Below are 144,179 nucleotides of genomic sequence, written 5' to 3' on the forward strand. Positions count from 1 at the left end.
AGTAGGGCTCAAATTCAAAGAAGCAAATTGTCATGACTTCATCGAAATTGGACTCTCATGTTGTACTGTTTTGTCATACAGATGCGATTGGTAATTATTACACAGAGTAGGAAAATTATTTCTGGCCATTTGTCATCGTTTTGAGTGAAAGTGGTAAAGATGTCAACTGCCGTTTGTTTCTATTCAGGCCTGATGCTTATAAAACTTTTTGAGTCTAGACTCGAGACTCTATTAGATTCTGAGACAGTAGTGTCATTACAACGCCATACAAATTGTATGTGCGACGTCATTAGACATTGAGTCCGGACTCTTAAAAGTTTTATAAGCACGGGCTCTGATATCAAAGATCATAGTGAACCTAACCATTCTGAAGCATTGTTTACTACTGCAAAAGAAACACAGAACTACAATTTTAATAAATTCACAATCACACCATACTATCCCTCTAAACCGAACACACACGTGGCCAAATAAAAAGTCCGGTTTTAAGAGGTATGTGGTTTAGAGAGGTTCTGTTTTATACTAATATTTAAAAAGGGTCCAGTTTTGAGGGAATACCGGTTTACACAGCTTCCGGTTTTGAAGGGTTTTACATTATAAACATCATTTATCAGTGCAAAACACAAACAGAACTACTGTTGTAATACATTCCTTCTCCTCAACTTATAACACAACACAAAAAAGAAGAAGTAAAGTTTGTTTTATTTAATGATGCCACTAGAGCACATTGATTTTGTTTTATTTAATGATGCCACTAGAGCACATTGATTTTTTATCTTATCATCGGCTATTGGACATCAAACATATGGTCATTCTGACACTGTTTTTAGAGGAAACCCGCTGTCGCCACATAGGCTACACTTTCACGACAGACAGCAAGGGATCTTTTATTTGCGCTTCCCACAGGCAGGATAGCACAAACCATGGCCTTTGTTGAATCAGTTATGGATCACTGGTCGGTGCAAGTGGTTTACACCTACCCACTGAGCCTTGCGGAGCACTCACTCAGGGTTTGGAGTCGGTATCTGGATTAAAAATCCCATGCCTCGACTGGGATCCGAACCCAGTACCTACCAGCCTGTAGACCGATGGCCTGCCACGACGCCACCGAGGCCGGTAACACAAAACAAATACACACACTACTTTGTAACAGTGTCACATCGTATATATCAAAGGTCTTGGCATGTGCTGTCCTGCCCCTTGCTGCTAAAGAAAAATGAAGTGGGTTTCCTCCATAGGCGTACAGGCTCCCATATTTATAGGGGGGAGGCAGGCTGATTTTTGCCTGAATGAAACAAACGTGCCTGAATCTGGATTACAGCGTTTATTCGTATTAGCATTACTGCCAAATCACTATACAGAGTTGCAAATGAATCGCCACGCATTTGTACATGGATTACAACGAACATGCTGGGTAGAATGATGAAAAATACACGGTGAAAAGTGTTCAAGCAAGCACATTTTGCCCTAATTTCTCTATTGTTATTGCTCAAATTTCAAAATGTTTGTTCCCCTTCCCCACCTGCCCCCCCCCCCCCCACGTCTTATGGTTTGTTTGTTTTGTTTAACGATACCACTAAGGTACATTGATTTATTTTGGACATCAAACATTTCCATGTACATTATCTTAGATAAGAAACCCGCTAGTTTTCCATTAATAACAAGTGATATTTTATATCCACCATTCAACAGACAGGCTAGCACATACCAAGGCCTTTGATATACCAGTTGTGGTGCACTGGCTGAAACATGAAATAGCGCACACTCCCCCCCCCCCCCCCCCCCCCCCCCCCCCCCCCCAAGACCATGTGTCACAATTACCAAATGATTTTCATTCAATAGCTGAACTTAATATGCTCTAGTGGTACTTTAACTGGTGTTACTCCCATTTGAGATGGTGACCAATACTTTCATAGTTCGTTAACACCGATAAATCTATAATCTGGCATCTTTCCTGTGGCATTATTTCCAATTGGTACATTTTGGTTGAAATAAAGTTTTTAACGACACCACTGGAGCACATTGAATCAATTGGCTATTGGATGCCAAACATTTGGTAATTCTGATAGTCATCATAGAAAACCCGGAACGTTTTTCCTAATGTAGCAAGGGATCTTTTATATGCACCATCCCACAGACAGAATAGCACATACCACGGCCTTTGATATACCAGTCGTGGTGCACTGGCAGGAATGAGAAATAGCACAATGGACCCACCGATGGGGATTGATTCCAAACCGACTGCTCATCAAGCGAGTGCTTTACCACTGGGCTACGTCCCGTCCACTTTGGTTGAAATAATACATATTCGTGCAAGGCGAGGTCCACCCTGATGAAGTGCATCAGATGGATTAAAGACTATTCATTCACCTTGTGTATGTAACCTAGTTTTAGCAAAAATAACAAAGTAAGGAATGGGGCTATTCAGATATTACATAATACTGTGATGGGTATCCATACATTGTGATGTTACATGGGTAGGGATGTACTGAATAGTGTTAGGTAATGCATATTTTGTACTGAAATGTGTTTGCTGGGTTGGGTTTCCTTTCTTTTAAAAAATAAATTATTAATTATGTAATCATGAACATTATATGCTAAGATGACAATTTATAGTGTATTTAGTCATAGCTAGATATACGTATACATACAATAACAATTATAAATCATGTTCAAATCCTAGTCACATTTTCAAGGATTGTAAAACAATACATCACTATGGAAAGCATAATTATGTATGTCATTTTTCTTTTTCTTTTTTCAACGAATGTTTACAATTTAATTACTCTTACATGTATATGTATCTATAGATTTGTTTTGCTTAAAATAGCATTATGAACTGTAGTACTGGATATTTACAAATTGAAATAACTTATTAAAATGTATGCAAACTGTCAATATTTGACTCTCACAGAAGTACTTTCTTTCTTTCTTTGCCCTCACTGTTTTGACACATTGGTATACTGTTATATCATCATACAAATATAGTGAAACTGGTCCACAAGTACAGTGAAGTCTGTTTAAATCGGATCATGTCGGGGACCTAATATTTATCCGATTAAGACAGGATCTGGCATATAGAAGATAGCATTTTAGAATTTAGAAAATTTGAGACCTAGAAACTTGGCTGGTTTTGACAGGATTCCTGATTTGTTCAGGGTCCAGTTTAGACAGGTTTCCATATACATGTAAATATAATACAAACACTGAAAGAAGGAAATGTTTTATTTAACAACGCACTCAACACATTTTATTTACGGTTATATGGCATCAGACATATGGTTAAGGAGCACACAGATATTGAGAGAGAAAATCTGCTATCGCCACTTCATGGCTACTCTTTTCAATTAGCAGCAAAGGATCATTTATATGCACCATCCCACAGACAGGATAACACATACCATGGTCTTTGACATACCAGTCATGGTTCATTGACTGGAGCGAGAATAAAACACAGAGTTAGCAAATGTAAAGTTTGTTTTGTTTAATGACACCACTAGAGCACATTGATTTATTAATCACCAGCTACTGGATGTCAACATTTAGTAATTTTGACATATAGTCTTTAACTCTTAGAAAGGAAACCCACTACATTTTTCCATTAGTAGCAAAGGATCTTTTATATGCACCATCCCACAGACAGGATAGCAAATACCACGGCCTTTCGTGGTGCACTGGCTGTGACAATAAATAGCCTGATTGGCCCAAAGACGGGAATCGATCCCAAACCGACCGCACATCAAGCGAGCGCTTTACCACTGGGCTACTTCCTGCCCCCCAGAGAGAGAGAGAGAGACAGAGGGAGAGAGAGACAGAGACAGAGACAGAGGGAGAGAGAGACAGAGACAGAGGGAGAGAGACAGAGACAGAGGGAGAGAGAGACAGAGAGAGAGAGACAGAGAGGGAGAGACAGAGACAGAGGGAGAGAGAGACAGAGGGAGAGAGACAGAGACAGAGGGAGACAGAGGGAGAGGGAGACAGAGGGAGAGAGAGAGACAGAGAGAGAGAGAGAGAGAGAGAGAGAGGGTTAGAGACAGAGGGAGAGAGACAGGGTCAGAGACAGAGGGAGAGAGACAGAGACAGAGAGGGGAAAAAGAGATAGAGAAAGAGAGACAGAGGAGAGAGAGAGAGACAGGAAGAGAGAGACAGACAGAGAGGGGGAAAGAGAGACAGAGAAAGGGACAGAGAGAGGAAAAGACAGAGAGAGACAGAGGGAGAGAGAGACAGAGACAGAGAGGGGGAAAAAAGAGAGACGGAGAAAGAGACAGAGGGAGGGAGAGAGAGAGAGACAGAGGGAGAGAGAGAGACAGAGACAGAGAGGAGGGAAAAGAGAGAGAGAGACAGAGACAGAGAGGGGGGAAAAGAGAGACAGACGGAGGGAGAGAGAGAGAGAGGAGGGAGAGAGACAGAGACAGAGAGGGGGAAAAAGAGAGAGAGGGAGAGAAACAGAGAGACAGAGAGAGAACTGCATGAGTGGTCATTGGATACAGACCTCACCGTGAAAAAGATTGGGGCAGTGATTAACTGCCTCCGAACTTAGATTATGGGGAGCCATTTAAGATATTCATATACTGATACCATTTAAATCGACATTGTAAGGGGAGCTAAATATTACACATCTTGAACTAGTCTCAAAAGAGTGATGGGGGAGCAAGAGTCATAGTTCCCTTTACATGATGAGGTTTGTAGATACAATTTATGTTGCAAGTTATTTTAAAATGTTTTGAACAAGCATTAGTGAGTTGAACATATTTTTAAAGTTACAAATTTTAAAATTCACTAAAAGTTATGTACAGTGCTTTCATTTGCATAATTAACATATACATCATAGGTAGAAATCCGGGGCCTAATTCACAAAGGTCTCTTTAGGCTCTGCTAGACAACAAAGCATCCTCTTTGCAAGTCTTTTAGCATTGCACTGCGAGATTACAAATTTGCGAGAGTTTAGTGAATTAGGCTCCAGTTTTAGTAGTGTTAATTACAGAGGAATATTTGATTTTGATATCTGTGTCATCACTATGGAAAAGCCAATCAGTAGTCTTTAAATTGGTCTTCATTTTATGTAAGATAGCTTCTGTGTCTTCTCTCCAAAGGATGGGTAAGACAACTTAGACAAGTAGATGCCTGTTCTGTATTAGTTATGTATTGAAAACACAACATCTTTTGAAGGATCTTTACTCATGATAGGTGATATTACATGCCATGTCAACAGTAGAAAATGTAATTCCACTGGATTGATCAAAATATTCTTAAATGAAAAACCCTGAAAGGGAGAAGAGAAACAATGTCTGTTACAGACAGCCACAACAAATATACTGTATAGACTGAGTACTCGTGTATTGTCCATGTCAGTCCATTTTAAATTTGTAAATACTTATGACTGTTGTTTCAAAAAAGTTGTCACATAAAGTTATACCAAATACATGTTTACTAAGTACAGTATGTATAGAAGATAACCAGAATGACGTAGGTTATTGTCTTTATTCTGAAGAAACGATGGGAATTTCGTATAAAGATGATATCCTACATCATTAACTAGTTTGGGGGGTTTTATCCTGTAATCAACAAGCATTTTAAGAATACTGCTAAAGCAATACATGCCCCCTATATACCGGGCCCAACAATGTTTTGTATCGCCTAATTTCAAGGGCTATAACTCTGAAAAGTGAGTAAATCACCATGAAACTTCAACTTGATCTGTAAAGCTATATACAAATGATAAAGCCATATACAAAATTTCATTTTGATATCTCCAGACATTGCAAAAATACGATCTGTAACAGTATGTGATAAACCTATACACAAAATTTCAGCTCAATATCTAAAGGTCTTCTGAAAATAAGTCCTGAAAACAAATGTTCACATCTCACATAACTCTCAAAAATGAGTAAATTGTCATGAAAGTCAAACTTGATCTGTAACAGTACATGATGAAGCTATACACAAAATTTCAGCTCAATATCTCAAAGCCTTCTGAGCAAAAACACCATCTAGAAAACATATGTGGACAGACAGACGGACAGACGGACAGATGGACAGACAGACAGAAGGATGGATATGAGACCTATAGTCCCCTCTTATTGGACCGGTTGGAGACTAATAAAAATTAAGAGGATAAACTATTATTTCTGTTTATTTCAGCTACATTGTATGGAAAAAATAATTGTTTTGTTTAATGACACCACTAGAGCACACTGATTTATTAATCATTGGCTATTGGATGTCAAACATTTGGTAATTTTGACATATAGTCAAGAGAGGAAACCAGCTACATTTTTCCATTAGTAGAAGAGATCATTTATATGCATATCCCACAGACAAGGGGCAGGACGTAGCCCAGTGGTAAAGCGGGATCGCTTGATGCGCGGTCGGTCTGGGATCGATTCCCGTCGGCAGGCCCATTGGACTATTTCTCGTTCCAGCCAGTGCACCACAATTGGTATATCAAAGGCCGTGGTATGTACTACCCTGTCTGTGGGATGGTGCATATAAAAGATCCCTAGCTGCTAATCGAAAAGAGTAGCCCATGAAATGGCGACAGCGGGTGTCCTCTCAATTACTGTGTGGTCCTTAACCATAATGTCTGACGCCATATAAATGTAAACAAAATGTGCTGAATGCATCATTAAATAAAACATTTCTTTCATCCCACAGACAGGATAGCACATACCACAGCCTTTGATATACCAGTCGTGGTGCACTGGTTGGAACGAGAAATAGCCCCATGGGCCCACTGATAGGGATTGATCCTAGATTTCAGATAAAGACGACATCCATCATTAACTAGTTATTATTGTTATCCTGTAATCAATAAAACATTAAGGGAAAACAATATTATTTCTGTTTATTTCAGCCACACTGCACGATGACCTTATTCAAATGAATGTTCTTGTAATGTATTTATGCATGCGACGTAACTCAAAAGTCATAATCTTCTAGTACATGTATTATATACGTTTATGACTTTGTTTTAATCGGTCATCACAAATGGCCAATAGAAATAGTAGTTGCAAAAATAAAATGAAATACCATGTCAAATATCAGCATAGTTGATCACAACACATTTGATCCAAGGCCCCTTTAAAGAATTCTAAAAAATGTTTAAAGGTCCAAGCGAATAGCCTGTGATGTCACACTTTAGGTAATCTGAGATAACTGAATTTTAAAATGTACAACTCTGCAATCGTGGGATATTTATACTTACAGTCCTTCCCACAGAGAATGCCTTTTTTCATAGAATGGAAGGAAGAAGGAAGAAAATGTTTTATTTAATGACACACTCAACACATTTTATTTACAGTTATACAGTATGGAATTTACTACAAGATATTTATTTCTGAGCTGATTGCTTTCTAAATTGCACACAAAAATAATAATTCTTTTATTCCAACACTTTTACTTTTCTTCTTACGTCAAACCAAACTGAAATTATTTACAAAAACATTTTTGTTGGAGGTTGGGATGGACTATAAGCAAGCATAATTTCACTACAACTCTTAATGGCCAACCATAATTATTTAGGTTTTTATTTTGTGTCATTGTGACCGTGACATTAACAACCTTTATAATACAGACTGACTGTTTGGACACCATAGGTTATTCCCTTCGACCCATTAATTGTTTTTACATTTTCCACTATTTACAGATGAATTTCAACACATAAACATATTACACAGGATTTACCAACCAGTGAATATTTACAGGTGATAAATTAAAAACAAAGAGCGAGAGCCACTGTTCTAAAATACACACTAGCAGCAGTAACTTCAGGTGAGTACTGCATTCTCTACACATTTTCAATCACAGATGAAAAGAACACCCCTTTATAAGCCAAAGTGAGCTAAACTTTTACAACATAAGGTAGAAGGGAAGGAAGGAAATGTTTTATTTAACGATGCACTCAACTCATTTTATTTACAGTTATATGGCATCAGACATATGGTTAAGGACCACTGTGACGGTACATGCTCTTAATTTCTTTTCGCCTGTGGCGTTTTTAATTGTTTTAGAAGGTCGTGTGCAACTTGTTACGTAATACTTCTGCGTGACAGTCCTCGATCGGTACGCCTAATACACACCCAGAGCAGGTGTGGGAGCCATGTGGCCAGTAGTTACGTAATACCTCTGCGAGTGCGGTTTTTACAACCGTGATTTGGCGACGATGGCGTCAGTAAGTCAGGCGATCAAAGAGAAAAATGCGTCTCTGGGAGAGGTGGAATATCAGATGATAGGGGGAGGACCGCCTTGTACCCCCAGGCCATATTCTGATTTTATAATAAATAGCTAGTTTTTTTTAGATATCGGGGAGAAACATTTTGGAAGGCGTCCAGGGGGAACGTTAGTCCGTTAGGACTTGGTAAATATCATTTCTGCTCTGTTGTATAACCTTGATGTGATTGATGTGACTTTTAAATATTTTAATACTGTATTATACCAATATTCTTTAGACAGTGTCTTCGGTCATCTGACGAAGTAAATCGTAGACTTTTTGTTCTAACATTATATGAGTATTTGGTAATATAAAGCTTAGCCAGTCATCCTAGAGGACCTAGGTAAACTGTAGGTTATTGTCTTTATTGTGATAGGTACCAGTATTAATTCTGTGTTACAAGGTTATTGAACGAGTAGTAAGGGTTAATTAAAAATTAACCCGTTAGGAATAGAGCTGTAATTCCTTTATTAATTAAGTTCCCCTGGAAGCGTTTCTAAATTATCACACGTGTGGGTGTTGTGTCACGGTGAAGTGATTCGCATTTTGTGTAAACTAGACACCTTGAGATTAACTAATTAAGTGATCAGTTCTGGGTGGTTATTATTGTTGTTATTAATTAACTACTGCGGCTGTATATTTGTCAGCGTAGGTTAATACAGATTCCAAAGTGTATTGTGTTTTGTTGTGTTTTCTAGTGAACTAACGTGCTATAATAATATATACTTTATATAAGATCGTATCTCTGATCATACCTAGACGAGCCATACTAGGGTTTAACAGCCTGTTACAGAGAGATCTAATAGATATACAGTTAGGAGAGATATTTTGATAATCGTGTTTTATTCAGTTACGGGAATTATAGAATCCCCGTGACAACCACACAAATATAGAGAAGAAACCCGCTGTCGACATTTCATGGGCTACTCTTTTCGATTAGCAGTAAGGGATCTTTTATATGCACCATTCCACAGACAGGATTTACATACCACGGCCTTTGTTACACCAGTTGTGGAGCACTGGCTGGAATGAGAAATAGCCCAATGGGTCCACCAACGGGGATCGATCCTAGACCGACCGCACATCAAGCGAATGCTACGTCCCACCCCTCAAAAACTCCTTTATAAGCCAAAGTGAGCTAAACTTTTACAACATAAGGTAGAAGGGAAAGAAGGAAATGTTTTATTTAACGATGCACTCAACACATTTTATTTACAGTTATATGGCGTCAGACATATGGTTAAGGACCACACAAATATAAACCTGCTGTCACCACTTCATGGGCTACTCTTTTTTTTTTCGATTAGCAGCAAGGGATCTTTTATATGCACCATCCCACAGACAGGATAGTACATACCACAGCCTTTTTTAACCAGTTGTGGAGCACTGACTGGAATGAGAAGAAGCCCAATGGGGCCACTGATGGGGATCGATCCCAAACCGACCGTGCATCAAGTGAGTGTGAGAAGCAATCTTAGCCTACGAAATCGTAAAACCATTCTAAGCATGTGAGGTAGTGACGTCACAACCTATGATAGTTTTATGATTTCATAGCACTAAGATGGCTTCGAAAATATGGGCTTTGATCGAAACCTAGTTCTGGCATAAAATAAAATACGAAATTAACAAACTTAACTTTTCGAAACCTGTAGCTCTTGACATGACGTGTTCAAACTCTAAATACGACAAGCTGCCATCATCATCCATGTCTACCTCCTCCAGAACCTGAAAATAAACATCTCCAAGGTCTTCAGGTGAAAGTTTGTTAAAGTTTCTTTCAGTGTTTAATGTAGTACTAAACCAAATAAACATCTCCAAGGTACTTAGATGATGGAAGGAAGGAAGGAAGGAAGGAAGGAAGGAAGGAAGGAAGGAAATGGTTTATTTAATGACGCACTCAACACATTTTATTTACGGTTATATAGCGTCGGACATATGGTTACGGTCCACACAGATATTGAAAGAGGAAACCCGCTGTCACCACTTCATGGGCTACTCTTTCCGATTAGCAGCAAGGGATCTTTTATATGCACCATCCCACAGACAGGATAGTACATACCACCTTTGTTACACCAGTTGTGGAGCTCTGGCTGGAACGAGAAATAGCCCAATGGGTCCACCGACGGGGATGGATCCTAGACTGACCGTGCATCAAGCAAACACTTTACCACTGGGCTACGTATCATGTGATGGTACCAGGGATTTATCAGGGCGTTTTGCAAGTCTGAACATAGGCCTCTTCCCAAAAGAAAGTGGCACTGAAAATTCCCAATTTCTATGCCAAAAATTCCCAATATATATATTTATTTATGTCTGTTCTGTATTGTATCATTCAATGGCCTGAAAAAAAAAAAAAAAACCCATTATGATTAAAGACTGTGGCAATAGGTCCTGGATAAATGTTTTGTTTAACATCACCATAATTAGTCATGCAGTGTTTCTGCCAGAAAGAAAGTTTTGGGTATGGCGCTGTGGAATTGAATATTTGCTGTATGCAATTGCAGTCGACAGGGGCTATGGGGGGGGGGGGGGGTGTTACATTTAGGTTTAGGGTTAAGAAAATCATACAGTAATGATAAGAGTCATAAATTTTGTCAAAAGGTTCACTTAAATTTTTTTTTAAAAATCTGCAAAACATTTTGAGTATGGTGCCATACCCATTTTACCCTTTGGCTATTTTAGTCAAATGTTTGATAATTCTTACACATAGTGAGGGTACATATACCAAGTGATAGTACTCTCATATATATTTTAAAATAAATTTTTGAATTAATAGTGATCCTTTTTAACTTTAAGCTTTCTTTTATTTATCGACACCACTAGAGCACACTGACATATTAATCATCTGCTATTGGATGTCAAACATTTAGTAATTCTGTCATATGGTCTTGGAGCAAACATATTATCACTTTATTTGTTTGCATTACCATAGTTTGACACCCAATAGCCAATGTATTTTTCGTGCTGGGGTGTCGTTAAACATTCATTCATTCATTCATTCATTCATTCATTCATTCATTCATTCATTCATTCATTCATTCATTCATTCTTTAGAGCAAACATGCTACATTTTTGGATTAGCAGCAAGGGATCTTTCATATACTTTCCCACAGACAGAACAGTACATACCATGACCTTTGGTATACTAGCCACGGGGCACTGGTTGGGATGGGAAAAACAAGCAGGGAATGGGTCTACCAAAGGGGTTCGATCCTTGGACCCAAGCATCTCAGGCGAGTGCTCTAACGACTTAACTATATGTTGGCCCCTGTCCCTTTTTAAAAAGTAAAGTTTGTTTTATTTAACGACGCCGCTAGAGCACATTGATTTTTTATCTTATCATCGGCTATTGGACGTCAAACATATGGTCATTCTGACACTGTTTTTAGAGGAAACCCGCTATCGCCACATAGGCTACTCTTTTTACGACTGGCAGCAAGTGGTTTACACCTACCCATTGAGCCTTGCGGAGCACTCACTCAGGGTTTGGAGTCTGTATCTCGATTGAAAATCCCATGCCTCGACTGGGATCCGAACCCAGTACCTACCAGCCTGTAGACCGATGGCTTGCCACGACGCCACCGAGGCCGGTCTGTCCCTTTTTATTGCAGAAACTGACAGGAATCTGTATTCTTTACATAGAGAATCTTTAAACAGGAGGGGTTGGACATAGTCCAGTGGTAAAGCACTCGCTTGATGTGCGGTCGGTTTGGGATCGATCTCCCATTGATGGGCCCATTGGGCTATTTCTGGTTCCAGCCAGTGCACCACAACCGGTATAGCAAAGGCAATGGTATGTGCTATCCTGTCTGTGGGATGCTGCATATGAAAGATCCCTTGCTACTAACGGAAGAATGTAGTGGGTTTTCTTAAGACTATATTTCAAAATTACCAAATGTTTCACATCCAATAGCCAATGATTAATAAATTAATGTGCTCTAGTGATGTTAATTTTTTTTTTTTACATTGGCTTCGTCCAACAATAAAATGTGGGTTTGCATGTTTAATTTTCCAACAGGACCTTTTACTTATCTTCAGCAGATCACAAACCTATTAATCAAAATTAGCTGGTATGACCGCATGAATGAATGAATGAATGAATTTTTAATGACATCACAGCACAAAAAAAAAATAATAATAACACATTGGCTATTGGATGTTAAACAAAGGTAAGTATATAAATATTATTTACATTAAAAATATAAATTTATATATAATTATATAAAAACAGTGTCAAGAGCTGTGGGGAGAAAAAAGAAGGTATGACCATACATTGTTGACCTTGACACTAATTGGTGACCTTGACACTAATTGGTGAATTTGACCTTACCTTGCTGACAACAAAATGCATCTCCTCTTCTGTGAGTTCGTTTTTGGTCAGTGCAGTGACAAATCTTTCCAGATCGTCTCTGTTCAGCACATTGTCGTTATCATAATCTGAATTGGGGTATTAAAAACACAAAGCCAATACAATAATAGTGGTAGGTTTAGACATGGGTGGATTGGTCAAGAGAATGAGAGAAGAAACATACTGCTGTCCTCTCATAGACTCAAACACAACGCTACATCCCAGGGCTCATAGTTTTGAAGCAATCTTAAGCCTACAGCGCATGAGAGCTACCGGTATCAGATGAGCAAAAACATTACTTGAGACTTTTCGCTTAGCTGATAGCTTTCGTATGCAAGCAATTTTGATGAGGATTTTCGCCTTGCGTGGTCGTGAGGAAGGAAGGACATTTTTTATTTAATGACGCACTCAACACATTTTATTTACAGTTATATGGCATCAGGCATATGGTTGAGGACCACCCAGATATTGAGAGAGGAAACCCGCTGTCGCTACTTCATGGGCTACTCTTTTTGATTATCAGCAAGGGATCTTTTATATGTATCATCCCACAGACAGGGAAGTACATACCAGGGCCTTTGATATGACAGTTGTGGTGCACTGGCTGGAACGAGAAATAGCCCAATGGGCCCACTGATCCCAGACTGACCGTGCATCGAGGAAGCACTTTACTACTGGGCTACGTACCGCCCATTGTGGTCATGAGGAATATATCTTATCATGTTTGATATTTTCGGCCATGCATGGCAAAAATCTCACCCTGTGCAGGCTATGTGAGCTATCAGCTGAGTTGGATTTACCAACTGACCAACGGAAACACGAAAACTGTGTCAGAAAAGTTTCCTTTGTTTAACGACACCACTAGAGCACATTGATTAATTAATCATCGGCTATTGGATGTCAAACATTTGGTATTTCTGACATTTTTCGTATGCAGCAAAGGATCTTTTATATGCACTTTCCCACAGACAGGAAAGCACATACTACGGCCTTTGACCAGTTGTGGTACACTGATTGGAACAAGAAAAAAATCAGTTGAATGGACCCATCATATTGGTTCGATCCTGTGACACAAGCACCTCAAGTGAGCACTCAACCAACTAACCTAAATCCCGCCCCCATGCCTACATCAGAGTGGCGTCATCGTGACAGTCATATATAGCTCATCGTGTGCAGTGAAATTGTTATGAGCTAACAGCTGGGCAAAATGTCTCAAGAAACTTTTTGCTCAGCTGAATACCTTTCCTATGCGCTAGGTTTTAGCCTACGAACTCATAAAACCATTGCAAGCTATGACATCACTATGGCATGTGCTGTAATGACTTCACAACCTACGATTGGTTTTACGATTTCGTAGCGCTACGATGGTTTCGAAAATATGGGCCCAGGACTGGTATTCAGAGAAAAAAGGTGTGTCAGAGGTGTTATAAACAGGGAGGGGACAGGGGTGCAAAAACAGGGGGGGTGCTGGACCATGCCCCCTCCCTCCCATTTCCATGTTATGTTTAGAACACTGGAAATGCCATATTTGAACACCTGAACTTCAAAATATTTCTCCAGGGAGCATGTCTCCGAACAACCCTAACAGATTCGGGGACTCTGGACCCTAAAATTTCCATTCTCCATACCATTGCAATGACAGTGGTCCGCCTCCACCCCTAACTGCTCCCCCATCCAATAGATATTACACTGGCCCTCTGTAGTTGAAAGATGAAATAATATACAGTAGAACTCCTCTAAACCAGGCACCCACAAAACCAAGCAAAAAGTCTAGTTTTAAGGGGTAGTAAGTTTTAAGAGGTTTCTTGTACCGATTATTTATAAAAGGGTCTGTGAAAAATGTCCAGTTTTGAGAAAATTTCAGTTCACTGAGGGTCCAGTTTTGAGAAAATTTTAATTTACTGGGGGTCCAGTTTTGAGAAAATTTCAATTTACTGAGGGTCCGGTTTTGAGAAAATTTCAATTTACTGAGGGTCCGGTTTTGAGGATATTTCAGTTTACTGAGGGTCCAGTTTCAGGGCTTGAACTTAACGATGACCCCGACGGCAATTGCCGTCATTGAGATATAAATTGCCGTATGTCGGGAGCATCACCTTCTTAACGATGTCAAAATGTATACACCTGGTGTACATTATCTGCCAGTGTATAACATTTGTACATTGGAAATATGTCTACATACTGCAAAATAAACTTTCAGTCATGTTTATTTGCTGCAAAAAGTCATTTAAAAAAAAAAATTGCCATAGGCAGGGTCAAAATTGCTGTTTGTGGGTCATTTAACCCATGGCAATTAAGAAAAACATTGCCATGGGAGAAAAATTCTTAAGTTCGAGCCCTGCGGTTTTGAGGAAATTTCTGTTTACTGAGGGTCTGGTTTTGAGGAAATTTCAGTTTACTGAGTGTCGGGTTTTGACGAACTTTCAGTTTACTGAGGGTCCGGCTTTGAGGGAAATTAAATTTACTAAGGGTCTGGTTTTGAGGAAATTTCAGTTTTTTGAGAGTCCACTTTTCAACAGTTTCATCGTCATTTCTTATGTTAGGTTTTTTCTGACACATATATGTGGGGATAGGATGAGGGTGGCGGTTGGCAAATAAATGAAAACTAAACCAGCACATACCATAAATTTTAAAGGCGTAGAGAATCTTCATGTCGTGTGGCGCGACCTCGCTGAACACAGACAGCATGTCGAGGAAGTTGTCAAAGGACAGCTCACCAGACCCGTCGTCGGAAAACACCTGACAGATCCTCTCATTGAACGGGTTGTTCTAACAAACACACAAAATAGAAACACAGCTGGGAAATCAGTACACTAAATGATTCAGAAAACACCTCACAGATCCTCTCATTGAACGGGTTGTTCTGACAAACACACAAAATAGAAACACAGCTAGGATCCTCTCATTGAACGGGTTGTTCTGACAAACACACAAAATAGAAACACAGCTAGGAAATCAGTACACTAAATGATTCAGAAAACACCTCACAGATCCTCTCATTAAATGGGTTGTTCTGACAAACACACAAAATAGAAACACAACTAGGATCCTCTCATTGAACGGGTTGTTCTGACAAACACACAAAATAGAAACACAGCTAGGATCCTCTCATTGAACGGGTTGTTCTGACAAACACACAAAATAGAAACACAGCTAGGAAATTGGTACACTAAATGATTCAGAAAATTAAAGTTAAAACTAAACTATCCCAGTAACATATTAAAATGGGGGGGGGGGGGGGGGGGGGAGATAATACTAAAAAATGTAAAGTAGGCAATTATATTATCTACTGAATGCAGTGAGAGTGTAACTGTAAGAATGTGAAGCCGGCAGCTATATCTACTGAACACAGTGACATGAATAACTGTAAGAATGTAAATTAGGCAGCTATATCTACTGAACACAGTGTTTAACTGTAAGCATGTAAAGTAGGCAGCTATATCTACTGAACACAGTAAGGTGTATAACTGTAAGCATGTAAAGTAGGCAGCTATATCTACTGAACACAGTGTTTAACTGTAAGCATGTAAAGTAGGCAGCTATATCTACTGAACAGTCTGGAGTATAATTGTAAGCATGTAAAGTAGGTCTAGCTATATCTACTGAACACAGTGAGGTGTATAACTGTAAGCATGTAAAGTGGGCAGCTATATCTACTGAACACAGTGTATAACTGTAAGCATGTAAAGTGGGCAGCTATATCTACTGAACACAGTGAGATGTATAACTGTAAGCATGTAAAGTGGGCAGCTATATCTACTGAACACAGTGAGGTGTATAACTGTAAGCATGTAAAGTGGGCAGCTATATCTACTGAACACAGTGAGGTGTATAACTGTAAGCATGTAAAGTGGGCAGCTATATCTACTGAACACAGTGAGGTGTATAACTGTAAGCATGTAAAGTAGGCAGCTATATCTACTGAACACAGTGTATAACTGTAAGCATGTAAAGTAGGCAGCTATATCTACTGAACACAGTGAGGTGTATAACTGTAAGCATGTAAAGTAGGCAGCTATATCTATTGAACACAGTGTATAACTGTAAGCATGTAAAGTAGGCAGCTATATCTATTGAACACAGTGTATAACTGTAAGCATGTAAAGTAGGCAGCTATATCTATTGAACACAGTGTATAACTGTAAGCATGTAAAGTAGGCAGCTATATCTATTGAACACAGTGTATAACTGTAAGCATGTAAAGTAGGCAGCTATATCTATTGAACACAGTGTATAACTGTAAGCATGTAAAGTAGGCAGCTATATCTATTGAACACAGTGTATAACTGTAAGCATGTAAAGTAGGCAGCTACCTGTATATCTACTTAACACAGTGAGGTGTATAACTGTAAGCATGTAAAGTAGACAGCTATATCTGTTGAACACAGTGTATAACTGTAAGCATGTAAAGTAGGCAGCTACCTGTATATCTACTTAACACAGTGAGGTGTATAACTGTAAGCATGTAAAGTAGACAGCTATATCTATTGAACACAGTGTATAACTGTAAGTATGTAAAGTAGGCAGCTATATCTACTGAACACAGTAAGGTGTATAACTGTAAGCATGTAAAGTAGGCAGCTACCTGTATATCTACTTAACACAGTGAGGTGTATAACTCTAAGCATGTAAAGTAGATGACAGTGGAAGCATTTATCATTAAAAAATCCCTCCTATGAACATTGTCTTGGACTTTGAGCTTGATGATAATGTTTACAGATCTCATTGTATGACCATTGTAATTGGATTGCAACTGGACTTTAAAAAAGATGTTGAGTATCACTTTACCACTCATTAACAGTCCTTCACATCTCAGGTGTATGATTTCATCTCAGAAGGGGGGGGGGGGGGGGGGTGTTGTTGCAGGACATATCCCAGTGTTAAAGAGTTCGCTTGATGCATGGTCGGTCTGGGATCGATCCCCGTCGGTGGACCCATTGGGCTATTTCTCGTTCCAGCCAGTGCTCCACAACTGGTATAACAAAGGCTGTGGTATGTACTATCCTGTGTGGGATGGTGCATATAAAAGATCCCTTGCTGCCAATCGAAAAGAGTAGCCCATGAAGTGGCGACAGCGGGTTTCCTCCTTCAATATCTGTGTGGTCCTTAACCATATGTCTGACGCCATATAACCGTAAATAAAATGTGTTGAGTGCGTCGTTAAGTAAAACATTTCCTTCCTTCCTGAGAAACAGTATTTACCATCCACCTAAAATATGGTAACAGTATGCCTTCTGCTGGTTGTTTGAACAGAAACTGGTTTATTAATCCCAGATGGTCCCAGTGTTTAATACATCCTTGAGTTACTATCATTATTTATTTAGTACCAAAAGTGGGGATCATTTACATCAAAGTTTATATTTGTACTGTTCGTAACGTCTTTTTGTCAATATGCATTCTATGCTCAACATGTTTCCTGTGAACTGCTAATCACTCGCTTGGAGCTCATGAGGCAAGTGATTTATCACTCGCCTAATATTTTAACGTGAAGTATTGTACTGCATTTGTGAGAAACTGGGGTGGGATCTAGCCCAGTGGTAGCGCGCTCGCTTGATGCATGGTCAGTTTAGGATCGATCACTGTCGGTGGACCCATTGGGCTAGTGCTGATTCTAGCCAGTGCATCACGATTAGCATATCAAAGGCCATGGTATGTGCTACCCTGTCTGTGAGATGGTAGATATAAAAGATCCCTTGTTACTAATGGCAAAATGTAGCGGGTTTCCTCTCTAAGACTATATATAAAAATTACCAAATGTCTGACATCCAATAGTCGATGATTAATAAATCAGTGTGCTCTAGTGGCGTTGTTAAACAAAAGAATTTTTTTTGTAAGAAACTGACCACCAGTTCTGGCATCGTTATAACCATGGATGCTGGGATCTTCCTTTGTTTACACTCAAGGTCACCCTTCATATCAGTAGGTATTAACATTGGTGCCAGATTCCGGAAGCGCTGGAATATCCTGAAATATACAAACAAGGGAGGAAACTTCTACAACTTTTCTAATTCAAATTAGTTAATTTTTAAGTTACATCTAGCTAATTATAAAAATAAATTAATAAATTAATTAATTAATTAAATAAATTAATAAATTAATAAATAAATTAATAAATTAATAAATAAATTAATAAATTAATAAATAAATTAATAAATTAATAAATAAATTAATAAATTAATAAATTAATTAATTAATTAATTAATTAATAAAAAATATATACATACATGTAAGGTTAAAACTTACTGAATAATAATAATAATAAAAATTCAACTCACTTCAGTATTTCTTTTCTTGTAAAAAATGTACTTTCCTGAAAATTAATAAAACTGATAAGATAAAACAAAAGTACCAGAACATTGCTATAGTCATTATAGTAAGTTAAGTAACCATAGTAGCTACATGTATACAGCATAATAAAACTTGTATTCAATAAAATACTTGCAACTCTTACAATAAACTGTATATATAATTAAAATTGTAACGGTTTCAAAAATATTTCAGTTAAATGAGACCATTCAACAATTACCTATTGTACATTACATGTTTGTATACTTCCTCCCTACTCCCTACAGGCATGGGAATGTGCCAAAAAGTGGTGCGCACACAAAAGTCCAGTTTTAAGAGGTATCCGGTTTAGAGAGGTTCTCTTCTGTACATATATTTAAAAAGGGGCTGCAAAAAATGTCCGGTTGTAAGGGAATTCCAGTTTACAGAGGGTCTGGTTTTGAGGGAGTAGATAAAAGTGGCCGCTTAAGACAGGTAGCCACTGATTACAGGTTGCGACATATAGTCTTTGAAACATTTGTTGTTGTTTCTTGTTTTAACGTCTGTACTGTTAAGTAACTGGCAACTGGCAACTCATTTTGCGTGCCCCTATCCACTAAGGTTCAGGCACGCCCACCCCGGATTCAGCCTCTGACTGTTAAGTAATGGATGTGTGCTTCACAGTTTACTATAAATAAACTTTTGACATGCCGTCTCCACAGCAAAAACTGCAACTGGAATGTATTAAATTAACCGTTCTCAACAAGTTTGTTTTCTCTTTCCATTTAATTATTTAATTTCTACTTCATGCGGTGTATTGTCATAGTACGTGAACCTACAAACGTCAAGCGTAGCCTGCCCAGAGGAAATTAGATGCACTCCATAGTCATACTTTCTTAATTGATACACAGTTGAGATGTCGGGGCTGAATGGGTACTTGTATTCCTAAGGTGTGAGGATCGGTTATTTGCTGCACCTAATCGCTGTTGTTAAAGGGACATTCCTGAGTTTATTGCATTGTAAGATGTTTCTGACTTATAAAATATTTCTACGATTAAACTTACATATTAAATACATTTTCTTGTTTAGAATACCAGCGTCTGTATATTGAATGTGTTTCTGGTCGTCTTTATACAGTCAAATCCACTTAATTGGATGTCGGATTATTGTATATTTCGGATATTTGAATATGTTTGTCCTGCACGGAACCATTTGCCATTATGACAATACAAAATCCAACGGTTAATTGGATGTGTTTTTTAACGTGTTTTCGGATATTTGAATATAAAATTATCCTTGCCGAATGGCAATTGCACGTAAAACATAGGAAAGTTTGTGTTACTTGATGTGTTTTTGTAAAATTTATGATCGTACATAGAAATGAATACTTTTAATTTAATTTTATTTCATTGTTAAAAAAAAAGAAAAAGACTTACAACAAACTTGTTTTCTTGTTTCTTAAATTATTTCGGATGACTCATTAATCAATACATTTCCTAATTACATCGTAATTAATCCATTAACTCTGAGATTTATCTCAAATGTGACCCAATGGCCGAGACAATGCAGGACAATCAAGGATCAAAGTCGGTCATTCCCACCTTGTTGGCGGCCACGTGCGTTTCGTAAGCAGGCATCCCTTAATCTCATGTCGGCCACTTTTGAAGCAGTGTATGTTTAATCCATAAATAAACACTTGTAAGATATTTTTCTCTATGAATTGTCGGTGACAGTAACAAACAAAAGCCGTTTGCTACTAGTGTTATTTTTAGCGGGATCTTTTGATCACGTGATTTTTCCTCTGCAGCTCACAATGTGAGGCCCCATTTGGGGTGACCGATTATGGTGTTTACTGTTTAAATTGTTAAATGCCGACAAAAGGTAAGTTGTAGGAGATTTTCTTAGCAAGTTGGATTAATCATCTTTTGGCTATAAATATTGACAAGAACTTTTTTTTTCTTCACAATGTCAACATGGCAAATAAACGGAAACGAAACGATTTATTTTTGGCTCAGAAATACGACGAGATACGTGCCCAGTATCTCGCCAATGCTAACCCAGAACGAAAAAGACAGAGAACGGGAAAAGCAGCCAATGTGGAGAAGGCCAAATAAGCGGATTTGACTGTATTTGTAAAAAGCCCAAACTGGATTTTGTCTTCAAATAATTTTGTACGAAATAAAATAAAATTTAACCTAGTACAAATATTAAAATGATCAGAAACACGTTTAATATAGAGCTACTAATATTTTATGCAGAAAAATATATTTGATATGTAATTACAATCGTTAAAAAGTCTCTTAGTCAATACCATCTTAAAAATTGCAGCAAACTCAGGAATGTCCGTTTGAATATCCCTATAATATAATAGTAAACATTTACTGTGGCCACTTAATACAGGTATTTTAGCGATTTGGGTAGCCGCTGGCCACGTTAGACAGATGACCGCTTACTACAGGTGGCCGCTAGAACAGGTTTGACTATATATATATATATATATATACCTAGACATTTGTTTTGTTTAACAACACCACTATAGCACATTGATTAATTAATCATCGGCTACTGGATGTCAAACATTTTGTAATTCTGACTCGTAGTCATCAGAGGAAACCCGCTACATTTTTTCTAATGCAGCAAGGGATCTTTTATATGCAATTTCCCACAGACAGGAAAGCACATACCACGGCCTTTGTCCAGTTGTGGTGCACTGGTTGGAAAAAAAAACAATCAGCTGAATGGATCCACCGAGGTGGTTCAATCCTGCGACGCAAGCACGTACTCAAGCGAGCACTCAATCCGACTGAGCTAAATCCCGCCCCTGGTAGGCAAAAAAGGCCATTTTAAAACTAAACTGGTAAGTTGTTTCACTTCTGTGAATGACACACACAACTGCACTTTTTCTTCTTCTTGGGAGGGTGGGAGGGTGGGGGGGGGGGGGGGGGGGGGGGGGGGCGAGTGTGATGTTTTTCTTCTGTGTAAGCTGATTTCTTTACCTGATATTCTTCCAACTGCTTGTCTGAAAAACTTGAAACTTTACTACCCATTTGTAACTTAAGTTGCTAAAAAAAAAAAACCATTTAGCTACAACAGGCAAATATAATTAAAGCAGATTAAAGAAGGCGTAAACTACCGCCACTTAAACTTCAGTCATTGTCATTTCCGGTCTTAATTTCCGTATTAGTTACAAGAGCACCATATTTTTGGCAACACGCGGTGTATGATAGCATTGTGTGTTATATTATATTTCAGGATTGTTAAATGGTACTTAAAATGTAGATTAATATTGAACACTTCTCCTTTTGTTTTGTTTAATACCAGGGCCGTAGCTAGGATTTTTTTAGGGGGGGGGGGGGGGGCAACTGAGTAGTTAATAGTCTAAAACTCCTTAAACAGTTCAGAAGAGAATTTTCTTTAAGTTTCTATAATGCTTTCCGGATGCCCCCCCCCCCCCCCCCCGCTAGCTACGGCCCTGAATACGTAATCTTAATTTAATTTGCCTTGATGATATATATAAATATATATATATATATATATATATATATATATATATATATATATATATATATATATATATATAGTTTTTTTTTAAAGCTGAAGTCACGACTAGTTTAATGTACCATGTATGCCCAGTATACTATTTATAAAATAATACCGGTAAGTGCCTAAAGAACGCAATTTTAGGTCAGTATATTGATACATTTTAAAACTCACCTTTTTAATCTACTAGATGCTGAGAAGGGCCGTGATTGGTAGGAAGCAAGGGGCAATTGCCCCTCCCAGTACACACGTGTAATTTTTGTCTAGATCGAGAAGACGCTCTTATTATATAATACACACACACACACACACACACACACGCACCCCCCCCCCCCTCTCCACTCCACCCTCTTTTTAAACCGGATCAAAGGCCAAGTTTGTTCTACACTCAGTTATTTTAGGCAAGGTACTACCTTGATTGGGCTAGAAATGTTCTAATACACGAATACAAAAGTTTACCTCATAATGTATTTACATCCGCCCATACATATAAAACGAACGATACGATGTTCTTATCGTGAAAACTATTTATAAATTCTTTACGTTATTAAAATCTACAATATATACCCTACTAATTTCCAAACGGCCATGTTGGTATTTATTTTATTAAATTACCTGACTCAGCTGTTGGGTATTTCGAACATAGTTTCACAACAACAACCTGGAGTTTGTTAATGTCACAATATCGACGTTCGGTGTTTACTTTAAACCATGAAACCATGAATACTGCCAAATGATTGGTCAGATTAACAAGCTTCATGTAATAAATACTTCAAGCTATAATTATATTTAGTTGAGGGATATATCCAGGGCAGTACCTGAAATAGCAAAAGGGCGGAGTCCTAAACAAACAAACACACAAACAAACACACAAACAAACAAAACCCCTTTCGCTATGGCACAAAAAGTTCTTATAAAATAACAAGGACACTTTTCTCGTGTGTTTTTTTCTTCTTTTCTTCGGGTTTCTTCTTTTTCTTGGGGGGGGAGCGGGGTATGGGGGGTCCTCACTATATATACATTCAGACTTGTTAAAATTGGGGGGAGGGGGACGCGAAGCCCAGTAGTAAAACGCACGTCTGATGCGCAGTCGGTCTGGGATCGATCTCCGTCGGTGGTTCCATTGAGTTATTTTTCGTTCCAGTCAATCAAAGGCCGTGGTATGTGCTATCATGTTTGTGGGATGGTGCATATAAACGATACCTCACTACTAATGGAAACAAAATGTTGCGGGTTTCTTCTCTATGACTATATGTCAAAATTACCAAATGTTTGACAATGTCGTTAAACAAAACTAAATTTGACATCCAATAAGCCAATGATTAATAAATCAATGTGCTCTAGTGGTGTCGTTAAACAAAACTTTGTCCACATTCAATAGTCGATCCAGAAATTTTAAAGAGGGTGTCGCACCTATTCTGTTTCGCATAAAATGCATTTGGAGGTAAATAAATATATACCGACACAGAACGACCAGAAGATTAAGCAAGAAGCTATAAATAATATTATGTTGGTAATGTCAAGTCAAAAGCATTGTAAACTTAGACATCATGGCGTGTGATAGCCTGTAAATAATAAACCCAACAGCACCCCCTTTCAATAATGTTCCGGTTAAATACGTAGGTACTGACAGGTTTCTTCCTGTACATAGTTGGTGTCCAAAATTATCAATTTATACAAATGTGGAAAAATTAAATTGAAACGTCTCCAAAGGGTATTAATTACAGACTTTTCAAACATAAATTGAAATTAGAAAGTTATTTTACTGTGCTGTCTCAAAAAAAATGCAAATGCATTATATAATTTTAGAACATGCAATGTAAAAATTCCGATTAAAACTGGAAGATGGTATAATATTCTGAGAGAAAACAGAAAATGTCATATTTGTGATATCGACGAAATTGGAGATGAATATTATTATATATTTAAATGTAACGTTCCTAAATGTGAGAAAAAGTATACCTGATAAATATTCGAGACATCCAACTATATTTTCATGTAATAAATTGTTTAATGGCAAAAGTATTTTTATATTAAAGACGTTATGTCTGTTAATAAGAACTATATGTGAGAGAGTATGTCCTCCACGTTAAACTTCCACGCATGTGCCTTTTAATTTGTTATTATATATCTGTACCACATTCTTCTCTATACTGTAATCCTACAGTTTATGAGAATAAAATTCATTGTCATTGTCATTGGTGTATTAGTGATTGTATTAATTCTTGGAACAAACGTGTATTGAAGGCGCAATACACTAGGAGGTCCGGGATAATGCGCCCCCCCCCCCCCCCCCCCCCCCCCCCTCCTACACAGCCTGGAAATTTTGAAATCTAAGAGGCTCTGAAATACCATTTTGCTGCCAATTCAAAGAGGTTACATATTTAATATTAACTAGTAAATGGTCATGTTATTTTCCCCGGATTTTTTTAGGGGGGGGGGAGGGGGGGGACTGACCACAACCCCCACCCAGCTACGGCCCTGTCATGTCATGTCGTTGACATCTGAAACAATATAGAAGCGGCATAAATTTATGTTTTATTTTTATTTATGTTAAATAACAATTTCGCCTTCTTACATTCACCGCAAGGCTCAATGGGTAGGTGTAAACCACTTGCACCGACCAGTGATCCATAACTGGTTCAACAAAGGCCATGGTTTGTGCTATCCTGCCTGTGGGAAGCGCAAATAAAAGATCCCTTGCTGCCTGTCGTAAAAGAGTAGCCTATGTGGCGACAGCGGGTTTCCTCTAAAAAAACAGTGTCAGAATGACCATATGTTTGACGTCCAATAGCCGATGATAAGATAAAAAATCAATGTGCTCAAGTGGTGTCGTTAAATCAAACAAACTTTACTTTTTTCTTACATTCATAAATTATTTAGAAAGAATCAATGAGTAAGAATTGGTCAAAAGCACTGTTGACGTTAACGCTACATTGTGGTTACCCTGGAAACAAGCGGAAAGTAAAGTGTTGATTGTTTTTGTTGGAATTCTCGAAACTCTCTCCCTGCCTGCCTGCCAGCCTATTCCGGGGAGCGAGATGTATGTGCGAGCGCACCTCACACGCCGATAAGCGCGTTTCTTAAATTATGTATCTGTACCTGTGTGGAACCGACAAGGTCAGACGGGGAATTTGTGAGCTAATTTTAGCTTCGAATCTGACTACTGTTCAACACAAATATGCTTTTAAAATATTCTTAGACAGAGGACTTGACTAGCTTCCAAGGCGATCTGCTCGTAAAGTGTTTAAAAGTTATTTTGCGAAAGTCTGTTATGAGTTTTGTTACCTTAAAAGAAGTGCAGTACATTCCCCGAGAAGCGTTGGCGTGAAAAGGGAGAGGTGTGTACGAACGTGTCATGGGTGTTGGTAGAAAGGAGTTTGTTTCTTTGTGTGTTTGTTTGTTGTTTAACGACACCACTAGAGCACATTGCACTTGCGTAGCAAATGGGGGGAGGCAAGGGGTGCATGTGCCCTCCACTTTTCAGATATTTTGCTTTAGATTAGCTTTATAATAGTGTAAAAGTGTGTAAATATAAAAGTGTACTCCCCACACACACACTTTTTGGCACCTTCCTACGCCACTGCATTGATTTATTAATCGTCGGCTATTGGATGTCAAATGTTTTGGTAATATTGACATAATTTTTATTATTGTCTTAGAGTGGGGGTCGTCTAGACAGGCGAGCAAAATAATAATATTGAAATAAGCATTCTAAGAGTAGGCCTACTGCTAAAGCAATACATATACCCAATCTAATTAAAATTAGCTCCACTATTACATGTGGATCTAACACCAGCCAGTTGGAGTTCATGTCCACCAATCAAAACCTTACTTGCAGAATCATGCCAGTGATTTAAAAATAATTTGAAAACATTCCGAATTATCCTGAGGGTATACGACATGTTTCGTGTGAATTACGAATGCCTTAAAACATGTTTTATTTTATAAAATAAATAATTTGTAATGTAAAACTGAAGACTGATTTAGCTGGGGTTTTTTTTTATATAAATAAATAAATAATTTTTAATGTAAAATTGAAGACTGATAACCTATCCCGTTCGTATTGGTATGATTCGCTGTACAGCGGCCTAAAATAGACTCGCCCGATATTTTTAGAATTTGTATACTCCCAAATAACGTTATAAAAGGCGAAGTGTGATTAGTCAATATTTAAATTATTATTTACAGACGAAATGTTACCTGGACATTGGAGACTACGCAGTGTTGTTAGCAATCCGATTAAAATTAGTTCTACTGGTCTAAATAAGGCACTCGTAATTCACATGAAACATATCGTATACCCTCAGGATAATTCGGAATATTTTCAAATTATTTTCAAATCACTGGCATGATTCTGCAAGTAAGGTTTTGATTGGTGGACATGAACTCCAACTGGCTGGTGTTAGATCCACATGTAATAGTGGAGCTAATTTTAATTAGATTGTACATATACCCTACCGGAGCTCAACCAGTTTTCGTATCTTCTAAATTTAAGGGCCAAAATCTCTTTCAAAAATAGATAAATGTCATGGAAGTGAAACTTTATCTGTACATGATTAATAAAGATGAACACATATTTTCAGCTCAATATCTTGAGACAGTGCGAAAATAAAAAATAAAAAATCGGAAAACTGGAGAAAAAAAAAATGCATTTTAAAAATAAATAAATATAAATATATAAACAGTATCGTCCATGCTACTGCCTTTAGTAAACCTATCACGGAGCACTGTTTGGAACAACATATGTCAATGTAGTACTTTTGAATTATTAATCTCGTGGGCTTAAACGCTGTACTTGTTTACAATGTGCACAATTTGTCAGTAGTGGGTTCGACTACCATCTGACCTGAACGCACAAACTGAATTGTTTTATAGGTGTAGGCTCTTGGAAAATAACCTACACCTAGAACAATAGTGTGACGTCACAGGTATGGACTAAACTACTAATGTCTCTCGTCACATTGTTTAATCAGCAACTACATAATAATTATTATATTATGTATTAGGTTATCAAACATAATTTATTATTCTATATTTTATTTCATGATAAATTTAATTGTAACGGTCACTGCTCTTTCTTTCAAAATCACATCTGCCCCCCCCCCCCCCCCCCCCAACCCCTAGTGCTGGAGCAAAACCTTAAATTCGGGCAAACATTATACAGATATTCGGGCAAAATGTGCTAACCTGAGACCTTTTTACCATGTATTTCCATCATTATTCACTCAAAATTAGTTGCAATTCATGTAAAAATGCATAGTAATTCGTTTGCAACCCTATATAGCTGTTTGGTAGTGATGCTAATATGAATAAATGTTGTTATCCAGATTCGGGCATTTTTGTTCGGCAAAAGCCAGACTGTCCCCTTACAAAAATAGGAGCCCGTACGCCTATGGGCTTGAAGTTAACAGGAATATATTCTGTCTGTCTCTCTCTGCCCTCTCTCTCTCTCTCTCTCTCTCTCTGCCTCTCTCTCTCTCTCTCACCCCCCCCCCGCCTCTCTCTCTCTCTCTCCTGGCCACTCTTTTAATCTGTCTTTCTCTCTCTTGTCCTCTCTCTATTTTTCTTTGTCTCTCTCCCCCCCCCCTCTCTCTCTCTCTCTCTCTCTCTCTCTCTCTCTCTCTCTCTCTCTCTCTCTATCTATCTCTCTCCAGGCCCCTCTCTCGGTCTTGCTCTCTCTTGCCCTCTCTCTATTTTTCTGTCTGTCTCTCCCCTTTCTTTGTCTCTGCCTCTTTATTTTCCTACCTTGCTTGTCCGTGTTGTTGGATTTTTTTTTCTTGTAAAATTATAAATATGATTAATCTACATATTCTAGATAGAAATACGTTTTTGTGTCAGACATTACATTATTTCTTTTCACAAAAAGGAAGCACATCACGGGTCCTTCTGTAATGGGATATTTCTGAAGTGTGCAGCTATCGGCATAATTTGCCCATCTGGAACCGATCTGGTTACCTACCGATATCTGGCGAGTAGTCACACACACACACCCACACTTACACTTGGTACAAAAACCTTTAAAGGAGCATGTTCTCACATTTCACATCGCATAGTATGTTTCGTTAATACTGACTGAGCACTAATATATTCAAAACATGATGGTAAACTTATAGATGTTGATGGGAATTTGTTGGTTTTGTTTGTGGGGTTTTTGGTTAGTTGTATTTATTTATTTATTTATTCATTTGTTTGTTTGTTTGTTTGTTTGTTTATTTACTTATTTATTTATTTATTTATTTATTTATTTATTTATTTATATTATTTAATTATTGGTGGATATTTTTTGTTTGTTTGTTTATTGGTGGTTGGGTTTGTTTTTTTGTTGTTGTTTTGTTGGGGGGGGGGGGGGGGATTGTGTATGTGTGTGTGTGTGTGTGTGTGCGTCTGCGCGGAGGCTGGGTTTTGGTGATTTTTTTTAAAACTTAAATTTCGTGCTTATAGTCAGACACAGAATGTCCTAACTATGGATTATATAGTTGACTAAGTCATGAACTTGACTATTTTTCCAATTGTTTAGTTCATACTTATTGCGCTTCCTCCAACTTGATTTAAGTCTGCTCCAGTTCACAACTCTCACTCATGTATTCGATTAAAAAAAAAGAAGAAAAAAAAAAGGAATCTGCCTTTGATGGCCTTGAGTGAAATAAAGATCTGTTCTGTTCTGTTCTGTTCTGTTCTGCTCAACAAGTGTCTGTGGTTGGTGGTGTAAGCAGACGACCAACTATACCATGCATACGTGTAAGGTATGTAAAATTACACGCACTGAATGAGGTACGAACCCACTACCTAGCAACCGTCAGCCAGACAACACATTCTCTGTGCTTTTTATGAGAGTTGGCAAACTGGTTTGTACTCAACGTCAATCAGTAGCGGATCGGCAAGTTCGCGAGATGGACATAGTCATTTAATAACGGGATCATTTAGTTTTACATTCAAATCACGCACCAAAACAACATTCTTATGGTAAAATGTTCCTTGTTTTTGTTTGTTTGATTATTTGTTTGTTTGTTGGTTGGTTGGTTGATTGGTTGGTTGGTTTGATTGGTTGGTTGGTTGGTTGATTGGTTAGTTGGTTGATTGCTTTATTTATTTATTTATGTATTTATTTATATATATATTTATAATATCTGTAGGATGGAAGGAAGGAAATGTTTTATTTCACGACTCTCAACACATTTTATTTACGGTTATATGGCGTCAAGTTAAGTGTGTAGTTATTTAATACAATATTTCTTTCGTTTAATTTTTTTTTTTAAATGGCATTCTATATACCAGATTGTCGTATTAAGGCAGCAGCTGCCAATATCCAATAATAGAGAAACCATACGAGTTTCTTAAAACTAGCCGTCTTTGTATTTTGGTGTTAGAAAACAATATTGTGAGATGGGGAGCCGAGATTGCAGCTTTAACGCACGGTTATCGCAAAAATTATCATACGTCGGCGACTCAATAATTAGTCATGCCGGCGAGTCGGTAGCATGTTTCCATGCACGCTGGGCATTGCCATTATTGTTAGACTGTTTGTGCGCCTGGTGCTGAGTGAAGCACGTGCGCCAAAGAGAGTGGTTTTTCGGGGGGGGGGGGGGGGGGGGGGGGTGGGGGGGGGGTCCCGCTGAGTCGGAAGAGCGCATTACTGAGGTGCTTTGGTTGTAGGATCGAATTCCCTTTGTGGACGTTATAGTGGACGTCACCCATTCTCGGATTGCACCCCCCCCCCTCCCCCCGTCCTAATCAGTTCAAGACAACTGGTATATCAAAGGTCATGACATATTATGTTATCTTGTCTGTGGGAAAGTTCAGCTGTGAAGTTAGCTCATGCACTGGTTGTAATGGGTTGGGGGGTTGGGGGATGGTGTGTGTGTGTGGGGGGGGGGGGGGGGGGCGCATGATATGCATTTGCTTTACTTTCGCAGGAGACATTTTAAAGAAAACAGCGAGCATGTTGTTCCATGCATATCCGATGCTGAACGAACAATTTTTTTTCTCTCAGATTCCATATATACGATAACGGTAAAGTGTACGCGATATATGACATTCTACTTTGGTAACTGTGAAAAAGATTAGCTGAAAACAGATGGCAATGGCGTTGATCTGTTGTTTATTATGAGTAAAGGAAAGGAATGTTTTCTTATTTAACCGGTAACTGTGTTTCACATCGCTTTTATGACAGACAATATCTAAACATTGCCCATATTGCCAGTGCTCCACATCTGGCATATCACGGTCTCTCAAATACCAGTCGTCGAGCACTGTTACGAACGGACAACACTGGTGTTTAATCAGCGATTATTAGAAACATGGGAAGTATATTATTAGAAGGTACTGCAGTAACGACAGCGGAATTTTTTTCTACCATACCATTAAAATCCGGGGACTTCTATTTTGATAAATGGATGGTTAATACGGATACTGTTAAAGATACAGCTACTATATAAGACTCGGGTTCTGTTTGGGACATGTTATTAAAAAATAACAATAATCATTGCTTCAAATATACAGGTAGACAAACATGTATTCAAGATACCGGCTTCTAGTGCTCCACGACTGCATTATCAAAGGTTGTGGTATCATCTCTTTCTGCTAATAAAAAAACAAATGTAGCGGGTTTCCTCTTAATACCACGTGTCAGAATGACTAAATGTTTCATTATTAATTAATCAATGTGCTCTAATGGTGTCATTAAATAAAACCAAACTTTAACTTTTTCATTGAAGACGCCGGATTTTATTATTTTCACCTGGGTACTAAGACCTGGCTGGCTACTATACCATCATCAAAGTACCATCATAAAAGATAAGAAAGAATTTCTTTTAAAAAAGTATTATATATAAACATTCCACATACAGAACTGGATGCAAAACATGTTGCATATATGTACAAACACCCCTGCGCGTGCTGTAACCTCACCGTGGTGCAGGGGTGTAACATTCTCTTTGAGAATGGCCAATACAGCACAAATTGAAGTTTAGAGTAAAATTCGGTGTCCGTAAAATTCTGTGATATTTGTATTTGTATTTTTGCACAGTTCTTTACACTGTTTTTGTTTAAACCTTGAATTTTTATATTGATGTTGATCATCACTTTATTTATTTGCATTACCATAGTTTGACACCCAATAGCCGATGTATTTTTCGTGCTGGGGTGTCGTTAAACATTCATTCATTCATTCATTCATATGTGCAAACAGGACACATACAAACATCAGACTATTCTAATGACTAAATAAAGTTAAAGTACAGTTTGTTTTGTTTAACGACACCATTGGAGCACATTGATTACTTAATCATCTGCTATTGGATGTCAAACATTTGGTAATTCTGACACGTAGTCATCAGAGGAAACCCGTTACATTTTTCTGTTAGTAGCAAGGGATCTTTTATATGCACTTTTCCACAGACAGGAAAGCACATACCACGGACTTTGACCAGTTGTGATGCACTGGATGGAATGAGTGAAAAAAACAATCAGTTTAATGGATCCACCGAGGTGGTTCGATCCTGCGACGCACGCACCTCAAGCCACATAGTCCTTAAAGATGCATCAGGCCCGGGGGTAACAATACGTGACGTGAAATGGGCACAAGCACGTGTGTTTATTTTATTTTATTTTTTATTTTGTGGGGTGCCGGTATGGATTGGTTTATATATACATGTGTAAATACTTTTAATTGTAAGGGTGTGGCACATTCCCCTCCCTACGGGCCTCGGTGGCGTCGTGGTTAGGTCATCGGTCTACAGGCTGGTAGGTACTGGGTTCGGATCCCAGTCGAGGCATGGGATTTTTAATCCAGATACCGACTCCAAACCCTGAGTCAGTGCTCCGCAAGGCTCAGTGGGTAGGTGTAAACCACTTGCACCGACCAGTGATCCATAACTGGTTCAACAAAGGCCATGGTTTGTGCTATCCTGCCTGTGGGAAGCGCAAATAAAAGATCCCTTGCTGCTAATCGGAAAGAGTAGCCCATGTAGTGGCGACAGCGGGTTTCCTCTCAAAATCTGTATGGTCCTTAACCATATGTCTGACGCCATATGACCGTAAATAAAATGTGTTGAGTGCGTCGTTAAATAAAACATTTCTTTTTTTCTTTCATTCCCCTCCCCGAACCCTACTACCAGTTCGTATGTGCATGGAAATGTATATCCATGTTAAGTTTTTCGGATAACGACACCACTAGAGCACATTGATTTATTAATCATTGGCTATTGGATGTCAAACATTTGGTACTTTGACATATAGTCTTAGTTTGTTTTGTTTAATGACACCACTAGAGCACTGATTTATTAATCATCTGCTATTGGATGTCAAACATTTGGTAATTCTGACACGTAGTTATCAGAGGAAACCCGTTACATTTTTCCCAATGCAGCAAGGGATCTTTTATATGTACTTTTCCCATAGACAGAAAAGCACGTACCACGGTCTTTGTCCAGTTGTAATGCACTGGATGGAACCTGAAAACCCAAATCAGTTGAATGGGTGCACCGATGTGGTTCGATCCTGCGATGTAAGCACCTCAAGCACATAACTGACTGAACTAAATCCCGTCCCTCATGACTAAATAAGGACTAATTATACATGTATAGTCATTAACAAACTTGCCTACTGCACCAGCACAGGATGGATTTTCGTTTTGCTTAATGAATATACATTTTTCTTGAGTACTCATACTTGTAAATCGGTAATTGTGGAAAGTTAGATATGCTTATAATTTCACACGTTGAATATTATATTTCTTACACACTGTGATATAATTATATCCATCTTCAATCAAACTGCAGTAGTTATGTAAACGTTCTTCGACTGGAGTAAAAGGTTTTGTATGGCGCCCAGTCATTATTTTCAGTTTGTTGTCACTGAGACGTAATTTAGTAAATGCTTTACGGTGTTCTGGATGTACACAATGTAATAAGTATGGTTCTAGTTGAATATCCTTTTTATATAATTTGTAGGTTCACGTCTTGTTATTGGATGAATCTCTTTTAGTTGGGGCTAGATATCATATATGTTAGACATCTAATAGCAGCTGGTGATTAAACACTTTGCTGAGGTGTCACTGCAGTAGTTCTTTTCTATCCACCATGATTACTCGATATATTCCCAGAGAAACATTCTTCTGCGGACAACCTAGATATCGGTTACCTTGCGCTTGCAGGTACTAACTAGTATCCAGTGAAAGCAATATGCTCATGTAGACTAAAGCAATTTCGTGCTCCCAGGGCCGTAGCTAATGATGTTTCTAGGGGTGGTGTTTTGCCATTTTGGTGATTTAGATCTCTAGCGGGTTTTTAAAATTTATTTAAAGCATCAACGTAAGCTGAGGCACACCCAAGTCCACAATCACCTTAACCGCAACTAGCCACCCCAGCGGCTATTCTAGCGAGCTGTTATTTTCATCTGCTATTCCACACCTGTTTTGACTTTGGCTAGATACAATGATGGCTATAATATAGGGTCGTAGGAATAAGGGAAAACTGCCCAACCCTGATGAAAGAGGCAGGAAAGAGAGAAAAATAGAGAGGGCAGGAGAGAGACACACGCACACGCACACACACACACACACACACATATACACATAGAGAGAGAGAGAGAGAGAGAGAGAGAGAGAGAGAGAGAGAGAGAGAGAGAGAGAGAGAGAGAGAGAGAGAGAGAGAGAGAGAGAGAGAGAGAGAGAGAGAGAGAGAGAGAGAGATGTGTAAAGTAGAGTAGAGTTAAGTAAAGTTTGTTTTGTTTAATGACACATTAGACCACATTAATTTATTAATCATCGGCTATTGGTTGTCAAACATTTGGTAATTTTGACATTAAAGGAAACCCGCTTCATTTTTCCATTTAATAGCAAGGGATCCTATATATATGCACCATCCCACATACAGGATAGTACATACCATGACCTTTGTTATACCAGATGTGGGGCATTGTCTAGAACAAGAAATAGCCCAATGGGCCAATTAGGCCTACGGGGATCGATCCCAGACCGACCGCGCATCATGAAAGCAAAAATGATAATATTACTGTGTCCCGTTTCTTTTTTTACTGCCCCCTCCCCCACCCCCGCAACTTTAGGTTAGTTACGGCCCTGGTTACGACCCATCTTGTTACATCCGATGGAAATAGTACCTCCAGAAACCAGAAGGAAGCCAAACGGCTGTAGATCTGTTAACATCAGACGGTAGATACTAAAAAACATCAACACCTTCCAACACGCTGCAAAAACAATCACATAATGCATAGCTGCGTTCATAACAGTACCACTGTTCGGTGTAGGTGAATGGTTGATATGTTAGCATGCCCCATATGTTTATTCAAAGAGTCGGAAAATGAATAAAACAAGTAACGTGTCCAGGATGACCTTGAAGCTTTCGGGTACAAGAATTTGTCCTTGCCTCATTATGTTTGTGGTGTGATATCCACCAAAAAGCTACGTTAGAAACGTTCATCATACTAATTTATTAATTACAGACATAGGGCTATTTTAAAAACAATAACAATGAGAATTAGCCTGCCCAGGTGATACCAATTCGTTAAATTTCAGAGTCTGGCCCATGGACTAGTAGGCACCAAACTGAGGTGACCCTTCAATGACAGAAACCGATTATGTTACTAGTATAAGTCATGAACGACGCTGTCCCGGTCCCAACCGCGGCCACGCCCCTACGACCCCCACCCCACCCCTTCTGGCGAAGAAATGCCGCAGTTACCACTATATTTTAGTCATATTTAGTAGGTCTACAAATATTCTCTTGAGCACATCTTCCAAATCGCACATCTTCATGAATATCGCGTCTTTTTCAAACTCCTGTATTCGCCCTTACAAATCTCTAACTGAAAAGTCCCTAATAATTTATTCTTCATATTACGGCCCTTCTACTATCCCAGTTCACATCTATAGTTATTGCATGGCTACTTAGTCAGCCAGGTTGGCTTATAACCCCACCCCATATCCGTTTTAAAGTATATTAGAAAAAAAGAAGAAAAAAAACCCCTCGCTTTTTGCGCTTCACGTTAAAACTGAATTACCAAATCCGTGAGCCAACAAAATCATTCGCAAACGTTAACTGAACCAATGGTTGGATAATTTGGATTTATTAGTAAAGAAAAAGGACTACCAAAGGTATCGCTAAAATTTCTTGAAATGGGACCTTTTTTGTAATGAATTACAGCGGGTTGTAGCCCATAGGTAAAGTGTTCGCTTGATGGGCGGTCGGTTTAGGATCGATTCCCGTGGGTAGGCCCATTGTGCTATTTCTTGTTGTAGCCAGTGCACCACGACTGGTATATCAAAGGTCGTGGTATGTGTTATCCTGTCTGTGGGATGGTGTATATAAAAGATCCCTTGTTATTAATGGAATTTTTTTAGCGGGTTTCCTCTTTGATTATGTCTAAATTACCAAATGTTTGACATCCAATAGCCGATGGTTAATAAATCAATGTGTTCTAGTTGTGTCGTTAAACAAAACAAACTTAACGAATTAGCTTATTTTATGTACGCAATCCACACAATCAAAACGTCGGTGAACGTGATATTCGTAAGCATCACTTGAACCCATCCCCTCCGTTCCAACGACGCGGCTTTCGATATGTACAGCGCAGAACTTACGTACATATCCAGTAATTACAAGCACATACATGTGCTAATTAAGGCACTTTGGAACAAGAAAATCTAAACCAGGTGGTTTGGCATAGTCTGTGAGTTCCCATGTAACAAATAGCACTACAGCAGTGAAACATAATAAAGAAAAGGAATGTTTGAATAACAACACTTCAGTGCATTTTAAACTTCGGTTACTGGAGGCCTTCCAACGATAATTACACCGCAAAGTCTATTTTTCTTCTTTCTTTCTCTTTTAAAACTTTTTTTATTTATTATTCCCCTTGTTGTTGTTGTTTGCGGGGGGGGGGGGGGTTGTTGTTGTTTTTTTGTGTGTTTTTTATACCCCCTTTATCCCATGTAACGTTTTGAAATATAACGCCGAGACCACCACTCATATTTTTCTTAACTTTTGTCAGCACTCTTCCCCTCTCAAAGAGTAGCCTATGTGGCGACAGCGGGTTTCCTCTATAAAAATCTGTGTGGTCCTTAACCATATGTCTGACGCCATATAACCGTAAATAAAATGTGCTGAGTGCGTCGTTAAATAAAACACTTCTTTCTTTTCTTCCCCTCTCCCATGTACTGTGACTTAATTTGACCAATGTTAATGAATTTTCTGTCTGTGCTTTTGTTTGATTTCGTTCGTATTAAAAATAATACTAGACAGACACTCATATGTTGAAGTCGCCGACCCAGTTTCAACCTAATCTACAAAACTGTAACACATGTATGTTGAAGTCACAGACCCAGTCTCAACCTAATCTACAAAACTGTAACACATGTATGTTGAAGTCGCAGACCCCGTCTCAACCTAATCTACAAAACTGTAACACATCTGTGTTGAAGTCGCAGACCCCGTCTCAACCTAATCTACAAAACTGTAACACATATGTGTTGAAGTCATAGACCCCGTCTCAACCTAATCTACAAAACTGTAACACATCTGTGTTGAAGTCACAGTCCCCGTCTCAACCTAATCTACAAAACTGTAACACATGTATGTTGAAGTCACAGACCCCGTCTCAACCTAATCTACAAAACTGTAACACATGTATGTTGAAGTCACAGACCCCGTCTCAACCTAATCTACAAAACTGTAACACATGTATGTTGAAGTCACAGACCCTGTCTCAACCTAATCTACAAAACTGTAACACATCTGTGTTGAAGTCACAGACCCTGTCTTAACCTAATCTACAAAACTGTAACACATGTATGTTGAAGTCACAGACCCTGTCTTAACCTAATCTACAAAACTGTAACACATCTGTGTTGGAAGTCGCAGACCCCGTCTCGACCTAATCTACAAAACTGTAACACATGTATGTAGAAGTCACAGACCCTGTCTTAACCTAATCTACAAAACTGTAACACATGTATGTTGAAGTCACAGACCCTGTCTTAACCTAATCTACAAAACTGTAACACATGTATGTTGAAGTCACAGACCCTGTCTTAACCTAATCTACAAAACTGTAACACATCTGTGTTGGAAGTCACAGACCCTGTCTTAACCTAATCTACAAAACTGTAACACATGTATGTTGAAGTCACAGACCCCGTCTCGACCTAATCTACAAAACTGTAACACATGTATGTTGGAAGTCACAGACCCCGTCTTAACCTAATCTAAAAAACTGTAACACATGTATGTTGGAAGTCACAGACCCTGTCTTAACCTAATCTACAAAACTGTAACACATGTATGTTGAAGTCACAGACCCTGTCTTAACCTAATCTACAAAACTGTAACACATCTGTTTTGAAGTCACAGACCCTGTCTTAACCTAATCTACAAAACTGTAACACATGTATGTTGAAGTCATAGACCCTGTCTTAACCTAATCTACAAAACTGTAACACATGTATGTTGAAGTCGCCGACCCAGTTTCAACCTAATCTACAAAACTGTAACACATGTATGTTGAAGTCACAGACCCGGTCTTATCCTAATCTACAAAACTGTAACACATGTATGTTGAAGTCACAGACCCTGTCTTAACCTAATCTACAAAACTGTAACACATGTATGTTGAAGTCACAGACCCTGTCTTAACCTAATCTACAAAACTGTAACACGTGTATGTTGAAGTCACAGACCCTGTCTTAACCTAATCTACAAAACTGTGTTGAAGTCACAGACCCTGTCTTAACCTAATCTACAAAACTGTGTTGAAGTTGTAGACCCTGTCTTAACCTAATCTACAAAACTGTGTTGAAGTTGTAGACCCTGTCTCAACCTAATCTACAAAACTGTGTTGAAGTTGTAGACCCTGTCTCAACCTAATCTACAAAACTGTGTTGAAGTTGTAGACCCTGTTGCAACCTAATCTACAAAACTGTGTTGAAGTTGTAGACCCTGTCTCAACCTAATCTACAAAACTGTGTTGAAGTTGTAGACCCTGTCTCAACCTAATCTACAAAACTGTGTTGAAGTTGTAGACCCTGTCTCAACCTAATCTACAAAACTGTGTTGAAGTTGTAGACCCTGTCTCAACCTAATCTACAAAACTGTGTTGAAGTTGTAGACCCTGTTGCAACCTAATCTACAAAACTGTGTTGAAGTTGTAGACCCTGTCTCAACCTAATCTACAAAACTGTGTTGAAGTTGTAGACCCTGTCTCAACCTAATCTACAAAACTGTGTTGAAGTTGTAGACCATGTTGCAACCTAATCTACAAAACTGTGTTGAAGTTGTAGACCCTGTCTTAACCTAATCTACAAAACTGTGTTGAAGTTGTAGACCCTGTCTTAACCTAATCTACAAAACTGTGTTGAAGTTGTAGACCCTGTCTTAACCTAATCTACAAAACTGTGTTGAAGTTGTAGACCCTGTCTCAACCTAATCTACAAAACTGTGTTGAAGTTGTAGACCCTGTCTCAACCTAATCTACAAAACTGTGTTGAAGTTGTAGACCCTGTTGCAACCTAATCTACAAAACTGTGTTGAAGTTGTAGACCCTGTTGCAACCTAATCTACAAAACTGTGTTGAAGTTGTAGACCCTGTCTCAACCTAATCTACAAAACTGTGTTGGAAGTCGCAGACCCTGTCTCAACCTAATCTACAAAACTGTAACACATCTGTGTTGAAAATCGCAGACCGTGTCTCAACCTAATCTACAAAACTGTAACACATCCAGGCGCGGATTTAGTGGGGGGCCCAAGGGGCCCGGCCCCCCCCCCCTATTTTTGGGGTCAAGTTACTATATTTTTTTTAACTATAGCCCCCCCCTATTTAAAAATCCTAGATCCGCGCCTGACATCTGTGTTGGAAGTCGCAGACCCCGTCTCAACCTAATCTACAAAACTGTAACACATCTGTGTTGGAAGTCGCAGACCCTGTCTTAACCTAATCTACAAAATCGTAACACATCTGTGTTGGAAGTCGCAGACCCTGTCTCAACCTAATCTACAAAATCGTAACGCATCTGTGTTGGAAGTCGCAGACCCCGTCTCAACCTAATCTACAAAACTGTAACACATCTGTGTTGGAAGTCGCAGACCCTGTCTCAACCTAATCTTACAAAACTGTAACACATCTGTGTTGGAAGTTGTAGACCCTGTCTCAACCTAATCTACAAAACTGTAACACATTTGGATAAAGTTACGATAGAGTGAAACAAGAATCTATAACTTTTCTAACGGGGAACAAAAGTAGCTCGTCTCCATAACCATTACTTCTCGGAGGTACGTGCATTTTTAAAATTATGAAAAATATATTTCGTGATATTACAAAGACGAGGATGACTAGAAACACTTTAGATGTTCAGAAATGAAAATAATCTATACAATAAAATCTTAAGTATTAGTTATCCAAAGCGGCTCTAAATACGCCATAGTGTTTGAAAACTAGGATCTGTCGCTTTAAGGAATAAAATGGCCATGATTGGATGCAGTTTACTTTATAAATAAAAATATCATTCTGGGTTGGGTTTTTTAACGTTATACAACCCTCCACAAAAACTGCAATCCCTCTCACATAACGTTTTGCAACGCATATTTTTATCAAGATTACTACACACACACACACACACACACACACACACACACACAGAGAGAGAGACACACACACAAACACGGAACACACAGACACCACACACACACACTGACACACACACACAATCACACATACAACACACACAGACACACACACCACACACAACACACACTGGCACCACACACAGACACACACACACATACACACAGAGAGAGACACACACACACAGACACCACATACACACACACTGACACACACACACACAAACACACATAGACACCACACACACACGGAACACACAGAGACACCACACACACACAAACACACACACACACAGACACACACTCAAACACACACAGACACACACACACACACACACACACACACACACAACACACATACACACACACACAGACACACACACACACCACACACAACACACACACACACACACACACTGGCACCACACACAGACACACACACACAGAGACACACACACACAGACACCACATACACACACACTGACACACACACACGGAACACACATAGACACCACACACACACACACACACGGGACACACACAGAGAGACACCACACACACACATACAGCACACACACGGAACACACACAGACACCACACACACACACTGACACACACAACACACACTGGCACCACACACACACACACACACATACAACAACACACACACACACACACACACACACACACACACACACAACACATACACGCCAACTGGATACAGAAAGTTGCTAAGATTGAAGACGAACCCAACGACCGACCGTTCGCCTAAAAATTTCGAGCCCTGATCTTTGTTTGTTTATTTATATAACTATATCTTTAAGACATCCTCAAAACATGCGGGAGTTCAGGCTAAACCAGTCGATAAATATGACTATTAAAATGTTTTTAGACATCAGGATTGGCCCTTGTCATGCAAGGTCTTTCTTGTAAATATGTCCTGTTTTTGCGTTGAGTATGCCGTTAAATAGATCCCCGTAGATAAAAAGACAAAACAAACGGAGAAACGCAGAAAAAAGGTAAGTCATGTTTATGTTTTTGTAATATCTTAGGAAAAACGTTCTCAGATTTATTTTCACATTTAAAAAACCAAAAAAAAACTCTTAAAGCACATTCTCTTTTCTGTCATTTGACAATCGTTTGCCTAATATATATTTGAAAAAGTTTAATGTTTTGCCAAAAAACCCACAGATAACTTCATACATCAACCAGCTTATTCATGTACCAGTTGCCTAGGTTCAAACCCCAACAAACCTATACAAAATAATACTAATAACATGTATAAATAATCTTTTAAGAAATACGACTTTTAAAGACATGTTTAAAATCTATAATTTATTCAATAAATTTAAATTCTATAATTTATTGACATTGCATTATAACCGACTAAGGTTTAACCTGGCTGGTAACACACCTCACCAATATGGGCTGTCTGTCCCAGGAACAGGTTAATTGTTATTGTTCAATATTTCTGTGAACATTATAATATATTTGTTTGCTGTGATCTCACTCAGTATTTTAGTAGTATTGGGTAGAAATTTAAAAATAAAAATATAACATTAAAATAATAATAATAATAAACAAAAGTAGAAGTACTTTTGCTATATCATAGTATGGGCCCCCACCCCCTCAAAAAAAAAGAAAAAAAAAAAAAAAAAGAAAGAAAGACATTTTTTTTATATACTTGTAGTACATATGTAATGTATAATCACGGTACAATGGATATATACATATATAGAGGCAAATATGTGTGTGCTGGAATAGAATATGACGGGCATCAATAACTTATAACAAAACATCTGCCCTCAAGAGACTTTACATAATATACATTCGGTTTGAGCATACGAGGGCTCGATCCCCGGTCCAGCTCCCCGGTGTCTGTCCATTGGAGTGACAGAAGAGAAGCGTCTACCTACAAATGTAATAGTAGTACATTCCAAAACAGTCTGAGGTAAAATAAATATATAAAGTTTAAAAAAAAAAAAAAACCGCCACTAGATCTAGGGTCTCCACGAGTACTCGGCACGGGTCGAGTCTAGCAAGACTAGAGTCCATTCACAGGACTCGAGTACCCTTACAAAGTGTGTGTGTGTATGTGGAATATAATAATTTCAGCAGTAAATAATCAACGATATAAATTAACCAATAAGTAATAAGTGCAATACAATGGCATGATTTGGCATCCATGTTCAGCGCTGGAATTAAGATGTATAAAGCTATTTTACTTTAATCCTTAGTCTCACCATCATCTAGTGTAAGTGTCGGGTAGAGTTTGACCCTCGAGTACCCGAGTCCTATATTTTGGACTCGTGGAGGCCTTAACTAGATCACATAAATACACAGACACAGACACAGACACACACACACACACACACACACACACACACACAGACACACACACACACACACACAGACACAGACACACACACACACACACAGACATACACCAAAACCACGAAACAAAAACACGTCTCCTCCACCCCCTGAAAACAAAAATCAAGAAATATCCAACAAATTAAAAAAAAACAAAAAAACCAAAAACATTAAAAACAAACGTTAAAAAAAAGAGAAAAAAAAAACCCCCAACGGAAAACAACTAAAACTGTGTAACTGAAATAACATCGAGCCGACTGTTTTCACCCCTGACCTGACATTCAGATGTAAACACTAAAAAAGGCTTCTTGTTTCCAGATTATCCTGTAAAAACAGTAACATTTATTGTTTTCGTTTCTGCGAACTTTATCAGCGTGACTCATACTCAAATGTAACACAGCTTCTTTTTTTTCCTTTTTCTGTTTACTCTTAACTGTTAAAACAAATTTTTAAGACGCATTAAATTTAGTTTACTGACATAAATATTACATTGACGTTCCCAGACGATTCAAATATTTAAACGGAAAGGAAAAAACAAACCTGTAGCTCTTGACATGACGTGTTCAAACTCTAAATACGACAAGCTGCCATCATCATCCATGTCTACCTCCTCCAGAACCTGAAAATAAACATCTCCAAGGTCTTCAGGTGAAAGTTTGTTAAAGTTTCTTTCAGTGTTTAATGTAGTACTAAACCAAATAAACATCTCCAAGGTACTTAGGTGATGAAAGGAAGGAAGGAAGGAAGGAAATGTTTTATTTAATGACGCACTCAACACATTTTATTTACGGTTATATGGCGTCAGACATATAGTTAAGGACCACACAGATTCTGAGAGGAAACCCGCTGTCGCCACTACATGGGCTACTCTTTCCGATTAGCAGCAAGGGATCTTTTATTTGCGCTTCCTACAGGCAGGATAGGACAAACCATGGCCTTTGTTGAACCAGATATGGATCACTGGTCGCTGCAAGTGGTTTACACCTACCCATTGAGCCTTGCACTTATTCAGGGTTTGGAGTCGGTATCTGGATTAAAAATCCCATGCCTCGACTGGGATCCGAACCCAGTACCTACCAGCCTGTAGACCGATGGCCTAACCACGACGCCACTGAGGCCGGTATATTTAAACGGAGTCATATAGCAAGTAAAGGGTTCCAACAAAATGATGAAATCACGTTTAGATTAAAATGGTTGAGAGAATTTTGAAAGCAGTTATGTGTATGCGTATGAATGTGTCTGTATAATATGCATGTATTATGCCTCTATATAATGCCGGGAGCGGGATGTAGCTCAAGCAGTAGCGTGTCCGCCTGTGAAGCGGTCGGTCATCGGATCGATCCTTCTCAGTAGACCCATTTGCAGTTTGGGCTATTTTCTGTTCCAACTGTTTCATCAAAGGCTGTGGTATGTGTTGTCCTGTCTGTGGGAGAGTGCATATAAAAGACCCTTTGCTGCTTATCGGAAAGAGTAGCCTATGTGGTGGCAGCGGGTTTCCTCTAAAGAAATATGTCAGAATGACCATATGTTTGACGTCCAATAGCCGATGATAAGATAAAAATCAATGTGCTCTAGAGGCGTATTTAAATAAAACAAACTTTACTATATAATGCAGATCCACACGTGTCTGTCTTACCTCTTGTATGTGTGTGTGTGTGTGTGTGTGTGTGTGTGTTTGTGTGTGTGTGTGTGTGTCTCTGTGTGTGTGCGTGTGTGTGTGTGTGCTTTCGTGTGAGCGTGCGTGTCTGTGTGTGTGTGTGTGTGAGAGAGAGAGAGAGAGAGAGAGAGAGAGAGAGAGAGAGAGAGAGAGAGAGAGAGAGAGAGAGAGAGACGGACGGACGGACGGACGGAGAGGGAAGAGGAAGGAAGAAACTGTTTTATTTAACGACGCACTCAACACATTTTATTTACGGTTATATGGCGTCAGCTATATGGTTACGGAACACACAGATATAGAGAGAGGAAACTCGCTGTTGCCACTTGATGGGCTACTCTTTTCGATTAGTAGCAAGTGATTTTTGTTTATATACACCATCCCACATACAGGATAGTACATATCACGGCCCTTGTTACACCAGCCGTGGAGCATTGGCAGGAACGAGAAATAGCCCAATGGGGCCACCGAAGGGGATCGATCCTAAACCGACCGCGTATCAAGCGAGCGCTTTACCACTGGGCTACGTCCCGCACCCCAACTCCCACCCCCGATGGGGAAGAGAGACGATCGGAAACTATCAACAGCCTTGGTGGACCCTCGGTGGGTTTTCCCGTCCCAACCAGTGGTCCACGACTGGTATACCAAAGGTCGTGGTATGTGCGGTGCTGTCTGTGAGAAAGTGCATAATATAAAAATCCCATGCACTGTTCGTCTGGAATTATGAAAATGTTTGACATCCAATAGCCGATGATTAATAAATCAATATGCTCTAGCTGTGTCGTTAAACAAAACAAACTTTAACTTCAGTAAAAGTTAAATGTTCAGCCTCCCGTTTAATAAAAACACATTTAAATTAGTGGTTTAATCGTTTTGAAAAAGGGGTAGAGACCAAGTGAGTGGCGAGCATGACTCCCGCTCACCCCCACCCCACCCCACCCCCACAAGGCTCCGACCTATCATTGTGCAAAAAAATATTACCCACAATGCGAAAAATAAAATAAAAAAATACACGTATGTTTACTCCCAATTTACGAATTAACATAAACCCGTTTTAAAATCATTTATCGAATCAGCATACAATGGTCTGTGTAGTATATGTAATTATGCATGTACATGTGTACATAGTTCAGTGAGTATTGTTTTCCGATAGTAGCCATATACAGTCAACGAAACCTGTATGCGGAAGTAACGTATGACTCGGGAGTCCGTGACCTCTTTATTTAATGAAGTGCTCACGTACATATTTGTTTTATCTACGAACGGTGAATTGAATAACGCATTTTAACTATCCCACAGACACTGATTTCAGGTATGTATAATTATGATAAATTACACATATAAATATTGTTTGTGTTGGAAAATATTCAGTATAATTGTCAGCTTGTTGAAATATGGTCGTAATCTAATGCTGATTACAACCAGTGTCCCATAACTGATATATGTATACATTTGTGTGTGTATACATATACATACATACATACATACATACATACATATATATATATATATATATATATATATATATATATATATATATATATATATATATATATATATATATATATATATATATCCCACATTGTAGCTAGTATGTGATGTCCTGTTTCACGGAAACCGAACGTAAAAGATCCCTTGCTGCCGGCCGATAGTAACAGTATTAATAGCTAATGAGGCGAGTGAATTTCTTCTTTTGCAATACAAACCAAAGATAACAGTCGTCCTATATATATATATTTATTTTCTCGTCTAATAATTTTTACCATGATGTCTACTGGTACACCAAAGACGGAAGTGGCTATAGCACACGCCACCGTGTATCTGGACTTGGCTAATGCCGACTGGCAATATACACGGCAAAATAGTTACGCCATAGTGTCTATTACAGCCAGACCATCAAAGACTGTGACCATCTGTCCGAGAGAGATGGGGCACGCTGCAGGTACCCAGTCTGTTATCTGTTGCACAACACCCGGTCATCGCACGTGGCGAAACTGTCCAGCAATGGCCGCCATGGAAGACCGGCGCAGTTCGGGTGTGCATTACGTTCCTTCGCCGGCCGCTCATCGGTACTGACAGGCCTCGACAACGCACTGCCATCTATGTAAGCAGATTACAATGGTTTCCCTGACAACCGTACCACTTTCAGAAGTTAAACATCTACCTACTACTACATCCCTTGTTTACGGTGCATAGACCATTTCAGAATTACTCTTCGGGAACCGGCTGTGCATCTGTTCCAGGGGTGGAATCGTCGGACCATTTGTAGCAGACCAATAAAATTGTGTTGCAGTATTTCTCGAATAGGTGTCAATTATCCAGATTCGTATGCTGTAACTATTTCCGAATACTAATTAATCGCATGTATACAGAAAGATTACAAGATATTACTTCATAGGTAAGAAGCAATACATCTTGGCACCCCTGGAAACCGAGTGAGCCCGTCGAATCTTTGGAAGTATCTGGCTTTGCCAAACAAGGTGGTAACCCTATCTTGGAGGAGGGTGACGCGCGCTATCCTCTTGTACTATAATTGCTTCGGCGGGTTCTGATAGGTTGTCTTGTGCATTCCTTGTTGGTTTGACCCTCAAATTACTTGGCAGATTCACCTTCGTACTACACAGGTCGTCGTCATCTCCCTTTCGTGTTCGCTATCGTTCAGCCAGGAATTGCTCAGGAAGCCGCTGTGGTGCAAACTCTCTCGTCTGCAAGGCGTCATCTACACTGCTCGTGTCATTCCCTTCTGCTTGTTTGTTTGATTCCTTATTTTTGATTTTCTGTTGTGGTCAGATTCTCACCAAAAAACAACCAAAATGGATGCCATCAAAAAGAAGATGTTGGCCATGAAGATGGAGAAGGAGAACGCCATTGACAGGGCAGAACAGTTGGAGCAGAAATTGAGAGACACAGAAGAGCAGAAAGCAAAGGTACTTTTATCAAAGTTGTAGGGCATCCGTCCTTGAGACTCGGAGCCATGGTTTCTCATGCAGTCAAAATCTGTGTCGTCTGCGGTGAAGAATTTACGATATATTTGGGGTAGCTACTAGTACTTTGGGGGATAAAAAATCGTGTCGTCACATTCGTCTGCAGAGTGCAATGATAATGATAAATGTTAAGGGTCAAAATTAGCAGCGACGAAGAGATAAAACAAAAACAATTGTGTCTATTTAAGATTTATTTAAAAAGAAACATTTATCGCCTTGTTTTCTATCTTTATCATTTATGCTTATCAGCAATTTCAAGTTCGTATCGTCTGCTACACTAAATTACGAAAATACGATTTAATGAACATAATTTGGTACACATTTATTCGTAATTACCTTTAGATTGTGTGTTAATGTTCCCATTTAATGTTTAGTAATGAAATATATACAATTTTTCTAAATGATGCAAAACTGCAAAATAAGGGAACTGTTTTCGCCGGCCTTGACTAGACATATAAGGCGCCATCTTGAAACTTGATACCCATCGTGTAATGGGGGTACTGGGCAGTTCTCCAGTTGTATGCTAGGACCGTTCTCCTTCACATTTCTCGAAGATTACTACAGCAATAATTTTTATTACTCCAATTTATTCCAAAGGCACGAACAGTAATTCACATACACAGAAGGCCTTATCCATGAGGTTGTAAATTTACGTTTAACTTACGCCCTTCAATTCTTCTGTTACTGTCATAATACTTTTAGTAAGCAATGTTAATGCACATGGTCAGGGTTCTCCTAAGTTATTTTAGTTGTAAATACAATGAAATCTGCAATAATGGACACCCTTTTTAACAACCACTTGTTAATAAAGGGCATTTAACGTGACGACTACCTTTTTACAAAGAATACCAAATAAGGCTTTATACATCGACCACCTGTTTACAGGATATTACCCCAGAATGGCAACTTCTGAACTATCAATAAGGATTAATTTACCTCTTCATACAGATTATTTGTCAATAAAGGACATCTTTAATGTGTTTTTTTATAAACCGCACCTGCTTATATATATGAACCAAGCATTACACGATACATGAAAAAAAAAAAACTAAATCAAAGTAATTTGATCCACATCACCCTCCACCCTTACCATTTATGGTTGCTATGGTGACCAAATGAAATATGTAGTCTAAGATGGTTAATAATTTATATAAAAAAAGTTTTGTGATTCGTCTTAAAGTCCATTTCTGATAGACGCCACTGGTGGAGGGTGGCAGAATATTATCACCTTTCACGAACACCTGATATCATCACTGTTTTGACAGTGATTCATGAGTGCATACTATCACGCCTATCTAAATATCAGATGAATTCTTTCTTGTGCAGGTTGACATGTTTCAGACCAGTCTTGAGAATTAGCAGTCTCGGTTCCTATTTAAAATAAAAACTGATGCATGTGACTTTGTCAAAACTTATTTTGGACTCAGTCTTGTATAAACATCCGATTTGGAATATGCCAGTGGTCTTGTCGTTCTGATTTACTGACAGAACAAACGCATCTTCTGCTAACTGTTTTAACAGTAAAAGTCTGTTCCCAAATCATACTTGAAACAAACACAAAACAAATAAAACACAAGAAGTAGATGAGATTTTATAAAAATAATATATTATACATACATGTATGTATCATTTCCAGAACTGAAATAACTTTAAAACGCTATTAGTAGGAAACTGATTCCCTGCTTCTAATGGCGATGACCCCAGATCTGACCTATGAAACATTTTAAAGCCCTGACTTTGCAGTTTAGGCCTAGATTCAATACAACTTTTACGCCCTGACTAAAAACATTAGACAGCAAAATCTCCAATCTAACTACACGCTATTTGATGTGGGAAACACTTTATTAAAGCGTCTATTCTACACTTCAAAATATTATTAAAACGAGGCCAGGACTCTTCTTAGTTTTGATTCAAAATGCAGGCGGATTGAAGCAGTTTGGCGATTCGTATGGTGTTTAGTTCAGAGTCTAAATACAAGCTCAAAACCAGATTTTTATGAAATATTAGAAAACTGAATACTCGAATTAAACTGCAGGCGCGTGAGAACCTGGGAGGGGAGGGGGGAGGGGCCTGTGTCGTCTGGTTTTTGATTTGCAGTCCGCATTGGCTCTAACTATCAATATGTTCAGTTATTTCTTTTCCATTAGTATAATTTTGTTGACACAATATATTTTCTCTAACTACTGTATTTTCGCTTATTTATTTCTATCAGTCATTTGTGTTCACTATTTGTTCACTTTTTTCCATTCATCAGTATAATTTTGTTCACACAATATAATTGTCCTAACTACTTTTGTGTGCTTTTCTTTTTTCCATCAGCATAATTTTGTTCACACAATATCATATTTAATATTAAGCTTATAATAATAATAAATAATAATAATAATAATAACAATAACAAAAACAAAATAACAAAATAACTAACAAAAACCAACAAAAAAATTCCAGTTTCAATTTACAAATATTTACTGACATATTAACTTGACAAAAAAAACCCACGAATTTTAATATGAAAATTTTTCCCTTTTTTTTTCCAGATTGAAGAAGATTTAAACAATTTACAAAAGAAATTCGCCAACCTTGAAAATGACTTCGACCAAGTTAATGAAGCTCTCACAGAAGCAAACGCCAAACTCGAAACAGCAGACAAAAGAGTTATGGAGGTAGGTGATAACTTGGTGTACCACATAATAGACGTCATACTGCGTCACAGTATGTGGGTGTACATGTATTATTTCACCAAAATTATACTTAATACAGGGGATGATTTTCAAAACTTAGAAGGAAGCGCAATTGGGGTTGTTTTGAAAGAGGAATCCCCGACTACAGAACATGATAATTTTAGACTTCTAACATGGATTTTGGTACACAAAAGTATTTTATTGTTATACAAATAATGATCGATACAACAGAGAATAGTTTGTGAGTGTACTGTAATCAGGGCCGTAGCTAGGATTTTTTGTTGGGGGGGGGGGGGGGGGGGGAGACTGAGTAGTTAACAGTCTAAAACTCCTTAAACGGTTAAGAAAAGAATTTTCTTTAAGACTTTCCGGCTACTGCCCTGGTAATATGTATTAAGACCATCGAAATAACATGGGGGGGAGCGTGCCAATGTAATAACAGATCAAGAAACATACATTATTAACTCACATGAAGGATGTACGTAAACACAGTGAACAGACAGACTGTAGTGTGGACAGACGAACGGGTGTAACGTTGGTATGTGTGTAAAGACGTGCGTAAGACCCAAAATACACTGGAGCTGGGTCTGGGTTCTGAGTCTGGCGAGTATGGTACCAGTCATAAAAAGAAACGCACAGCACTACAGATCTGACAGCAGACGACATAGGCCATGCGCTATATTTTTTAAAGTACCAGTCACACCAGAAACAGACCCACATTTTGTATTTTGGGGGCCTAATATGGCATATTTTGGGGTGTGGTTTGTATAGCATTCCTGTGAGAATATTTAGTGGGAGTGCTATAGAAGAAAAACGCTGAAGGGCGTTTATTATCATTGTTTTCTAAACAGCATTTCGCCACTGGTTCTCTTTTTGTTTTGGAGATGTAGTACCAACATTTCATTTAGGTTTTAAGGAAGTAGCATGTTTTAAAAAAAAAAAACATATATCTAAAACGACTATTACTTTTATGCGTCCAGTGTTCAACCTTTTTTTTCTCAGTTCATTGATCGATGCATTTACCAAAAACATTTTAATGAAATGTCAAACAAGACATAACTATAACTATATATATATATATATATATATATCCATAACCTTCGTGGGGGGACGAGGTGTGTGTGCGTGCGTGTGCGTGTTATATAAATTGATGTATTCTTGATAATGTAAAATTTAAGAAAGGTGTGAGTGAACTTTTAATAAATTGACGTCTTTTTTTAGTATTTCAAGTAAATTTGTGACCAAATATTATGAACATTTGTATTTTACCAAAACCCATTCTAAGAGTTATAGGACTAAAATATCGGAATTAGCTTAATCGTTATAATAATTGCTTCCAGTAGCTAAAGAATGTTTACTGGCAAAAAAAGACATTTGTTGTTTAGGAGTTTAGGAGTGAAACGGGTATTTGTTGTTTCAGACGAACTATAATGGACACTCCTTTCGCCAATACAACCAAGATGGTTCTTAGAATGTCAAATTCCCCTGGCGCATGAACCGCGCACCTGTTGTATGCTTCGCTTTCTCTGTATTCTTACGCCAAGTGAGGCGGAAGCAAAGTAGAAAGGGCACAAGCATGTCCACGCACCTACCTTATTTGGTAGTACTAACAGTAACGCTAATTCGCAATGTAATCAATGTTGTCGCTTAATTGCAATGTAAATTTGTTTAACATTGTAGTGTTGTTATGTATGTAGTACTGGCAGTATTGTTGTAGCACAATATTAAAATGAAAAGCGGAGAGAGAGAGAGAGAGAGAGAGAGAGAGAGAGAGAGAGAGAGAGAGAGAGAGAGAGAGAGAGAGAGAATGAATGAATGAATGAATGTTATTCATATAGGGGTTGTTGTTTTTTTACTCCATGTTTTACACAAAACATTTTAGTGCACGAGAACCTGTGCATATGTATATACGAATATATATCATGTTACTAACACGGGAGCTACATAAACTTGCAGCTATAATTATTGTGTCATACATACATCATAGGCATTTTGTCTATTCCATTTTCTCCTAATTTCACAGCTATAAAAGTTATTTCGGAAATGCCTCGAGTATTTTTCAAAACGTATACTACTAGAAACTGATGAATCAGTCGAAGCCATTTTTTTGTTGTTGTGCCAAGAAAACTATCAAAGGTGCGTACCTGCGAAATCTAGGACATCTCAAAGTGAAAAAGCAGCTTACAAGCCACGCCCCTTCACTATTGCCGATAACAGTGGGGAACACCCACTAGAGATGTTTCAGTCTGGACTGAATCACTGAGCCGGTTTTGTGACGTCACCGTCGCCATAAATGGAATGCAACGCCAAGAATGTTTGTAAAGCTGAAACGCCAGGATCGACAGGAGAAAGTCGGCTGTGCCGCCAGATATTATTCCCCCCTCTGCACATTGGATTTATTTATAGATTGTGGCAGCCAACTTTTGTATGTGGGATCTGTTGATACTCAGATAAGTTGTCCACGTGCGGTGTAAACATTCCTGGCACTCTGTGTGCCATAGTTTGAGGATCCGAATGTGGAAAGGTTTTAAAACCAGGACAGTTTCAGCTAAACTGAAACTCGGGAAATGGGAGACAATTTACTTGCTGTGGATGAACCGGAGTATGCTGCGAGTACGGAACTTTCGCAGGACTCCAACGCTTCTAGCCACGATCTGTCACAGGGATCATCGTGTGCATATGTGTTAGAGACTCTCCCGAGCAGCGGAACTAAAACGAAAAAGAAAAAAGGGACCAAAAAGAAAAAGAAAAAGGAGAAATCTTCCAAGGAGAGAAATGAAGACGGAGAAGACAGTTCGAAAACGAGAACTAGCCGGGCGTCTGCTAACCGCAGAAACAGCAGTAGCAGACGGCCCGAACCAGAGGGCGGGAACTCTCCCGTTAGTTTCAGTGTGGAAGAATATGATCGGATTATTTATAGTGACGCTCCATTGTTTCCAGATGTCGAAATTACCGCGGATGACTTAATTTCTAATGAGGGGAGGCGGTCCCGCACTCAGCGACTATCCAGGGACGGCGTCGTAATGATACCCTGCGCCCAACTTGGCATCACCTCCAATACCATGATAAAATTCGCCATCATTGGAACCGAGTTACACAATGTCGTACAGGTGGCGTTAAAACGGGTAGGCATCTCGGTCTGGCTTGGAAGAGGGTGGTTATTGCCAGTGGGTTTTTGGAAATAAAAACGGGTAGCAATTGCATTTGTGGATGCAGCAAGGGCGGACCCAGGAAATGGTTTAGGGAGGCGACCATACAAAGAAAACTTCACCAGCTTTTTAAAAAAAACACCTTAATAAAAGTTTGACATTCGTGAATTGGAAATCGTAAACTTTTTTTTATTTTTAAAGATGCAATTGCATTTTATGGAGGGACAGGTCCCCTGATATCCCCTGAATCCGCCCTTGTGCAGACATCCTGAAAAGAGGGGTCTTTGAAGTAGATGAACATCTTGGAAGGGGTATACGGGGTAGATGCCTGACGGGCTAAACTTATTTATAAATCATAAATGACATTGTTCTATAATTATATAAATTAATAGTTACATTTGTTTGTGTATGGAAAATTATCTGGCACCTACAAATATGTACTCTAAATGCATTGAGATTGGTAGGTGGGTTTGTGTGTGTGTGTGTGTGTGTGTGTGTGTGTGTGTGTGTGTGTGTGTGATTTATTATTTTTAATTTATTTTAAATATATATATGTATATATAAAACACGTTAAAACTGCGCTGCAAGCTATAGTCTACAGTGCAGGTCTATTCCTTATTTGGATAGTATTATCGATTGCTGTTTAGTTTGAACAGAATTCCCCCTCCTTAACTCTATTTGCACATACAGGTTTGTCTTGGAAAGGGACCTTACGTATTTCAGAGTATTTTCATCTTTAGTTTGCCTGTTATTTATAATTTAAAAAATCGCTGATGCACATAAATTGAGAGAGAGAGAGAGAGAGAGAGAGAGAGAGAGAGAGAGAGAGAGAGAGAGAGAGAGAGAGGGGGGAGCAAGGGAGGCCGAAACACACGGGGGTGGGTGGGGGTGGGGGGTGGGCAGAAATTCTTTTGAAAGCAGTTTTATGTGGAGGGAGGTTAGGTTATTCATATGTTCACTAATTAATACTTTAGTAACTTAGGGTTGTTTGATAATTTTATCACAGGATGAGGTAGGCGGGCGCTTTTTTTTTCATTTCTTACTAAATAAATTTAAACATTTTGACTTCATTTGCATTGTTATAGAAGACCCTCCAGACATAAAAAAAAAAAAACCCCCAAACACACACGTGATTATTTCTGAAACAGTTCCTGGTTGCAACACTGACCTCTCGTGATAATTTGACCTTTGTATCAGTTAGTTTGTCATCTCGCCAACATTTTATGCCCCTTTGAAACGCTTCCTTTACTTCATTGGTTATCATTATGCAAAATACTATTACATGACATGCACATGTTATTTCTGTGCGTGTGTCTATGTGTGTGTGTGTGTGTGTGTGTGCGCGCGTGTGCGCGCGTACGTGCATGCGGGGAGGTAGTTACATGACACAACTCTGGACGGCACAACCGTAGCTAGGTGCTATATTATTGCTGAAAATAGTATTTTAATGATGAGTCACTTAGAATGGCAACAAAGATTTAACTGCGGGAGGTGGGGAGGAGCCCCAATGATTTACTTAGAGTTGCAATAGAGACTTATGTCTACCAACGGAGATAATGGGGGGTAGTTATCTTTTCTAGATTAATTTCCCCATCAATATCTATCACCTTTAGAAACATGCTCAGCTATCTTCGTTATACTTGGAAACAGCCTGGGTCAGTCTAATTTATCAATGAGCAGTTTTTTTTTTTTATCATTGACAGTGCAAGTTTTGTTCAGAAAGTAAATAATTCCACATTACATTTATGAAAAAAGTACATTTGTATGTACATCGATATATACACTGATGCAATACATACACATTTTTAAAAACTTAAAGTTTTGTGTAACGATACCACTGGAGCACATTGATTTATTAATCATCGGTTACTGGTAATTTTGACAAAGTTTCCCATTAGTAACAAGGGATCTTTTATATACACCATCCTACAGACAGGATAGCACATACCACAGCCTTTGATATACCACTGACCAGTCATGGTGCACTGGCTGGAGCGAGAAATAACCTAATAGGCCCACCGATGGGAATCGACCCTAGACCGAGCGCTTTTCCACTGGGCTATGTCCCACGCATAACCTGCAATACAGCTTGGCTGCCAGAAATTGTGTCTCGTTACTGTTTGAGAAGGCCATACATACCTTTGGCATTTCATATTAGTGTTGATAGTAGTTAAACAGAATGAAGTTTAAAGTTCATTTATTGGATTGTAATACACATGTTTACATTTTGTATTTGCTTAACGTCGTACTTGTGACAAATGGTCTAAAATATCAAGAAAAGCGTACACACTCCGATAATGCGAACTATTTTCCCCTTGTAAATATTACCAGTAAAAGGAAAAGTGAATGTATTTTAAAATTAAATAACAGTGTTTTGTAGTCTGTTCTCAAGCTTAATTAATTATGTATTTTTCTTCCAGTTATGGCTAGGTAAAAATCACCTTCCAGTAGTAATATATCCCTTATTAGCTGTACACAAAACACGATTTACAATATGCATCACAAATACCTAAGCATGCGCGTTCAATATATATTTCATAAATTTCATAGAATGTCTGAAGGACAATTACACGTCTTCTACATTTCTTCCATGTACCCAGTAACCCTCACAGGGAAATGTCCATGTGTTTTAACTTTAAGTGTTTAATACAATTTAATATATCATACACAATAATACAAATACTCGACCTACCTATACATTTAGAAAAGGAGTTAGATATTTCAAATTTGTTATTACGATATTATTGTACTGATCAGCACTTGATGAACATTATTTTGCTCACATTCTTCTAACCACGCTTAATTTATTATCTGTGTCAGATGTGAAGCGTGCCCTCGGGGCCAAATGATGTACGTATAGCTCAAGAATAAAAAAAAAATCCGGTTTACGTATGTTAAACGTTGCCTGACTTGACATAAATATTTATAAAATCTGATACAGATCATTATAATTCCTCTAGGAAAATGTCTTCAGGTATGTGGCTGTATGTATTATGTAGTTTTAAATTTATTTAAATTAAGTGCTTTCATAGTTTAATTCTCAATAATATTTAATTTAAAAAAACTTGATAGGGTACGAAAATAACTTGCTTTTTCTTTGCAATTCATTTCTGTAAATATTCTACATGATATGAAAGCATTCATGAACCACTTGTATGTACGTATATTAATCAAATAACTTATTATCTTACAATATTCTTGTTATAAAACTATTTATCATGATGCATATCGGTTTAATCATGATATATTTTATATGTGCTAGCTGATTGGGTAACAGATTACAAGTTGTAGTTGCGTTATTTATGAACAGTAGGGTCACTTATATGCTCCTCATTTATTTAGCAGTTTCAGAAACTGTATATTGATTAAACCTTTTACAATATTTACTTTACACATAATATACGTCTGGGTTTTTTTTAATACTAGTAGATTAAAAAATATATAACAGAAAAACAACAAATATTTGTGAAAGTAAATTGAGTTGCAGCATAATATCTACTGGTATACCACAGGGCTTCGCACTAGGCCCCTTTTTGTTTTTGTTTTTGATTAACTATTAAATAACTTATAAACTGCTTAATACTTTAAAAAGATCGTGTTTGTTCCGTAATTAGATTCACCAAAAGTAACCTTTTCTAAAAATGATACTGCACCTGTATTTTTATTATAAATAATACTAATAATTAACTTGGGTTTGTGTCAAATGTAGTGCTTTCCCCAATGTTCTTTTTGACCTGAGAAGAATACACAAAATGTCGGGGTTTTTTTGTCTAGCTAGAGAAGACCATATATACATGTGTACTGCCCGTCGAAAAATTATCACAAAGGAACAAGCAATCAGCCGCCACCCCAAAATTACTCGCCATTTAGTCATGATATATTTTATATATGCTAGCTGATTGGGTAACAGATTACAAGTTGTAGTTGCGTTATTTATGAACCTGTTAACAGTAGGGTCACTTATATGCTCCTCATTTATTTAGCACAATTTCAGAAACTTCCTACGCCAGTGCTTGTCAATCCGACTTTATTCTAATAGATTCACAAAGCAGTAAAACGACTATCCTGAGTTTGTAGCCACTTTGAAAGGTTTTCAGCTAATAAAATAATTTTACATTATTAAAATCACAACTTATTTACACTTTCTTGATTAGAACATGAATATCTCTATAACTAATTTTGATGTATTTCTGGACATTTGGTTGTATCTCAATATAGATTTTTGTCTAAAATAATTTCATACGTACGAATTTATTATTTTTTCAAATGGCCAAACGAAATTTGAAATTGTTCGGCCAAAGGTCAATCCAAATGCATTAATCCGTATAATGCTTTACACGGGTGTAGGAAGATACCAAAAAGTGTGTGTGTGTGTGTGTGTGTGTGTGTGTGTGTGTGGTCTTTGAAGGGGGGCACACACACACATATATATATATATATATAAAAATACATGCATAAATATATATAAACCATCTGTTACTACAAAGTGGAGGGCACATGCCCCCTTCACCCCACTCCCCCATCCCAGCTTCCTACGCCAGTGCTTTATATTTAGAATATTATACGGTGAGATAGTGTTTTAAAAAAAAAGCAAAAACAGTAAAAGCAGGATAAGCGTTTATTTTGTTGGGTGAACAAATTGAAGTCTAGCTAGGGCTGAAAACTACCATAGTCCCTTTAAAAAAACACGAAGCAGCAGACGAATGTCTGTTCATCCAACCTAAACCATCCCACGTGATAAATTCTAAAACAGACCGGTGTGGGAGAAGGTCTAGCGCATGTTGAAGCTAAGAGTGTTCAGCCAACTGGCGAAGTCTTTAGCTGGCAGGATAGGTGGCACTGTGCAGGCAATTAATAATGCCGTATGTTAGCCATCATCCGACACCTCTACTATCTCCTACGAACTGGTATACACGTCTTGTAACCTAGCAACTGTACGAGACGAGAGCTAAAATGGTACTCGTATACAGACCTGGCGTCTTGGCACGGGTGCGCCAAACGAACGGCAGATCGTATGTGATGCATACCAATCTTCCTGAAAATCTCGCCGAGGAAACCTGAGAATACCTCAACTTCAGCACGTGGGCAGCTGCATCTCATTAGCGGCGCGTGCTCATGGCGCGTGCTACTGCATACCAGTCAATAAAACGGCCACAAAAAATATATAGTAAATAAACCTTTTTATGGCTTTGTGTGAATTGTTTTGTAGATTGTACATTCTGCAATGAAAGCACGTTTTTAAAAACATAATTAAAATTCTAGTATGGATCATGCCAAACATCTTTTTTGGTACGTGTGATTGGTTGGGTGAGCCTGAATACTTTTGCTTATGCCTAGTGGATCGTTTGGAAAATTTGAATAATATATATTATATAAAAACTATTTCATTATTCCTACCCGATTCCAAGGGAAGGGTGCTAGTTGCACACCCCTCCCCGAAATTCGAAGTGCTCCTTGAAAAATAACAACTGTGTTTAGCAGATTTATTCGTTCTTAGTGGGGAACATGTAATATCTTGGTCAGCTTCTGTGTAAGATTACCATTTTTCAATACTACAGGTGCCCTTTGAAAACGTTGCACCCCTCCCTAAATGCTGGAAGTGTCCTTTTTAAGCATGCATTGCACCCTTTGAAAAATCTTGCATCAGCCACTGTTATTTTTATTACGTTACCATTTAGAACAAACTAACTTAATTTGGTGGAACACATGCATTTTATTGCTTTGAATATAAGTACCGTATTTCTTTCTTAAAGGAATTCTTTCTGAATTGTTAAAAAAAAAAAGTAATTTAAAGTACTGCTTAATCCCATGAAATAACTATAATTAATGGTACGGCGGAACAGTTATCACATGTATTAAGACAATACAATTATATTAATATTTTCAAAATAAAATCTACAACTACAATAGAAATCAATCTTTAGTCCAGTTCAGTATAAACCATCATTTATATGGCTATAGGCACACAAAAGAGCGATTATGACCCAGGGCCGTACTCCGCGAGGGTGGGGTGGGGGTGGGGGGGTAGGAGTGCCGTTTCCCCCCTAAGAATCTCACCTTTGTTTTGTTTTTTACTCTAGAAAATAGCATACACATCTCAGGGTGTTATTTGTATAGTGTTTCATTTGTTTATAAAAAGTAGTGCCCCCCCCCCCCCCCGATTATGATCAGGATACGGACCTGCAACGTCCACATGTCCGTCTAGCTCTCAAACGGCAAAGTATTCGGGATATGTAGATCCCAGTTCTTAAGATGCACGCCTCCATAGTAAAATGCTACATCTGCCGTTTCCGTCTTAATACTGGGATCCGTCGAAACGGCTGAGAAATAGCCGAGAGTATTCGCACACGGTATACGGGACATAACTCCATTTTATAACGCTGAAGCAATGGGTTACTTTCACTTCGTGAACACTTTCTTAGGTTACTCGATTATGGTCTATTGAAGGAACATTTTTATTGAGTATGAATCACTCACCTTCTCCACCAATATATAAATATGTATTATACATAATGGTGTTTAAATGACAGTGTTGTGCAGTTGGTACATGCACATGATTCATAGTTAAACATAAAAACAATATCCGTTTATAAAAGAAATTTGTTTTGTTTAACGACACCACTAGAACACATTGATTTTGTTAATCATCGGCTATTGGATGTCAAACATATGGTCATTTTGACACAGTCATAGAGAGGAAACCCGCTACATTTTTTCCATTAGTAGCAAGGGATCTTTTATATGCACCATCCCACAGACAGGATAGCACATACCACGGCCTTTGATATGCCAGTCGTGGTGCACTGGCTGGAACGAGAAATAGCCCAATGGGTCTACCGACGGGGATCGATCCAAAACCAACCGCGTATCAAGCGAGCACTTTAGTTTACTACTGGGCTACGTCCCGCCCTCCGTTTATAAGGGCTTATGGATTAAAATAAATATACATTTATTTATTTGTTGTTACTTTTACTATTATATTGTTACTGCTTACCATTTGAGCTGTCTAAGAAAAGAAAAAGTTAATAATGAATACTGTTAAACCATCGATTACCTCTATTTCTTTTACTTTTCTGTCCTTGTAGTTTATTCAATCGTTTTTCACGATTGTTTACTTTTATTGATTGATTGACTGATCGATCGATTGATTTATTGAAAAGTGCAGTCGCCATTATTGTACAATTTAATGTTTATAATTAGGAGTGGGCCTCGTAAGTTGGATAACGTGTGCCCAATCCTTTTGTATATATATATATTATATGCAATAAAATATGTTTCAATCAAATATACTACAGGATAAACTATCTGCGTTACGTATGTGTTGAACGGCAACTAATTAAATTTAATCAGATAACTATAGCATAAATTAGTAGTTTGCCAGCAAAACAAATACCAAATACGATTGTGTAAATATTTTAATGATAGTACAGAAATCACACAAGACAACTTTTATTTATTTTTATTTTTTGCTACTGTGATAGTTACGCCCCTAATAGACCAATGACAATGCAGTTCATTCCCGCCGACAAATTACAGCTCAGCTATTATATGATTCATCGAGTAAATGTATTCCGGTTTAGGGGAGGGTTTGGTGTAAGCGAAACTGTTCAATTATGCTATTCCCATAATTTATACTGTAATTAATTCATAGATATATAACAGACGTGTTAAAAGTTAAACTGTAATGTAAACCAAGACTTACGCCTAATTGTAGGGAATTCCGTTTACAGCCAGTAAAATTTACATATTCCTTATATGGATATAAATAATGTTGCTGGAGTAAAGTCATACATTTGAACAGCCAGGTGTCCCCTCGCTGTAAATCACGTGACGGAATACACCTTTGCGTCGTCTTTTTGCGCTGACCGGCGGACAGATATTTGATGAGTCACATTATAGAAGAAATATTGTTTTCAAATTTTAAATATATATCATTCTGTACGCATTGTCGCCTGTGAATTCCGCGGGATTGTCCTGAAAGATCATTGATCAGGCTTGCAAATCGGCTGATATTATCGGAACTAATTTGTCGTGCAAGGTCACAGTTATTTGGAGTCGTTCATAGGTCCTAGCTTGTGGATTTGTATCCGACCGGTTAGCCAGGAGTGTGTGTGATTGAACATTTTGTGTGTCTTGAATTATGAGCCAATTCAACATGTCTCAATCAACAGGAATACTGAGTGGCTTGAAGCTAAAGATGAACACTTTAAAAGAAGAAAATGATAAATTAAGAGACGAACAGGAATATTTCAAAGCTGAAATTGTAGCTCGTGATCAGAGAATATCGGCGGTAGGTGATCGGTTTCACCCCTCAATATTTCATGTTTATTAGCCTATGTGGTATGTTTTATATTGGTACCTACTTCATACATTCGACAAAGAATGGACTCTTACTGGCAATGCTAGCTGTGGTAATGATCTGATTGCATAAATATAGTTAATGCCGGTAGCGGCGTAAAACTTCAAGAATTTGGGTAAGATGGCGGCTTTCTAATTTCACCATCCTAGATAAGGGTTTATCTTCTCCATTTACGCATTAATCTGCACGATTACTGTAAGTATTAAATACAGATATAATGGTATGTGTAATGTTTTGTAGTATATTGAATGTGATCAGCAGTCAAATAGCTTTTCAGTCATTAAACTGTAGCTGAAACCTCAGACGTCTATCGTCACCCAAACAAGGCCTCTTTTGGTCCTGTTACATTCAACACTGTGTATTGGACCTACTTACTGCAAATTACCTGTTAATTGGGTTGAGATTGCAAATTGGTTAATAGTCAAGTGTAAGATATGTTTTGATTCAGATTTTGTCTTAATACACTGCAGTAAATCAATTAGTAAATCCCATATCTTGACCATGATGACTTGTTCATTAATTTTAAATGCATAATGACAAATGTTGCAAGAGGGAGAAGGAAGCAACTACTTCCATTGTTTTTGATGAGTAACAGTTACTTTTTTATGCATTGAAAAACAAGATTATTGGAACTTTGATACACATTGTGAGGCAGGCCTATGAGAATTGTAAATTGGCGTAAACCATTTCGTTTCTATGTTACCCATTATGACTATGTAAAAAATTTCCTAAATATAATGCATGAACGAAAAATGCGTTACACAAAACCGCAGTTGCGTGGGCATATCGTGTAAAAAAAATATCGCTCTTTGCAAGTTTTAGAGGTCTGTGTGGTAGTGACTGGAAAATATTTAAAACTTAAAATCATCTGAGTGAGATGATCCTGCAAGAGGGATGAATGATCATACAAGGATGATCAACAGAATGAAATTTTTTGTCTTGAATTCTGGTGTTTAGTATATGAAAGCTGTCTTTGTTCTTTTGTGAAAAATTCTCAGTAGTTAATCCTGTCTTTCAGGACTATGCACTGGGTTTTCCAGATTATTTGTTCACGGTCATTTTCTTCCTTTCTACAACCTGTTGTATCTCATTAAGCCACTATCACTATGCTGCTCCATAAATTTGTTTACCAGTTATGTCTTTGATATTTTCTGGGGAGGGCGGGATGTAGCTCAGTGGTAGAGTGCCTGCCCGAGGTTCAGTGGGTCGTGGGATCGATCACCATTGGTGGATTCATGAGGGTTTTTTTCTTGTTTCGGCTAGTACAAAGTATCCCATGCAGGGAACATTTCACTATGCAAGTGACAAGATCATTACACAATTTAAAACTTTTTTTAATCAGTAGTTGCTAATCAATTTTCAATTAACTAAAAATATTGCTAATCTTCAGATTTTGAAAGCAAATGTTCCCTGCCATGAGTGATACATCAACAAGACATAGTATTTTATGCAATCTTTCACTTTGTTAGTGTGTCAGTTAAATACAGCTTAATTAATGCTCATTGTCAGTCAGTTGTATGGTAAACTGTTCCATTCTAAGATAAAAAGTTACAGACATTAAAATTGTCAGAACTTTATTTGCTGTGCAAATATAATTTGTGTAACCAAACATTTCGTTACTTTATGTGAAAGTTGTGAACTTGAACATAAGATTTTGAGATAATGTTGCCTGTGTCAAAGATCCTTTCCTGATATTTGTAAGATGAGCAAATGTGGCAGAAGCTAAGTTTCACTATGTGTGAAATTGTCAAAATAGTCGTGATATGTTAGAAAACAAATAATCATAACTTAAAATTTGTTTTTAAAATGAACATAATGACAATGTAAATCTATGACACATGCATCGCAGGATCGAACCACCTCAATAGATCTGTTCATCTGATTAGATTTTTCTCACTCCAACCAGTGCACCACAACTGGATAAAAGCCGTGGTATGTGTTTTCCTGTTTGTGGGAAAGTGCGTATAAAAGATCCTTTGCTGCATTAGGACAAATGTAGTGTGTTTCCTCTGATGACTATGAGTCAGAATTAGCATATGTTTGACATCCAATAGCCAATGATTAATAAATCAATGTGCTCTAGTGGTGTCGTTAAACAAAACAAACTAACATTTCAAGTGTAGTACAGAACCATAGCTTTAAGTACACTTTTAGGATTACGTTTGGTAATTTACTAGTTATTTAAATACAGGTCACCTAGAAATAAAAATCAATGTGAACTGACTTTTAGATTTTGAAATATTGTCCACTGTAAATCAATGACATTTTCAGGCTTAGAGTACTTCTGTGAGAATTTTGAATATTTATATTTAAGAATAGGTTTTAGTGGTGGGTTCATTTTCATTCAGATTAAATCTGTTTCAAATCTAGAATAATGCCCTTTGTCCATTAATGGCTTTAATCATGGTTGTTATTTTTTGTTGCCCCCAAAACAAACCACACACTTTCACTGTGTCCAGTTTTCTCTGTTGGTAGGTAAAAACACATGGACATGTTTGAAACTGACCAGTGGTCACTCAGGTCAAGTGTGAAAGAAAACATCAAAACATCAATAATGCTACAAATGAATGGAGTGACATTTTACAACCACCTGTTATAGATTTTAAAATCTTACTTTCTGTTTATTAAGAGGACGTGCAAGGGGTAGGGGGAGGAATCCACATCATTCACATACATGGGTTTTTTTTCTGTCCATCCATACAGGTTTTGTGGCAACCATCATTCAGAATAATTTTATTCCCTTTTGAGATTTTTTATTTTTTATAAATTGGCTGAACCTACTGAATATAAATCTAAAGGGGACAAAAAGACTGAATTAAAAAAAATATAAATGACAAAAAAATACAAATAGATCTTTACATACCAACTGTCCCATTACTAATGTGGTAGTTTGTTATGGCATTCTGGTACATTATAAACCTATCAAAAACTTAATTCTCAGCATGTAAGTTGTACAGTAAGTTGAGGATCCCATGGTGTATGCAGTATGCAGTGTTTTTTACAGTCCAAGACAACAGGCATGTCATGTACTTGTCTAAAATGGATTAAAAATACAAAGTAGGTATCATGTACACATATTTAATTAAATCTGAACACCTCTATATGCCACTGTCCTTTTAACAATCAGAATATATAGGTACCATGTACTAACATACATGTATGTTTTCAGTGTTTTAATATATTTATTTTTCCATCTTCATAAATCAAGGTTAATATTTGTTCCTCGTATTCAGCTTTGATACATGTAGTCAAGATTACTGATATCCACTACTAGCGCCCTCTATTGGAAGAAAATTTGTAACACCGATTATGTACCTTACACGATGACATCGCTGACCAATCGCAGCATCGGTAACATGTGACAATCTTGAAAGCAATATCAAAAATTAACCGCCGAAACATTTTTTTTAACATATCGTGACAAACACGACACGTTTCCACGGACGCTGACACTGCCATATTTGTTTACAATAACAAGGGAATCTATAAGGAGCGTTGTGATTCGTTGCAATCAGATCTCATCGCATCCAATGAAATTTAAGCATTTTGTGGCACGATCTCTTGACGACATGTATCAAGGCTGAATACGAGGAACGAATATTAGCCTTGATTTATGAAGATGTGATTTTTCATGTGTACAGTGGCACTGTACTGTTCAAGTAGTGCCTGAGTCTTATTTCCTTTTGGAAATTGATTGAGCGGTCCGAGGTCACAGTGTATATTTCTTTTTGCACTGTTTGATTGTTCGGTGGTTTGTGGAGGCTGGTAAGGTGATACAGCTATCTACCACGAATCACTGCTCAGTTAGCTCTGTCAAAGGTTCAGTTGATTAGATTGTCCTTGAAACTAGTAAGAGTAAGACAGTCTAAGATGAAACTGACAAATTGCAAACAAGTCTCCCATGCACTGCACTGCCCTGCCATGATTTGAACTGGGACAACCTAGGGAGACAAACAACAGCCATCAATAGGCTAGGTTCCAGTAACGAGCTACTCTTGGCATACTAAGTTCAACATTATACATAGCTTTATTTTTTAGTGGACCATTAAAAAAAAGCACCCAAATTCCTTCGTTAAAACAGCGCAACTTTTCTTTTTAGCTTAATCCTCCAGGACTTTCAAATTCCATAACATCAAAACTACCCCCTGCATGCTACCAGCCCCGGTCTGGTTGCTGGTGCTCTCTTGCACCTGCCAGTGCGGGCAGTCCCCTCTCCCACCCATCCCAACCCTTTTCCTGCTCTGGACAGAGGAGCTGACCAAGGCCAACAGCTGTGCCCATGACAGGCATGCACTACAACAGCTTGTCCTGAATGTGCACGTAAAACCCTCTGACCTGATGTAACTGGGCATTGGGTAGAATCATTCTCCATAGTGGAGCTTTTGTCTTGTCACAACTAGAACTTATCAGAGGACACAGTGTGTGTATGTGATTTCAGCTCTCGAAATTTGCAACAGCAGTGCTGATGCAAGAAGCTGTTGCAAAATTTATCTGTCATAGCATTTGTATTGTTATATTAACTGTTATTATTTATACTAAATTGTCTAAAGTTGCAATATAATAGGAATTTGGAGGTCTGTAGGTGTGACTGGTACTAGTACATTTTATATAAACAGCACTTTACAACAGAGGTAGCCAGTACAGCAACCCCTGCAATTAAGAAAATGTCCACGGCAAAAAAAACATTTCATTGAAAAAAACCCTGAATATAGTCCAAGGCAGAAACGTGCTGTGGAGAATTAAACTCCACATCATTGCCGATTGCTGTGGGCATTTACAGGAGTTGGTATAGTAGCAGCAAGTCTCTTCTTTCATTATCAGATTTCATTTTGAAAACGTGTTGCAATTTTTATTACCTTAATTTAGACATCCAATAACTGCTGATTAATATAAAACATGCATGAGTTTTTTGGAATTCTGGATCTTAGTGACATCTAAAGACATCTTGGCTTTGTTATTTGCTGAAACAATCCTGCAGTTTTGTCCACGTCATCTTCATCTCTGCTGAAGTTTTAATGTTTCCTTTCAGTGCTTGGTGAGGATTCTTTAACACTGAAATATTCTTGTTATTTTTTCTTTTGAATTACTTGTTGTCTTAAGACTATGAATATTTTTTCCACAGTTTGGGTTGGTGTAATGTAGTGGATTTTAGCCCTTATGCAATATTTTTTTAATTTTAAAAAACATTTTTTTTTTTTTTTAAGGTGTTAATCCCATATGTAATTTCAAACCTGTACACAGGTTCAAGAGGATTTATGTTTGTAGATGGTTTACAGTTCTAGGTGTGGTGGTGAGAAGTATTTGATATTGATCATCGATATGTTGTGTGTCCTAAACTTTTACCTGTCAGAGATTTATGGCTGTTTACCAATAGGTAGTACTCTCACATTACTGTTAATGTCATTACAAATACATACTCCCCACAAAAGAGTGAGGCAGTTTAATGTTGTTGTTTTTCTGGGTTATTTTCTCATAAATCTTTTCAACTGGCAGTAGGCGGCAGGTGGAGGTCTGGTACTGGGATACAAAAGTTAAATCTTGTTTTGTTTAATAACACCACTAGAGCACATTGATTTATTAATCATCTGTTTTGAAGAGGAAACATGCTACATTTTCCATTAGTAGCGAGGGATCTTTTATGTGCACTCACAGATAGGATAGCACATACCACAGCCATTGATATGAGAGATGTATACATCTGAGTTGCTTTCCTACTGTACCATCGAGTCGTCATTTGTACCTGTCTGGACGAGTAAGTTGAATGACAGGGTTACATGTGTGTTTCACACAGCGGGGTGAAGTGTCAGATCGGGTTTACTTTAAGTGTTTGATCACCACATATAGGAAGGATTCTTCACACCTCAGGTGACTGCTCTCACTCTCACTTTCTCACTCTGTCTCTGTCTCTGTCTCTGTCTCTGTCCCTCAGTTACTGATGAAAATATTTCACATGGCTCCAGGGCAAATCCTGTAGATTAAAACGTTAACTTTTTAAAGTGTTATGTTGAAGTAGTGTTGACTTCATTATATTTTTCGTTGACAAACAAATACAATACATACAATTTTTTTTATTATAAAACTATGTAATTGTTTTCACAAAGTAAGGTGAAATTCTTTGCTAGTACTGCAAGAAATACATGTATATGTGTATAAACAAATAAAAAATACCTCTATCCGGCCATAGGATTTCAAATATCATGGGGAAACACATTTTCAGTTCTGTGTTTTGTGATCATGGAAACCGGGAAACTGATTTTATGTTCCGTTGGATAGTTGTACTCGATATAATAATTATGGGAAATGAAATTTCACTTCCATAATTTTACCAACATGGTACCAGAAACTATGGTATATGTCAGCTTTTGTTTAGGTTGGGGAACTTGTGGCCTGCAGTATAAGATAGCCTGTCTATATGATATATATATTGTCATTATATAGTGGAAACCATTTTAATGTCCTTCCTTTCCCAAACATTTTGTACACAAATAAAACATATTAATCAAGTAAGTAAGACAGACGCAAAACGTCTTCTGTTAATGTGGTCAACCACAACCAACTTATTTTAATCTCGTTTAATTCTCAAACTGACCACAAATAGCCTCATGTTTGAAACATAATTAACACTGGGATAATCTGGCCCCGACATGCACACTGTCAGATAATGGGGACTGACCATGGCAGTTGTCTTCAAATACTGGCAGGATTTAAACTTGACCTGGGGGATTTTCGTACTGTCAACAGCAAGCTGATTTTGTGAGGAAAAGTTCAGATAAGGTGTGTAGAATATTGCCTTATTGACAAGCATTGGCTCAATCGGGTCACTGGTTTACACTGGAATGCTGCCTTTTATGGCACAGCAGCTTTGATTCAGAGGTCACTCCTACTTCCCTTTATCCGGTTGTACTTGAAACATAGGCTATGACAGATTAATACAGTATTCTGTTGTACATACATGAAAACGTAGACTGCGATACGTGATATTATCTGCAGTTGGGTTTGGCAATATGGGCTATTCACTGTTCTGTTTGCATTTCGCAGTATTCCATGTGAACTATAGTTGTGGTTAACTACACATCAGCATATTGTACAACTATGACTGTTTATTGCCACACTGGGAACTCCCATGGACAGGACAGTACATACCACAGCCTTTTGATATAGTCCATCAATGGTGATTGATCCTACAAACCATCACACCTCAGGGGAGTGCCTCACTATGCTACATCTTGTTGTCCATGTTAGACTTAATACAATGCTGTACACTTGCAGTTTATCTGCATTTCTTTAATTTAATTATTCTGCCCTTTAAATTTTACTTTATATCACTTAAATAACCTAGTTATCCCACTTTTTCTCGAATTTTTCCGAGAAAAAAAATCAGTCATTTGAACGGATACACTGAGTCCCGCCCCTGGTAGTGACAAAGGTAGATCAAAGTCTGGTGCAGTGCGTTTGAACGGTTTATGAGTGCTGAGTCACCTATTCATATTTTGAACAATCCCAGCATTTGACACACGAAGGGAGTGGAATGTCTCAGTTCAGTTGCAATGTATTAAATGATTAATCCTCTGGGTGTTCTGATGAAATTTAATTCAAAAATTGCATGCCCTTTTAAGATCTACCGTAATATGTTGACTACGTCAAACTTGAAATTGGCTACCAATTTCCTAACAATATATTCTTCAAATTTCTGAGGGGTCCAGCTTAAACCCCCAGAGGTGGTTCCCTATGCTGTCTGTGGCCATGTAAATTAATATATGAGGGACATTTAATATTCCCTTCAGTGACGAAATTATTAACTGTGGTAACCTTCATCTTTATGTTGGTGTCGCTGTCATTTTTGCAAATAGTTTGGTTTGGATACTGATGTATCTGTATTCAGTTTTGGTGTACAGTATAGGAGTTTATTGAAGAGTTGGGTGTAGGGGTGGGGTATTTTCCATGCGTATATGTTTGTGAATTGATCTAATACACAAAAGTCTTGTTCTAGGTTGGGTTAAACAGCTACGTTAAAGAATAACAACTTCACTTTGAGGTTTATTAGCTTGTTCTTCCTCTTTCATTGCTAGGGATCCTCCATATCAACTACACCACATGACATGAAAATGGTTATCATTCATTGGAGTACAAACATTATCCTGTGGAGGAACCCCCCTTGAATCTACCACTGAAATATTCATTTTATGGTCATGTCAAATCACTATTCGGATAATTGAACATGGGTACCTTGATTGTCGACAACATTTATCTGGTCGTTTTTCAATTACACTCGATATATTTTGTGAATGGCTTTCAAAATTATTCATGGAGGTTAGTTCAAAGTGATACATAAAGAGCCTAGTGTATTGACAATTGTACTTTGATCTATAATACCCTTGAGTATTGTGTGGTATATATATATATATATATATATATATATATATATATATTTTAAATATTTCTAAATCTGCCTGAAAAAGAACGCATGTCGAAAACTTGTGATTAGGAAAATAGGGGTCCAAATATAACATTGCTTATTTTAGAAAATAAAAACTTGTCTAGATCATTCTTGCTTTAATTGTTAAATGTGTAATTGTTTACTGAGTGACATCTGTCAAAATAAGAGCTTTGAATATTTCCGTCTACTCCATTTGTAGAGAAAGAATTCTCAACACTTGCTCTGATGCAGATTTTAATTTTTATATTCATGACATACACAGGCATTGGATTTGTGGATATTTATTTAGGATTCCACTGGAATCTAAAAATGATTTAATATAGATATTTTGGAATTCCTTCTTATGCTTATGGGATTCATGGCAACACAGAATCCTTCTAAATCCGTGCCTGCATACATCATGTACATTGTAGCCCTGGTTCTTGTTTTCAGGACACAATATTTCGTGAGAACCGTTCGTGTGTCGGTTACGAAACTTTAAAATCACGAGAACCGCCAATCGGTTATTTGGTGAACAATTACATTCTAAAATTAAAAGTACCATTTAATATGATATATCAGTAATGGAAGTGAAAATCAGTTTGTTTTTGAACCACCAATGTAGCACACAACTGTAATTCAAGTGGTTTAAGATTAGGTAGGCCAAACTCATCGGTTACGAGAACTATATTCACGTAACCGAACAATTGGTTACCTAAGTAAAACTCAAGTGAACTGACTTCCAGTTACCTAAGATTTTGAAATATTGTCCCCTGGTTTTGAAAGTCCAGTCACCAGCAACCCATTCTTGTATATCCAGTAATCCTTATAATATAACTGATGATAGATAGTGGAGTCTTACCCGTATTGGCCTGCAGCTGTAGTTAAACAATACACTGAGACAAATCGGTTGAGCGTGTCAACTAATTTGGCTTGTCCATTGCTTCGAGCATTTGGACTTCAATCCTATGTCATGTGTGTTTTCAAATAGCTTATCAGGCATTGCATTTTGGGGGTTTTAAAAAGGATTTCATTGGATTTCAATGGAATCATAAAATGATATTATATATATATATGGGGGATTCCAGCTAAAAATCTTATTGCCTAATCACAGAATTGTGCTCTATTCGCAGCCTATTTACATATATTTTTATTCGATTAACTTTGTCCATAATTCTAACAAAATTGATGTTGAACTAATTCTATGTTAATCAGTACTGACCAAAACATGTCCTTTCAAGAGGGATGGTTATTTACTGCAGGTAATTTGTCCTGGCATACTAGTAGATGATGTAACAGAGTAAGGTGGCCACTAAAGGTTAATGTATGCAATATAGAGTTAGCCATTTCAGCAGGTTTCACTAGGACATGTGTATGTTTAATACATATACCTAATACTGATATATCCTTAGGCAGCTGGTTAATGGATATGACTAGACTGTTTCCAGTTGATATACTGATTTAGTGGATTTAAAAAAAAGAAGCTCTAGTATCCAGTATATATATATATAAGTATTTTTATGTGTGTGTGGGGGGGGGGGGGGGGGGGGGGGGGGGGGTTGAAATTAAAATGTAACTTGCTAATAAGAGTCTTCACCAAGAGATGCAGCTTAACGGGTACAATATTTATTAATGATTTTATGTACCAGGACTTATTTGGAGGTTGTTTTGTTGAGATGTGTGTATGACATTATTTCGTTTACCTCTTGTAGATGGAGACAGAAATCAACGGCATGAACCGCCGTGTACAGCTTCTAGAGGAAGACATGGAGAGGAATGAGGAGAGACTTCAGACAGCCACCGAGCGTCTCGAGGAGGCATCAAAAGCTGCAGATGAGAGTGAGAGGTGAGTCAGATAGCAGGTCTCAATACCTTCACTTTAGCAGTCTTATTGGACTACTGGCTTTTGAATTTTTCTGCTACTTGAGACAGAACTTGAGGATGGGTAGATTTAGGGTCTGTGCTTATAAAACATTTTAGAGTCCAGGCTCAATCTTTAATGACATCACATGTATACAAGTTCTATAGCGTTGTTATGACATTAAAGTCTCGGACTCTAAATTATTTAGAGTCTTGAGTCTAGACTCTAAAAGTTTCCTAAGCATCAGGCATGATGGTGTTACAGATCATTGGGACCAGAGGGTGGACAGGTCTTCCTATAATGCTGCAAAGTATTCATGAGCGTGTAGTATGGTGGGGGTATGGATTGGGGTGGTCTTTCAACATATGGTAGTGTGGTTAGTGCAGAGCTTGAGGTATTATTATAAGCTATCAGCATGTAGTAACTATGTTGGGTGGGGGGTTCAGGCTGGTTGGGTGTTTTTTTCCTTGCGATGGTGTTTCAAGTGTATGAGAATGTGATATTTCAAAGTATTTTGAGTGTATAGTGGAGGATGGAGGAGACAAGATGTGAGATGGTCTTACAGAGTATGGTCATGTAGTGTGGTAAGGGGTAGTTCTGGGCGTGGTATTAAAAGTATGAATGTCTAGTGTACACTGGGGTAATGTTAAAAGGTATGAGGTGGTATATTATGTGGTCAGGCTGGAAAGATTGTTTTGGGGTGACAGTGCGTGCAGGTGGCTTTACGAAGTATAGGATTGTATTATATTATGTGGGTTCATGGTTGGATTTATGAATATAGTTTAAACTTGTTGGGACATGTTGTATGTTATAAATAAATGTGAAAGCAGCTTATTTTAACATTTTATTTCATCAGAGTAACGGTTTTTGAAAATGAAACTTAAGAGTATCATTTGTGTTTTAAATGTTGGTTTTTTTGTTGTTGTTTTTTGCATGTAACGTTAATGTATATTTTTGGTATTTGTTGCAGACTGTGATCCACAAAACTGCTTATTTCTTATTTTCTCTATTACTGTTTCAATCAGGACAATCCAACTGGTTTCTTTGTGTTACATCATTAATGAGCAATGTCCTTGGAATAAAAGTAAAGAAACATGAAGCACTTATAAATGTCAAGTTAAATTTAACAAACATTACCTGGAGTTGGTCACTGCATTGCAAATATAAATACATTTAGTTGTCCTAGCAACAGTATATAGATCTATTGATCGATTGTCTTTATAACCATCATAACCCTGCTTATTGGGTGTCCTTCAAGAACATTTTGCCATGCGTCATTACATTTATACAAAGATGCACAATTCCAAACAGCATCTAGAGTTATAAATTGCATGTAAACTTCTTCATTCAGTCTAGTGTTCACTTGATGCACGGTCGGTCTAGGATCGATCCCCGTCGGTGGACCAATTGGGCTATTTCTCGTTCCAGCCAGTGCTCCACAACTGGTGTAACAAAGGCCGTGGTATGTACTATCCTGTCTATGGGATGGTGCATATAAAAGAGCCCTTGCTGCTAATTGAAAAGAGTAGCCCATGAAGTGGTGACAGCGGGTTTCCTCTCTCAATATCTCTGTGGTCTTTAACCATATGTCCGACGCCATATAACCGTCATTAAAATGTGTCGAGTGCGTCGTTAAATCAAACATTTCCTTCCTTCTTTATTCAGTCTATTTAAAATATATTTTCTTGTTAGAGCCAAAATTAAAATTAACCGAAGTGTTAAACATTTTTTTCCTTTCTAATTAAGTACACAGTCCTTGGTACACATCTCAACTATCTTGGCTACTTTGTTCAGGATAGAGAAACCTTAGTAAGACAAAAGTCGGTGTAGTAAATTTACACCCTCCCATTGAGTTGTACATTCATTGAGGGTTGAAGCCAGTAACAAGATACGTACCCAACACCTGCCAGCCTTTAAACTGGGTAACTTGAGCTCTGTACGGTCAAGACTGGTATCTGTGTCCTTTCAATCATTTCAATTTATTTTTGTGTTTGTATCCAGTTAATGTTCAAGCACCCTATCATGGGCACCAATTTCAGCTACCTGTTCTTTTTGTCCAGGACTGAGATTAGTGGTTAGTTGCTAGTGAAAAAGACTTGCAGGTCTTGAACTTAAATGATGACACCAACAACAATTGCAGTAGATGTGATATGAATTGCTGTAGGTCAGGGACTGCTGTCAGTTGATAATATTTGGTTTTTTTTTTGTTTTGTTACAAAAGTTACTGGTTTTAAATTGCTGAAGACAGGCTCAAATACCATCTAGGTGAGCAATTTGCCTTTGACAAAAACATTTCAGAATTGCCGAATGTAACAAATTCATATGTTTAAAAACCCTGGAGTTTGTATAGTGACCATACATGTATCCCTTGAGCTCTTAAAAACTTGCTCTGGGATGGGAGCAGGTACTGGGATGTGAACCCAGTAACTAACAGCCTTAAGGCTGATGGCTTAACCACTGTGCCACCAAGGCCCATTATACATGTCAGACTCGAACTACATGTTCTAAAGTTGATGACAGGATTTGAACTCTCAGCCATAAGATCTTTGCTGTCCCTGCATTTTGTGTTGTAGCTTTCAGTCTCAGAATAAATACACTGTTCATATGACATCAGCGCGAGAAGCCAGTTTAAATCTTATGGGGCTTTTGTAACAGATCAAATGACTGGAGATCTGGTTTTTTGTTTTTCTGATGGTGAACCCCTGATTAGTGTAATCTCATCGTGATGACATGGCAAACAGTGCATGTATGTCTTTGAGAGACTTCTCCTGGAGGTGTTTATTCAGGTTAAGTAGCCACTCATTCATCAGTTCGGATGTTACAAGATAAAAAATGTGCACGTTTTTATTTTAAATGATACAAAAAAATTAGAACGTCTAATTATTCTATACAAAATGTCTGAATTAAACCCTCTCTGACTTTTAAGGGTCTTTTAAGAGAAAATGTCAATAATATCCTTTATAAAATCAACTGGGGTATGGTATTTTATCTTTTGACGCCTTTTACAGTATCAAAATAAATCAGTAACCATTGTTCAGGTTACCAAGTTTACACACGTAAAAAAAAAATGGAGAATGGTACTTCACTCTCCGCAAAATCTTATTTAAACAAGCACTTCACCTCCTTAATTTTGATCCAATTCAAATGCAAGAAACACATACAACTACATGTTCCAGTACAATGAGAACAGTGACGTGAATGAATAATAAAGTATCAGGGTATTTATGAAGGGACTTAAGTAATATATACTAATAATAATGGGAATTATCAACTTGATACATGTGTCGTAACCCATAGGTTATTTATTGTCAACTTGATACATGTGTCGTAACCCATAGGTTATTTTGTGGTAACCTATACATGGGTTATCAGGCATGTCGCTTATTTAGAGATGCCTGTTTTAGTCATTTCTAAATGCTTTTCGTTTGGCCTCATGTTTCTGTTGTCGTATAAGGAAATTCAGAAAAATTATGTGAGTTGTCACTATTAATGTTTGGTATTTCCTGACCATACCAAGCTGACAACACTGTGGGTTTGTTAAGGCGAGACTATGTGTATATGGTATGCTGTTTACATAGTTGGAATTACACATACCATAACACCATGAGAAGCTGCGGTTCATGCTAGAATGCTGCATTCTTCCACTACCTCAAATGTTTTATAATGATAAACACTTGATTTGAAAAACTTGTGATTTATGAAGATACCTGTAAGATACTTAAACTGTGCATCAGCAGATACTGATGTTTCGACCAACCCTGTCCTCAAAGAAAAGACGATTTAAAAATTCAGTTGAGAACCATAACTAGTGGGGACAATTGTTTTCACCACCACACCTCCTAAAATATTTAAAGTGCTTATTATTTAGTTTCAAAATGCTGAAAGATTTTATATAGATGGAGATGATATTGATTGAAAGGCCATGCTTATGTCTTTTTACTGCCCCCTCAATCCCCCCTACCACGACTAGTTAGTTTAAGCTAGGTGTAGCCCTTTATCTAATGCAAATTAAAAAAAGTATTACCATATATGTCCAGTCATACTTCAGATGTTTTTATTTCTAAAAATAAAAAGTAGAACACGTACAATAAACAAAATACTGAGTCAATCCATTTGACAAAGCCAGAAGATAATTTTAAAATCAATACAACTACACGCCTCTACATGCAAAAGACAAAACACCGGGCTATCAAACACCAGTGTAACTTTCATGCTGTGATAATGCGACCAACAGCTGTTGAATTTATCGACTTCACTTGATGGTGATTTCTCCAGTAAGTGAGGGCTCAAATAACTTTATTTTTAAAATAATCATATTCATAGGCAATAAACAACTTATGTGTTGTCCTGAAATTTTAAGAGTATGTTTTCATATTTTTATATATATATATATATATATATATATAATATATATACGCACGCACGCACATACACACATACACACACAGATATATATATAAATAAGGTGTCGCTAAACAAGCACTTCCTTCCTTGCCTATCTATGATAACCGTGTATATGGGTTAATTGCCTTTGGTTGAGCATGTTAAACAAGTCATTCACTACACGGGATTTTGGCTTTTTCTATCACAGTATATAAGACTGGTTATTGTCCTGATTGAAACTAGCTATTGTACACAGATCAGAGGCATTTGTCGGGTTTCTTTTCTGTTCTTTTTTTAGTCTCAGGCACTGCACATGTTTTCATTATTGACGATTGCTTAGAAGTGTTTCTTTTCTCGGTGATTTCCACACACACACACCAGTAAACATTGTAAACAGAGGGACCTCGAAACAAGAGACCCCCGCGTATTTAACTGTTAAACCTATGCAAAACAAAGCAGTTTGCAGGAGTAAATGTATTCTGGCATTTGATTGCTAACTTAAATGGCCATTTTAACAGCTTTTTACCAACTCAGAGAAAACAAATGTGCGCCATGGCAAACAGCTATGCACTGTGTCCACTGTTTGTTATTGCCCTTTGTGTTTCATGGCGTTGGTGAGCTGCATGTAGACTTTCACCTGATCTTATCTCATTTACAGGTACATCGGACAGCACTGTGTTCATTAGGGCTCTTACAGACTTGACTCAGTCGCAGGTGGTGGTGGGGTGGATTATTGTTCATTGTATTTTCAAAATTTATGACTGGTTGCAGTTCAATGCAAGTAAAGCCAAACTTCTTTAGTGTATTATACCTGATAACTTTTACCCCATAACACAATTTCCTGATCATTTCTGGATCAGCCGAAAGTAGAATAAGAATTACTTAAAACTAAGGAGGGTTGGGGGGGGGGGGGGGTGTGTGTGTCATGTAAAGCATTACATAATCTTGCTGGGATGTGGAGGGTCCATGTGTTAAAGCTATGAAATGTCTTGAAGCATAATATTGGGCGTCTGACTACCAACTTTCTGAGTAGATCTACATGTATTTAAATGTACATAGACCTATTTCAAAAGATCATGTCAACACACAAATGTAATGGAAACCTTCAATCTAATGGACGTTTCTGTAATGTTAAAATAATGATAACTTCCATAAGGCTCATGGAAGTACCATAATGGTGACATTGGTTAACGGGACATGGTTTTGTCTGTAAACTAATCTTAAATAACTTGGCAGATTTACCATACCGCTCATGGAAAAACGAATTGATGATGTAGTCTCACTCCACCCCACCTTAAAATTGTGATCATTTCTGGAATAAGTCCTAACATATACTCTCTTCTTGTTTTTTAAATGTGTGCAAGTACACTTCAGTACTATATTTATGTAGTAATATGTATTATATCCTGTTTGCTGTTAGTGCATGCAGTGGTTGTTGTGTTCTGTTCATTGTTAGATGTACACAATTAATCTGATTAACTGTTACAAGTGTGTGTGTATTTTTTGTGTGTCTAACGACATCAGTTATAATATAGTGACAATGCTATCAGTTATATATGTCACATTTTCCCAACATAGAAAGTGGATAACCTCGATTATATTTTGGGTGTGTTGAGGATCATGTCATAAATAATTGATAGCGTGTTATTTATTACAACTGATAAATTATAATATTAAACAATATAAAATATTCGAAATTTTCTTTTAAGACTACACATTTTTTTTTCATTTAAAAAAAACTACAAAAATCTTGGCCATTAAATTGTTTAAGATTTTCATGTTCTATTAACACTAAGATTCTTAAATTAAAATGATGAATTGAAAAACATTTTGCTGGTGTTTGAATTCATGGTTTAGAGTTGAGCTACAGCTCAAACACCTCAAACAGTATTCTGTAGTTTTTTAAGTCATTGGACACAACTCTGACTGCATGTAGGTTGTGTGACAATGAAGTGGAGAAAACATCTTATGTCCAAGTCCAGACATGTAGTAAATGTTTTAAGGTTATCATTCTAAAATTCATCAAGGAAGAAACTCATATCAGTTGCTCAAGCTAGTGATATTTGTTTTCTTCCTTTCTTTTAAATTATTTGTGTGCTTATATCCAATTAAGGTTCAAGTATGCTTTCCTGGGCACACACCTCAGCTATCTGGGCTATCTGGGCTATCTGTCCAGGACAGTGGGTTAGTGGTTAGTGAGAGAGAAGAGGGTGTACCGTGTAGTAGTCTTACACTTAAAACTTGCTCTGGGTGGGAACCGGTTCCGACCTGCGAACCCTGTACCTACCAGCCTTATGTCCCATGGCCTAACTAGGTCACCACCGAGACTTATGTTTTCTTATAGCAAGGTTGTCAATAGTTACGTAAGGGAAGTTGAGTTTCCAATTCTGTGTAGTACTGCATAATGGTGGTTTAGGAGTAGCTGCACAATATAGGGCAGATTTCCTGCATCAATTGTTAACTAAACTGCAAGTTGGTGCTATATATAAATAACACTCGTGATCATTTTGGCGCTTTTTTTTTATTTTTTTATCAACATTGAGACTGTGAACTTTTGATTGTTGCAAATCTTGTGGTCATTTGAAAGTAATAAACAAACCAGGTCACCTGCATGGACCAGTTCTCCTGGATTCACTGTGGGGCCCTAACGAGGTAGACTGTCACAGTCGAGTGATCTTGGCCACTAAACACTGAACTGGGTTGAATCACTCCAGGGCTGGGTTACAAAGCTATGTGTAGTTTGTCCTCTTTCTTGTCACATTGCACATGATTCACCCGTATCCTGTTTCCACGCTGCATATATTGTAGAATAATGGACACCATAAAGTCACTGAATAGCTTGTTCAATAAGCTGCAGTATAAAAGTGTTCATGTGGAGATTGATAATCAATGTTACATACTGTTACACTCTTTACAGCAGTGGCGATCACCAGCTCTGATCGTAAACTGTAACATTGCTTCTAGTCTGAAATCCATCAAACAGGGCAGCAAGTCTGGCTTTGCTAGCACAGTGGTTAGACTTTTGGTTATAAGGCTGGTAGGTGCTGGGCTCGTATTCCAGTACCAGCTCAATCCCCGGAGTGAGTTTTAACAGCTCAGTGTGGTGGTGTAAGACTTCTCTCTCACTAACCACTAATTATTAAACTGTTCTGGACAGACAGGGCAGACAGCTTAAGTGTATGTTCAGGACAGGTGGTTAATAAGCATAAAAATTAAATTAACCACTTCAAGGTGCATTTGGTCATAGCATCAATCTCTGCCATTGGACAAACAAATGGCTGATGAATTATACGTTGTGGCAAGCATATACAAATAAATCTTCCCAGCTGACTTCATTTTATTGGTCGTTCCAGCCAGTGCACCACGACTGATTTATCAAAGGCTGGTATGTGCTATCCTGTCTGTGGGATTGTGCATATAAAAGATCCCTTGCTACTGGCTGAAAAAAGTTGCAGATTTCCTTTAAGACTGTGTCAAAATTATCAAATGTTTGACATCCAATAGCCGATGATTAATTAATAAATGTGCTCTAGTGATGTCGTTAAACAAAAAACCCCAACCTTTTTATCTTTCATTTTATTGGGGTTGAAGGTACATGTTTGAGTGGTAGACAAACTCCCAGTATTATATATACAAAAATCTTTTCAACAGACTTTTTACATTAGTGAGTCAGGAGTAGACAAACTTTTAGTCAATATATATATATATATATATATATATATATATATATATATTTATTAAATCTACCCTTCTGATTCTCCACTTCATGGGTCCAACGCTATATGTAGTTGTAGACAAACTCAAAATAGAAATTAAAAACAAAACTCAAAATAGAAATTAAAAACAAAAATCTACTTTTCACTCTATTGCATTGGGAGTTAGAAGCACCAGACAAATTCACAGTACTATTTAAAAAAACAAAAAACAAATTACACTAAATGTGTGTATAGTTATAATACTAACCCGTGTTTGTGCATGATATGACTGCATGTGTTTTATTTACAACAGGGGGCGTCGCATGTTAGAGGGAAAATTAACAGTCACTGAGGATAGGTTGGATCAGCTGGAGAGTCAGTTGAAACAGGCGCAGATGGTTGCCCAGGAGGCGGAAACAAAATACGAAGAGGTATGTGCATGGCGGGCAGTTTTCACTCTCTTTAAAACACCAAACGTGGGCTCGCTATCATTTTTGTGGCACTTGATTTTCACCCTTCTTTTTTTTCAAGATAATCTTCCTTCCTTCCTTTCTTGTTTTCTACAGATTTTAGGAAGAAGAATGATGACCAAGCTGAACTGTTCTATGTATTTTTTTATTGCTGTGCAGAACCGTGTGTGTTAATGGTCTAGTCCTTGATTAAAAACCAATAACTGATCTCAACTTGAACATTTCTCATGGTAACATCGGCTATTAAGCAAAGTTTTTGTCTTTTATGTGTGTTATGGAAGCTATGTCAGACATTTGGGGGGTGTGTGTGTCATAAAAGAAGCATAAAATAGCCAATTCATTAAAGTCTGTATCAGTTGGGGTTTTCCACCGTGCACTGACATGTATAAATATTGTAGTAATTGTATTGAGGAACAAAACATCGGATGACTCGTCCACTATATCAAAAGTAATTCATAAACATATTTTTTGTTAAAACATTGTCGTTACTGACAAATTGCTATGGCACATTTTTGGATACATCAGTTTCTCTTTGCATCAGTACTTCAAGGTAGCAGCAACAACTGTTTTGTCGTTAGATTTTCTAATGTTGGCAGTGGTCGAAATTCTTCCATCCCGAACAAGTTTTACCTCAGCGCAGACTGGTAGATTTGTTTTTGCCTGTTGTCCCATTGGACCGTCCTTTATTTTGTGTTTCACACATTAGTTCCGAATTTGAGCCAGCTTGATCCCTGCTTTGTGATGGTGTGAGATGAATTCGTTGTCAGCTAAAGGGTTAAAGATTAGATAGCATGCATAAAACAGTTTTTAATACAGTTATATCTTATATAAAGGAAATCTTATTTTCAGAAATGTCTGATGTTATTTAACAAATTGTTTTTTGATAGTTGTACAAAAGCAAGGATTGAAAAATCAGTAGGATCCAGTGCTTTTAAAATGTTAAAACGGCTTCAACTCAGACTTAAAGTTGATACTCTTGCATGCATTTCTGAGTACAAACCAAGTTTGACCTGAATCAAGACATAACATTTTACAAACACAAGCCAAGATGTATAAACTGAAAAATTGACTACATTAAAACTGTGCAACTACATACATGTACATATTCAACTAGAGAATGCTCATTTGAGATAACAACTTTTTGAAAGAATTTTTTTTCACTTTCAGTATATTTTTTAATCAAGGACGTGCAATTTATTTCTAATAATGAATTTGTAGCATTTTGTGCACGGATATATCTTGACATTTTTATAATTTTCAGCGGTCACATCTTCGTTGAGGAAATCGGAAGGGTAATAATATTTTTCTTTTATTTCACAGTCTCGAAACGGGTAAGTACTGTGATAAAATAGGAAACCAAAAAAGATTTTTCTTTGCCCAGAACGTTCATCTTGTAGCTATGTTTTCCAACAGAGCGCGCAAGGTACTCGAAAGCAGGAGTCTGGCTGACGATGAAAGGATAGATACTCTCGAGGCACAACTTAAAGAGGCGAAATATATTGCAGAGGACGCCGAGCGCAAATATGACGAGGTGATTCAGTGACCTCTGACCTCAGGATACCCCCTTGCATGTCACATGTTGTGCTAATACTACGTTTGTCGTTAATACTTGCACACACACACAATACCGATATCGTTGTCGTATCTATGTAGTTGCCAGATCATTGTTGCAAGTTGCTGTCATTGTCAACCTCAGTTCATTTGTTCGGTCAAATGGTCATCGGGGTTTTTCCAAAATCAATTTTTAGATTATTCAAAGTTTCTGCAATGACGGCAACTTCGAGCATCCGTGATCTATTAGTACTGTGTAGTTTTTAGTAGATTCGGCAGATGCTGACCTGTCATTAACCGACTGCGCTTGTGATTTGCGTCCAGTACAGCGTACTAATAAGATGGCCAATTGAATACACAGCTTTCTTTTTTGCTCACTCTTCGTTGGTTGGTCCTCGTAGAGGTCGTAAGGTGCTGGAGAGCCGCACCCAGGCTGATGAGGAGCGTCTGGAGTTCCTGGAGAAACAGCTCGAAGAAGCCAAGTGGATTGCTGAGGATGCCGACCGCAAATACGATGAGGTGACCCACTCAGGGCCCCGAAAACCGGGGGAGGGGGTGGGGAGTGTCCCCCGCGGGGTCGTGTGTGGTTGAATTGCTCGCTGGAGTGTCGGCTGTCATGTGAACGATGCTGTTGGTTGCCTCTGTAGCAGTGTTCCAGTTTTAGACTCCCAATCTCCTTCCTTTCTTCAAACTTTATTTTTTTTTCGCTTCCTTATTAATTTTCTTTTTAAAAATTTTATTATTATTATTTTATTTTTTTTCAAAGCGTTTTCTCCTCCCCATCTATTTCCTGCTTTTATGAAATTTTGGACATGATACAAATTTCTTTTCAGTCTTAACACCAATTTTACTTAAAAATGCAAGACATACCTAACATTAGGTGTAATAATTAGAATTTGCTTTAACAAACTAGCTTTGACAGTTAAAGAAGCATTAAAATTAATCGTAGTATCTGCTCTGTTTATAGAAACCATTTTGGCCTATACATAATGCACAGGGAACATTTTGTTCAGTGTTGCGATTTGCTATGCAAGTTTTAGAGATCGCTACACAATTTTAAAACATTAATCAGTAGTTGCTAATAAATGTTCAACTGACTAAAAATATCACTAATCAAAATTTTACAAACAAAATGTTCCATGGTGTACTGTAATGACAAATTGGTACCAGAATTTCCTTTCTTATAGCCCATATAGATCTAAAATTTAAATAAAATGTGGGTCAGGCCTATTTAGGCTATAAGTCTAATGAAACTTAGTTTTATTTGCTTTTATTGTTTAATACCCCTGGAATCTTAAAAAAAAAAAAAATCTTTGTTTTTGATTAAAAAGAAATTATTATTAAAAAAATGCTTCTTAAAATCTCATGAAAGTTATACCTTGCAATGACCTCATTCATCCCTAATACCATCTTTATTTGACTTACTAACAGTTCATTTCTTGTGTTTTCTCACTGAGACTATACATAGTACACTGATAGTTTTCATTCAAATTAGGAAATTCCATAAAACAGTGTCAGTTATAGATAACACCTGCCAATCAATTGATGACTTGAATTTGTTCTAGCTGAAACCAAAGTAAATTTTAACTACATGCCTGGACAAATGATAAAATTTAATACGATGTTTTGTTTATCACAAAATACATCATTCCCTTTACATTTGTGAAGGTTTTGTTATCTCCCTTGACAAAAATGGAGTTTGAGTTATCTCCTTGCAAACTATATCTATGGCAATCTCTATTGACCAAATATTTGGTTGTGCTGTCTGGTTTAAATAAATTTGACCAAAATTTTGCTTGTGGCTTTTGTTCCTCCCTCCAGCAAATTTATGGATTTGTAATGCCAACTACCACCATGGCAGATTATCCTGAAATCCCGTTCCAACCTGCACCAATTTTTATTTGATTTGACACATTTTCACATGCTACTTCCTCCACCACACACCTCAGCACTTTGTTCTGTAAGATACGTTGTGGTCAGTCAGCAGTTCACATCGGCTCTACATGGACAACCGAGAAGAAACTAGACTACACCTACTACATGTATGATAGACCTACGAGATCAAAGCCGTTTTCAAATCACTAGCTTGAAAACAAGAACATATACCCACTTGTGTGTCTACACAACACATGCTTTACCCCTAGTGTAGACAGAATGTGAATGCCAAGTTTTAGCTTCTAGTTATTAATTTCTGGGTATTTATTTTAAAAATTAACTGTATTATCAAAGACATTTTCTGATCCTCCCCCACCCCCACATCCAGTGGTTAGTTGTTAATTTCTCTCTTATATTTTAAGTCACTAATTCTATGTATTTCTCATCAGTTTCATGTTTTGCTTTTAATTTAAGTACCACTTGAACACTGATGGAAGTCATTAATCTAGAATTACCTCCCCCTGACTGACACTAACTATGTATATTATAGTCATGATAGTGTCCTAGAATAGGCCAGCAGATGCATTATAGTACATCATGTATGTTAAGAGAAATGTATAGTTTTATTATCATTGTGTTGAGATGGGTTTTAAAACCCCCCAAAACATTTGAAATCTCACGGTCTCGTAATTAAGATATATGTATAAGATACATATACAACATAATTACCAAGCAGTAACACTCCTATCACCACCACCCAAACTGAAAAAGAAAAGTTCTTTAAAAAAAAAAAAAACCCACTTTCATTCAGTGAATATAATAGGGTTTTTTGGATGGGGAGAAGGGAAAGTCCCTAGGACTTTGGTGGTTCCTGAGGATTGTGCTACCATCACTTTCCCCCCGTGAGATTTCATTGGTTTGTTTTCAGCATGTTTCATTTGTTGATGTGATAGCCATTTGATGAAGCAGATTTTGTTTCATGTTGATGTTGTTGATTTGTGTCCACAAATCTTGTGTTCAGCTGTTCATCTACTTGTTAATCTTGTACCTTTAAGTAGAACATTAAAACAACTTGGTTTCTGAAACCTGATTGCATTAAAGCTGCAGTCATTCCTCCCCATGCTATATCATCCTTTATAAAAGAGATATAAACTTGTATGTTTTTATAATATTATCAGCAGATCTCGCGAACTACCTCGATGCAGCATAAAGTTGCTGCCATTTTTTAAATACATTTTGCAACTAAGCATGTAAAAAAACATCCCAGTCAGTTTATAATCCAACAGGGTTTTTGGTATGTTTAAAATAGCAACAGATCTTATTCCAAAAATTACACAACATGGGAAGACTGCTTAAATGCTAGAAATATATACAGTGACATTGCAGCTTTAAGAAAACGACTATACATTGTTAGGATTGGGTTTTTGTGTGCATAGTTTTTCTAATAAACCCAGTTCTATAATGTTGCGACAGGTTGCAGTAATCACCAGTTTAAAGTGGTTTTGGTTTCAAATGCCATTCAAATACATACAGCGTAATCTTCTCAGAAAACACTGTTTAGAGAGAGTACCTTTAACATGCCCCTATACCACTACGGTTTCGGGCATGTCTGTCATGTCTGTCGCAGGCCAGGTCTCTGGATAGCCAGTGGTATGGTCTGTGACAGAACTGCTTAGAGCCATGTTAATAATATTAAAATGATCTGTATATGTACAGAGATGTGAAAATGTAACGATTTTTATAGAATTTCCAATTTTAATTCTGGCCGAAAAATTTATTTTATGAAATGCTTTAATGAACCTGCTGCTTAAAAATACTGAGCTGCATTTTCACGATTTTTTGTTTATGGATATATTGGTCTTGCTATGTAGATGTATATACACATAGTTGATTGTTGAATGACAGCTGGGCACAAGGGGAGATAACCAAATTTTCACTTCCAGATAACTGCATCATCAGTTTGCTGCTTCCAGATTTGTCTTTATTATTTGTGTTTTCTGCATTGTGAATGCTTGAACCTATGTATGTTCCACCTAACTTTAGTTCTGTATTATTTACAGATACCAACAAATATGCATACTTATAATGCAGTCAAACCTTTCTTAAGCAACCACCTTTGGAAGTGTCAGATAGTAGACTTATGAAACGTTTGCTACTGAAACAAGTCAGTTTGTTCGGTGTATAAATTGATTTATGTAGACATGTTTTAGATAATTTGGGAGATTATCGACCTGGATTCGTAAGACAGCATGTTGACTCAATAGAGGTGGCTGATTAAGTAGGTTTTACTCTACATACATATTTACAGTTAAACTTGATAGTCGACACTAAGAAAAAGAAACAACAGTCTGTAATGAGCATGTAAGATTTGTCACATGTATTTTGTACAGAGGCATAAAGGAATATTTTATTCTCTAGGGTGTCTACTCTCAATAGGTTTGACTGTAGGTATGTATGCATGTGTGCTCTTAGAGGTTTGCGGTTTGTTCACTTCTCGGTCTAGTTGAGCAGTTTGTCACTTCCTGCAATTGAGACTGGTTTCCGTGACAATCCGCCCCTTTCCTCGTCATTGTCATGACGACGATCAAACTTTTCAGTACACTATTGGCAATTCACTTTTTTTTATTATTTGTTAAAATATAATATAGTAAAAATGGAAAGAAAATTAGTGTTTTTGTTGAATTATAATAAAAACATTTATTTTATTCATGTTTTTACTTAGTTTTTTGGTGGGGTTTTTTTTGTGTTTTGGGGGGAGGGCTTATTTTAATTTTAATTAATTAATTTTATTTATTTTTTAAAAATACACATGTACTTGTAGTTTAGGAGAATACATGATCTCAAATAAAATGTTTATTCTTAAGAATCCAGGACCAACTGAATGCCCAGTTAAATGATGTCTATATTACTTAGCAGTAAATAATGATATTTTTTATGTGCCCTTTTAATTTTATTATGGGCTTGTAACTTTGGATGTATACTTTTTATAATTTAAATTACCTTCAGAATTGTTAGATACATGAGCTTTTATTCGAAAATCACACTAGTTGTTGAAAAGAAAGAAAGAAAACAAAATCTTCTGCTTTGCAATATAAAAGTAAATGTTGACATTTGACACCTTCGTGTTGTTATTTTCGTTCATTTAATCTGTGATGTTCTAAAGCATTAGTTCCATCGGTATACAAATTTCCAGCTATTTTGAGAATACCAGCAATGCGAATTGCCAGCTTTCTAAATGAGTTGATGTTTGCGTTTGAGGACGGGAAAGTGGGTTAAGTTGTGTTTGATGATCGCCCAGTCACAGGTAAAGGTCAGGTGTGTCTACTTACTGGAACACCTAACGACTTTCCGCAAGTCATGCCCTTCTTTGTTTAAGTCTCAGCGTAGCTTTGTCATAGCCGGCTTACTGGAACCAACATCAGGCTCTTGCTTCATCACTTTGTTCTTTTTGTTCTCGTTTCCCGGAGATCAAGTTAAATAGTACCTGGTGTACTACATTTGATACTGATAAGACATGGGCAAATTAATAAGTTAAATATAGAATTAGTGTAACTGTTGATGTAAAGATATGCGGGTTTAATATTTGTATGGTGTTTTAGTACAAGTATTTTTAAAGGTTTAAATTATATATACAATATAAATATATTATTCACATTAAATGGTGCATATGTATTGTCCCTCCAATATATATATATATATATATATATATATATTATTTATCTTAATATCATCTATAATATTCTGTGAAAGATAAAAAAATGCTGTGAAAATGTACATTGGGAATTTGGTATGTTGTGAACAGTAATTAGGTCACTCTGACCTATTAATTCATCACTAAGCCGAACTTTTTACACTTGTTCTATGCACAACATTTGACAGTCAGAATTAAATATATAAAATCTAAGCCTGATCATGATCTGGCTTGATACAGAATCACCACTTCATGTCGTTGTACATAAAGGGATAACATTTGATTTGTTAAGTGTCGCTTCCTATACAAACATACCATCTTCAGTTTCGTAAGTATGGGCGTGGTCCGTAGGTCCTGGATGGCACTTGAGTAATCTATCATTTCACTCTGTATTCATTGTAATCATTGTGGTATTACGAAAATACTGAAATTTGTTACATTCAAAAGCATGAGAAAAAATAAAAATGATTTTTTTTTGCTAGGTTTATGTAGATTTATCCTTATTTTCTTTTTTTTTTTTTTTTTAATTTTTGTTTTGTTTTGATATCAGTTAAAAACAAAAACTAATATCCTTCCTTATTATTGCATTTTGTATATAATATGTAGAAAGCATTATTTTTGGTTTTGGTTTTCTTAACAATATTTCATTTACATGGATATCATATCATGAATGCCTTCATTTTCATAATTCTTTAAATACTGAACAATAAAAGAAACACAAATGTTAATTTAATGTTCTTTATGTTCTTTATAACTATTCAGTTTAAATTTCATTAATTTTTGTGCCCATTAAAATTGTTAATGTTTTGTGAAAATTTTAGGCTCATTTTGAGTTTATTTACTGAATTAATTTTTTATTGTGAGGTAAAAAAAAGAACAGAAAAAAAAAATTATCACGTTTCTTTTGTTCAGTATATTATTAAAAAAATGTTACATTTTTTATTATTTGTACAAAAATATAACAATTGCAATGAAATCACTTGGTTAACTATTGATTAAATTAAATACATCTTCATACAACAGTGAAACGATTGTTTTTCTAAATGTCTTCATACATGTATATTACATCTTATTATGTTTAGATATGTTTGAATTTTTTTTATTTTTTTTTTATTTCTGCAATCTAGATCATCAGGTTTTTGTTAATGAAACTTTTAATACGAATCTCTAATGCAGGCCGCCCGTAAACTAGCGATCACAGAAGTGGACTTAGAGCGTGCTGAAGCTCGCCTGGAGGCCGCAGAAGCGTAAGTATTTTGACTGGTAGCCATAGTTACAGGGTGTCCTACTTTTGACTGGGTGAATGTCTTGTATTTCTCAGGTAGCTCGAAAGCTTACAGTAACGGAGGCAGAGCTAGAACGCCAGGAGGAAAGGGCTGAAGATCTGCTTAAGTGAGTCCGACATCACGTCGGAGATAATACTGGCAGTGACAGTAGTCGCAGCGGCACTCAGCTTGTTACTTTTCGCTGGTTTCTTTTCACTTTTTTTGTTTTTGTCGCACAGATTTTTCAGCCATGATTCGGTTCAGCAGTGTATATATGGCAGCCCATCTAATAAGTTTCATTAATTTTTTTTTTAATATGTCATGTTTATAACATTTCAAGTCAAAGTTGAAAATTATTTAGTTATAGTAATTGAAAAATTAAGTTGAATTGGTCGTAGTGCAGATGTTTTCTGAAGAAAAAAAAAAAAAAATTCTATGTAATTCTGTTAAATTTTGTAGTAAAATAATTTTGAGTTAAAATGGATTAACATTTGAATTATTAAGAGGAGGATGCGACATTTCGCAAACAAGTTTTATTGAAATTTCATTGAACAGAATTTGTTTTAGTGGTTAATCTGGTCCATGGCTGGTATTTTAAGAGTTACGATTACAATAATACAATGTCTTTTAAAGTACTTTTATTGGGGGAAAATGTTTCTTGCATTTTTTGCGATTTTCAAAATAATTATTTTTTACACTTTACTCTAATACAAAAAATTGTAGATTTAAATTTGAAAGAAAATTTAGATTTTTTTTTTTTTTAAATGGTAGCAAAAAATTTGCACTTTTTTGTGTCTAATATACCGGTATGTACTATTTTTCTTACTTGATATTATGAAATAATTACTTATGAATATAATGAAATAACTTATTGGATGGGCTGCTATTGGCTTACAACATGTTGATGCAGACTTTGGAGAAAAACTATTTCTATTCTCTTAAGAATGTCTTTTAAAATCATATCCTTTCAGTATTTCATAAAAAATACATATGTATGTTTGGACCTAGCTGTATATTTTACTAACTGCATGCTTTTAAGCATTGGAATGATTAATTTAATACATTCAAAATGTAATTTTAAATACATTACTTCGTGTATGCCATGTATCACAGTGAAATGGACTAGAATAAAGTTTAAATTGCATGGCGCTTGATTTGATGGATAAATCTATGGACTGCATGTGACATGTTTACGGCTAAATAATGTGTATCAATAATCACTGTTAGGGTCATTGCAGATTTGCATTTTATGCTTTCAGTTTTCTAGGTAGTACATGTATATGTAGAACCAAAAATGGTTAAGTATTGAAGACTGTCTTTAAAAAAATATTTCCCATAACCAAGCTGCAACCAGTGTACCCTTCTATATATTATTTTTTTCAGCTCGTTTCCTCAATGTAAAATAATAAAAATCCAAACTAACAAGTAATATCTAGAGACTTTTTTGCAATCTGATGAATGTGATGGCTATATTACATGTGACTGGACATGTTTTTACATAGATCCTAGTGGATAAATGTGCGGAAACACATTCCTCTTTATGGCCTATCATATCGTTTTGAGCAGTTTATGCAGTTTGGAATCGGTATAATTGGTTCATTATGGAAGTGGTAGTAACACTGGATCACACTGCTGTGGGGTTGTGTGTGTGTGGAGGGGGGGGGGGGGGTATTTTCTGCTAGATTTGAAAGCAAACATAGAAAAAAAGAAGAAGATTTTAATACTTCTTGTCCTGTTTGTCGATATTATGAAAGTTTTCGAAACTAATAGGAAATATGATCATACGGGCCAAACCTGACTGGAGCTATCCAAGATGCATATTTAGAGTTGCAATTTCAATATCTAGTAATATGGAAGAGCGTGCCTTTAATAACCTAAATTGAAGATATAATGATATCGGTTATCACTTCCTCTGTCCCATACTCAGTCACTGGCTATTCCAGAGATTGGTCTTGGGATGGACATGCCTGCACCTTAATTGGATATAGGCACGTTAATAAAGTATCAGAAACAGTTTATTACTATCAGTACCGTAACATTGGGTTGGACATTGTCGAATAATACCAAGCAACTGACTCACTAAAATGTCAGATTCTAGGAAAAATAAAATATTTTTTTAAAGATGGAACTTCATACCTGTCAAATTCAACATGGATGTATACTGTATGTACAATACTTGTATAGTCACCTCGTGTGCTACCTAGAACATTGTCAGTACATGCTTGTCTTGTGTGTAGAGACCAGCTTCATGTGTGTGTTTTTGTAGTGGCCAGCAGCATTCGCACACCCATTGCTAACAGTGGATTCCATAATAACATTAACCATGCCTTCCCATACCCCGTCAACCTCATGTTGCCTTAATCAACTTAACATGTATTGCAATAATCGAAGCTTTAATAGCGTGTGCATGCAACAATAAACTATATATTAATTATTAATATTGTACGTGTGCATAACCAGCTAGTAGTTTAACAGTTTTGGAATATTGCTTTGTGGACTAGTTTTATTAATATGAATCTATATATAGTTGATCCATTTTATTTATCTTCGAATAACTTCCTGTTTGTCTAAACAGATTGTGGCAAAATAAAGCTCTGTGCATTCCGATCGGCTGAATAGAGAAAACTGAGTAGTGAATCCAGCTTTCTATTTTTTATTCTGATTTGTCGAGACTTCCTTGAATAATAGCGTGTGAAATTTTCCTCGAGCCAACCTCAACTGTATTACTAAAATGGAAATAAAGACTCGAAGAAAAATCACAGTATATGGATGGAAATCACAATACTCCAATAGAAATATAAACCGTGAAATATATTCTCCTTGCAATTAATTTCTAACTGTATTGATAATGAATGTATATCAAAGTTAAAGTTTGTCTTGTTTAACGACACCACTAGAGCACATTGATTTATTAATCATCAGCTATTGGATGTCAAACATTTAGTAATTCTGACTTGTAGTTATCAGAAGAAACCCGCTACACTTTTCTTAATGCAGCAAGGGATCTTTTATGTGCTCTTTCTCACAGACAAGAAAACACATACCATGGCTTTTGACTAGTTGTGGTGCACTGGTTGGAACGAGAAAAACCCTAGGCCCACATCTTCCTATGATTCTGGATATATTATAGAATTTTTGTTAATCATTATAGAGCTTTATTTTGTACAAATTGCATGGTGAATGTTTGTTGTATAAGGCTTGCTGGTTTCTGTCAGTAGTTATGTTTGATAATGTGTAGCTTAGATTATTTGATGTGATATTGTTCATGGTGTATTTTACTAATTCAGCATTGCTTTTAAGTTTTTTAAAATACCAAAGTAATAAATCATGACCAAATATATGAACAGTAAATATTCAATTTTTCTACTATAAAAGTAATTTAAAAAAAACAAAGTTCTTTTTAGGTATCTTTTTGATGTGACTTTATAAATATTTGGTTTGTTTTAGATGAATCATTGCAAAAAAAATATTTGCAGTCAGTTTGAATTTCTAATTTTAATTTTGATTTGTAATTTAACTCTTAATTTGTACATATATTTGTGGCAAACAAATTTGTTTTAATTATAAATTGTTGTGTGAGCACTATTATCTATATTTGGTCATTCTTATCATAACAAATTTATACTAATTTATTTTTAATCTTTCAATTATACATTTATGAAACAAGTGAAATAGATTAGATATCTTATTTTCAGTAATTGTTAATTAAATATTTCTGATTGTTTCATTGACAAAAGTTCTGAAAACATGTTTGCTAATTTATATTTGTTATTTTAAAATTTATTGAAACATATTTTTAATTTACTACATACATTTAAAATCAAATTTTGATGCAATTTTAAAAATTATTGTATTTGAGTAACTAAATAATATATATAACAGAAGATTATATTTGTATAAACTTGATTCCTAATTTGATGTAAAGTTATTTTTAAATCATACTTTGGAAAAAAATGTATGTACATTTATTCTTTGAAATTTAGTGCTAAAGTTTACTATTGAAAGATTTAGTTAAAGTATTTAATTAGTTTTAATTAGCTAATTCTAACTGAATGCAGTTTGACATTCCCATGATTTAAAAGCCCACTTGTTCTCTTCTTTTTGTAAACAAGAACAACTGTGTAAAAGTAAGGTGTGATTCACATTGTTAGAATATCTTTAAAAATAGACCATTTCTTTGGGAAAATAACAACAGAGCTTGCATCACAGGGATTCTTCCAGGTGTTCTTGGCCTTTACCAAAAGAAAATGGCACTGAAAAATCCCAATTTCTATGCAAAACATTCCCAAGATTATAGATATATTTAATTATGTCCATTTAATAAATTAATTTAACAGTGGTGTACTGTATCATTCACTGGCCTGAAAAAATATCCCACGTATGATTTACTCGTGATAATTATCTCAATCCTATCAGACATGGGACCCTGGGAAAATATCCTCGATAAATCCCTGCATCATTTAAATTTTAAATATTATTTGTATACAATTTTAAATGATTGCCTCTGTATAATTTTTTTTTCATTGAATTTAATAAGGAATTACATTTTTTAAGTGAATAACTAAAGTCATTCTGAATTTAAAAAAACAAAAACAAAACAAATAATTTTTTTCAGTTCGTTAAATTTTGAAAATGGTTCAATCTTGCAAGGGAATTAAAATTGACAGGAAGAGAATGGGTGTGGCTAACCTGATAGAGGAATGATTCTAACTACTAGTCAACCCGCATGTTGTGTTATGTGTGTGTTTGCCGTTTGCCGTTTTGCAGGAAGTACAAGCATTATGAAGATGAGTGTTGTTCTCTAACCAGTAGTCTAAAGTCACTAGAAGTGAACGAAGTGAAGGTAAGCTACATGCATTCTGCCTTGCCGGTGATGCTGGTCGTCATCATGTTTACTGCATTGTTTACCTCCCCTGCGCCAGTCCCTATACTGCTGATGTCACCATTTTTTATTTGTGTCTGAAGCATATTCGGGGAAAAAAAACATGCTTTCTTTTCAATTGTATTTTTTTTTTTTTTTTTTTTGGCTTCATAAATATTTCATTTTTAAATTTTCATAACTAATACGAAAATTATTCCCATTTTTTTTTTCATCTATTTTCTTGAGATATAAAGATCAGGTAAACGAGATGAAAGGAATGACTTTTCGAGAAGCGGAAACGAATCCCGGATATTTGATTTCCTCGCCGATCCTGCCATCATATTGCCTGCCGACAAGGTTTTTGGTTGTGTAATCAGCGTATAGGGACAGCAGTGGGGTTGTGTTAACACATTACGACTGTATTCCACCCTAGCTCGCCGTTTTGTTGGTTGGTTGGACAGGCTGGTTTGAGTGTTGCCCGCTGTGTGAGACTCTGGTCGCATGTCGCTGGTCTGCGCCCTGTACATCTGTCCCCATGTTCGTCCGTCCATATCTTTTTTAAATTTTTTTTTTTAAAAATTTTTTGGAGTCGTGCGTTCAACACTTACACACTGCTCTAGCTAACAAACACAGTAATTTCCCCTTTTTTATCCCGTTCCAGCAAAATTTTTGACCTTGACGAAGAGCTGCACATAGTGGGTAACAATCTCAAAACCATTGTCATCCAAATTGATCAGGTAAGAACGAGCTAGGGTTGGTTACGGTTGACCGTTTTTTTTTAAATGTTGACGTCTGCTATTTCAGGAAAATCCTTGAACTGGAGGAGGAGCTGAAGGTTGTTGGCAACAATATGAAATCACTGGAAATCAGTGAACAAGAGGTATCCATCCTGCTAGCATGGTGTCGCCCTGTTGCCGGGCAACCGCATGATACCAGAGTGTACATAGTCAGTGGCTAACCGCAATCAGTCCATTGAATCCCCCATCCCCGCTCCTTTCAGCCGTAGCAACATCCTTCTACCCCCAACATTCCCATCTTCTTGTGATTCCATTTTTCTTTGAAAGAAGGAGCGTCCCGATTTTGGTGATTTAATAATACTGTTCTTCTGTTGTCATAATCTTTGTTGTTTTACTCTTGGTTTTGTCTGTTATCGTTTCCTAGCTTTCTTGATGCAGTGCTGCTGCTACCGTTCTAGCTAATGCTAGAACAAATTAATGCCCAGTTTTAATGGCATCTGTTAATATTTCTGTTGGTCTGTGATACAACTTGGTCAGCTTTGGAGGTACCTGACAGTGAAAAGGATATGCTCTGAAATTTGTCTAAAGTTGATTTTTATTTTAAAACTCGACTTGACTATGGTCATTCATCTGAGTTATGTCATGATACTGCAGCCTGTATCCATTTGTCTATCCAGCATCAACTTGGACCATTTACTTATTCAGATTACAAGAAAGATGAACAGCCGAGACAAGTTCAATCCTGATATCTTTCTGATTCAAGTTCCTTGTCTTCTCATTAGTTGACATCTGTATTTCTCTGGATGTGTTGAAGTGTTCCTTTTGAAGATAGGAAAACAAAAACACCCATGGAATTCCAACTTAATAATGACAATCTGTTATCTGTTATCATCTATGGGCTTCGGTCTGTCTATCTGGATGTATTTGAAGGCAAAAAAAAAAAAAACCCATGGAATTCCAACTTTATAGTAACAATCTGTTATTTGTCATCTATGAGCTTTTGTCCATCTGGATGTAATGTTTTATGGTTCATCTTGTCCATCCTTTATCTTGGAGAAATACTAAAGATGTCATCTCCAGTCTCTGTAGATGATGCCAATTCTTTAAGCAACTCATTTCTCTGTTTTCTTTTGGGCATCAGAAGGTACATGTATGTTGAGGATGTTCCAGACTTACTTATTGTTGGCTTGATTCAGTCAGTCTGCTATCCAACTTTCTCTTCTTTGAGGGATGTTAAATTGATGTTGACAAATACATCTTGGATATCTTATGAAGCACTACAGGAAGCAAAGGGTCACTATCTTTGAAAACAGGGTGATGTGTGGCTGAAGTAAGTAGGTCCCTAGATGGTTTACAGCCATTTTGCAGATGGTTTGTTAGGAACTGCAGTGGTACTTGACAGCTTTCAGTGAATTCATTTTGACTACGTTGACCTTTCACTACCGTATCACTCTACACCCGTATCACTTGAAGACCAAGTCTTGGTTGATTTGTTATTTGGTATTGCTGTTTCCTCTTTTTTATCTTTCTACGTGGATGGTTTGAGGATGTTCAGATGCACTATTGCTTCATTTCATTGTTCCACAACTGGAACTATTCTCAGATCTTTCAACCATCTTTAATTTTGTTCGCATAACAGGTTGAGCAAGTCTTACATTAACTTGTTTTTAGATAATAAAGAAGTAAACACTAGCTGTCGTCCATGCATCAGTTGTGCAGAAATCCTTTCAAAATACCAGCTTACATTTGTGGCTCACAATTTAGAAATACTCTTTTAATAAGCAAATGGAAATCACAGTGTATTTCATTGATTGATTTTTGAGGTCATTGGCAATTAGGATGAGGAATAGGGAACAATTTACCATGGGACTCTTGTTCTACAGTGTCTTCAAAGAACATCGTCATTTCTCTGTATCAAAACATCCTAAACTATACTTCAGTTTTCTTCAGCGTTTTTTATGAGATACTGACTTGTAGTAATTTCCCTTCTTGATGCTCATTTCAAACCTCTTGATATCTTTGGTTATTAGGTCTTGGGCACCTGTGGGTTAACTATTGTTTGATACCTATGGATTACTGGTTTTGGACATCTATTGTTGACTGTCTTGGACATGTGGATTAATTTAGTATGGACACCTACATCTTAGTTAACTAACTTGCCTTGGACACGTGTGGATTAACTCATTATGGACATCTACATCTGTGTTAACTGATGGTTGGACACCAACAGGTTAACTGATAAAATCATATTGAAAATTCAAGCACAGATGATGCCACAGATTCATCATGCTTACAGCTTGGTTCGGAATACAAGATAGAATTTCTTTTTCTCACCAGTAGATTCTACTATCTACATGTAGTTCAGATTAACTAGCTTGCAATGTTATGTTCATACTACTGGTCGTGTATATGGTTTACTGAGGGTAGCAGAATATTTGAAAAATTAAGCTTTACAGAGCCACACCTAGTTATATTTAAAGTATTATATTTAAAGTATTTAAGTACATGTATTTACAAGTTCGCCCTTTATAATTGTTTCCTACTTATTTGTTAACTACCTGTTTAAGCCTGTGGGCAGGACGTAGCCCAGTGGTAAAGCACTTGCTTGATGCACAGTCAGTTTTGGATCGAACCCCATTGGGCTATTTTTCGTTCCAGCCAATGCACCATGACTGGTATATCAAAGACCATGGTATGTGCTATCCTGTCTGTTAGATGATGCATATAAAAGATCCCTTGCTACTAATGGAAAAATATAGCGGGTTACATCTCTAAGACTATCAAAATTACCAAATGTTTGACATCCAATAGCCGATGATTAGTAAATCAATGTGCTCTGGTGGTGTTTAACAAAACAAACTTTGTTTAAGCCTAGGTGTGGCTCTGATTTACAAAGTAACTACATCAATCAGTAGTGTTACAAGTAGAACTATGCAACAGGACTGATAACTTTCTAAGTACAATATTAGTCACTGACATAAAACTGCATGTTATTGTAGTAGTATCGACATTAACAAATATCACAAATATACATCAGGATTGCTGTCTCCTAGCAACTAACACCTCTTTGTGCTATGTCCTTTGAAGAAGGAAAAATAAAATCTTGTCAAATGCATGTACAACTCTCTGTTTTTGAAGTCGCGTTTGCTGTCGGGGTATTATCGATTTTACTACAAGCTGGGTGTAAATGAACCACCCCCCCGTCCCATATCTGCGACCCCCATTAGTGAAGGTGAATTGTGTGAAAACATTCTAATCTGCATGTCCGTGTAAGCGTGACGACTAATACTTCTTCTTTCCGCTTGAACTCTTTTCTTGGGATGTGTTAAGTGTCTGTCGTTTCAATAAATTCAGGGTAATAAAAGAGTTAAATATTTTCATAATTCTTAAAATGCACAAAAGCATTGTATTCTGTATGAATTCTGCTGAGAAAAGATACTTAATGTTAGTTTTGGAAGGAACAATTTCTCTAAGTTTTAAGCCAAATTAGGTTTTATGTAGTTAGCTGGTATATTACAAGCAGAAGTAGGTCAGTGGTACAGCAATCACCAGTAATGGAAGAGATGGCCACATATAGATATTACAGATTCATTCTCTCTCCTCTCTCTCCTCCCTCTCTCCCCCCCCCCCCCCCCCCCCATCTAGCATTCATTGATGATGGGGGGGATCCCACAATTACATATAAAAGAACTCTTGCTGCTAATACAGAAGAGTTGTCTGGTAGTTGTGGCTGTATTGTCTTGTACACACTAAACTGTTTTAGGGAGAGGGAGGGGGGAAGGGAGTAGTATAGTTCAATGGTAGAGCAATCACTTGAGGTGTTATCAGTCTTTGAATCTGTTACCCTCAGTAGACTGTGGTTACATGCATCAACATGGGTCCAGTAACTACATCAAAGGCCATGGTATGTTCCATCCTGCCTTTGGGAAAGTGCATTAAAAAACAGTTTATATAAATTGTTCCAACAAGGGCATCATGACTGGTATCTCAAAGGCCATGGTATGTGCTATCCTGGGATGGTGCATATAAAAGATCCTTTGTTACTATTGGAAAAATGTAGTGGGTTTCCTCTCTAAGACTATATGTCAGAATTTCCAAATGTTTGACATCCAGTAGCCAGTGATTAATAATTCAATGTGCTCTAGTGGTGTTGTTAAAGAAAACTAACTTTTTTGGTAGAAGTGTCCTATATGGTCTTATATGTCCCTGTTAGACCAAGTGTCAAAATAACCACATGTTAAGCACCATGTTAGTTTTAGATATGTGCCAATGTGTATAAGTATTCCTATCCTTCACTAATGTCATAAGCTTGCCCCATGGACAAAGCAGCACACACCATGTTGCAGTGGACAGCAACCCTAAAATCACTAAGTGTAATCAATCTGGTGACCTCTTGCTTATTGTATGGGAGTTTTAGCAATGAAGGAAATGTTTTATTTAACGACACATTCTGGCAATGAGAAAAATCTGTTCTTGTAATTGGCTTAAATGTAAACATTCTTGTAATATGTGATGGTTTGAACTGGTGGATAAGGACACGATAGAAGGGTTATAGATACAAACGTTCTCCCAGCTATTATCGACCGCTCTATCTATCACAGGTTTCAGTGCCCGGCTTTTTCATGTCCTTTAAGTTTGCTTTTACAGAAAAGATCTTAAAACTTATAGGGAAAACATTCCTAAAGTCTTAACCTTAACTCCTGCAATTAATAAATAAATAAAAAATCATATTTTTAATATTTTGAGTAAAATGTGACGTTGTGCCTAAGAAGGAAGTGTTCTTTCATTGTCCTACTGTATCTAAGCACATTGTTGTTCCAAGACGCAGGATTCCGCCCTTGTTTCACTGTTCCCAGGTACAGGAATCTCACAGGCTTGTCTTAAGATACGTCCAGGCACAAGGTGCTATTGTTGCAATGCTGTCCTATTATATGATTTGTAGAACAAGGTCTAAGATTACGAAGTCTTCTTTCTGCAGTATGGTACATCATTCTTTTAAAGCAGAACCACTTCCGACTCCTGCTTTCAAGACCAAAATATTTTAACATACATGTTTGCAAAAAAACATTTAAAAAAAATGTTTGTTCTTGATTGGTAAGGTAGAGATTTTTATAGGTTTCTTTAATGTAAATTCCTAAGAAGATTTCAAAATTCTTCTGCATTTGAGGGTTGGTTTCCAAAACCATGTGTTGGGGCGAGTGTTTTGAGCCTAATAACCTGTATTATTCTCTTTGACATCTCTGTTTTTCAGGCTTCTCAGAGGGAGGATAGCTACGAAGAGACCATCAGGGACTTGACACAAAGACTTAAAGATGTAAGAATGGTCCTACGTAAAAGAGTTACTCTTATTTCAATATTTATAAAAAGTAAAATTTCTGTTCCGCTGGAAAATTAATGAAATTTGGTGGTTAAATTGAATTTAATTTCTAAATATTAAATGACCATTCTTATTGGTATTATGCATTTGAGTTTATAAATTTCACATGTAAATGTTCTAATTTTAATTTCAAAAAATTTAATTTTACTATGTTCGTTTATAACATGTACTTTCAATCTTTAAATTCTCTGTTTAACTTTGTTTCAATTTCAATATTAAATTAACTCTTTTTTTTGGTTAACATATTAGTCTTAATCTGCTTAACACTACACGGTTTTAATATACAGTTTAAATGTTAATGATTCGTTAATAAAATATTTCTTATTAATTATGTAAATGCACAAACACTACAAGGTTTTAATATACAGTTTAAATGTTAATGATTCGTTAATAAAATATTTCTTATTAATTATGTAAATGCACAAACACTACACGGTTTTAATATACAGTTTAAATGTTAATGGTTCGTTAATAAAATATTTCTTATTAATTATGTAAATGCACAAACACTACACGGTTTTAATATACAGTTTAAATGTTAATGATTCGTTAATAAAATATTTCTTATTAATTATGTAAATGCACAAACACTACACGGTTTTAATATACAGTTTAAATGTTAATGATTCGTTAATAAAATATTTCTTATTAATTATGTAAATGCACAAACACTACACGGTTTTAATATACAGTTTAAATGTTAATGGTTCGTTAATAAAATATTTCTTATTAATTATGTAAATGCACAAACACTACACGGTTTTAATATACAGTTTAAATGTTAATGGTTCGTTAATAAAATATTTCTTATTAATTATGTAAATGCACAAACACTACACGGTTTTAATATACAGTTTAAATGTTAATGGTTCGTTAATAAAATATTTCTTATTAATTATGTAAATGCACAAACACTACACGGTTTTTAATATACAGTTTAAATGTTAATGGTTCGTTAATAAAATATTTCTTATTAATTATGTAAATGCACAAACACTACACGGTTTTAATATACAGTTTAAATGTTAATGGTTCGTTAATAAAATATTTCTTATTAATTATGTAAATGCACAAACACTACACGGTTTTAATATACAGTTTAAATGTTAATGGTTCATTAATAAAATATTTCTTATTAATTATGTAAATGCACAAACTGATTATTATATTAGAAAAGTAAATATTTGTGCATTTTGTTATTTATAGCATGTACATTTATGTGCTAAATATAAAAATGTAATATTTAAATGATGTATTGCCATACATGATTTTTTTTTTTTTTTCCATCTTGCCAAGTAAAGGGAAATGGTTGAACCTTTGTTTGCCTGGGTATTCCACATTTGTTTATGTTAATGAGCCAACAATGGCAGACATGACCCACACAATACAGTGATGAATTATCCTGATACACTTAAATCTGTATTTAAGCATGCTTGCTGTGCATGAAATAATCGCAATTGTCTGCTGTAAAATTTGTAAATATTGAAATTGTGAAGACTTGTCAAGCTTATCTGTGTATCAAGTACATCTATTTACTTACACATACAACAGATTTCTCAACCAATAATACACTTTTAGTAGAAGATTCATTAATATCTGAATTTAACAGTTTATGCAGACATTACAGCAATTTATGTACAGAACAATTGGCATGTTATGTTTATGGTATATTTGTATTGATACAAAAAGATGTTATAACTATTAATTATTTGTGTGTTTTACCAAGACACTCATTTCGAATCACAACTGTTCACACTTGTGCTGTAACCTTGAACACAACTGTTAAGCTTACACCACCGTTTTCAGTTCATCATTCGTGTCTTAGTATTGTTGCTCATTAGTGGCTTTTGTGTGTCTGCGTCTGCCATTGTTGGTGCGTGCGCAAGGGGAACAAACTTTAGCTTTCTGTATGATGTGTGAGGGTTCCCTCTGGTGTTGGTGTATTTCTAAGCGAACTGCTACGTTTTTCCCATAGGCTGAGAACCGTTCGACTGAGGCGGAAAGAACCGTATCTAAGTTGCAAAAAGAGGTGGACAGACTGGAAGGTATGGTTACCATGGTTCCGTTTGTCTCCGTCCATCACTAATCTGCTAGTTGTCTTTTTTTCGCAGATCTGTGCGTCACATAGACTGTTCAGTGCCCTACTAAAACAAGTGTATGCTGCCCAACCCTTCATTTTAGATTTTTTTATTTTTTTATTTTTAATTTTTTTGTTTTTTGTTATGAAAGCAGTGTTGCATTGTTCGGTTATTACATTCCAGATTAAGAAACGTCATTCTAACATCCCATCTGATCCATTTTAATATGCATGTCCATATTGAACATTGTACTCGACTCAAACGTGATGACATCACCAAAATATATCATGGTTTGATGCCATTAACAGACAAGTTCTGAAAGTCTGTTGTTGTACTCTTACTCACCTTTCACATGAGTGCAAATGGTACACAGATGGGTTTTTTGTCGTCAGCCATGATTGCCTTTGTGCGGACTGCTGTTTGACACATTGATTGACAAATCATTATATAGATTGGAGAACCAATCCTAAACTGAGCATGATTGAAGATGTATGCTCATATCCAGTGGTTAATGCATGCGGGCATCAGCAGTTGCTCTATTCTGCTGTTTTCAGTTGATTGAAGATGCCATCAGACATTGCCAAATACTGATCATATAGTAATAAAAAAAAAAAAAAAATTCTAGACTTCATGGTTTAGGCCATAGTGGCCTACATTATTTCAAGGGCCAAATATAGTACTAAACAATCTCAAACTTAAACACTGACCATTTTTCCTTGAAGTACTTTTTAAAAAATCAGTCTGTTCTATTAGCAAACTTCAATAGTTGCTTTTTTCTGTTGAGAAAAAAATTTCACTGCATATGTAGGTCACAGTGACCTATATTTCTTTGAACATTGCATGAACAATGGCTTTTTATGCCATAAATAGAAATTAAGCCCCTGATCATCATAATCATCATCATCAAGCATGATTGTTAATGGTGATATAAACTGGGTTTCTGTTTCTGGTTGAGCACGACACTTCTAACGCACTTGAGAGCACGTGATCTGGAGGACTCTGGGTAGCGGAGTGGCACGTACCGGCATGTTGCACAATTGTGTCTCTTTGGTTTTGTCCTATCTGGGGTTTTTTTTTCTTTTTTTTTTCCTTTTTTTTTTTTTTCTTTTTTTTTTTTGAATTGATGCATGTCTTACTGTGACTTTAACAGAAGGAGATAAGGCTAGAGAACGCAGAGAGGGAAATCAGTCTCCTGCAGCTTGAGAATGATAAGCTTCATGGTAGGTCTTTTTGTTGTTGTTATCCATCTTCCATTCCAGGCGATCATGGCCAAAATGGCTTTTATTTAATTTTGACAAAAACTAAAACATTTTCTCTGGGGTTTTTTTTTTTTTGGATAGAAAATAATTTCTCTCTGGTTTTTTGACATAAAAATAAGTTTTTTTCTTCTGTTTTTTTACTTTCAAATAATCCTATCAAATTTGCCCATATTAATTAAATACTTTTCATATAACCGTAAATAAAATGTGTTGAGTGTGTCATTAAATAAAACATTTCTTTCTTTCTCTCTCTCAAATAATCCCAAATGAAGTTTATCATGGTCTACTTTTTCTACAATTTATATATTTTTGTATTTATTTTATTATTTTAAATAATACATGGTTGGAGGATGCCATATAGATAAATTACTTTGATTACTATGCATTTTGACAGGTCTAAGCAGAGATGAAAAATCTACTTTTCTGCAATTTTGGATCTTGGTGCCTTCACACCCCTCCTGAAAATTATTCTAGTTCTTGCTCTGATAGAAAGAGAAAATCAAGTTTTTAAAATGTGTTTTAGAGAAGTTTTCTTGCAGTTCCTTTCGGCCCCCGCCCCACTCCAATGTTAATATCTTTGTTTAAGATACCAGTAAAACTGGAGAAATTATTACAACCCTTTCCACTTCTGTCTTTATCAGAGAAAACGGACAACTTATCTTGTTGCTATGACAATGAACAACAGCCAAAGTTAGAGATTATTTGAGTTGAAGACTAAAAGTAATAAAGATAATTTTCCGTCTCCTTTGAGGACGCCCTTGACATCTCTTTTATGACTTATGTCTTCTTGTAGTTTTACATTATCTTTAGTTGGGACAGTATTCCAAATTTATCATCAACGTTTATGATCGTTCTAATGAATATTTTCCACCAAAGCTGGCTTTATAGTGTAAAGGTTGCTTTTGTAAACAACTTACGGGAAGATTTAAAAGTGGTCAAGTGTAAATTTACATTACACGTGAAACTTTCGTGCAAGATTCACACAGACATGTAAGTGTCGGGGTGTCTCACCAATCCATTTCTGCTAATCAAATTATTGACTGGTTTTATGTTTGGAAGACTGTTGGCCATTAATGAATTGTGGTCACTGGAATTTTCCAGTCTTCATACTGATTACAAACTCGTGAACCAGTTACTTAGTATAGCCTGTTATTGTTTTTGAAATACTAAAGCAATTTTGTTTTTTAAATAAAAAAAATTTGGGGGGTGGGGTGGTTAAAATATAAATTTTTCAAGTCATAGTGAAGAAAAATACTCCTTACTGCCAACTAGATTTGACATCCTTTTTGAATGTATTTTAACAAGTTTGTGAATCCATTTTGCATCAAGTTTGCAGTTTTATGTTATTTTCAAGATTGTGCGTGATCAGAATTCATTACAGCTTATGTTGTTTACTGTTTACTAAATTTAATTTATAGTGTGGAAAGCATTTGTAGTTGTCAGCTGAGAAATAAAAACTTGTTGACAAGAAACTTCAGCCAAATAAGAAAGGGAAAATTGGTAATTGTACTATAGACGGAAATATTAAACTTATCATAAAACAGACTGATTGATTGAATAGTATATTCGACAGCAAAAGAAGACACTAAATATTAAAAGAAGACTGTTTTTAACTTGTGATTAATATGCCAACTAAAAATGTTAAAGTTGAAGAAAAAAAAAACGTGTTTGCTAATGAATATAAAATATTAAAAATGTCAGATGACTATTCAGCCTTCATGGTTTACTGAGCCATTGACCTCTAGGCTGGTAGATACTGGGTTCACTTCTCGGTACCAGCTTCCATTTAGAATGAGTTTTAATAGTTGGGAGAGGGACGTAGCCCAGTGGTAAAGTGTTTGCTTGATGTGTGGTCGGTCTGGGATCGATCCCTGTCAGTGGGCCCATTGGGCTAATTCTCGTTCCAGCCAGTGCACCACGACTGGTATAGCAAAGGCCGTGGGATAGTTCCTATAAAATATCCCCTTCTACTAATGGAAATTTTTTTGAAAAATGTAGCTGATTTCCTCTCTAAGACTATATGTCAAAATTACCAAATGTTTGACATCCAATAGCCAATGATTAATAAATCAATGTGCTCTAGTGGTGTCGTTAACCAAAACAAACAAACAAACAGTGGGGAGGTGTAAGGCCTCTACAGCATCTTCGCTCTAAATAACCACTAATAACTAACGAATAACCCACTATCCTAGACGGACAGTTGAGATCACTGACGTATGCCCAGGACAGCATGTTTGAACCTTAAGTTGATATAAACACGAATATAAAATGAAGTGAATATAAAAAGTCTGAAAAATTTATATTATTTCTTGGTGCACTTTTTAAACTGCATTTAAAAAAAAAAAAAATTTAAGTATTTTTTTCTTTCCGGGTATCACCTTGTTTATTTGGCTGAAGTTTTGGTGTGTTGATTGATGTTTTAATTGCATGTGTTGAACTTTGACCTGCATGTTGTGTGGTGTTTACAGAGGAGCTGCAGGAACAAAGGGAGAGAAATCGGTCACTACAACTCGACATGGAGCAGACGCTGTCAGATCTCCAGAATCTGTGGTATAACCGCAAACTACACACACTCTTAACACAGCAGGGCTGCAAATTAGCAAACATTCCTGGCCCAAGACTTGTTTTATTTCGGTGGGGCTAGTACATTTTCAAAGATGTGGGTTGTATGTAAATTTTAAATTCAAAATATTTGTCATGGGTTCAGTCTTGAACATTGCCAGTTTGTCTGTCAGCAACAAAAAATTTAACTTTTTATTTACTAATATTCATTAAGAGATAATTTAATTTTGTCCATTTAAAAACAAATGTAGATCAGACTATAATTAAATATCATGCATACAGTTTTGTGTCAGGAAATTGCTAATTACATCTCTGATTTAAAAAAAAAAAAAAAAAAAAAACCCACACATTTTTATACAACAGCCTAATTTGCACAAAAATATACTGAGTCTCTCTCCCTTTATCCATTTCTGTCTCTATCTCTTTGTCTCTGTGCCCCTCCTCTCCCACCTCTGTCTCTCTCTCATATACATATACGCATACATGCACTCTCTCCCCCCAAATATATTCACTATCCACTTAACAGCCTGTAAACTAAGTACTCTATTCGTAAGCAGTTCTATTTCAGCGGAGTATCTGGATAGATACTGAATTTATGATGATCAACATAAATGCATGGTGTGAAATTTGTGTTTATGCCTGAATAGTAATTTTAGGAACTAAACATTCAAGAGTGTCCAATAACTAATGCATGCCTTAATAACAGTTTTAATATGGTTTTATCAGCAGATGTTTACTATAAATAGTGATTGAAATAATATATATCTACTTTACAGTGGATATTTTTTTCAACCTAATTTACTTTATTTCAAGTTGGTAAAAAAAAAAAAAAGGTATAATTTAATGTTACGGGTTTGTTGTAGAATAGCCTCATATTAACATACTCAAGGTAACCATCTTGTTCTATAGAGAAGATCTCCAAATAACCCTGTTAAAGAGCATCATCTCCAAACAGTCTTATTACTGTTATCTCCAAACAGTCTTATTACTGTCATCTCCAAACAGTTATTACTGTCATCTCCAAACAGTCTTATTACTGTCATCTCCAAACAGTCTTATTACTGTCATCTCCAAACAGTTATTACTGTTATCTCCAAACAGTCTTATTACTGTCATCTCCAAACAGTCTTATTACTGTCATCTCCAAACAGTCTTATTACTGTCATCTCCAAACAGTCTTATTACTGTTATCTCCAGTCTTTTATTACTGTCATCTCCAAACAGTTATTACTGTCATCTCCAAACAGTCTTATTTGTTATTTCCAAATGTCTCAAGTATATTAAGATGTCCCTGTTGAAACATCTCTTCAAATGACACTATTGCAAAGTGTCTTGAATTGCTACATGTATGTTAAGATAACGGAATTTTTGTCTTTGATTTGGGATACATAATACTACTGAGCTAATTGTTAATATACGTGTATAACATAGTATGTTATAAAAATGTAATCCTTTCCATACTCCTGATTTTGTCTCGATGGTAATACAACAATAAAATGTATATATGTACATGATGATGAACAAGTTGGCACTTATAAATTATAATTTTTAAATATTTTTAATACCAGTTTATTATCCCCAGACCAATATGGCTGTGTGAAAGTTCAAATTGCTCCCGTGTCTGACTGGTGTGTTTTTCCTTCTTTCAGATGAGCTTTTGGCCGAGAAGGAGAAGTACAAGGCGATTAGTGACGAGCTTGATCAGACCTTCGCCGAGTTGGCTGGTTATTAACAGAAATAGCTTTTCTACCCTACAGTCATATACAGCCTTTACACTTTGTAGGCTACACAAAAAAAAAAAATTGTTATTGGTTTTTTGGAAAAGAATCATGTTGTAAACTTAATCTCGCGGTGCCTCTCTCTTCTGCCTGTTGTTTTGAGTGCGTGTACGAAGCAAAATAAACGTTAAAACAAATGATATATAAAAAAAAAATATATGAAAAAACTATAAAAAAAAAAAAAGAAGACCAAGATATGAACATGTATAAATATATTTCTTGCTTGCACCTATCAGTTTTTGTACAAAGATGTGGAATTTCGGCGCAGCCAAAAGTACTGGAGGACACAATGACTTTTCAAAATGAACTGAAGGACGGTGTTTAAAACAAATGGTGCAATTTTCTTTTGTTATTTTTGAACCAGCAGAAGGGAGGTAACTCTTCAAGTCAAAGAGTTCACCACGGACACAGGTTATTTTGTCTTCACGTATTTTTGGCGTGTTGTGTCAATGCTAGGAGTAGCGGAAATGGATTGTATACGCGGCAGGGCGGTCGATCGTTGGCATATGGAGGTATCCTCTTGATCCTTCGAAAACACTCAAACCAGTGTTTGCTTCGACCTTCCATGTGTCCCTAGCGACCGGTTGTCCCTAGTGACAAAGTGTCCCTAGAGACCAAGTTTTCTAGCAGCCAGTTGGCCTTTTGACCCAAGTGTCCACAGCGATCATTTGGTCCTAGCGACTAACTGTCTCTAGTGACCAGCTGTCCCTAGCGACAAGTTTTCCCTAGCGACCCATCTCATCACGCAAATCAGGGAACAGTTCTCTTTGCTGTTGAATTGTACATTATTAATAATAAAATCCGCCATGTCGTAAAATAGTGTACCAGTAGCGTAGATTTAAAACATGCATGCGATCAAAGATCACAAAATTTGTATATGTATTTATTTCGTCCCAGATAATTAATATTGAAAAAATTTATACTTTTTTTCTTCTTTTTTTTCGTCGTCTTGTAAGCTCGTTTTCCAGGTGGATATTAGGACACGTACATGAGCCATTGTTGTCAGGTGCTTGCTGCATTTTCTTGTGATCGGATATCTACAATGTGTTTTTCTCTCCTCTGTATAGAAAGTGCAAAATCTCATCATAAATCAAAGAACTGTCTTATCTAGCAACAGTAATCACAGATATCTAGTGATCTGAATATTTAAAAACTTTTTTTTATATTCGCTTGTAGTGTACAATGTGATAACATGATTAATACTGTATCTACTTTTGTAAACAATCTTTGGCCATGGCTTCGATATAGATCCTGGGTTCTGCCACAATGGTTTTTTAACAATAAAATCATCTTATTTCCCATTCAATTTCTTGTTGTCTTTATTTAAAAACTTCGTTTTTGCCTTGTTGCCTTCCGTGTGATTAAAAGTCGTACAAGTTGAGAAAGAACGTTTCTGAGATATTCCACATGTGTTTGAGAGTGATTTAAAGACATCTATCCTATGTTTGGCCAGTTGTTTTTCGCTAAATGTTCACAAACCATTTTGATTGGTTTCTGAAGTGGTCATTCTGTTTAATGTGTAGTGTAAAAAACAGTAGCAAGCATTGGTGACAAATAGCTAGCTAACTTAACCCTGATGGATGGAAGGAAGGAAGGAATGTTTTATAGAAAGGTGCACTCGACACATTTTGATTAGTTATATGGTTAAGGACCACGTACACAACGAGAGGAAACCAGCTACCACCACATAATGGGCTACTCTATTTGATCAAGTATGAGCAAGGGATCTGTTATATGCAGCATCCCGCAGACAAGATAGTATATGCTATGGCCTTTGTTATACCAGAGCCCAATAGACCCACCAATGGTTCTAGACTAACCATGCATCATCCGAGCCATTTACTACTGGGCTATGTCCTGCCCATAACCCCAGTTAACTGCTCCATGGTAATTATCTTGATACCAAAGCAACACCATCCACTGAAAATAACATTTTATCAAATTTATTCCTTCCTATAAATGGATTGTGCAAGCAGAAAAGCCATAATTGGGTTTATCAGTAATATGAAAATATCTTTAAATTTCGTTTAAATTTTTTTCTTTTTTAATATATGTAAGAAATGATACTACATTTAGGTTGTTGGATGGGTCTGTCATTTGTGACATCTGGTTTAAAGGCATATCTCACTTGATTTGGCTCATTAATTTTCGTTTCAAAATAAAGTTTCTTTTGTTTGACCCCTCTAGTGCACATTAATTTATTGATATCGGCTATTGGATGTCAAACATTTGGTAATTCTAACATATAGTCTTAAGAGAAGAAACCCGCTACATTGTTTTTATTACCATCGAGGTTTCATTTATATGCAGCATCCCACAGACAGGATAGCACATACTATGGCCTTTGTTATACCAGTCGTGGTGCACTACCTGGAATGAGAAGGGGCCCATCAGCAGTGATCGATCCAAAACCGACCACGCATCAAGCGAGCGCTTTACCACTGGGCTATATCCCACCCTGTTTTAAAATAACACAATGTAAATGGTTTCCAAAGCTATTCATGTAGTAGATTCTATATAGAAACTAGAAGCATCCTAATATCGTCTAAACATCACATACAATATTACATGTACCGGACATGGTGAATAAAGGTACATCACTTGTCACTTCGTGTTCATATATCTCGGCAGTCTGTAGTAAAGATGATGTGAAAAGAATTTGACATAGTCAACATCATCAATACAATTGTTGCCGAACTGAATTTGGTATTTTAATAAAGTTTGGTTTGTTTAACGGTACCACTAGAGCACTGATTTATTAATCATCAGCTATTGAATGTCAAACATTTGGAAATTCTGACATGTCTTAGAGAGGAAACTCGCTATATTTTTCCATTAGTAACGGGATCTTTTATATGCACCATTCCAGACAGAATAACACATACCACGGCCTTTGATATACCAGTCGTGGTGCACTGGCTGGAATGAGAAACGGCCCACTGGACCCACCGTCGGGGATCGATCCCAACCCGACCGCACATCAAGCAAGTGCTTTACCACTGGGCTACGTCTCGCCCGAATTTGGTGTTTCATGAGGCAGGAAAAATTTGCTTTGTTTTCAATGCACTTTTCGACATACAAATGGAAATTAAGTAAGCACCACCCGATTTGCACTTCAGCCAAAAAGGTAGCTGGGAGTTGTCCATGCTGACGAGGTTTAAACCTGATGCTGAGAGTTTTACATATTCAATATCTACTGGATATTTACAGAGATGGTACTTTTGAGAAGCACAATTGACAGTGTGATTCCATAGCTAATTACCACACATGCATATTTACGGTTTCTGCCTTTTTCCCTAGAGCCGGGATGTAGCCCAGTGGTAAAGCACTCGCTTCATGCATGGTCGGTCTAGGATCGATTCCCATCGGTGGGCCCATTGGTCTATTTTTCGTTTCAACCATTGCATCACGACTGGTATATCAAGGGCCATGGTATGTGATATCCTGTCTGTGGGATGGTGCATATAAAAGATCCCTTGCTGCTAATCGGAAGAGTAGACCATGTAGTGGCGACAGTGGGTTTCCTCTCAAAATCTGTGTGGTCCTTAACCATATGTCTGACGCCATATAACTGTAAATAAAATGTGTTGAGTGCGTCGTTAAATAAAACATTTCTTTCTTTCTTTCTTTATAAAAGATTCCTTGCTACTACTGGTAATGAAAAAATGTAGCAGGCTCTCCTCTTTAAGACTATAATATGTCCAAATTACCAAATGTTTGACATCCAATAGCCGGTGATTAATAAATCAATGTGCTCTAGTGGTCTCATTAAACAAAACAAAGAAAAGGTTATTTTACAACTGACTACATTGTCAACCCAACAAAACAACACAACATAACACATTTTACTGGAAATCTTTATTACAGTGTGGCATGTGAAAACACACTGAACTGACAAAACATGAAATTTCTGAGATTTATCAAAGCACAGGGCAGTTTGAAATATGGGGCAGCAACTGGAATGGGAGGGGGAGGATCAATGGATGATGGTTGGGAATGGGAGAGAATTATTCAAACTGTAAAATGTTTGTACATTACCAGTTTGAAAAATATTTTTAATACTGTAATTGAATCTTATGCAACTGGTATACCTCATGACTATTATTTTCAAATTCCAAAGTCAAACTGCACTCGCCCAACAATTAATCGTTTTTGAGTGTTAAGATGCATAATAATTTTATTAATCATACATATGTAATGGATAACTGCTACTTAACATGAAGGCCAAAACCTTTAATACAGCATTAGTGGCTTAAAAATAGAATTAGATATTTATTTATTACTATTATGCAATTACAAATATACTTTAAATTATTAAGGCTTTTAATTATTAAGGCTTTTTCAGTGGTCACAATATAACAAAAGATATTGTATTTCCAAATATTTGACAAAAAAGAATGTTTTACAGTTCCTATAAAGTTTATATTCCGTCATATTTTTGTCCTAGTAAAAAACCACATGTTACACATTCAGACAATCACAGATAAGATAGCATAATCTTTAAACAGTGTCATTATGGAAGTGTGGTATGCCAATATCAAAATAAAAACATACTTTATTTTAGGACAAGCATTTTTATGTAAATTAGTTTTTTTAGTTTTCTCTCTGTGTACGTGTGTGTGTCTCTCTCTGTCTGCAACAATTGTTTAGGTGTTAACAAAATGCTGTTTCTTTTCTGTTGAGAAATCTACCACTTTTTCGGATTACTTTTTAAAATATTTTGTCAGTGATGCATAGAAATAATACTATTTACATTATGAATTAAAACATGAGAAGTTTTACACTTCCACCACTACACTGTTCCGTTACCAAATTTCAATCTCGACCAAAGGGGCATAAATCTCGGCAAACTTACAACTTTGAGGATTATCTCCCTTGAGGTGTCAAACCTGAATATGTACATCAATAAATAATAATATTTTACAAGTGTTGATACGAAAATAGAAGAAGGTAAAACCCATGCACACAAACACAGACAGACACACCCATTTTGATATACATGTAACAAAATATTGCTAAATAAATACATAGTACATAATAATGAACCTGCAAACACAGATTCAAGCTGACTATTTTAACTAGAAAACTAAAATGTCCAGTACACAAAATACTGGCGCTAAAATAAATCGATGACTAAAACCGATGCAACACGGGGACCTTTAAAATAATGGAAAAACTAATTTAAATGTCCCAGAATGCATCTACAAACACTGGAATACAAAAATATTTGAGGATATCTTGCCTCTGGACAAACAGTTGGTAGCAGTCGAGTATGGATATTAAACATTATTCATATGTAGACATTCCCCCACTTCAAAAAGATCTCCAACAGATTACTAAACCTTAACTCTCATTTTATAACATACAAATAATAATAATAATAATAATAATACATTTTTAAATTCAATTTTATTAATTTTAGAGACTTAAGGGTTTGTGTGGAGGAGGGGGGGGGGGGAGAACAATGATGGAGTAACTAACAAGACAAAACAATACTGAAGTTGAATGGATGTAGTCGGTGAAATTACCAATCTCTATCTATACTACCTATACAATAGGATTAACTCAACTTCAGTCTTATCGAGGAATGTTAATACATCACACTGATAAACACACATGTATACAGGGCTGGAATGGGGAGGGTGAGGGGTGAGGGCTGGACTGGCAAAATGGCAGATATCACTAATTGCAAATGAGTTATATACACTACACATCTCTACCTGATACTTCAGATGAAAACATTCTGCGGTGAAAGGGCAAAGAAAACTTGGACTTTACTACCGTTACAAATAGTACAGTGTACAAGATTATTAAACAAATCTCCAAAGACATGATATTAACAGAAATTAAAATTCATTTTTAAAACTGACTACGGTAATCTGAAGTTACAAAAAGATCAAATCAATTTATCTGTAATATAGACTGAACTACAATGTTCAGTCAAATTCATTTTTAAAATTGACTACGGTAATCTGAAGTTACAAAAAGATCAAATCAATTTATCTGTAATATAGACTGAACTACAATGTTCCGTCAAATGACCATCACAAATACATTACACAGATTGAGTCCTGGAACTTTGACACTTCGGTTTATTCAGCTTTTGCTTGTGTACTAAAATTACATCAATTTCAATAAAACTGTTAACAAAAAATAACAATATAACATGTCTCATATTGGATTTCTCAATTAATCATTTTCAATACTGTATTTAAAACAACAAATGGCACATTCAGTAATAATATACAATAAACAGATTTTAACAGAATTTGTGGGAAAAAAAATACTCTTACAATGTACAGATAAAAGGCAAATGTTTGGTATATCAAACCACTTTTTTTTCATTCTTTAACATTGTTACCATGGAAACCATGAGAAAATGTGTGAATTAAAACAGTGATTAAATCAATTAGTGTTTTAAAAAACATAGCATAACGATGCCATTGTCTCAATATTATCTTTAAAAATAATTAAATAAACTAAGTCAGTAATATGTCAATTATCATTATTAAATGTTTGTATCATAAACTACTACACATTAAAATGATTTCACATGAATTGTGCTAACTTTACAAAATGTATACAGGCTGGGAGAGATCATGAGGTAACTATGTTTAAAATATTTACACTGGTCACTAGAATTAATAAACTTTGAAATTTCTCAAACAAAAACTATATAAATAAATAGTAAAAATATCACAGCTTAACATCTCAAACATGTTCATAACACATTTTAAAAATAAATATCTGACTAACTGACTAATATATTTACAATGAACATTCTTATCTACTTGGGGTCATCAGAATTGCTGGGGGAGGGGTAGGCACTGGTGTGTGTGTGTGGGGGGGGGGAGATAAAATAATTTTTTATAACTTCCCAAATTATTGCCAATATCATTTATCTCAAGTCAAATTAATTTCTTTGTTAGGTAAACAACAGTCAGAACTTTAATGATTAAAAAACCAAAAAACCTGGACACCGCATTAACAGAGAAAATGTCCCAGGACCATTTTATTTAAGGCCCAATCTTATGCCTCTCAATTTAAGTGTCTTGTCCTTGTGAACCATTCAGGAAGAATCCATTGTTATTTATATATACACACACACACACACAGATATATATATATATATATATATAATATATAGAATAGAGCTTGAAAAAGCTGCCTGTGAAAAATGAAACACAGTTCATTATTTCAACTTGGCAGGAGTAATTTAATAGATCTTCATTTGTTAAAACTGCCGAAAAAAGTGCATGTCATTTCTAAAGAGACAGATGCATGTATGGATATCTCATCTGTTATTTAGCTCTTTATTATGTTAATTTTATTTCCAAAATGCTCTCAAATACATCAAGAGTCAACCATCACTGTCTTTACTTCCAGCAGGCCACATATTTTCTTAGCTGACCAGGTTTCGTTTGGCCTGCTATGTTAATGATATGAGCAGGCCATATTTTACTTCCTATTTTGGAGACCTCATACATATGCATGACCTCATACATATGCATGACCTAGCTGCCCCACTCCTCTCCCTGTCCCTCCCCCATCATCCCCTTGGCATTCCAACTCATGTCACTGCCCCTCCCCTCCCCACCCACCAAATGGATTTTCTGGAACCGCCACTGTTCATACATATGTATGACCTAGCTGCCCCGCCCCTCCCCCATCATCTCATTAAAATGATCTCCAATGAGTCTTCTAATGCACACAACACACATGAACCACACACAGGGACAAATATCACAAACACTCATTTTAATTAGAGGCAGGAAGAGGAAGAGGGAGTTTAACACACGTACAATGTTTTCTCAGGTAAGATAATTTACCTGTGAATAGTAAACCCAGAAGTGACCTTCTATTTCTGATATGCTTATCAACTCAAACGTAAACTTTTATCTCCAATTTGATTACATAACTCAAAAGTAAATTTTTATATCCAATTTGATTATATAACTCAAACGTAAACTTTTATCTCCAATTTGATTATATAACTCAAACGTAAACTTTTATCTCCAATTTGATTACATAAATCAAAAGTAAATTATTATCTCTGATATGCTTATATAACTCAAAAGTAAATTTTATCTCCGATATGATTATATAACTCAAAAGCAAAATTTTAATATATGATATGCTTATATAACTCAAAAGTAAATTATTATCTCTGATATGCTTATATAACTCAAAGTAAATTATTATCTCCGATATGATTATATAACTCAAAGTAAATTATTATCTCCGATATGATTATATAACTCAAAGTAAATTATTATCTCCGATATGATTATATAACTCAAAGTAAATTATTATCTCCGATATGATTATATAACTCAAAGTAAATTATTATCTCCGATATGATTATATAACTCAAAGTTAATTTTTATCTCCGATATGATTATATAACTCAAAAGTAAATTTTATCTCCGATATGATTATATAACTGAAATGTAAACTATTATCTGTGATATGGTTATACATGTATAACTCAAATGTAAATTATCTGTGATATGGTTATATCACTCAAATGTAAACTACTATCTGTGATATGATTATATAACTCAAAAGTAAAAATTTATCTACGATAATAATGATCATATTTGTGACTGCTAAAGAAAAACAACACGCACAAGCAAGCAAAGCTGAATCACACAAATAAACTACAAAAACTGAGTCCTCTGAGTCAATATTAAAAGATGACCATGAAAACTATTACTGTCGCTGTGGAAGCAAACAATGTAAACATGATTTTCCATGAAAAGACAACACTCAGTAAGGCAAGCATGTATAATGGTGACACACCATACTTAAACTATATACATCAATGGTTGCCCACTGAAATTCTTTCAATAAGTCGTGCTCGAAATATGTCCTCCAGCAATAACATGTACATATTATGATGTACAAGGCAATAACAAAAGTAGAACTCAAGAAATGCCCTGTCCCATTCTCCGTTCAAACCATTACCCGTATCAGGGATTTGTTTAACCCCACCTCGGCCAACAAAAAGTTGTATTAGTATGTATTTTTCTTCTACAGATCAAAACCCATTTTTTAGCAAGTTTTAGGGAGTCTGTTACCGACCTGTACCAACAAAACAAAAACAAAAAAGAGAGAAAAAAGTTGTTTTGTTCAACGACACCACTAGAGCACGTTGATTAATTAATCATCGTTTATTGGATGTCAAACAGCTGGTAATTCTGAGTCGTAGTCATCAGAGGAAACCCGCTACATTTTTTCTAACACAGCAAGGGATCTTTTATATGCACTTCCCACAGACAGGAAAGTACATACCACGGCCTTTGTCCAGTTGTAGTGCACTGGTTGGAATGAGAGAAAAAAAAACCCCAATCAGCTGAATGGATCCACCGAGGTGGTTTGATCCTGTGATGCAAGCACCTCAAGCGAGCACTCAACCGATTGAGCTAAATCACGCCCCTCTATGAACAGTCTTGTTTCTTCTTTTAGCAGTCAATATGCCTATCATGAATTCTGCTCTGAATAACTCATCTGTACCATCAGTTATTAAAAACTTTTATTAATATGTTTTTTCTTCTACAAATCAAAACCCATTTTTTAGCGAGTTTTTTTTACCGACCTCTACCAACGAAGTCTTGTTTGTTCTTGTAGTAATCAATATGCATATCATGAATTCTGATACCCACCTCAATTATTGAAGACTTTTATCAGCAAGGTTTCCTTTACAACCAGCCAATCCCTGGATCTTTCCCATCTACCCCTCCCCCCACCCCAACTTTTTTTCTTATCTTCATTTATTTGTCATCTGTCGACCAGTACCTATATCAGGGGTTTCCCCAGAAGCATACGGCGTAGGGGGACGCTACGCCTTAGGTATGTAAGTAAGTGCTTTGGCATCATGTAAGCTAGGGCCTTAAATCAATTGCCTCTACGCTTTAATTGGCTATATGTGACAATCAATTGTTGGTTGTAACAACTTTTACAACAGTACACAGATATTCACACTTAAAATAGGTTAAGCATGTCCTTCATACCTAATTAGGTGCCAGGCCCTCGGCACCCTTTCGTTTAACAGTCGATTACTAATTGTCATAGACGTCAAAGCTGGCACTTGCATTTGCGTTAAACTGATAGTGAAAATGTAAGAGCCTTAAAAATATCCTGGGGAAATGTCTGCTATAGAACTTTATTTAAAATCTTTACCACCCAATACCAGTTTTTTTTACATTTCTTTCAAACAATATTCATATCAGCTTATTTTCCATCTGTACCATCCACTGTCAGTTTATTTCTATATCAACTAACAAAACCCCACATCAGTTGGGGTTTTTTTAACCTCTATCAATCACCATTCATACCATTTTGTTTCCATCTCACCAATCAATGGGTGCTCTGTCACCAACACCAAGGCATGCCAGGACATACATACCGGAAAGTAGATTTTAATTAATCTTTATGAATGTACTGTAAATAAACTTCAATTATTCTTCATGAATGTATAATAAGTAAATCTGAGTTAATCTTTATACATGAATTATTAGTGAATTTTAATTAATTTTTATTAATGTATTATGAGTAAATTTTAATTAATTTTTATGAAGGTATTATGAGTAAATTTTTATTAATTTTTATGAAGGTATTACGAGTAAATTTTTATTAATTTTTATGAAGGTATTACGAGTAAATTTTAATTAATCTTTATAAATGTATTGTAAGTAAGTTTTACTTAATCGCCTTGCATGTAACACAAGTAAAATTTAATTACTTTTTATAAATGTATTACCTTGTATATCTTTTTTGTGTGCCATTAGACAAAACATGTTGAAAACAATTGCTTCTAATGAAGTTCAAGCAGCTGAAGCCTACTTCCACCCCCACTCTCCCTCCATGTTCACATTAACACGGACCTATATATTAATCCGGGTCAGTCAAACATAATCTATAGGGTTGAAGGCACTAAAACTTGGAAATGGTGTCACAAAGCAAGAGACACTTATTGAGATGATGATGATGATGATGATGATGTAACGTAATGGAATCCATTTTTTCAATCTTTTATGCTTGCCACAACGCGATAAGACAAAATGAAATAGCATTGTGATGAAAGGGTAGCTGAGAGAAAAGCCAAGCAAAAAGTATGCATAATTATGTAAATATTTTCAGGAGCGCGGCTTCTAATGAAGAGGGGAAGCAGGGCGAGTTTGAGAAGGTGGGGGGTGGGGGGGGTGGGGGTGGGGGTCGTTGATGTAGGCAAGTTTACTTCGTGCTATTTTAGTCTTTTTTTCTTATCAGTGACATTGCTCATTGTCATTGATGAATTATTTAAAGTCTCATCCCACCCCATGTGGGGGTGGGGGTGGGCTGGGTGGGGTTGGAATGAAAGCTATGGCCCCCATATCACGGATTCCTCTAACCTATATCAGCAGTTCCCACAATGCTGTTCATCCATCATTCATCGACTGATCCCTGCATCGCTACACCTGGCCTGGTGCTTATAAAACGCTTAGAGTCTGAGACACTAATGTCATGACAACACCATACAAATTGTATGCATGTGACATCATTAGAGATCGAGTCTGAGACACTAATGTCATGACAACACCATACAAATTGTATGCGTGTGACATCATTAGAGATTGAGTCTGAGACAGTAATGTCATGACAACACCATACAAATTGTATGCATGTGACATCATTAGAGATTGAGTCTGGACTCTAAAAGTTTAATATATAAACACAGGCCCTGGCCCTAACTAGGTAGGGGTGGAAGCCTCCCCACCCCCACCCCCCACCCCACTTTGTTCCATGTATCAATGCTTCCTTGTACTTACTTAAAAAAGCAACATATCCCACGATGCAGTTCATTTCTCTCAACCTCTTTCTGATCTGAACAACAGATGGAGCTGTTGAAATTCACTTTCTATGAAGCAAACACTTCACTGTTTGTTGCATATACTGAATATCAGTCTATTATATTACTATCACCCGATCCCATTCCAATCCCACACCTATATCCTCTAATGGAACAGCCAAACATACACACAATTCAAGGTAACTGTGCAATAATATTAATTAATTAATAAATAATAATAATAATAATAAAAATCTGCACACTCAAACTTGTCTATTGTTTCAGTTTGAATATAAAATATCAGAAGTTGACTGCACACAGCAAGTTGTAATTTGTGAACCTGCAATTGTTTTTGTTTGTTTTATCAATCTCACTTCTGTACGTGAATCTGCATTGCTTTTCTCGTTCCACAAGAAGATGACACAGATGGTCCCTTGTCCATTATGAATATCAACAGAGCAGCAGCAGCATTACAAAACGTCTGTCGCACATGATTCAAACCTTGTTTACTTATTTCACTACCCGGGTGTTGTTGTTGCTGTTGTTGTTGTCGTTGCAGCATTCACAAGATGATGTTGTAGGCTTTAAGACTGGATATGATGACAGCATTACAAACGTCTGTCACACATGATTCGAGCGTGGTTTAGTTATGACACTAGCTGGGTGTTGTTGCTGTTGTTGTTGTTGTTGTTGTTGTTGTTGTTGCAGCATTCAAAAGATGATGTTGTAGGCTTTAAGACTGGACAGAACAATGTAGATCACCCATAGTAAAACTAGGAAAGCACCAGTCAGATATTTGGGAAGAGCTTTCTCGCCTCCTAGTTCCCCTCCGACAAACTGGAAAATAATAAAAAGTTAAAAGTTTAGTTTTTTTAATGACACCACTAGAGCACATTGATTTATTAATCATTGGCTATTGAATGTCAAACATTTGATAGTTTTTTTTACAGAAAGTCTTAGGACCCACTGCCTTTTCCCCCATTAGCAAATAAAGGATCTTTTACATGCACTTCCCCACAATCAGGACAGCACATACCATAGCCTTAGGGGTTGAATTTTTTTTTTTTTACCACTATCCCAAAGGAATAGTAAATTTCAAAAAACACTATTCCGTCTAAAAATGTACTATTCCCCTCAATTATTAATGTACCACTAGTTTTCCTGACTGTGCTACGTCGCCCTGTACAACATTGCGTAACGAACAATTGTTTATATACCAGTCTATGCATTACTGAGTACTAGCTGGAATTACAAACGAACTCATTCCAAACCTTACTCTCGATCAAAAAGACGTTTATTTTGTACCAGTAAGTGCATGAGAAAGGTCTTAGTTGCACAAGGAAATGTTCTGCAGAAAATGTAGCTGAAGAAAAAGCGTAAGCGGAATAGTCGCAGGCGATTTTCGGTATTCCGTGCTTTATTTTCAGTTTCATGACGGAATATTGGAAGAATTGTCTTACTATTCCGTTTCAAAATTTACTATTTGAGGAATAGCGGAATAGCGTAAAATTCGACCCCTGAGCCTTTGATATAAAAGTCGTGAGGTACTGATTGGGATCGAAAAAAAACCAATAGCAGAATGGGTCTACCAAGGTGGTTTGATCCTACGACCTATATCCCACCCCATTTACTATAAAATTACCAATATCTTATGAACATTTTAGTCCTATCTATTTATTTTTGACAATTAATTCACCAAATTAATTTTATTTTGCTGTTCAGTGTACTTTATCTCGCCTTCATGTAAAATACTCGAATTTCATTGGTTATTGGAAAAAAAAACACCTTATACCCCGTGTGGGCAGAGTCAAATCTCTTATACCCCACCTGTAACATTGGACTGTTTGTTACTGTATTAATGCGTCATGCAAAAATGTGTCTGTTACCAATGTAAATAAAACATGGCTATCAAATGATTTGCCAACTACTCGGAAAATGAAATTGATATGGCAAAACACTGTAATAATATAGCTAATTTTGAATTTGAATGTCAGTATTCCAGCGACGTCACTTTATATCTCCTTACAATAGCACTAAACTGGGTACGTGACGTTGCTATTGAAATGTTTTTTTTTTTGTTTGAACATTATTAATGCACCTGGATGTGTTTCAAGAAAATCTTGTAATTAAACATGTCAGCAAGATAAATTTGTTGTAGAAGCATCACGAGGGATTTATGGATTTTAATACCCCAAGCTGAGCATACAGAGGGTATAAAAATTCATAAACCCCTTGTGATGCTTCTACAACTTATAATTTATAGCCAGAATTCTTGAGGAAGCCACTATTAATGTTCTCACCTAGCGAGACAAACTTACAATTTTGATCTTGAGTTTATTATGTAAGTGTTGATAGATCAATTAAAAAAATAGTAAATTATCAGTGGCGGATCCAGGAAATCCCCCCCCCCCCCCCCCCCCCCCCCCCCCCCCCCCCCCCCCCCCCATCCCCCCCCCCCCCCCCCCCCCCCCCCCCCCCCGATCCACCTCTGAATATGGCACTGGCAACTAATGATAAATTACCTTTATGTCTTAACATAATAGAATGTTAAGGAAGGAAGGAAATGTTTTATTTAATGACACACTCAACAAATTTTATTTATGGTTATATGGCATCAGACATACAGTCAAGGACCACACAGATATTGAGAGAGGAAACCCACTGTCGCCACTTCATGGGCTACTCTTTTTGATTAGCAAAGGGATCTTTTATATGCATACCACAGCCTTGTTACACCAGTTGTGGTGCACTGGCTGGAACAAGGACTAGCCCAATGGGTCCACTGACGGGGATCGATCCTAGACCAACTGCACATCAAGCGAACGCTTTACCACTGGGCTACATCCCGCCCAGAATGTTAAGATGTTAGTACAAAAGAATAGTAAACAAAACAACAGGGGCACGATTTAGCTCAGTTGGTAGAGTGCTTGCATTGGGTGCTTGGGTCTTTGGATCAAAACTCCTTGGTGGACCCATAAAAGTTTTCCCCTTTTCAACCAATAAACATAGTAGTTGTTGGTACAAATTATGCCAATTATGCCATTGGACGATTTCTTGACCTCGAAATGAATCAACCTGTCACCCCAGAAGGGAGTGGACGATATTAAATGCACTCCCCTAGTGGTGACACTCACCTTTCGCCGTAGGAGCAGAATAAAGATACATAGCGTTCCACACACAGAGAATATAATCACGCTCTCCGTGAGGTTTGTCGTTTTCACTCTAAACGTCGTTCCCGTGGCAACAGCATATATAGTGCGGATAACCCACGGGATGCCGAGACCCAGGAATACATTGACACTGTTGCTTCCTGAAATAACAAGCATTCTGAGAGTGAATGAATGAATGAATGAATGAATGAATGAATGAATGAATGAATGAATGAATGAATGAATGAATGAAGGAAGGAAGGAAAGGAAGGAAATGTTTTATTTAACAACGCACTCAACAACATTTTATTTAAGGTTATATGGCGTCGGAAATGAATGAATGAATGTTTAACGACACCCCAGCATGAAAAATACATCGGCTAATGGGTGTCAAACTATGGTAAAGGCACTGCTAGAGCAATACATATCCCCAACGGGCCCCTAATTAATTTTCACATCTCCTAAGTTTCTGAAAAGTGGGTAAATTGCCATTGAAGTCAAACTTCATCCGTAAAAGAACGTAAGAAAACTTATACACACAATTTCAGCTCAATATCTTGAGCATTGTGAAAAAAACATCGAGAAAACTATGTGGGACAGATGGATGGACGGACAGACAGACAGACACACAGACAGGACAGAAATGAAACCTATAGTCACTTCCGGATGGATTGGTAAGGGACTAATAATATACTTTATTATCCATATGGTTTAACATAACCGAGTTAATAATAATCATATGAAGCACACATGTAACAACAAGTGTAATGACGTAATTTTGGGAAACGACGTCATAACATGACGTTGCTTCTCCAGTCCTATCTCAAACTGTGCATTTGAAATATGACATCATTTCGTCGTCTCCTTCTAGTTGTGGCTGAAACATTTTGAGTTGGGTTTTGTTATTCATAAAGAAAACAACAACAATAACATGGATAATAAAGAAATTATTACACTCGCGTGTGAGTCGTACTGATTTTACGAAACTCGTGTCAGGATTCATGTATTACGCTCTCATTTGGGCAATACAAAAATCCTGACACTCGTTTCGTAAAATCAGTACGACACACAAACTCGTATAATAATCTCTATGTAATATAACCACAAACGTATCCACCAAGTCGAGAATGTATCTACAATTACAAAATCTTCCTTGGGCACCCCTCCCAAAAATCAATCTTAACTCATTCCATGACTTATTTTAATGATATTACAGATTGAACAACATAAATATTGTATAATAATCTAGATACTTACCACCACCATCCCTCCACCCCACATTCTCTGTTAAAGACTTCCAGAATTGATAATTTATGTGGGTGGTGTGTGTGTGTGTGGGGGGGGGGGGGGGGCACCATTATTAGTATCAATATTTTACTATGCATGGTTGGTTTAAATAAAAGTTTAATTTGTGGGAGGTGCCACATAAAGAAAATGACTCTAGGTACACTCTCTGTAAACAACCTAATATAAATTATAGTATAGCACAATAGATATTCTAGAACAGTCCCAATACAGGCATTAATTATGGAACAGTCCAATATACATTCTGGAACAGTTCCAATTTTTTTTTTTTAAAGTCCCACTATATATAAATTCTACAACAGCCCAAATACAAATCCTGGAACAGTCCAACATAAATTCTGGAACAGCTCAAATATAAATTCTAAGAACAGCCCAATATAAATTCTAGAATTACACCTAATATAAATTCTGGAATTACACCCAATATAAATTCTGGAACGGTCCTAATATAAATTCTAGAACACTGGAACAGCCCAATATAAATTCTAGAACAGCCCAATAAATATTATGGAACAGCCCAAATATAAATTCTGGAGCAGCCCAATATAAATTCTGGAACAGCCCAATATAATTCTAAGAACAACCCAATATAATTCTAAGAACAGTCCAATATAAATATATAAATTCTGTAACAGCCCAATATAAATCCTGTAATGAAGAACGTCGACCATGTCGTACCTGTGACATTGCCAATAGCAGCGTCGGCATACTCGTCTTGTCGTGCAGCAGTTCGACTGGCAAACGTGTCTGGTAGACTGGTCCCCAGAGCAATAATTGTAATACCAGTCACACTGGTTTCCAAGCCAACCACACAGCCCAGCAAGTGTCCCAGCTAAAACAAACAAAACACATAAACATTTCACCCTAAAGAACAGACTCCCTTTCAACACTGATGTTTCAAACTTAAATATACATGTATCAATGCTCTGCTTACAATTTAAATTCCGGGGAACACCTTTTTCATGCTATGGAATTTACTACAAGTTATTTATTTCTGTGCCGAATAGTATTTTTTTCTTATTTCCAAAAACACTTTTATTTTTCTTCTTACGTCAAACAAAACTGAAATTATTTACAAAAGGATGACTATAGATATAAATATACAACAGAAATCATAACATTAATATAATAACATGTGGGACATTTAATATTAAGCCATGTGTGTTATAACAGTGATGTCAAAAAATGTTTTAAAAACCCCAAAACATTAGAATACTAAAAACACATTCAATATATGAAAGTTAAAATTCTCACCAAAAAAACCCTCCTCAAAAACCTATTAATGGCATTATGAAAATACCTAAAAATATCTACAAAAATACTAAATAACATTCAAACAGAAATCCATGCACTTTTAAATTTATGGTAAATGACAGAAATAAAGACACGAAGAAAATAATATCGAACTGGAGAAACAAACCAACTTCTCTCTCATTAACCACTAACAACTAACCCACAGCGTGCTTGAACCTTAATTGGATATAAGCACGGAAATATAGTTGAAATGAAAAGAAATAAAACAGAACTAGACGAATTACCTGCTCCACAAAGGCTGTCAGAAGTCCAATGACTGCCAGGGACAGGACAAACGCTGGCCATGAACCTAAACACGACCTGAAACAAAACACAGACATATTAAAAAAGAAAGAAAGACATGTTTTATTTAAAGTGCTGTTCCAGATGTATGATGTATTGAGCTATATCATTCAGGATATTATTTAATATGATTAGAAAATTAAAAAACAAAATGTAAAAACATTATATACCGGTATATTTTCCATTTAAAAATATTCTCCTGAAAAATAGAACCAGCTGAATTCGTTTCGGGAATTTCCGTAAGATTTGATCTGTGACGTCACGAAGGGAACTCCTTTCGATAGTCAGCGCCATTGTTCATTGCTTCTTTTGTGTTTATTATGGTTAAATGGCGTGTTGTTGGCGGCTGTAGCAATACAAAAGCCGATAAATTTAGTCTTCACGCATTTCCTAGTAATGTTGCTGTGAGAAAGCTGTGTGTGAATTTGATTAAAACAACGTGGAAATAGTGGACAGAAGAAAATGCCGGAGACCGTTGCGACAGCAGACACTTTAGTTTCGATTCGTCCGAACTGGCTTGTCGGCTTAAGCGAGATATGGGAATACCATGTGTTATGGCTTTTAAAAAAAGATGCCGTACCAACAATTTTTCTGCGATACAAAACAAATGACAACAAGCCGACGCCATCCACACTGAAACAACCTTGGGGTGCATATCGTCAATGTCCAAAATTGCATTATGCTTTCAACTCCAGTCAGTTTGTTTTCTCATGCACAGTTCGTGCAATCATCGAGATCCGATTTGTTGTCGTTTGCATCTCGTTCATTTGTGAGATTTTTTCTTTACAGTTCGAGAACATTAAAACAATAAAGTACAGACAAGTAAGTATCTATAGCCTAGTCCGTCCCATCCTACAAAAATGTAGGGGTTTTATGCATCTTAGAAAACAATCGGCTCAGAAATAAATGACTTGTAAATTCCATAGTATGAAAAAAGGCATTCCCTGTAAAACAGACTATAAATACATTAAATTAATTTTACTGTACCTTCCCACAGAGAAAACCTTTTTTATTTCAGAGCAGACTGTTTTCACAACTGCACACAAAAAAATAGTATTGTTTTGTTATTTCCAAAACACTTTTACTTCTTTTTTTTTACGTCAAACTAAACTGGAATTAGGCCTATTCACAAAATCGATGGATGGGACGGACTAAAAGTCGTTTTTGTTTATTTCTTAAAATTAAAATAAGTTATTGATTTCTGAGCAGACTGTTTTCACAACTGCACACAAAAAAATAGTATTGTTTTGTTATTTCCAAAACACTTTTACTCTTTTTTTTACGTCAAACTAAACTGAAATTATTCACACACAAAAAACATCTTCATAGAGGGATGGGACGGACTAAAAGTTGTTTTTGTTTATTTCTTAAAATTACCGATATCGGGTCCACTTGACTCGTAGAATTCAAGAGTTATTTATCGTCTTTTCTACTACATCACAAGTATTAGAACATACAGTGTAGCAAAATAATTTGCACGAAAAGCTAAAGAACAAAACAAGAATAAAAGTTGTAAATTAGTGGTAAGCTGTCTCCACGACCATTTTCATCGTCATCTGTCAGGCCGGTGGTTCGTCGGAAGATGTTCCAGGTTCAAACTGATAAGGCATTATTTGTTGTGTTGCACAAATATTAGTCCAGTCGTCATTACTACACTATTCATCATCGAAAGAAGAATCGCATGATCAATGAGCTTGGCAGTCGCTGTCGGTCCCACTTTTGCTTGCGCTGGAAGTCATCTCGTGGTAGATTTCTGTGAAGCGCGTTCATGGCTATTTACAGGCAAATGTTTTTACCGAGGATTTTACTCGGTCGTTTCCGGCAGTGTTCTACGGGAGTGATGTTTTAATACTTTTATGGGGTATTTTCGTAATTATTGATTTACATATCGGTGTAAAATATTATTGCAATGAATTAAGAAAGCATTTAATTGTGGAATTTGAAATTTTAGTGTATGGTCTGGCACAGCACTTTAACTACATACTCAACACATTTTATTTATGGTTATATGGCGTCAGACATATGGTTAAGGGGGGGAGAGAAGGAGTGGGGAGAGGAGGGAGGGAGGGAGAGAGAATCTGATGCATTTTGTCCTAGGAGATCTCAGCAGAGTGGATGTAAGTGAAATAGGTACAGTCTAATAAATGGAATCTATGTCATTGTAATGGGTTTTTTCACCATTTGTGTCTGGACAAAATGTGGGGGAAATCTGATGGTATGGAAAAAAGGAGAATAATTTATCGTAGGGTTTGGACTTTAGGTCACATGGTTAGAATCTGGTATGTGGAATCTGTCATTGGCAGTCGTTCCCATTTGAAAATACCAGGTGAGTGATAAACTACTCTCCTTATAAGCTCCAGGTGAGTGATAAACTACTCTCCTTACAAGCTCCAGGTGAGTGATAAACTACTCTCCTTACAAGCTCCAGGTGAGTGATAAACTACTCTCCTTATAAGCTCCAGGTGAGTGATAAACTACTCTCCTTATAAGCTCCAGGTGAGTGATTTGTACTACACAGGAAATATCTTGCACATATTGTCACAAAGAAGTTTTGACCAGCAGACACTGAACAATTACAGCAGAAATATAATTATACTGGTATCCAAACACTGGTGTTAAAGCAGCATCTTGTCAAATGTCCAGCGGGAGGTGTGCTGAAACCATCAATTTAGGCGAACGATAAAAACTCTTCTCTGATAAAATTAGGGTGAGCTTGGGCACACAAGCGCAATCATGCACCTCAGATGTGAAGGACTGCATTGGCAATGTTTTTTTTCCATGATTTTTGTAAGGACAAAATGTCGGGGAAATCTACTGGTAACTAAAAGGATATTCCCTGAGTTTGCTACATTTTATGATATTTTCGACTAATGAAATAGTTCTACAATTAAACTTGCATATTAAACATATTTTCTTGTATAGAATATCAGTGTCTGTATATTCAATGTGTCTCTGGTCCTCTTAATATTTGTAAGAAGCCCAAACTGGATTTTAGGAAATAAAATGAAATTTAACCTTGTACAAATATTAGAACGATCTGAAACATGTTTAATATACAGCCACTAATATATTATGCAGAAAAATATATTTGATATGTAATTATAATCATTAAAAAGTCTCTGTTAGTCAATAACATCTTAAAAATTGCAACAAACTCAGGAATGTCCCTTTAAAGGCAGCAGAGTAATCTACTAAAGTTGTTAACTATGTGGTTCACTCTTCGGTTGTGTTTGCGTTTTGCATTAGTTAATGTTGTTATGGGCCTGGGAAACAATAATGTATCTGCAACTATAAGGCTATTGGGCGTTGAATATAATGTAATAGTTTGCTCTTGAGGATAAACTCCATGTAAAACAAAAAACGAAACTGAAAACTACATTTACAACAAAACAGAATGTCGGTGCTCTACTTACGACGGTGGAATGCAGGCACATAGTACCTTCCAGAAGAATGTGAAGAAATGCATGAGGTAGTGATTCCACTTGGGCGGGACTTCATTCCCGTCCTTGTCAACAGTGGAGCCCACGATCATGGCACTGAAATCAGAGACACTACGTCACTTGCAGGGAGATAACTCACTTGCAGGGAGATAACTCAAGAGAAAATTTTAATCTTCAGTTGTCTTTGCCTGTAACTTTAACTTTTTCTCTTGAATTATCCCTGTACTTAACTTAATTAAGGACCACAAAAATAAATAGAGAGGTAAAGTTAAAGTTAAATTTGTTGGGGCTTAATGACACCACTACAGCACAAATTAATTAATGAATGACTGTTTGATTTCAAACATTTGGTCGATGTGACACTTAAGTCTTCAGTTAAAAGTTAAATTTAGTTGTTTAACTAGAGCACATTAATTTATTAATCATCGGCTATTGGATGTCAAACATTTGGTCATTTTGACATATAGTCTTAGAGAGGAAACGTGCTACATTTTTCATTTAGTAGCAAGGGAACTTTTATATAAACCATTCTACAGACAGGATAGCACATACCACATACCAGTCGTGGTGCACTGGCTGGAACAAATTCAAGAAAGAATTTTCATTTTCAATTGTCCATAACCTTTAACGTTTACTCTCGAATTATCTCTGTACTTAACTTAAGGACCACAGAAATAATCAGAAAGGAAAAGTTAAAGTTTGTTTTGTTTAACAACACCATTAGAGCACATTGATTAATTAATCGTTGATTGCTGGATGTCAAACATTTGGTTGATGTGACACTTAAGCCTTCAGAGGAAACCGCTACATTTTTACACTAGCAGAAAGGGATCTTTTATATCCACCAGACAGCACATTACACAGCCTTTGATATACTAGTTATGCAGCACTGGTTGGGAAAAACATAATCAGAGAATAAAACACCCAAGGATATTTGAACCTTCAACCCAAGCACCTCAGTCAAGCACTCTGAGCACCAGTATTTAAATATGACAGAAATCAACCTCGTCAAAGAAAGATTTGAAAAAGCATTTCAATATTTTGTAACTCAGTCGATTGAGGGCTCGCTTGACATGCTTTCGTCGCAGGACTAACCACCTCGGTGGATCCATTCAACTGACTGGGTTTTTCTTTTAGTTCCAACCAGTGCACCACAACTGGTCAAAGGCCGTGGTATGTGCTTTCCAGTCTGTGGGAAAATGGATATAAAAGATCCTTTGCTGCATTAGGAAAAATGTAGCGGTTTTCATATCCAACTGTCAATGTGCTCTAGTATTTTATACTATTTTTTTAGTGAAGACCCATTTCCTGAAGAAGAGAAAGTGGAGGTGGATAGGACATACACTCAGGAAACTTACAGAAACCATTACCTGTCAAGCCTTCACATGGAACCCCCCAGGGAAGAGAGTCAAGCATTCACATGGAACCCCCAAGAGACGAGAGTCAAGCATTCACATGGAACCCCCAAGGGACGAGAGTCAAGCATTCACATGGAACCCCCCAGGGAAGAGATTCAAGCCTTCACATGGAACACCCCCATTGAAGAGATTCAAGCCTTCATATGGAACACCTCAGGGAAGAGAGTCAATCATTCACATGGAACCCCCCAGGGAAGAGATTCAAGCCTTCACATGGAACCCCCCCAGGGAAGAGTCATGCCTTCACATGGAACCCCTCAGGGAAGAGAGTCAAGCATTCACATGGAACCCCCCACGGAAGAGAGTCAAGCCTTCACATGGAACCCCCCAGGGAAGAGAGTCAAGCCTTCACATGGAACCCCCCAGGAAAGAGAGTCAAGCCTTCACATGGAACCCTCCAGGGAAGAGAGTCAAGCATTCACATGGAACCCCCAAGGGAAGAGAATCAAGCATTCACATGGAACCCCCCAGGGAAGAGAGCCAAGCATTCACATGGAACCCCCCAGGAAAGAGAGTCAAGCCGTCACATGGAACCCCCCAGGGAAGAGATTCAAGCCTTCACATGGAAACCCTCAGGGAAGAGAGTCAATCATTCACATGGAACCCCCCAGGGAAGAGATTCAAGCCTTCACATGGAACCCCCCCCCCCCCCCCCCCCCCAGGGAAGAGAGTCATGCCTTCACATGGCACCCCTCAGAGAAGAGAGTCAAGCATTCACATGGAATCCCCCACGGAAGAGAGTCAAGCCTTCACATGGAACCCCCCAGGGAAGAGAGTCAAGCCTTCACATGGAACCCCCCAGGAAAGAGAGTCAAGCCTTCACATGGAACCCTCCAGGGAAGAGAGTCAAGCATTCACATGGAACCCCCAAGGGAAGAGAATCAAGCATTCACATGGAACCCCCCAGGGAAGAGAGCCAAGCATTCACATGGAACCCCCCAGGAAAGAGAGTCAAGCCGTCACATGGAACCCCCCAGGGAAGAGAGTCAAGCCTTTATATGGAACCCCCAGGAAAGAGATTCAAGCCTTCACATGGAACCCCCAAGGGAAGAGAATCAAGCCTTTATATGGAACCCCCAAGGGAAGAGAGTCAAGCCTTTACATGGAAACCCCCAGGAAAGAGAGTCAAGCCTTCACATGGAACCCCAAGGGAAAAGAGTCAAGCCTTTATATGGAACCCCCAAGGGAAGAGAGTCAAGCCTTTACATGGAACCCTCCAGGGAAGAGAGTCAAGCATTCACATGGAACCCCCAAGGGAAGAGAATCACGCATTCACATGGAACCCCCCAGGGAAGAGAGCCAAGCATTCACATGGAACCCCCCAGGAAAGAGAGTCAAGCCTTTACATGGGAACTCCCCCACCCCCCGGGAAGAGACGAAGAGGCAAAGAGACACGGAAAACAGAAACAAAGGAGATGGGTTCCACCAGGAGAGAGATGGAGAAGATGGCCACAAACAGACAACAGTGGCGTTCTTTAGTCAATGGTCTATGATCCCGGCGAGCAAATAGACATAAGTAAGTAAGTATTTCCTGGTGGATTGGTGGTGTGATGTCTTAAATAAGAACCTCTTACTTGAAAAACTGGGACTTCCATGTGTTGTCTTCTGGTTCTTCTTGTTCATCAAGGAGTTCAGCAATCCTTTCAGTGACCTCGTCTGAAACAAGCAGTCAACACAGCTTGTAAATTTTTACCATAACTTATACATATTCATCACAGCTTTTAAACATTTTATCATAGCTCATACATATTCATCACAGCTTGTAAACATTTAAATATTTTTCATAGGTCATACATATATTCATCTCAACTTGTAAATAATTATCATTGCTCAAACATATTCATCTCAGCTGGTATAATTATCATAGCTCATAAATATTCATCATAGCTTGTAAACATTTATCACAGCTCATAAATACTCAACAGTTTGTAAATATTTATTACAGCTCATAAATATTCATCACTGCTTGTAAATATTTATCACAGCTCAAAAATATTCATCACTGCTTGTAAATATTTATCACAGCTCATAAATATTCTAGAGGCACTGATTTTCCGTTTCGGATTTTTCCCTTTTCCGTTTTATAATGTTACAAATTCCGGTTTTTTCCGTTTCAGTATTAAACAAATTCTGTTTTTGTTTCACACACACACACACACACACACACACACACACACACACACACACACACACACACACACACACCGCAATTAATTGCTGGTATAAAATAAATAAATATGCAATGAGGCAAAACATGTCAGTAGTTTGTATTTATTTTTGGTTTAAATTTAAACACGAATACGCCGCGACACAGACTTCGGACATTTTCGGTTTTCTTTACGATATGATCGGGAAAATAATTACAAACGATCACACTATAAACCACTTCCCTTGTATAATTTATTTTGAACAAAGCCTGGCATACAATATGCAATTACTGCATTCCTTTGTGAGATCGGAAATATGGCAATGCCGCAAATGTTAAAAATTAATAAGCAAACATAACATAATATATCTTTCACTTGAGTAAATATCGGACAATTTTAGCTCACAATGTTCGGTTTTCCCCGTTAAATCGCCGGGAATAAGCGAAGAAAACACGACTGGTAAAACGTCTAGATACTCTACATTAAACATTTGGCATAACATACAAAGGTACTAGTGTCGTAGCGTAGCACAGGCAGCTGTCGGTGTCTATAGTTTCTAGTTCAAAAAATTAATTTTAATTAATCAAATGCGCTATTTAAAGTTAAATAATGTTTTTGAAAAAAAATCGGGAATTCCGTTTCAGATAGGTATTTCCGCGATTCCGTCCGCGATTCCGCGATCGCGGAAAATCAGTGCCTCTAATATTCATCATAGCTCGTAAATATTTGTCATAGCTCATTTATATTCATCACAATTTGTAAATATTCACAACTCATAAATAAAGCATGAAGGAAGGAAAGTATAAATATATGAAAAGGAATGAGAGAAGAACTGAGAGTAAATAAAGTAATGAGTTGATGGCTGGATGGAAGGACAAAGAGATTAAACGTGATGTGGGAAATATTAGATCATATGAACATGATTTAATGGTTCTGACATAACAGTCTTTACAAAAAAAAATTAAAATTAAAGTAAGCCATCAGACATATGCTTGGTAAGTACAGGGTTCGCAGCCCAGTACCTGCTCCCACCCAGTTTTAATGACTCTATAAGACCACTACACCATCTTCTCTCACTAACCACTAACCCACTGTCCTGGACAGACAGCCCAGCTAGCTTGAGGTTTGTGTGCCCAGGACAGTGTGTTTGAACCTTAATTGGATATAAGCACGGAAATAAGTTACAATGAAATGAAATTAAAGTAACAAAATACATGTATGTCTTAAAAAGTGTCAATATATTTTGCAATACACAGTGCTAATATATTTACTACTACACTCCCAAAATGCTAATACATTTCATACTATACTCCTGAAGTGCTGATATATTTCATACTATACTCCTAAAGTGCTAATATATTTCATAATGCTAGTGCTAATATATTTTGTAATATACTTCTAAAGTGCATAATAATTCATAATAATAATTATTCACCCTAAGTGCCAATATTTTTCCATAATACACCCCAAAAATCATAAGCGTACAAGACAGTGTGTGTTTGTGGGGAGGGTGGGGGGAGGCAGCTGCTACCCCAGTCCTGGAGCAAATCCTCAAATTCGGGCAAATGATAGAGATATTTGGGCCAAATGAGTTGGCCTGAAACTATTTCACCATGTATTTTCATCATTCTACCCACAATATTAGTTTTCAATTCATGTAAACATGCATAGTGAGTCATTTGCAACCCTATGTAGCCATTTGGCAGTAATGCTAATATGAATAAATGTTGTTATCCAGATTTGGGCTTTTTTCGTTTAATTCAGGCAAATATTAGCCTGCCTCCCTACAAAATTGGGAGCCTGTACGCTTATGCCAAAATGTTAAGGTATCAATTAATGAGCTTGTTAATAAGCCCGTCTTATTGCATTATGCTTGACTAAGAAAGACTAAAAATGTGAACATCACTATCTACAATTTTTTTTTTATTGCTACCAATATTATCTGGCAAACATAAACACTATAGCTGTTGATTAAAATTTACATAGATTAGATTACTAAAAATGAAAGAGTTCCAGTTTGAAAATAAAGTTAAGTTTGTTTTGTTTAACATTACCACTAGAGCACATTAATTAATTAATTTATTTATTAATCATTAGCTACTGGATGTCAAACTTTTGATTAATTCTAACATAGTCTTCAGAAGAAGCACTCTATATTTTCCATTAGTGGCAATAAATTATTTTATATGTACTTTCCCATAAACAGAACAGCACATACCATGGCCGTTGATAAGATTATTTTAAAATTTGATCAATTGAAAGAAGATAAAATAGCATAAAATCTTGTATATGCACTTTCTCCTACAGATCAGTACATACCACTGCCTTTGATGTTACCATGCACCAGTAGTGGGGCACTGGTTGGCATGGGAAAAAGCTCAAGCTCGAGTCCATCGAGAGTAATTGATCCTGCGATATATCACACCTCAGGAGAGCACTCTACCACTGTCTATAGTTTGAAATGCAAAAACAAAACTGGACTATGTTCTATAACACGTTACTATCTAAACACAGCATGAATAAGCAAGCCATCATCTATTATCAAGTTTATCGTACATGTGCAATAATTCTCATTTGTCACAAGCGTTATTTCATTAAGGACATAAACTTGATAAAATAGCAGCAAATTTATTGTTCTGTTTATTACCCCAGGTTCATGTTATTACCTACTTCACCAAGGTAAACATCTACAGTCCGTTTTAACATTTTGACATTTATTGGATCTCCGATGTTTACAAGTCTAATGGACAAAACAAGCGTGTAAATTCCACCCAATTTTCAGGCAGAATCGATAAAAATCATGGAATTATTTCACGGTAAAATATGAGATGTACCAACAAATATAAATACTTACTGCCTAAAGAAAACCTTCCGAGTTACGTTTTACATATACATAGACAGTTAATCCAAATAGTAATCCTGCATTAATCCAATTTTCAGTTTGGACAAACTCTCAAATGTTCCAGCCGGCCATTTTAAACAAATTTAAAATATAATTGAAAACTGTTGGCGGATAATAATATTAAATTATTTTTAAAAAATCAATAAATAAATAATAATAAATTAATTAATATTAATAATAACAACTAAATAACATAATATATTAATAAATAACAATATAATAATAACTTACTGAATAATATTAGTAATTGTAATAAATAAATAACCTAATAAATAAATTTATTTAATAATAATAATAATAATAATAACAATAATAAATAAATAAATAAATTTAATTATTAACTAAATAAAAACAAATGCCTTTTTCATTTATGTTTCCTTTACACACACACACGCACACACACACACACACACACACACACGCATGCACGCACACAAACACACACAATGCACGCACGCACACAAACACACGCACGCACACATGCACACACACACACACTTATAGGCCTCGCAACCATATGAATATTTATTGTTATAAATGCATAACTGTGACTTGGTGGCAACTGCTGCTTGTGACAACTGCCTTGTACATGTCTGCACATTGGCTAAACTGATGTGTACTTTGATTCCTAGTCAACCGATTTAACATTAACGGTCTTGTTGAGGACTGGTGTGCACTTAACATACAAGTAGTGGGATGGATGTGTATCATTCCTGTTCTTTTGTTGGTACCAGGATTACTTTAGGTAACTTTACACTTAGCATGTACATACACTTATGTTAATTTCTAAATGTTGTGGTTAAGATTTGACAATTAATGCTTGATAATTATGTACTTGAACATAATATTTCAGTACATTGCTGTGCAGATTTGTAATGTAACTACATGTGACTTATAGTACACATTTTAAAAGTACAATGTAGTTATATGAATAAGGTTTCAAGGAATAAATTAGATGGAGCTGACAATCATTATAACATTTTAGATTTACATGTATAAAATATTTTCAACACCCAGTTAACTTTCAAATTGTCTGTTTCCCCATCTCTTTGTGTGTCTATTCACCTTTTTCACAGAACTTGCCATCAAAGATTAATAGAAATAATATGAAAGATTGATATGATCAAAGATTTTTCAGATTGTGGGGTTGGGGGTTGTGCTGGTTAATTAAAAAATATTTATAATAATAAAAAAATTTTTAAATTGAATAAAAATCTTAAAATAACTAATGACCAGTTATTTTAACTACCCCCCCCCCACCCCCCCAAAAAAAAACGAAGAGTAAAAATTAAAAAAACAAAAAACAAAAAAACAACCTTAAAATAACTAATGACCTGCAATGATAAACACTTGTAACATCAAAAAAATTACATGACTGTCAATTAAAATTATAATTATTACAGTATTTACTAAATATAATATTGCATAAAAAAGCTAGATGCCATATACACTCTCTTATCGGGAAATACAGCCAATGTTCTCTTTCCATGGCATTATAATACTCTAATGACAACAGCATGGTCATTGGTTACCAGCTATTACAAATAGCCAATGAAACGATAGGTTTCTGATTTTATGATAATCTTTCATTAATTAAAAAAAATACCCACCTGCAATTGATCACAGCAATAGGCAATGCTATGGAGATTGCTTTAAAGGTTTTTTTAATTCTCAACCACATTTTTTTTTTGCAATAGACTATATTCAATTGTTTCCCCACAGTGTATTTTTGCAGTAGACATTTTTTTATTTTAATTGCAAGGTTGTGCAGGTGCCAACCATGTTTTATATAATGAGGAAATAATAATGTTATTTCTTACACACCCGTTGGTGAGAACACCATGCATTATTTTTGATAACACATGGGTTGTTAACACACGAATGTGTATTAACAATTTCATGACATACGACTGGCTGCTCCTAGGTGATGACCAGGTCACCAGTGCCAAGCAGCCAGCGAAAAGCAACACGGTGGAAATAGATTACATTGTGATGTATAGTTAACCTGACAACCATGGGTTTGTGACGCGTAAGTTACCTACAAATGCAACGGCTGTAAATAACTTTTAGTCCAAAAAGATGTTAAAACCTGGTATTTGCAGATATGTAAGAAATAGAATAATACATTCGTGTCCTTTAGATACCATTTATCTCACAACTCGTTGTTTAAAAATGTATCAAAATCGCTTTCACTCGTTAGATACATTTTAAAACAACTCGTTGTGAGATAAATGGTATCTAACGGTCACTCATGTATTATTCTCTATGTATCACAGGGGTAATAACTATTATATATTCTGGGGTAATAACTACACTATATACTAGTAGTGTACTAAAATAGATGTGTATACTACTGAAAGTGATGGTGGTTTTTAGCATATTAATAAGGCCCCAGATTTTTAAAGCTATCTTAGCACTACGATGTCGTAAAACCATTGTAGGCTATGGCATGCATCGTTGTGACGTCATAGCTTACAACACTGCAGCACTAAGATATCTTTGGAAATCTGTAGCCAGATTGTGCATCTAAAGCGTGGCTGTGATGAAAACCTACAGAAGCATGGCTCACTCCAACAGCAGTAAGTAAGTAATTCTTACACATTAACATCATTACACTGTTTATTTCATCTGCTCAACGAAAGAAGTTGAAAGATAGGAGTTGCCAGATCGGGAAGAAATGAGATGGAATTCAAAGGAGAGAAAGGAAAGGGGGCACTGGGATAAAAAAAAAAAAAAAGAATTTTAAAAATAAAATAAAAAGAAGAAAGGAAGGAAATGGTTTATTTAACAACTCACACAAAACCTTTTATTTTACGGTTATATGGCGTCAGACATATGGTTAAGGACCACACAGATAATGAGGTAGGAAACCCGCTGTCGCCACTTCATGGGCTACTCTTGTTGATTAGCAGCAAGGGATCTTTTTTATATGCACCATCCCATAGACAGGACAGCACATACCACAGCCTTTGATGTACCAGTCGTGGAGAACTGGTTGGAATGGGAAAATCCCAACAGGTCCACTACTGAGAATGAATACTACCCATCATGTGTTATGAGAATTGGTGTAGGCTTAAAACATAACAATATGTTTCTATATGAGATTTAACATTATTCATAATAGGAAGAAAATGTTTTATTTAACGACGCACTCAACGCATTTTATTTATGGTTATATGGCGTCAGACATATGGTTACGGACCACACATATATTGAGAGACTTCAGGAGCTACTCTTTTTGATTAGCAGCAAGGAATCTTTTATATGCACCATCCCACAGATAGGATAGTACATACCACGACCTTTGTTACACCAGTTGTGGAGCACTGGCTGGAACGAGAAATAGCACAATGGGCCCACCGACGGGTGATTGATCCTAGACCGACCACGCATCAAGCGAGCACTTTACCACTGGGCTACGTCCCGCCCCTATTCATAATAGAGTTAAATGTCAATTCATTGGCTCCCTCCAGACATGAACAGAGTACTGTAGGTTCTGTGTTCACGTCCTGATGACGACTCGCACCCACAGGTAGCTTGTCAGGTCAGGTCATACGGTTTAATGTGTACATTCACAGCAAGCTGTTGTAGCGTGAATAAAGCCTTTTGCGTCCAAGACAGAAAAGCTTGTATCAAGACACTGGGTGAATGTACTATCATGAAGTTAATTTGTTTGACCACCATACACAGACTATTAACCCCTGTTCAGAACAGACAGCCCAGACATCTATGGTGTTTGCCCACAATACACAGACTATTAACCCGTTCAGAACAGACAACCCAGACATCTATGGTGTTTGCCCACAATACACAGACTATTAAGCCCCGTTCAGAACAGACAGCCCAGACATCTATGGTGTTTGCCCACAATACACAGGCTATTAAGTCCCGTTCAGAACAGACAGCCCAGACATCTATGGTGTTTGCCCACAATACACAGACTATTAAGCCCTGTTCAGAACAGACAGCACAGACATCTATGGTGTTTGCCCACAATACACAGACTATTAACCCCTGTTCAGAACAGACAGCCCAGACATCTATGGTGTTTGCCCACAATACACAGACTATTAAGCCCTGTTCAGAACAGACAGCCCAGACATCTATGGTGTTTGCCCACAATACACAGACTATTAACCCCTGTTCAGAACAGACAGCCCAGACATCTATGGTGTTTGCCCACAATACACAGACTATTAACCCCTGTTCAGAACAGACAGCCCAGACATCTATGGTGTTTGCCCACAATACACAGACTATTAAGCCCTGTTCAGAACAGACAACCCAGACATCTATGGTGTTTGCCCACAATACACAGACTATTAAGCCCTGTTCAGAACAGACAGCCCAGACAACAGAGGTGTGTGTCCACGACAATTAACCATAATTAGTGAGCAAAGGAAAGGAATGTTTGTTTAACGACACCTCAGCACATTTTAAACTATTATATTATAACTAACAGTTATTTCGACATTCAGACAAGTGATAGAGAAGAAACCTGTTGTCACCCCATAGGCTACTCCTACCGATACAGCAGCAAGGGATCTTTCTGTACGCACTTTCACAAAGTCGGGACAGTACCTACCATGGTCTCTGATGTACCAAACATGGGATACTGATTGGGAAAGGAGAGGGGGTGTGAATGAGTCCAATGATGGTGATTGATCCTGCAACCCATCACATCTAAGGCGAGTGCTCCACCACTGAGCTAAATCAAGACACCCCACTCCACCCCACCCCACCCCCACCCCCATGAAACTGTAATCGAATGCAAGAAAGAAAAAAGAGAAAACTGATAGCAATATCAGACATGCACTACTAGTAAACTTTGCGGAAGCAATCAACAAGTAACAAAGAAAGCATTTTAAAAATGTTAATCTGTAAGCAAGGCTATTTTAAATAAATAACACTCACCATCTTAATGAAAATAACAAAAGATAAAAAAATAAAAATTATTTTTTTATTTAAAGGTAAAATGTACCTGTTAAAAAAAGATCTCATTAATTTGTAAATTACAAAAATTTAAATAAATTCACAAAATATCACTAAGTTTTTTAATAAGGCCCCCAAAAAAATATGTGTGTTTCAGGTTTCATCTCTGGAAAAAATAGAGTAGGTAGGTAGGAACTTTTTTTTAAACCGTGTTCTTGACATACTGCATATAACCTGTCTGCAAAAATCGCGGTAGATGTTGGGGTGTTTTTTTGTTTTGGTTTTTTTATTTTGGTTTTTTTGGTAGTCCAATTTTTTTAGGGTCGCAGCGTAAAATTAGGGTCGTTCGGGAAACCAGAAACACACAATTTTTTTTTTTACGCCTAACTGCATCTGTTGTAATTAATACTTCAAATAATATTACATTCCCGATTTTAATGATAAATCTGTAAACCTCTGTTTATCATTGATAAAATTAACACTATCAGAATAGAGACGCATTAAGCATAAAAGCTAAAGACACTTTTTGGTGTCAGTATTTTTTCTTTTATTTAATAGTACAAAGTTAAGTTTATTTTGTTTAACGACAACACTAGAGCACATTGATTTATTAACCATCAGCTATTGGATGTCAAACATTTGGTAATTTTGACATAGTCTTAGAGATGAAACCTGCTACATTTTTCCATTAGTAGCAAGGGTTGTTTTATAGCACATATCATGGCCTTTGATATACCAGTCGTGGTGCACTGGCTAGAACGAGAAATAGCTCAATGGGCCCACCGATGGAGATCGATCCTAAACCGACCGCACATCAAGCGAATGATTTACCACTGGGCTACATCCTGCCCTTTAATTGTGCAATTCAAAGACTACACAGAATATTTAAATTTTAATATAACTAAACTGCCATCGTGATAACAAATAAATGAACAATGTTTTATTTATTTACAAGTATGATTTTTATATTAAAAACAGTGTATTAATTGTACATTCTAGAAATTTTATAAAAGATAATTTTGGAGGTATTTTTAATTCTAAATTAACTTATTAAATTAAATTTTATAAAAGATAATTTAGGAGGTATTTTTAATTCTAAATTAACTTATTAAATTAAATTCAAACAATCTATGCACTTTGTTACTTCAAATGTTTTGCATCTAATTTTGAAACATTTCAAATTCTAAAAAGAAAATGATTTATTAAATAACATTTGGAAAAATAAATATTTATTACTTGTTAAGTTTATTATTAATATTTATTTTTAGATAAACGTAACTAATATATATATTTTTATTTAACTGTAGCCAAAATAAAAATATAAATCTACTTTAAAATATATTTAGGTTTTTTGTTTGTTTTGTTTTTTCAATAAAGGTTCTATTTTTGCTACAGCCACAACAGAAATAATGTTTTAATACCAGACTCTCACCTTTATTAATATGACAAACCACTGCACTCCTCAATCCAATTTTGGCTCCTAAACTTGCATTCCTCAAGGCAATGATAAAGTTTTTGGGTGTCTGAAAACAAGAGAGACCACACACTGTAATTATTGAAATGATTAATAACATTTGCCATTTATTTGAACAGGGCTTCTAGATTATGGTAGCCCCAATCCCATGGCTACTGATATTTAATGTTGGGCTAGTAAATAACTACTGTTGCCATGCCTGATGAGGCTTCTAGATTATGGTAGCCCCACTCCCATGGCTAGTGATATTCAGTGTTGGGCTAGTAAATAACTACTATCACCATGCCAGACAGGGCTTCTAGATTATGGTAGCCCGACTCCCATGGCTACTGATATTTAATGTTGGGCTAGTAAATAACTAATATTACCATGCCAGACAGGGCTTCTAGATTATGGTAGCCCCACTCCCATGCCTACTGATATTTAATGTTGGGCTAGTAAATAACTAATATTGCCATGCCCAACAGCTACTGAAACAAAATAATAAAATGTAGCAGTTAAGTCTAATTTGTACATATAAATAGCCTGCCCCAAATCCCCAATGTTAGCGTGTTTAAGCTCTATCTTCCTTTTTAGGTGACATGTCTGATTATTACTATTATTTAGTAAAATTATATTAACTTAAAGTGAAGTAGGGCTAGTGAATGTTCAATTGTGGCTAGTATATTTTTAAAATCACTGATCCCATGGCTATATAGTGGATTTTATAAAATTCTAGAAGATCTGATTTGAAGCCGTGTTCTTGTCACACCTCTATGCATGGTAGTGTGGGATTTGAGAATGAGAACAGAGTTTCAAAGACACAGTTGGTTAAATAGAGAATAACTAGTTTATGACCTAGGATACCGGCTTTATCCTGCAGACCATAAAAAATTAAGGGGAAAAGTTATTATTTCTCTTATTTTAGCTACATTAATTGTATGATGACCTAGAGGTCAAATGAGCGATTTTGTAATGTAGCTATGTGTGTGACATCACATGAGCGATGTCAAAAGTCGTAATCTGCTAGTATACGTTTATGACTTTGCTTTAATCAGTCATAATTGGCCAATAAAAACTGTGGTTCTATTGGCCGATTATGATGATTGATTAGAAACAGTGGAATATATATATATGTGTGTGTGTGTGTGTGTGTGTGTGTGTGTGTGTGTGTGTGTGTGTGTGTATATGTGTATGTGTATATATGTGTTATCTATTTATTATATGTACAGCAGTGATTTGGGGCTCTCATCCCTGACATTATTATGTTTGTGATCTGGGACAAAAAAATAAATAAACAGAAACAGTGGATAAAAGATCTGATCCCGGGACCCCCCCATTTTACGAAGCGATCTTAGCACTAAGATGACTTAAATGCATAAGATAGTTATTGATTTAAGGTGATCTTTGCACTAATCAGTGTTCGAGATTAACAGTATCCCAATATCCCAGGGATACCAGAATTTAATTTTGGATACCAGACTTCAAGAACCCAGTATCCCATCGGGATACTATAAAATGTTCTTGTTTTTTTTATTAATCCTGCGTTTTTATTTTTTCACAGAAACAATGAAAGTCGTCATTTACTGGTGAAGTTAAGTAACAGTATTTTCAAGCTCGTATCTAGTCTAATGCTATGCCGTTACAATATCTCCCCCAACTCATACCCAGTCTAATGCTACACTGGAGAAATAGTGGCGTAGCAATAGACTAAGTCGCTATTGTTTTTGTTGGATGTTTCCTCCCTTCAAATTTTATTTGAGCTATGGATTCCACATCTGCAGAAAATTGATACAGGTAGGTTTATCATTAGTAATGTCAGAAACACTTATAGATTACTGCTAAATATTAATTTATGTCAGCATTACGCAAAAATAGATGAAGCAAACTTTTTGTCAATTCCGTTTGATTGCGAATTTCACGAATTCTGCAATTTCGACTGAGAATCAGAACGGTGTCGTCCAAGTTTGTTACGATGTTATTTATGAATTTCATTTAAGTGGGATACTAAATTCTTAGGTGGGATACCAGATTTTGAAATGTTAGTATCCAACTGGGATAATGCCCCAATTTTTTAATCTCGAACACTGACCAACATCACTTACCGGCCTCATTGGCGTCGTGGTTAAGCCATCAGACAACAGGCTGGTGGACAAGAGGCCGGTAGGTACAGGGTTCGCAGCCCGGTATCGGCTCCAACCCATACAAAGCAAGTTCTTAAGGGCTCAATGTGTAGGTATAAGGGCACTAAACCCTCTTCTTTCTCACTAACCACTAACAAACCGACAACTAAACTACTGTCCTGGATAGACAACCCAGATAGCTGAGGTGTGTGCCCAGGACAGCATGCTTGAACAATAATTGGATATAAGCACAGAAATAAGTTGAAATGAATGAATGAACATCACGTCATGGAACGGGGTCCAGATCAATGAAACGGTTAAAGGTGATTTATCACAGTTGTAACTGCCATATTTCACTATTTTAAAAATATTTAAATAGCTTCAAAATTGTAACACATGTATGTAGGCGAGTACATTTAGGTGTAGAAATTACCTTAATAGACTTGTTCACGTCCACGGTGATAGTTTTGTACGTCTCGGCGTGGTTGAACTGGACCTCCCCGTGTGATGATATGTAGTCAGTCTTAGGGTCTAGCTTGCTGCCACCTATACCTGTCCCATCACTGAAATCATAAACAAAATCTAGTCAACTATTAACTCATATACAGTATACCGGTCCCTTCACTGAAATCATAAACAAAATCTAGTCAACTATTAACTCATATACAGTATACCTGTCCCATCACTGAAATCATAAACAAAATCTAGTCAACTATTAACTCATATACAGTATACCGGTCCCATCACTGAAATCATAAACAAAATCTAGTCAACTATTAACTCATATACAGTATACCGGTCCCATCACTGAAAGCATAAACAAAATCTAGTCAA

General features: G+C 36.6%; 4 protein-coding genes across 31 annotated transcripts in view; 2 read left to right on the forward strand and 2 right to left on the reverse strand.

Annotated features, from left to right (window-relative positions):
- Positions 1-780, forward strand: part of LOC121381725 (regulator of G-protein signaling 9-binding protein-like) — a 69,866-nt gene extending 69,086 nt beyond the window's left edge. The window contains exon 7 of the mRNA XM_041511075.1: positions 1-780. This exon is cut by the window's left edge and continues 1,073 nt beyond it. The gene's annotated coding sequence lies outside the window, so the exon portion shown is untranslated.
- LOC121381734 (calcium and integrin-binding family member 3-like) overlaps positions 1-21,968 on the reverse strand; it is a 48,711-nt gene extending 26,743 nt beyond the window's left edge. The window contains exons 1-7 of one of the 2 annotated variants that reach the window (XM_041511084.1): positions 21,815-21,968; positions 18,830-18,864; positions 18,398-18,518; positions 15,176-15,323; positions 12,540-12,646; positions 9,846-9,934; positions 4,678-5,263 (exon numbers count right to left, since the gene is read on the reverse strand). In XM_041511084.1, coding sequence (XP_041367018.1) covers positions 5,239-5,263; positions 9,846-9,934; positions 12,540-12,646; positions 15,176-15,323; positions 18,398-18,518; positions 18,830-18,864; positions 21,815-21,865 — 576 coding nt within the window. In that variant the 5' untranslated portion in view covers positions 21,866-21,968 and the 3' untranslated portion in view covers positions 4,678-5,238. Of the gene's footprint in view, positions 1-4,677; positions 5,264-9,845; positions 9,935-12,539; positions 12,647-15,175; positions 15,324-18,397; positions 18,519-18,829; positions 18,865-21,814 lie in introns of those variants that run through there. The other variant, XM_041511092.1, reaches the window with a different exon arrangement.
- An 18,889-nt stretch (positions 21,969-40,857) lies between these two features.
- Positions 40,858-108,351, forward strand: LOC121381751 (tropomyosin). 24 transcript variants are annotated; one of them, XM_041511242.1, is made up of 11 exons: positions 40,858-41,010; positions 46,809-46,945; positions 49,540-49,665; positions 71,320-71,453; positions 81,969-82,086; positions 88,310-88,380; positions 94,064-94,139; positions 99,248-99,310; positions 101,349-101,418; positions 105,179-105,260; positions 106,922-108,351. In XM_041511242.1, coding segments are annotated over exons 2-11 (855 nt in total). In that variant the 5' UTR covers positions 40,858-41,010; positions 46,809-46,831; the 3' UTR covers positions 106,923-108,351. The 24 variants fall into 24 exon arrangements, 23 of the variants coding, with proteins under 23 accessions (XP_041367176.1, XP_041367169.1, XP_041367160.1 ...); XM_041511235.1 differs by lacking the exon at positions 40,858-41,010 and adding an exon at positions 45,145-45,330; XM_041511226.1 differs by lacking the exons at positions 40,858-41,010; positions 81,969-82,086; positions 101,349-101,418 and adding exons at positions 81,430-81,547; positions 102,602-102,671 and having other exon boundaries at positions 46,555-46,945.
- A 10,302-nt stretch (positions 108,352-118,653) lies between these two features.
- Positions 118,654-144,179, reverse strand: part of LOC121381884 (sodium/calcium exchanger 1-like) — a 185,035-nt gene continuing 159,509 nt past the window's right edge. For 3 of the 4 annotated variants that reach the window (XM_041511306.1, XM_041511299.1, XM_041511281.1), the window contains 9 exons: positions 143,779-143,908; positions 141,202-141,292; positions 139,752-139,754; positions 131,363-131,444; positions 128,344-128,466; positions 124,873-124,948; positions 124,013-124,166; positions 122,015-122,190; positions 118,654-119,717 (listed from right to left, as the gene is read on the reverse strand). In XM_041511306.1, coding sequence (XP_041367240.1) covers positions 119,592-119,717; positions 122,015-122,190; positions 124,013-124,166; positions 124,873-124,948; positions 128,344-128,466; positions 131,363-131,444; positions 139,752-139,754; positions 141,202-141,292; positions 143,779-143,908 — 961 coding nt within the window. In that variant the 3' untranslated portion in view covers positions 118,654-119,591. The remainder of the gene's footprint in view (positions 119,718-122,014; positions 122,191-124,012; positions 124,167-124,872; positions 124,949-128,343; positions 128,467-131,362; positions 131,445-139,751; positions 139,755-141,201; positions 141,293-143,778; positions 143,909-144,179) is intronic. The other variant, XM_041511290.1, reaches the window with a different exon arrangement.

Source organism: Gigantopelta aegis, chromosome 2 (assembly GCF_016097555.1).
Source record: "Gigantopelta aegis isolate Gae_Host chromosome 2, Gae_host_genome, whole genome shotgun sequence".
NCBI lineage: Eukaryota > Metazoa > Mollusca > Gastropoda > Neomphalida > Peltospiridae > Gigantopelta > Gigantopelta aegis.

Excerpts from the sequence above, each read along its gene's own strand:
- LOC121381751 (XM_041511191.1), top strand. The coding sequence starts at position 52,251 with ATGGGAGACAATTTACTTGCTGTGGATGAACCGGAGTATGCTGCGAGT. Across the intron at positions 93,997-99,247 it reads TTGTCATCCAAATTGATCAG|GCTTCTCAGAGGGAGGATAG; the intron begins GTAAGAACGAGC and ends TCTGTTTTTCAG. Across the intron at positions 101,419-106,921 it reads AGAGGTGGACAGACTGGAAG|ATGAGCTTTTGGCCGAGAAG; the intron begins GTATGGTTACCA and ends TCCTTCTTTCAG.